Source organism: Salmo salar, chromosome 19, assembly GCF_965601325.2.
Source record: "Salmo salar chromosome 19, fSalSal1, whole genome shotgun sequence".
NCBI classification, from domain to species: Eukaryota; Metazoa; Chordata; class Actinopteri; order Salmoniformes; family Salmonidae; genus Salmo; species Salmo salar.
In genome coordinates this window covers 91,159,520-91,297,500 of record NC_138309.1, presented here as the reverse complement: position 1 = coordinate 91,297,500, position 137,981 = coordinate 91,159,520, and the positions used below count along the sequence as shown (strand labels likewise).

The window sequence follows — 137,981 nt, the reverse complement described above, 5'->3', positions numbered from 1 at the left end:
GGATTGGTGTTCCCAGGTTTCCCGGGCGATGTCTAAGATTCCCCGGGGGTGCCTCCCATATACCAGCTCGAAGGGAGAAAACCCCAGCGAGGCTTGAGGAACCTCTCTAATGGCAAACATCAGATATGGCAACATGCAATCCCAGTTTTTCCCATCCTTGTCGATTACCTTCCTGAGCATTGACTTCAGGGTCCGGTTGAATCTCTCAACCAGCCCGTCCGTCTGTGGATGGTAAACCGATGTCCTCAACTGTTTCACCTGCCACAATTTACAAAGGTCCGCCATAAGGCGGGACATAAAGGGGGTCCCCTGGTCAGTAAGGATCTCCTTTGGGACCCCAACCCTGGTGAACAATAGCACTAGTTCCTTGGCAATATTTTTGGGAATGGCTTCTGGGTAGCGAGTGGCATAATCTAGAATGACCAGAATGTATTGGTGCCCTCTGGCAGATTTGGGTAGTGGGCCCACTATGTCCATCGCTATCCTCTCAAATGGCGTTTCGAATATGGGGAGTGGCACTAACGGGCTTCTAAACGCTGGTCGGGGAGTTCTGATCGGGGTGGCCATTTTAGTGATCGGGCAGAGCCCGTTTATTAGTTCTGCCCTCACATATCTGCCATTTATCACTCGACCCCCTTCTTTGCCACAGTATGTATATATATATATATATAAATCGTTAACTAACTCACTTTTGTACATCGCGCTGGTCCGTACAATTTACCTTGTTTTAGCGCCCAAAAAAACGTAATACTTCAAGATCAACTGTAATATCCATGCCATTGTAAAGCACAATTTCTCCCCTTTCCAACAAAATCAATGACGAGACCTTCATGATTCCCATCTCTGCATGATTCAAGAAGGCAACGAGCTCCGTCAGGTCTTTTTAAAAATGGCGGATGGGGAAGCGAAACCTATTGTGTGATAGTGAAGAGAGACGTCGTGTGGGGAAAAGGCTTTTTTCACCCGATCTGTCCAACTTATCGCCTTATCGCCTCTAAAATGTAAATAAAACACTATAAAGAGTTTATATAATGTGTCATTACATACCTATTTGAAGGTTTGTGTCGAATTTGAATCGGGTTTTTAGGGCGGTACTAAAGTGATCTTCAGAAGTAAACAGCGGCTTTTGAGAGTCATGATAGCTTGTAGTGATGACGGGAAAAATGACTAGGTATCCCCCTTACCCCGTTCCTGTCCCCTTACCCCGTTCTTGTCCCTTTCTTGTTTTTAAACGGTGAGAGAAGTGCTACCCCTAGTGGAGAGAGGCTGTAAGACAGAATTAGTTGCTTTATGCTGTACGTTAGGCCATGACACGTCCCGATGTAACGTTCAGCGTCGGAGGGGTACGTTTTTTCATATTTTCTCCAATACTAAAGATCCTTTACCATGACAATCAACGCTTGAATAGAAACGTAGTTCACACCACAGATTTTGATGTCAACACAGTCACTACAGTCCCATTAGTTTTCATTGCAGCCTTGTTTGAATGTAGCGGTTGCGCAAATTTGTACAGAATGGGGTTAGTCACAGTTATATTATATATATATATAAATAATCACACAGTTGAAGTCAGAAGTTTACATGCACCTTAGCCAAATACAATTAAACTCAGTTTTTCACAATTCCTGACTGTAATGTGGTGTGTGTGTAGCTTGTGTAGAGGAGTCAGGCGCAGGGCAGCAGATATGAGTAAACAAACGTAATTTACTCAAAATAGACAAATATAATACAATAAAGCGAGCCCACATAACGGACCGTCTTACAATCAATCAGAACATGGGGGAACAAGAGGGTTAAATAATGAACAAGTAATTTGGGGATTGATACCAGGTGTGTAAGACAAAACAAATGGAAAATGAAAAGTGGATCGGCGATGGCTAGAAGGCCGGTGACGTTGACTGCCGAACGCCGCCCGAACAAGGAGAGGGACCGACTTCGGTGGAAGTCATGACAGTACCCCCCCCTTGACGCGTGGCTCCAGCAGCTCGCCGACACCGACCTCGGGGACGACCCGGAGGACGAGGCGCAGGGCGATCCGGGTAGAGACGGTGGAAATCCCACAGCAACGAAGGGTCCAAGACATCCTCCACTGGCACCCAGCATCTCTCCTCCGGACCGTACCCCTTCCACTCCATGAGGTACTGAAGGCCCCTCGCCCGACGCCTCGAGTCCAGGATGGCTCGAACAGCATACGCCGGGGCCCCCTCAATGTCCAGAGGGGGCGGAGGAACCTCCAGCACTTCAGACTCCTGGAGTGGACCAGCCACCACCGGCCTGAGGAGAGACACATGGAACGAGGGATTAATACGGTAATCTGGGAGAAGCTGTAACCTGTAACAAACCTCGTTCAGTCTCCTCAGGACTTTAAATGGCCCCACAAACCGGGGACTCAGCTTCCGGCAGGGCAGGCGGAGGGGCAGGTTTCGGGTCGAGAGCCAGACCTGGTCCCCCGGTGCGAACACCGGGGCCTCACTGCGGTGGTGGTCGGTGCTCGCCTTCTGCCGCCTCAAGGCCCGTTGCAGGTGCACATGGGCGGCGTTCCAGGTCTCCTCCGAGCGCTTAAACCATTTGTCCACCGCAGGAGCTTCGATCTGTCTCTGATGCCACGGTGCCAGAACCAGCTGATACCCAATACGCACTGGAAGGGAGAGAGGTTAGTGGAGGAGTGGCGGAGTGAGTTTTGGGCCATCTCTGCCCAGGGGATGAACGCCGCCCACTCCCCCGGCCGGTCCTGGCAAGATGACCACAGAAACCTACCCACATCCTGGTTTACTCTCTCCACCTGCCCGTTACTCTCGGTGTGAAAACCTGAGGTGAGGCTGACCGAGACACCCAGACATTCCATGATCGCTCTCCAAACCCTGGACGTGAACTGGGGACCCCGATCAGGCAGCCCAGGCGCCTAGTGCCGGAAGACGTGAGTGAACAGGGCCTCCGCAGTCTGTAGGGCCGTAGGGAGACCGGGAAAGGGGAGGAGACGGCAGGACTTAGAAAACCGATCCACAACGACCAGGATCGTGGTGTTGCCCTGTGAGGGAGGAAGATCCGTCAGGAAATCCACCAACAGGTGCGACCACGGCCGTTGTGGAAAGGAACAGGCAGTGCTGGAACAGTGGTAGCAGGTCAAGGAAGAGATACTGTTCAGCTACTGTCTGTGCGTAAGTGTGTGCATAGGTTACCTACTTTTGGGTGTGGATGTGTGTACGTAGCGGAGAGAGAGGATAAAATGAACATCTTTGTTATTTGTACCTCAGAATGTTCTCTGAATAAACTGAACAGACCTTTTGCAGAAAGCTGAGTCCTTGCCTAATTATGAACCCAGTGTCTTACAAACCCTGGGGATTAGTCAAGGCTTATTGATTGTTAATTTATAGCATTAGGATATAAAATTCCATTATCAGAGACATATGTTTCCATAGCCGCCGTCTCCTCCTGTGACAGAGGATACACGTGACTCCTGGGAAGTGCTGCGTCTACCAGGAGATTTATCGCACAATCCCCCCCGTCGATGGGGTGGTAATTAAGTCGCCTTCTTCTTACAGAAGGCGAGAGCCAAATCAGCATATTCTGAGGGGATGCGCACAGTGGAGACCTGGTCTGGACTTTCCACCGTAGTCGCACAGATGGAAACTCCCACACACCTCACTGAGCACTCTCGTGACCACCCCTTGAGCACCCTCTGTTGCCACGAAATAGTGGTGTCATGACAGGCCAACCAGAGTAGGCCCAGCACCACAGGAAACGCAGGAGAATCAATAAGGAAGAGACTGATTCTCTCCTTGTGACCCTCCTGCGTAACCATGCTTCGTGGAGCGGTGGCCTCACTAGTCAGCCCTGACCCTAATGATCGACTATCTAGGGCATGCACAGGGAAGGGCATATCTACAGGAACAAGGGGGATCCCTAAACTATGAGCAAATGAACGGTCAATAAAATTCCCAGCTGCGCCTGAATCTACGAGCGCCTTAAGCTGGGAATGCGGGGAAAACTCAGAAATGTAATTAACACATACATGTGAGCAACAGGGGGCTCTGGGTGAGCCTGGTGCCAACTCACCTGGGGTGACACGATAGTGCCCTGCCTGCTGCCTCGACTCCCTGAGGAACCCCCCAGCACCGACCAGCATTGTGCCCTCTGCAGCCACAGATGGTGCAGGGAATGGCCCCTCCGGTCGCCCTAATTGCAGCACCTCCCAGCTCCATGGGTGTCGGAGCGGTGGTGCTGGGGGATGGAAATGACGGGCCCCGATCCGGACGTCCGCCTGTAGCCAGCAGGTTGTCCAGCCGGATGGACAGGTCCACCAGCTGGTCCAACGTGAGGGTGGTGTCTCGGCAGGCCAACTCCCGACGGACGTCCTCGCGCAGACTGCATCGGTAGTGATCGATCAGGGCCCTGTCGTTCCATCCTGCGCTGGTGGCCAGGGCCCGGAAGTCCAAAGCGAAATCCTGCGCGCTCCTCGTCCCCTGCCTCAGGTGGAACTAATCTCATTGCAACTCCCCTCCAAGTCTCCGACCACTACCTTGTATCCTTTTCCCTCTCGCTCTCATCCAACACTTCTCACTCTGCCCCTACTCGCATGGTATTGCGCCGTCCCAACCTTCGCTCTCTCTCTTCCGCTACTCCCTCCTCTTCCATCCTATCATCTCTTCCCTCTGCTCAAACCTTCTCCAACCTATCTCCTGATTCTGCCTCCTCAACCCTCCTCTCCTCCCTCTCTGCATCCTTTGATTTCCTCTGTCCCCTATCCTCCAGGCCGGCTCGGTCCTCCCCTCCTGCTCCGTGGCTCGACGACTCACTGCGAGCTCACAGAACAGGGCTCCGGGCAGCCGAGCGGAAATGGAGGAAAACTCGCCTCCCTGCGGACCTGGCATCCTTTCACTCCCTCCTCTCTACATTTTCCTCTTCTGTCTCTGCTGCTAAAGCCACTTTCTACCACTCTAAACTCCAAGCATCTGCCTCTAACCCTAGGAAGCTCTTTGCTACCTTCTCCTCCCTCCTGAATCCTCCTCCCCCCACCCCCCCCCCTCCTCCCTCTCTGCGGATGACTTCGTCAACCATTTTGAAAAGAAGGTTGACGACATCCGATCCTCGTTTGCTAAGTCAAACGACACCGCTGGTCCTGCTCACACTGCCCTACCCTGTGCTTTGACCTCTTTCTCCCCTCTCTCTCCAGATGAAATCTCGCGTCTTGTGACGGCCGGCCGCCCAACAACCTGCCCACTTGACCCTATCCCCTCCTCTCTTCTCCAGACCATTTCCAGAGACCTTCTCCCCTACCTCACCTCGCTCATCAACTCATCCTTGACCGCTGGCTACGTCCCTTCCGTCTTCAAGAGAGCGAGAGTTGCACCCCTTCTGAAAAAACCTACACTCGATCCCTCCGATGTCAACAACTACAGACCAGTATCCCTTCTTTCCTTTCTCTCCAAAACTCTTGAACGCGCCGTCCTTGGCCAGCTCTCTTGCTATCTCTCTCAGAATGACCTTCTTGATCCTAATCAGTCAGGTTTCAAGACTGGGCATTCAACTGAGACTGCTCTTCTCTGTGTCACGGAGGCTCTCCGCACTGCTAAAGCTAACTCTCTCTCCTCTGCTCTCATCCTTCTAGACCTATCTGCTGCCTTTGATACCGTGAACCATCAGATCCTCCTCTCCACCCTCTCCGAGCTGGGCATCTCCGGCGCGGCCCACGCTTGGATTGCGTCCTACCTGACAGGTCGCTCCTACCAGGTGGCGTGGCGAGAATCTGTCTCCGCACCACGTGCTCTCACCACTGGTGTCCCCCAGGGCTCTGTTCTTGGCCCACTCCTATTCTCGCTATACACCAAGTCACTTGGCTCTGTCATATCCTCACATGGTCTCTCATATCATTGCTATGCAGATGACACACAATTAATCTTCTCCTTTCCCCCTTCTGACAACCAGGTGGCGTATCGCATCTCTGCATGTCTGGCAGACATATCAGTGTGGATGACGGATCACCACCTCAAGCTGAACCTCGGCAAGACGGAGCTGCTCTTCCTCCCGGGGAAGGACTGCCCGTTCCATGATCTCGCCATCACGGTTGACAACTCCCTTGTGTCCTCCTCCCAGAGTGCTAAGAGCCTCGGCGTGACCCTGGACAACACCCTGTCGTTCTCCACCAACATCAAGGCGGTGACCCGATCCTGTAGGTTCATGCTCTACAACATTCGCAGAGTACGACCCTGCCTCACACAGGAAGCGGCGCAGGTCCTAATCCAGGCACTAGTCATCTCCCGTCTGGATTATTGCAACTCGCTGCTGGCTGGGCTCCCTGCCTGTTCCATTAAACCCCTACAACTCATCCAGAACGCCGCAGCCCGTCTGGTGTTCAACCTTCCCAAGTTCTCTCACGTCACCCCGCTCCTCCGCTCTCTCCACTGGCTTCCAGTCGAAGCTCGCATCCGCTACAAGACCATGGTGCTTGCCTACGGAGCTGTGAGGGGAACGGCACCTCCGTACCTTCAGGCTCTGATCAGGCCCTACACCCAAACAAGGGCACTCCGTTCATCCACCTCTGGCCTGCTCGCCTCCCTACCTCTGAGGAAGCACAGTTCCCGCTCAGCCCAGTCAAAACTGTTCGCTGCTCTGGCACCCCAATGGTGGAACAAGCTCCCTCACGACGCCAGGACAGCGGAGTCAATCACCACCTTCCGGAGACACCTGAAACCCCACCTCTTCAAGGAATACCTGGGATAGGATAAAGTAATCCTTCTAACCCCCCCTTAAAAGATTTAGATGCACTATTGTAAAGTGGTTGTTCCACTGGATATTATAAGGTGAATGCACCAATTTGTAAGTCGCTCTGGATAAGAGCGTCTGCTAAATGACTTAAATGTAAAATGTAAATGTGGAACAGACGTTCACCTGCCGCTCGACCCTCAGGCGGGTGGTCGAAAACTGCCCGTAAGCGGCGGGTGAACTCTGCGTAATTGGCCCACTCCAGGGCTTTGCCTGAGAGGCAGGAGACGAGGGTGGACACGCTCTCATGTCCCGAAGGAGCCGGGTGGACGGTCGCCAGGTAGAGCTCAAGCTGGAGGAGGAACCCCTGGCATCCGGCAGCCGTCCCATCATACTCCCTCGGGAGCGCGAGCCGAATTCTGCTGGGACCGGGTGAAGGAGGGGTGGGCAGTGGGGCCTGCTGTAGTGGGGCTGGTGGAGGCGCTGGACGACCTTCTCCTCTCTCCCAACGATCCATTGTCTGCAGCACGCAATCCATGGCGGTGCCCAGATGTCGCAATATGGTCGCGTGCTGCTGGACGTGTTCCTGTATCGCCACAGGGAGGGCGTCTGCTTCTGCTGACTCCATTCTTGGTGAGTAATTTTGTAATGTGGTCTGTGTGTAGCTTGTGTAGAGGAGTCAGGCGCAGGACAGCAGATATGAGTAAATAAAAGTAATTTCCTCAAAATAGTCAAATATAATACAATAAAGTGAGCCCACATAACGGACCGTCTTACATACAAACAATTACTCACAAACAAACATGGGGGAACAGAGGGTTAAATAATGAACAAGTAATTGGGGGATTGAAACCAGGTGTGTAAGACGAAGACAAAACAAATGGAAAATGATCTTGGTGAGTAATTCTGTAATGTGGTCTGTGACGTTGACCACCGAACGCCGCCCGAACAAGGAGAGGGACTGACTTCGGCGGAAGTCATGACACTGACATTTAATTATAGTAAAACTTCCCTGTTTTAGGTCAGTTTATTTATTCATTTCACCTTTATTTAACCAGGTAGGCAAGTTGAGAACAAGTTCTCATTTACAACTGCGACCTGGCCAAGATAAAGCAAAGCAGTTCAACACATACAACAACTTAGAGTTACACATGGAATAAACAAACATACAGTCAATAATACAGTGGAAAAACAAGTCTATATACAATGTGAGCATAAGGGAGGTAAGGCAATAAATAGGCCATGGTGGCAAAGTAAATACAATATAGCAATTAAACACTGGAATGGTAGATGTGCAGTAGATGAATGTGCAAAGTAGAACTACTGGGGTGCAAAGAAGCAAGATAGATAAATAAATAAATACAGTAGGGGATGAGGCAGTTTGGGCTATTTACAGATGGGCTATGTTCAGGTGCAGTGATATGTGAGCTGCTCTGACAGCTGATGCTTAAAGCTAGTGAGGGAAATAAGTGTCCAGTTTCAGTGATTTTTGTAGTTCGTTCCAGTCATTGGCAGCAGAGAACTGGAAGGAGAGGCGGCCAAAGGAGGAATTGGCTTTGGGGCTGACCAGTTAGATATACCTGCTGGAGCGCGTGCTACGGGTGGGTGCTGCTATGGTGACCAGAGAACTGAGATAAGGTGGGGCTTTACTTAGCAAGGTCTTGTAGATGACCTGGAGCCAGTGGGTTTGGCGATGAGTATGAAGCGAGGGCCAGCCAACGAGAGTGTACAGGTCGCAGTGGTGGGTAGTATATGGGGCTTTGGTGACAAAACGGATGGCACTGTGATAGACTGCATCCAATTTGTTGAGTAGAGTGTTGGAGGCTATTTTGTAAATGACATCGCCGAAGTTGAGGATCGGTAGGATGGTCAGTTTTACGAGAGTATGTTTGGCAGCATGAGTGAAGGATGCTTTGTTGCAAAATAGGAAGCCAATTCTAGATTTAATTTTGGATTGGAGATGTTTGTGAGTCTGGAAGGAGAGTTTACAGTCTAGCCAGAAACCTAGGTATTTGTAGTTCTCCACATATTCTAAGTCAGAACCGTCCAGAGTAGTGATGCTGGACAGGCTGGCAGGTGCGGGCATTGATCAGTTGAAGAGCATGCATTTAGTTTTACTTGCGTTTAAGAGCAGTTGGAGGCCACGGAAGAAGAGTTGTATGGCATTGAAGCTCGTCTGGAGGGTAGATAACACAGTGTCCAAAGAAGGGCCAGAAGTATACAGAATGGTGTCGTTTGCGTAGAGGTGGATCAGAGACTCACTAGCAGCAAGAGCGACATCATTGATGTATACAGAGAAGAGAGTTGGCCCAAGAATTGAACCCTGTGGCACCCCCATAGAGACTACCAGAGGCCCGGACAACAGGCCCTCTGATTTGACACACTGAACTAAGTAGTTGGTGAACCAGGCGAGGCAATCATTTGAGAAACCAAGGCTGTTGAGTCTGCCGATAAGGATGTGGTGATTGACAGAGTCGAAAGCCTTAGCCAGGTCGATGAAAACGGCTGCACAGTATTGTTTCTTATCGATGGCGGTTATATCATTTACAGTGAGGGGAAAAAGTATTTGATCCCCTGCTGATTTTGTACGTTTGACCACTGACAAAGAAATGATCAGTCTAGAATGTTAATGGTAGGTTTATTTGATCAGTGAGAGACAGAATAACAACAACAAAAATCTAGAAAAACGCATGTCAAAAATGTTATAAATTGATTTGCATTTTAATGAGGGAAATAAGTATTTGACCCCCTCTCAATCAGAAAGATTTCTGGCTCCCAGGTGTCTTTTATACAGGTAACGAGCTGAGATTAGGAGCACACTCTTGGAGTGCTCCTAATCTCAGCTTGTTACCTGTATAAAAGACCCCTGTCCACAGGAGCAATCAATCAATCAGATTCCAAACTCTCCACCATGGCCAAGACCAAAGAGCTCTCCAAGGATGTCAGGGACAAGATTGTAGACCTACACAAGGCTGGAATGGGCTACAAGACCATCACCAAGCAGCTTGGTGAGAAGGTGACAACAGTTGGTGCGATTATTCGCAAATGGAAGAAACACAAAAGAACTGTCAATCTCCCTCGGCCTGGGGCTCCATGCAAGATCTCACCTCGTGGAGTTGCAATGATCATGAGAACGGTGAGGAATCAGCCCAGAACTACACGGGAGGATTTTGTCAATGATCTCAAGGCAGCTGGGACCATAGTCACCAAGAAAACAATTGGTAACACACTACGCCGTGAAGGACTGAAATCCTGCAGCGCCCGCAAGAAAGCACATATGCATGCCGTCTGAAGTTTGCCAATGAACATCTGAATGATTCAGAGGACAACTGGGTGAAAGTGTTGTGGTCAGATGAGACCAAAATGGAGCTCTTTGGCATCAACTCAACTCGCCATGTTTGGAGGAGGAGGAATGCTGCCTATGACCCCAAGAACACCATCTCCACCGTCAAACATGGAGTTGGAAACATTATGCTTTGGGGGTGTTTTTCTGCTAAGGGGACAGGACAACTTCACCGCATCAAAGGGACAATGGACGGGGCCATGTACTGTCAAATCTTGGGTGAGAACCTCCTTCCCTCAGCCAGGGCATTGAAAATGGGTCGTGGATGGGTATTCCAGCATGACAAGGACCCAAAACACACAGCCAAGGCAACAAAGGAGTGGCTCAAGAAGAAGCACATTAAGGTCCTGGAGTGGCCTAGCCAGTCTCCAGACCTTAATCCCATAGAAAATCTGTGGAGGGTGCTGAAGGTTCGAGTTGCCAAACGTCAGCCTCGAAACCTTAATGAGATCTGCAAAGAGGAGTGGGACAAAATCCCTCCTGAGATGTTTGCAAACCTGGTGGCCAACTACAAGAAACGTCTGACCTCTGTGATTGCCAACAAGGGTTTTGCCACCAAGTACTAAGTCATGTTTTGCAGAGGGGTCAAATACTTATTTCCCTCATTAAAATGCAAATCATTTTATAACATTTTGACATGTGTTTTTCTGGATTTTGTTGTTGTTATTCTGTCTCTCACTGTTCAAATAAACCTACCATTAAAATTATAGACTGATCATTTCTTTGTCAGTGGGCAAACGTACAAAATCAGCAGGGGATCAAATACTTTTTTCCCTCACTGTATGTACGGCAGGACCAAATCGGAAAGATAGGTATGAGCAAGCCCATGTAATGCTTTGTAAGTTAGCAGTAAAACCTTGAAATCAGTCCTAGCCTTAACAGGAAGCCAGTGTAGAAAGGCTAGCACAGGAGTAATATGATCAAATTTTTTTGGTTCTAGTCAAGATTCTAGCAGCCATGTTTAACACTAACTTTAGTTTATTTAGTGCTTTATCCGGGTAGCCGGAAAGTCGTGCATTGCAGTAGTCTAATCTATCAGTGACAAAAGCATGGATACATTTTTCTGCATCATTTTTGGACAGAAAGTTTCAGATTTTTGCAATTTTACAAAGATGTAAAAAAAAGCTGTCCTTTAAATATTCTTGATATGTTCGTCAAAAGAGAGGTCAGGGTGCAGAGTAACGCCGAGGTCCTTCAGTTTTATTTGTGACGACTGTACAACCATCAAGATTAATTGTCAGATCCAACAGAAGATCTCTTTGTTTCTTGGGACCTAGAACTAGCATCTCTGTTTTGTCCGAGTTTAAAAGTAGAACATTTGCCGCTATCCACTTCCTTATGTCTGAAACACAGGCTTCCAGGGAGGGCAATTTTGGGGCATCACCATGTTTCATCAAAATGTACAGCTATGTATCGTCCGCATAGCAGTGAAAGTTAACATTATGTTTCCGAATGACATCACCAACTGGTAAAATATATAATGAAAACAATAGTGGTCCTAAAACGGAACCTTGAGGAACACCGGAATTTACAGTTGATTTGTCAGAGGACAAACCATCCACAGAGACAAACTGATATCTTTCCGACAGATAATATCTATACCAGGCCAGAACTTGTCCGTGTCGACCAATTTAGGTTTCCAATCTCTTCAAAAGAGTGTAGTGATCGATGGTATCAAAAGCAGCACTAAGATCTAGGAGCACGAGGACAGATGCAGAGCCTTGGTCTGACACCATTAAAAGGTCATTTACCACCTTCACGAGTGCAGTCTCAGTGCTATGATGGGGTCTAAAACCAGAATGAAGTGTTTCGTATACATTGTTTGTTTTCAGGAAGGCAGTGAGTTGCTGCGCAACAGCTTTTTCAAAAAATGTTGAGAGGAATGGGAGATTTGATATAGGCCAATAGTTTTTCTATATTTGCTGGGTCAAGGTTTGGGTTTTTCAAGAGAGGCTTTATTACTGCCACTTTCAGTGAGTTTGGTACACATCCGGTGGATAGGGAGCCGTTTATTTTGTTCAACATAGGAGGGCCAAGCACAGGAAGCAGCTCTTTCAGTAGTTTAGTTGGAATAGGGTCTAGTATGCAGCTTGAAGGTTTAGAGGCCAAGATTATTTTCATCAATGTGTCAAGAGATATAGTATTACAAAACTTGAGTGTCTCCCTTGATCCTAGGTCCTGGCAGTGTTGTGTTAAGCTTTGGAGAAATATGCAGATTAAAGAGGAGTCCATCATTTCCTTTCTAATGATCATGATATTTTCGTCAAAGAAGTTCATGAATTTATCACTGCTGAAGTGAAAGCCATCCTCTCTTGGGGAATGCTGCTTTTTAGTTAGCGTTGCGACAGTATCAAAAATTAATTTTAGATTGTTCTTTATTCTCCTAAACTAAGTTGGAAAAATATGATGATCGAGCAGCAGTGAGGGCTCTTCGATACTGCACGGTACTGCCTTTCCAAGCTAGTCGGAAGACTTCCAGTTTGGTGTAGCGCCATTTCCGTTCCAATTTTCTTGAAGCTTGCTTTAGGGCTCTGTTTTTTCTGTATACCAGGGAGCTAGTCATAGATGCTCTTCCCCAACTTCTCTCCTGGACTTTCGTCAACTGTCGGTTGCTTTTACCTTACTACTCAAACGAGCCCAATGTCTTAATTAAGAAGTTAAACATGGTATTACTCCAACGTCGTGAAAGTGATAAACTGACACGTTTTAATTTGTCAAAAACATCTTGATATCGAATTAGTGATTTGATGGCCTGCACATGCTCAGTTTGGTGTGAGACGACCGTTAGACCGATGAAGTGTTTCTGCACATGAGCTCAGCTAGCCAGCTAGCTAGCCAGCTAGCCAACTTTGCCTATTGGTGCTTTCAAGACAACTGGGGAAAAAAACGAGTTGAGTTGGATGACTGTTCAAAACGATTTTTCCCAGTCTGAGCTAGTTTTTTCCCCCAAGTTCCCAATTGTCCAAAAGTTGGAAGTCGAAGATTTCAGAGTTCCCAGTTGTTTTGAATGTGGTAATGGCTAGCTAAGTTCATGCACAGAAACACGTCATCGGGTCTAAGAGTCATCTCGCACCGAATTGCGAATGTATCGACCGTCAAATCAAAGGTACTCTGATATACAGTATAAAGTTGTTTTTAACAAAAATAAAAATGTGTCAGTTTGTCACTTTCACAAGGTTGGAGTAATAACATGTTCAACTACTTAAGACATTTGGCGCGTTTGACATTGCACCTGACTTGAAAGGTGAGTTGAGACTGACTGATATTCAAATGACCTTGCATCCTAAATAACTACTCAATATTATTTGTAGATCAGTCAGTCACAATTTACCCATGATACATCACAGTTTTGATGCTCTCAAACACGCCAATTGGCTCAAATCTAGGTTATGCATTTACATTTTGAGAAAAATATTTTTTTACTTCTCTCAATGGGCTTGTTCGACATTACAGCCGACATTGCAGGCGACTGACGATCTACAAATCACTTTGGATCATAAATAAATATTCATTATTATTTGTAGATCGATCCTTCAGTCATTTACCCACAATGCATCATGTATTTGATGCTCTCAAACATGGCTATTGACTTCCCAAACCTCAGCCTGGTCTGTTTCGCAAGCGTTCCCGGAAGTTTCGTGACTTTGCTCGATCAAAACTGCTCGATCAAAACCATCTAACCAATAGAGTCCCACAGTGAAGGTGTCATGATACCCATAAAACCTAGCGGTCAAGCAGGGAAATTGTTCCAATCGTTTTTTCCCATTGGGAATTTTAGAAACACTTAAAACAAGGGCTTTGTTTTGTGTAGGCTCTACTCTGATTTGAAAATACTAATTAGCATCGAAGTAGGCATCATGCAAGACTACAAATCCCTGCCAGCTCCTGCATGTTCTCTTGCTGACACCTTTGCTCACAGGTATTGTGTCAATTTAAAGCATGCACAATACAGATCATAGAATTGTCAATTCAAAGACATTTAGTCAATTTATTCGTTACTAAATTTAGCTAACATTAGATAGTTAATCCAGAGATTACCTTTGCATTGATTCGGCATAGCCACATTAGTAGCTAATTAGCATTTCATTTTTGAGGGGTAAATACAGGTGAATATATTGAACGTCACACTAGGGTAAGAGTACACAAAACACAGCTTTTATTTAGTGTTTCTAAAATCCCCTATGGGAAAAATGAATGGTAGAAAAACGATTGGAACCATTTCCTTGTTTGACTGCTAGAGCACGTTCCACACACCCACAACTTTTCACACGCTCACTATTTTCTGTTCGACACACCCACTCACCCATACTCTGGCTGCTGCTACCACCCTTCTCTTCTTTATAAACTTAATGCTTCAATGTTTACACAAATTATACAGTATATAAACCCTGGATTGCTGATGCTATGTATTGGCCATTGAGAAGCTTTGAACCCACATGTCGGCCATATTGGCAATCCCCATAGGAATGAATGGAATTCTACAGTATTTCAATTAAACGTTTCAATGACAAAATTACATGTATTTAAGTTTATTGTTGTTGTTGTAGTGGGGCCAGTAACATTACTAATCTCAAAAAATGTAAGGGAAATGTTTTGATGTATTTTATTTTTATGTTTAGCTCACATAATATGTAAAAGTATGCATTAAGGTGTCTATAATATAATAAACATGGTAAACAAATGTAGACATTAATAAATGCATTTCTGTAGCTTCCAAAATATTATTTACAACGGTGAGGGAGTACCAAGATGGAAGCCCTATGGCTTCAACACAGCGCCCCCTATTAGTCCTCTAGTGTGTATATAAATGTGTTTAGGCCAAGGGGCCAGGGTTCCAGTCTAGAAGCACAGTTTCGACTGATCCTACAGTTTAGCCTTGGTACTGCCGTTTAACTGACGCCCGGCCCAGAAAGACAATTTCCATAGAGAAGTCAGATTTGGAAAATTCCTAATAAGACACTTTAGTCATCACCTTTGTGCTCAAAACATCAATTAACTGATTCAAATAACTGTTGCTGAGGATTTTTATTTATTTAATGACTCACAGTTAGGAGGATATTAACATTTTATATTCATATATTATTAACATTTTATATTCACCCAATGTCTGCCATGTTTTTGGATGACGTCGCCTCTGCTCCCTGAGTACATGTGATGTTGGCATGTATACACCGGCTATAACCTGGATGGAGACCGTCCATGAATGGTGTATGCGAACGTGAGTAGATTACCTTGAAAACAATGGTCTGACATCTTGGACGCATTATTCAGTTCTTTTTATACTGTACTTCAGTAGTTTACAGTGCTTCCTCAGACTTTTAGCCCGAATTTATCACTCCAGTGTTAATCTGCTGAAATGTAATTACTTTGTTACTATGGCCTATTTATTGCCTACCTCCTCACGCCATTTGCACACACTGTATATAGACTTTATTTTTTTCTATTGCGTTATACGCTTGTTTATTCCATGTGTAACTCTGTGTTGTTGTTTGTGTCGCACTACTTTGCTTTATCTTGGCCAGGTCGCAGTTGTAATTGAGGACTTGTTTTCAACTAGCCTACCTTGTTAAATAAAGGTGAAATAAAATAAATAAAAAAAGGCATGGAGCTGCTTTGATTGATTTGTTATTTTCTACTCTGAAGAGTTGTGTTCCTACGGGATCTAGTGATGGGTCGTTCACGAACGAACGGCTCTTTATTTAAATTATATTTTTGGTTAAAGTCGGGAACCGAATCGCATCGGTCAAAGAGCCGTTCATTTGGCTCCCTGGTTTGCATACTGCTAGTACTGCTTTTGAGTTAAGAACAACGTTTTTCTGCAGATAAGTTACAAAATAATTATCTAAAGAAAGAGTAAATGGTGGGGAGAGCACCTCATTCTGGTCCACGCTGATTTTTTGTTGTTGTTGTGCGTTTTTGTATTTTATATTAATTTGGTCAGGTAAAAATGTATTTGTATTTTTTTACGATCTGACATCATGGTAGCCAACCTTCTGTGTTTAACATTGGAGATTTGCATTTTTGTTCATGGTTCTAGGTCGATTTTGAATCATTTTGTACTAAGAGCCGATTGGGAGTAAAATGAGCCGAAAATACTCTAAAGTCTCGTCCCTAACCAACTCATCATATTTGATCTGCGTTCACCAGACAGTGTTAAAGGCATCGAAACGACTGCAGGGAGTCATATAAAAAGTTACACCAAACCGTCATAATCAGAACGCATCGGAACTAATGTCACGCTGGGAAGAGTTTAGCACGGACCTTTTAACATGACACAGGCGGCGGTCGATTGACTGATTTACAAATCACCTTGCATCAAATAACAACTCATTATTTGTAGATCGGTCAGCCAAATTACCCATGATCCATTGCAGTTTTGATCCTCGAACACGGCCATTGCGTTCACACACCGCTCAGCTACGGTGCGCAGATCACAGGTAGGTAAAGCCTGCGTAGGTTGCTTAATCAAAACTATATTGTTTATTATTATGGTTTTTTTTTTAAATTAACGGTGGCATCTTGTCAACCTCTGGGAATCAGTAAACAACCGATGTTGTGGTGTTTAGCTCACCAAACGGCCTGGACATCGCAAGGTTAGCTAGCTTGCTAACTAACGTGTTAAATTGAGATTGCTAACGGTAGCTAGCTAATGAACGTATGCTAGTAGCCTACTACGGAGTCTTTCTTTAGCTAGTTGGCGTATAAACCAGCTTGATAAAACACATTCGTATCATATGTATTGTGCCTTTCCAAGAGTGCTAGATGGTAACAAACTGAGGAACGCCGTGGAGTCAGCCAGATCAGCCAACAACAGCCAAGTAAACATTGCATATCAAGTCACGGCGGATATGTCGATTTAGCGGGCATACTATGTGCTGGTACTATAATTGTTCAAACTCCAACACAAATTAACCTTGCAAACATGGCTCAATACTTAGCAGTAGCTACAGACAATATCCTAACTGAAAGTGAAAGTAGGTCAACAATAGGCGCGACTGTAACTACCTTTAGTGTTTACTGAAGATAGTATTTTCCGGTCGTTGAGTGCCCCACCGCTTGCTCTAAATCTAAATGCATCGCTTGCGTTACGGTTTTGGAAACAAGGAACATTTCGTTGATATTAGCGAGAGCTAATAAAAACAAGGTTCAATTATCGCAGATTTTTATGGGGTTGGGGTTCCCACACGGCTGTTTTTCCATGTTACAGCGCTTGTTAACGGAAACCAGACGGAAGACGGTTGACTACCTGTGGTAATTAACATTAGTTCTCTGCATCTCCGAACACATGCGGAAGATGGATGCCACAAATGCGTTATCACTGAAATACCGTCTGCTGCTAATGTTAAAACCGTGTACAGTAAATGTATTTTGCATTTGTGAAATTATTTTTGATACAATTTGAAACTAGAGGGCTTAATGAACCTTACCGCAATTGGTGTTTAGATGGAGTTTTTGGCTGCCAAAGGAGCCTAACGTTACTCTTTAACTGGGCTTGGGTCGACAATGTGATCAAAAACATTTGCCCAGTTCAAAAAGGGCCTATGGTGTCATGTAACTTGGCAAAGTGTTTTCGCTACCAATCTAGCAGACATTCAATAGGCTATGGACTAGTTAAATACAATCAACTAGATACTGTGGGTCCTCCCTGGTATTCAAATCCATTTCCTTGTCCTCAAACCCTGCCTATTTTGGGTGGGGTGTCACTCTGTGTCCCAGTCAACCATGTCAAAAAATGTGAGATAAACAGCCAAGCTGGTGTTGTTTTGTGTCCCTTACAGTGGGGATCCCCCACATTTCATTTCCCTCAGCCAACAAGAAAATTAACAAATGCCAAAATCACCAGCCGCTGCATAGGCTGTGTGAGTTTCAGGTTTGGGGAAGCATATTTTCACCATACAAATGCACCTTTATAATAAAGCAGTCCATGCATCCTTGCGTTTGCAGACCGATGTAAGGTACCCTACTATTCATAATGTGATGAGTAGATAGCATTAATCTAAATTATGACTATCCAATCACTGTTTTGCAAAAAAAATACCATTCAATGCTTGCAATCATTGGAGAAAAAAAATTGATGCCCTACGATTAAGATTATCCTACCAACGGGACATGAAAAATTGTAACGTCCTAACATCTTATGTTTCACCGAGATGTGGCTGAACGAAGGAACGGACAATATAGAGCTGGTGGTATTTTCCGTGCACCGGCAGAACAGAGACGCTACCTCTGGTAAGACGAGGGGTGAGGGTGTGTGTCTATTTGTCAATAACAGCTGGTGCGCGATGTCTAATATTAAATACGTTTTGAGATATTGAGGTAGAGTACCTTATGATAAGCTGTAGACCACACTATCTACCAAGAGAGTTCTCATCTATATTATTTGTAGCCGTCTATTTACCACCACAGAACGAAGCTGGCACTAACACCTACTCTATAAGGCCTCCCTGTGGCTCAGTTGGTAGAGGGATGAGCATGTTGTTTACCACGCCAGGGTTGTGGATTCGATTCCCACGGGGGGCCAGTACGGAGAAAAAAAAATGTATGAAATGTATGCATTCACTACTGTAAGTCGCTCTGGATAAGAGCGTCTGCTAAATGACTAAAATGTAAGAAAATGCTCACCCAGAAGCTGCGCGCCTAGTAGCCAGGGACTTTAATGCAGGCAAACTTAAATCAGTTTTACCAAATTTTTACCAGCTTGTCACATGTGCAACCACAGAGGAAAAAAAATCCTAGACCACCTTTACACCACACACAGAGATGCATTGAAAACTCCCCTGCCCTCCATTTGGCAAATCTGACCATAATTCTATCGGGAGACTAATCCGGACACTTATAAGAAATCCCGCTATGCCCTCAGATGAACCATCAAATAAGCAAAGCGTCAATACAGATTGAGGTTGAATCCTACTACACCGGCTCTGACACTCGTCGGATGTGGCAGGGCTTGAAAACTCTTACGGACTACAGAGGGAAACCCGGATGCATGTTGCCCAATGACGCGAACCTACCAGACGGGCTAAAGGCCTTTTTTTATGCTCGCTTCAAGGCAAGCAACACTGAAGCATGCACGAGAGCACCAGCTGTTCTGGATGACTGTGTGATAACGCTCTCAGTAGCCGATGTGAACAAAACATTTAACCAGGTCAACATTCACAAAGCCGCTGGGCCAGATGGATTACCAGGGTGTGTACTCAGAGCATGCGCGGACCAACTGGCAAGTGTCTTCACTGACATTTTCAATCTCTCCCTGACCGAGTTTGTAATACCTACATTTTTCAAGCAGACCACCATAGTCCCTGTGCCCAAGGAAGCGAAGGTAACCTGTCTAAATGATTACCGCCCCGTGGCACTCACGTCAGTAGCCATGAAGTGCTTTGAAAGGCTGGTCATGGCTCACATCAACAGCATCCTCCCGGACACCCTAGACCCACTCCAATTCGCATACCGCTCCAACAGATCCACAGATGACGCAATCGCAATCACACTCCACACTGTCTTTTCTATCCTGGACAAAAGGAACACATATGTGAGAATGCTGTTCATTGACTACAGCTCAGCATTCAACACCATAGTGCCCACAAAGCTCATCACTAAGCTAAGGGCTCTGGGACTAAACACCTCCCTCTGCAACTGGATCCTGGACTTCCTGACGTGCCGCCCACAGGTGGTAAGAGTAGGCAACAACACGTTTGCCACGCTGATCCTCAACACTGGTGCCCCTCAGGGGTGTGTACTTAGTCCCCTCCTGTATTCCCTGTTCACCCACGACTGCGTGGCCAGGCACGACTCCAACACCATTAAGTTTGCTGACGATAAAACAGTGGTAGGCCTGATCACCGACAATGATGAGACAGCCTATTGGGAGGAGATCAGAGAACTGGCAGTTTGGTGCCAGGACAACAACCTCTCCCTCAATGTGAGCAAGACAAAGTAGCTGATCGTTGACTACAGGAAAAGGCCGAACAAGCCCCCATTAACATCGACTGGGACTGTAGTGGAGCGGGTCGAGAGTTTCAAGTTCCTTGGTGTCCACATCATCAACGAACTCTTGTGGTCCAAACATACCAAGACAGTCGTGAAGAGGGCACGACAAAGCCTTTTTCCCCCTCAGGAGACTGAAAATATGTGTCATGGATCCCCAGATCCTCAAAAGGTTCTCCAGCTGCACCATCGAGAGCATCCTGACCGGTTGCATCACCACCTGGTATGGCAACAGCTCGGCATCTGTCCGTAAGGCGCTACAGAGGGTAGTGCGAACGGCCCAGTACATCACTTGGGCCAAGCTTCCTGCCATACCGACCTATACAATAGGCGGTGTCAGGGGAAAGCCCATAAAATTGTCAGACTCCAGTCACCCAAGTTATAGACTGTTCTCTCTGCTACCGCACGGCATGCGGTACCAGAGCGCCAAGTCTAGGACCAAAAGGCTCCTCAACAGCTTCTACCCCCAAGCCATAAGACTACTGAACAATAAATAAAATCGTCAACGGACAATTTACATTGACCCCCCCCCCCCCCCCCCCGTACACTAATGCTACTCTCTGTTTGTTACTTATGCATAGTCACTTCGCCCCAGCTACATGTACAGATTAGTCTTCCTGGTAAAGTGTATTCGGAGCATGTGACAGTTTGATTTGAACTCGTATAGCGTAGAGGCCTGGGCTCTTTCCTTTTCCAACAGCCAGATCAATCGCCTTCAACTTGAAAGCTGCATCATATGCATTTCTCCGTGTCTTTGCCATGATGAGGGTGACAAAATGACTACCGTAATCAGAATGATGGGAAGTTTGAGAGCGCTCGATTTAATCTAAACAGTAAACCAAAAAGTTGTTTGACCTTAACCCGTTCGGCAATTTCATTGGTCTAATGAAAGCTTCATGCCGCCAAAAAACTGAGCATGTCACAGAATGTGTTTTTTGGGGGGGGAAAAAATTGAAAGCGGGAAAAATCCATATATTAGCCGCGTCATTGTTTAAGCCGCGAGGTTCAAAGCCTGGGAAAAAAGTTGCGGCTTATAGTCCGGAATTTACGGTAGTATTTTCATTATCTTCTCTTTACAGGAATAGCCATTTTATTTCCAAACTATGTTTTCCTGCAATTAACATTTTGAAATATTGAGATATGCCTGGCTGGGGCTCTACTTTTCAATGACAGTTGCAACTATAAAATCTAATCATCAGGCTGCCAAAATTGCGCGCGCTACCTTAAGTGTAGGGAAGTGTCCATTTTGGGGGTGTCTGACTTCTGATTGGCTTAACCCTGATTGGGCTCCCGAGTGGCGCATCTCAGTGCAAGAGGCGTCACTATAGTACCTGGTTTGAATCCAGGCTGTATCACATCTGGCTGTGATTGGGAGTCCCATAGGGCGGCGCACAATTGGCGCAGTGTCGTCCGGGTTTGGCCGGAGTAGGCCGTGATTTTAAATAAGAATTTGTTCTTAAAAGACTAGTCAAATAAAGGTAAAAACCCCACCTCACCATGGCTAATAAGCTGGGCTTCAGTCATTTTATTTTCATCTCGCACAATAAGTCAAGTCTTTCTATTTATAGTAGTTCCTCACAGTATTTGGAAAAACTTTCGACACTCGTCACCTCTAATCTGCTGTTAAATAGGCTGTGGATATGCGTTTTCTATTTTACTGACTGTCAATTTCATATTCATACTAGTACCGAGTCTGGACTCAATCAATTTAATAAGGATCAAATGCTCCTGTCATTATTTAACCCTCCCGCTGTGTTCCGGTCGAATTGGACCGATTTACAAGTTCTCTCTGAAAAATGTAGTTCATTTAATCTGATTGTCATAAGATTCCATGACTTTGTCCACACAGGGCATCTGAACACACAATACATTTTGATGATTTTCATAACATTTTGGGTGTTTTATTTAACTTTTGTACACCTGTGGTGTTAACGGTATAAAAAAAAATGGCCGGTTATTCGAAATAAATGGGTGAGACTACAATTAGTGTATAAAATTGAGTTCAGGCATATGCCCATTCTTCAGATGGACACACTTCCTCTCGCAGACCCCCGGATGTGTGTTTGAACACACACACCTCACTCCCCTTCTTGGCTTCCATGGCAACCCCCACAGGAACCTTTCCCCAATATAATCTTTCCCCCCACAGGGACCACATCTGTTTGCATTCTCACAAACAATCGCAACATTGTTTCAATAATATATAGAACTTTTCTCAAAGCTCTGGTATATAAAGCTTTTTTGAGGCCTTGCTCACAATTCATTCTGTGGCAGCACAATGACCGAACGATATACTGTATGTGAGGCTCTTGATCATATCTTTGATCATGAAACTGGTGAGGAGAGAGTCCTTGTTTAACTTTGTCAAAGTCGTCTGTGATAAATAGCACTATGTTTCATCTGAGTATTTGTTATATTGAAAATAATCCATACATTATGCTTTTTTTACTCAACAACGAGTTGTATGAGCTCAGCTCAATGAGGCCAACAGGCCATAAATTGCAAATAGGAGTTCAAAACTTGTAATGTTCACAAGAACTTTAGTTGATAAAAATCTAACATTAGGTGATAATATATGTATTATTATGGATTTATAATCAGCTATAATGGGGCGGTCATTTTGGACCAGGAACACATAATTAATTAACATGAAACGAACACAACAGGAGGGTTAATCTTGTAAAAGGCCTACAGTGCATTCAGGAAGTATTTAGACCCCTTCCCCATTAACACATGTTACCTTACAGCATTATTCTAAAATGGATTCAATAAAAAAATGTCCTCATCAATCTACACACAATACCCCATAATGACAGTGAAAACAGGTTTTTAGAAATGTTTGCAATATTATTAAAAATAAAGTATTCAGACCCTTTGCTGTGAGACTGTCTATATAAGTTCCCACAGTTGACAGTGCATGTCAGAGCAAAAACCAAGCCATGAGGTCAAAGGAATTGTCCTTAGAGCTCCGAGACAGGATTGTGTCGAGGCACAGATCTGGGGAAGGGTACCAAAACATTTCTGCACCATTGAAGGTCCCCAAGAACACAGTGGCCTCCATCATTCTTAAATGGAAGAAGTTTAGAACCACCAAGACTCTTCCTAGAGCTGGCCGCCCAGCTAAACTGAGTCATCAGAGGAGAAGGGCCTTGGTCAGGGAGGTGATCTTCGGCGGAATGCACTCGGAAGGGCACCCACTTCCACAAGAAATGTTCATTTGTTCTGCTAAGTCCATCATTTATGTCCAAATACGTCCGTTTTGTTGACCCATCCAGAACACTTTACAATGCCATGTGGCGTGGACGCAAATCCATAGACAATGTTCAAAAGTTCCATTACCGTTTGTAGAAACATGTCAAACGATGTTTACAATCTGTCCTTTAGGGTATTGTTTTACGTAAAATTGCGATAATTTTTACAACCGGGCAATAGGTATTCATCCCAGAAGAAAAATAACAAACAGCGAAGTCACGTGTACGCGCGTCGTGACACACCTGTCCTCAGACTGGCCACTGATTGACTGAGCCACAATTTTCTGCCCGGTAACAGGTGACAGATGAAACCAGTTCCTGAAGATTGTTGACAGCCAATGGAAGCTTTAGGAGGTGCAACGTAAATCCTATGTCACTGTAGTTTTTCAAGGGATTCAAAAGAAAAACTACATTTCTAATTTCTCCCACTTCCTGATTCAATTTTTCTCAGGTTTTTGCCTGCCATATGAGTTCTGTTATACTCACAGACACCATTCAAACAGTTCTAGAAACTTCAGAGTGTTTTCTATCCAAATCTACTAATAATATGCATATTCTATTTTCTGGCCCAGAGTAGTAACCTGTTTAAATTGGGTACGTTTTTCATCCAGCCGTGAAAATACTGCCCCCTAGCCCCAAGAGGTTTTAAGGAATTGGCACCTTGCTTCATTGATATTTGACATACTGCACAGTATAAGGACTATGCTCGGCATTAAAAACCATAACAACCAACCCTGACCCTCAGTAATTGTTTCCCATCATCACGTGAAAGATATGGCAGCTGTTTATCTCGTGGCTTAACAAATGTATTAGATCTGCCAGAGATATCATGTTGAATCCTTTCTATATGTAGCAAGCCTGTGACTTCAGCTAACCAGGTTTTAAAAACTGGTACAGTCTCCTTATTCCAAAGGCTTAAAATTGTTATTTTTGCCATATTGTAATGTTTTTGTTCTCAGTGGGTTAAAGTCGTTAGGTGCTGTGTCCTGCCTAAAACAGCAGTGTCCGGGACTAGTATGAGGTTACAGCTGTATACTAATGACAAACACTTACAAATATCCTGCCAGTATGTGTGCAGTTTGGGGCATGACCAGAAGAGGTGACCCAGGGTACCCTCTGCAGATTCGCACTAGAACGTGTGTAATTTGGTACAGGAACAGTGGAGTCTGTGAGTCACTTTGTATTGAATAAGTTGGTGTCAGGAGTTATATCTCGAAGGCAATCAGCCCAACATTCATCAGTAATCTCCATACCAAGGTCTTCCTCCCAGGTCTCCTTCAAATGTTGCGTGGATACTGAGTAATATGCTGTAAAGAGATCAAACTCTTGGAGCCAGGGGCGAGGTACATGAAAATATACAATTTGCGTGCAGGTGTAATTGCCTCAGTGTTACATCGCTTCGGAAGATGTCATAAGAAGTTAGATGCAGGGAGATCATACATTTCCCTCAACTATGAGAATGTGGCAAAAATATTTTTGACGTAAAGGTCTGCATATAGTAGTAATGCCCTCTCTCTTGCTCTCTCCCCCTTTTCTCTCTCTCTCTCTCACTCCCCCCCCCTTCTCTCGCTCTCTGCCCTGCAGGTGTCCCAGTCTGCTCTGTAGTCAGGATGGGGGTGAAGGAGCGTCCTCAGTGCTACTTTGATGTGGAGATCAACAGAGAACCAGGTAAGACAACCACCCAGTGATGGCTCACTGCCAGACAGGAAGAAAACACTGAGACAGGACTTTGCTGCTCTGCTCTGTCATTCTCATTCACGTTTTACGTGTAGCCTTGGATAGGCTTGTTGCACTATTGAAAGCTGAGACCAGATTTTTTACCTAGTCGGCTCTGGGATTCCAACCAACAATCTTTTGGTGACTGGCCCATCGCTCTTATTTGAAATGCAACAGGATATTAAATCATAAAGCCACAGCTAGACTGCTAATATCAACAGTAATTGTTTTATTGTGCTCCAGATTGGATGTGTGCCCTATTTACCTTTTTACTGTAGAATACTGTACAACCTACTGCGTACAGTAACAGTATATATACAGGGAGAGCTGGGTAGGTGTTTCCATACTCTGGGGAGCATGCTAGGCAGGTGTTGACGGGGGGGGTCCAGGGCGTAGACGGGGGGGGTCCAGGGCGTAGACGGGGGGGGTCCAGGGCGTAGACGGGGGGGGGTCCAGGGCGTAGACGGGGGGGGTCTAGGCCGTAGACGGGGGGGGGTCCAGGGCATAGACGGGGGGGGTCCAGGCCGTAGACGGGGGGGGGTCCAGGGTGTTGATGGCAGGGACAACTAGGGCCGGGACCATACCAGTATCGCCATACTCGTTAGTATCATAGCAAAGAAACAAAACGGGAAGCGGATTGAACTTCTTTAGGAAAGCAGCCCCAATAGGCTCTGGATGACAACTAACATGTCGTCCAGAGTCAAATGTATTTATTTTCCAAGCTATAGCATATACACTATTTTACATACAGCAGGTTTTTAAAGGACGAAGGAGCGGTTTTATGTATTCATTTTTGCCATTGAAAAAATCTTGCGATACTGGTATTGTCCCAGCCCTAGTGATAACTGCGGTGTTGAGATGATTGGTCAGGTGCTATACTGCCATTAGAAATATTTATTGGCCAGAGAGACCTGTCAGCCCAGGATATGTTTCAGATTGATTCCTCTGTTCTGTTCTGTTTCAGTTGGACGTATAGTCTATCAACTGTTCTCCGATGTCTGTCCCAAGACTAGCAAAAACTTCCTCAGTTTGTGCACTGGTGAGTATTGACCAGACACAGCAGGTCTGGATGTTTCATCCACAGAGCTGAGTTCCAACTCAACATTACATGAAGCCTATCTTAACCTCCATGTTTGAGATGTATGAAATGTACCTCGTCTATAATGAACATCCAGTTAGACATTACCTCCAATACCATGAAGACATCTCTTCCTGGAGGAAGAGCAGCTGCAGGATGTGGTGAAAGTGCCACACAGTCTGTCCCTATCTGAGATAGTGTTTCGGGATGAAGGCATACCAGTCTGAATTACATGTATGATGTATGTACTAGGCATGGCGTGTACAGTAGTGGTGTGAACATTTAAACAAAATGTAATTGTTATTGTTAAGAAAAAAAATAAGAACAGTGTCGTCGTCCCTCGGTGCAGTATTCACTAAACTACCACTAACAGATCATCATCCCAAAAATTATACAAATAGGCCTACCTAACGCGACGCCGCTGTGAGCCTACCTAACGCGACGCCGCCGTGAGCCTACCTAACGCGACGCCGCCGTGGGCCTGCCTAACGCGACGCCGCCGTGGGCCTGCCTAACGCGACGCCGCCGCGGGCCTGCCTAACGCGACGCCGCCGCGGGCCTGCCTAACGCGACGCCGCCGCGGGCCTGCCTAACGCGACGCCGCGCGCGGGCCTGCCTAACGCGACGCCGCCGCGGGCCTGCCTAACGCGACGCCGCCGCGGGCCTGCCTAACGCGACGCCCGCCGCGGGCCTGCCTAACGCGACGCCGCCGCGGGGCCTGCCTAACGCGACGCCGCCGCGGGCCTGCCTAACGCGACGCCGCCGCGGGCCTACCTAACGCTGAATACAACAGTGAAATGCTTACAAGTCCTAACCAACAATGCAGTTTAAAAAATGTAATAAATTAAAGTAACAATTAAAGAGCAGCAGTAAAATAACAATAGCGAGGCTATATACAGGAGCTACTGGTACAGAGTCAATGTGCAGGACACCGGTTAGTGGTGTTTCTTGAGGTAATATGTACATGTAGGTAGGGTTATTGAAGTGACTAGACATGGATAATAACAGAGTAGTAGTAGTACCAGCAGCAGCAGTGTAAAAGGGGGGGGGGGGGGTAATGCAAATAGTCCGGGTAGCCATTTGATTAGATTTTCAGGAGTCTTGTGGTTTGGGGGTAGAAGCTGTTTAGAAGCCTTTTGGACCTAGACTTGGCGCTCCGGTACCACTTGCCATGCGGTAGCAGAGAGAACAGTCTATGACTAGGGTGGCTGGAGTCTTTGACAATTTTTAGGGCCTTCCTCTGACACCGCCTGGTATAGAGGTCCAGGATGTCAGGAAGCTTGGCCCCAGTGATGGACTGGGCTGTACGCACTACCCTCTGTAGTGTCTTGCGGTCGGAGGCCGAGCAGTTGCCATACCAGGCAGTGAAGCAACCAGTCAAGATGCTCTCGATGGTGCAGCTGTAGAACCTTTTGAGGATCTGAGTACCCATGCCAAATCTTTTCAGTCTCCTGAGGGGGAATAGGTTTTGTTGTGCCCTCTTCACGACTGTCTTGGTGTGCTTGGACCATGTTTGTTTGTTGATGATGTGGACACCAAGGAACTTGAAGCTCTCAACCTGCTCCACTACAGCCCGTTGATGGGAATGGGGGCATGCTCGGTCCTCCTGTTCCTGTAGTCCACAATCATCTCCTTTGTCTTGATCACGTTGAGGGAGAGGTTGTTGTCCTGGCACCACACGCCAGTTCTCTGACCACCTCCCTATAGGCTGTCTTGTCATTGTCGGGCCTACCACTGTTGTGTCATCGGCAAACTTAATGATGGTGTTGGAGTCGTGCCTGGCTGTGCAGTCATGGGTGAACAGGGAGTACAGGAGGGGACTGAGCACGCATGTGAGCATGTGAGCATGTGTTGTTACCTACCCTTACCACCTGGGGGCGGACCGTCAGGAAGTCCAGGATCCAGGTTCAGAGGGAGGTGTTTAGTCCCAGGGTCCTTAGCTTAGTGATGAGCTGTGAGGGCATGCAGAGCTAAAGTGAATGAATAGCAATCTCACATAGGTGTTCCTTTTGTCCAGGTGTGAAAGGGCAGTGTGGAGTGCAATAGAGATTGCGTCGTCTGTGGCTCTGTTGGGGTGGTATGCAAATTTTAGTGAGTCTGGTTGTTTCTGGGATAATGTTTATTGTGAGCCATGACCAGCCTTCATGGCTACAGATGTGAGTGCTACGGGTCGGTAGTCATTTAGGCAGGTTACCATAGTGTTCTTGGGCACAGGGACTATGGTGGTCTGCTTGAAACATGTTGCTATTACAGACTAAGACAGGGAGAGGTTGAAAATGTCAGTGAAAACACTTGCAAGTTGGTCAGTGCAGGCTCGGAGTACACGTCCTGGTAATCCGTCTGGCCCTGCGGCCTTGTGAATGTTGACCTGTTTAAAAAGGTGTTACTCACATCGGCTGCGGAGAGCGTGTTTCTTGTTTGCTTATGGCGGTATACAGCTCATTGAGTACGGTCTTAGTGCCAGCATCGGTCTGTGATAGTTTGTAGACAGCCACAGTGGCAAGAAAACGTATTTGAACTGAACTTCATCTAAGTCTCAATAATAGACACACAGTGTGCTTAAACTAATAACACCTTAATTATTGTATTTTTCTTGTCTTTATTGAATACATCATTTAAACATTCACAGCGTAGGTTGGAAAAAGTATGTGAACCCCAAGGCTAATGACTTCTCCAAATGCTAATTGGAGTCAGGAGTCAGCTAACCTGGAGTCCAATCAATGAGATGAGATTGGAGATGTTGGTTAGCGCTGCCTTGCCCTATAAAAAACACTCACAAAATTGAGTTTGCTATTCACAAGAAGCATTGCCTGATGTGAACCATGCTTCAAACAAAAGAGATCTCAGAAGACCTAAGATTAATAATTGTTCACTTGCATAAAGTTGGAAAGGGTTACAAAAGTGTCTCTAAAAGCCTTGATGTTCATCAGTCCACTGTAAAACAAATTGTCAATAAATGGAGAGAGTTCAGCACTGTTGCTAGTCTCCCTAGGATTGGCCGTCCTGCAAAGATGACTGCAAGAGCACAGCGCAGAATGCTCAATAAGGTTAAGAAGAATCCTAGAGTGTCGCTAAAGACTTACAGAAATCTCTGGAACATGCTAACATATCTGTTGATGAGTCTACGATACGTAAAACACTAAACAAGAATGGTGTTCATGGGAGGACACCACGTAAGAAGCCTCTGCTGTCCAAAAAAACCCATTGCTGCACATCTGAAGTTTGCAAAAGAGCACCTGGATGTTCCACAGTGGCAAAATATTCTGTGGACAGATGAAACTACAGTTGAGTTGTTTGGAAGGAACACACAACACTATGTGTGGAGAAAAAGGCACAGCACACAACCATCAACCTTATCCCAACTGTAAAGTATGGTGGAGGGAGCATCATGGTTTGGGTGTGCTTTGCTGCCTCAGGGCCTGGACGGCTTACTATCATCGACGGAAAAATGAATTCCCAAGTTTATCAATACTTTTTGCAGGAGAATGTAAGGCTATCTGTCCGCCAATTGAAGGTCAACAGAAGTTTGGGTGATGCATCAGGACAACGACCCAAAAGACAGAAGTAACTCAACAGAATGGCTTCAACAGAAGAAAATACGCCTTCTGGAGTGGCCCAGTCCTGACCTCAACCTGATTGCGATACAGTGACATGACCTCGAGAGCGGTTCACACCAGACATCACAAGAATATTGCTGAACTGAAACAGTTTTGTGAAGAGGAATGGTCAAATTCCTCCTGACCGTTGTGCAGGTCTGATCCGCAACTACAGAAAAAGTTTGGTTGGGGTTATTGTTGCCAAACAAGGGTCAACCAGTTATTAAAACCAAGGGCTCACATACTTTTCCCACCCTGCACTGTGAATGTTTACACAGTGTGTTCAGTAAAGACATGAAAACGTATTGTTTGTGTGCTATTAGTTTAAGAACAATGTGTCTATTGTTGTGACTTAGATGAAGGTCAGATCATATTTTATGACTAATTTATGCAGAAATCCAGGGAATTCCAAAGGGTTCACACACTTTTTCTTGCTACTGTACAAAAATACAGAACCTCTCTAGGTGTAGATAGTGCGGTCTACAGCTTATCATGAGATACTCTACCCCAGGCATGCAAAACCTCAAGACTTACTTAAATATCGTGCACCAGCTGTTGTTTACAAAATACATAGTCCGCCACCCCTTCTCTTACCAGAGGCTGCTGTTCTATCCTGCCGATACTGTGTAAAACCCTGCAGCTGTATGTTGTTCATGTTGTCGTTCAGCCAGGACTCTGTGAATCATTAGACTTTACAGTTTTTACTGTCCCGTTGGTAGGTTAATCTTGCTCGTAGGTCATCGATTTTGTTTTCCAATGATTGCATGTTTGCCAATAGAACGGATGGCAGTGGGGGTTTACTCGCTCGCCTACGAATTCTCAGAATGCAGCCCGACCTCCTCCCCCTTTTTCTCCGTCTTCTCTTCACGCAAATGATGGGGATTTGGGCCTGTTCCCGGGAAAGCAGTATATCCCTTCATGTCGGATTCGTTAAAGGAAAAAGTTTCTACCAGTTCGTGGTGAGGAATCGCTGTTCTGATGTCCAGAAGTTATTTTCGGTCATAAGAGACGTTAGCAGCAACATTATGTAATTTAAAAAACAGTTACAACGCAAAAAAACGAACAAAATAACACTGTTGGTTAGGAGCACGTAAAATGTCTGCCATCCTCTCTGGCGCCATTCTATGGGATTATCTGATGGAAATTGAATGCTATACCACGTGAATGCTATAGTCACCGTTCTACATCTGTAGTGGACAAGAGATTGAATTCAGATTGTAAATTCAAGCGTTGCTTATATAGCTCGGGGTGGCGTCAGGGCATATTGATGGTCTGAGTCAAGGATGGCTTTAGAGTTCTAAGAGTTTAGAGTTCCAAGTTTAGCTTTCCGAGTTTTGTTTAAATGAGAAGAATAAGAAATAATTTCTCCTCTAAAATAGGCCTTAAGTGATTGTCTGATTTGGAAAAAAGAAAATGATCAATAGAAGTGGAGATAACGAAAGTCTGCATCAGACAGGAGAAGGGAATTGGATCTCCAGAGAGGAGCGTGGGTTTGTCCTGATAGGGATATGTCGTGGGCTAAAGGTCCATGGTCAGAAATTACAATGGGTAAATATTCAAAAGAGTTGACATTTGTAAGTAACTTATGATCAATAAAAAATGGTCAATATGAGAAAAAGAATACTCTCTTGCCTGGGGAATCTGAAATCTACAGGGATCTGTACACCCATTCTGAGCCATAACATCTGAGAAGGACTTTGACATAGCAGAAGGAGACATTGTTCTGGGGTTGGAGCGGTCTGAAGCCGGGCTAATAAACACAATTCAGATCCCTGCCAAATAGCAAAAGATGGGTGTTCAGAGAAGGGATTTTCCCCCAGAAACCCATTGGCAAATTCAACATCAAAATTGGGAGCATATACATTGAACCAATAGTACAGGTGTGTTCCAAATGGTGCCAGTTGTGATTTAAGAGTCTCCCATTACTCTCTGAAATAACATCAGTAGTAGAGAAATGTATTATTTTACTAACCAAAAGTCCAACCCCTCTGGCTTTGGAGTTAAGGTCTGAATGTAAAACCTGACTAAACCTGGAGTTTTGTAGCCTTGAGTGATCTGTAATGCGTAAAAATGACCTTATCTGCTTTCAGCTTTTTCAGGTGAGAGAAGACCCTAGACCTCTTGACAGGATTGTTCATTGTGAATTCCAAGATAAAAGCTTAATAGGATTAGGCCTACCTATTCCCATATTACTGTTATTAGTGTTGCTAGCCATCTAAAATATTGAAAGGAAAAAGATGTGAAAACAGACCAAGCGTTTGCAAAGATAACAGAGAACTGATGAAGAAAACAAATGGGACCAAACCCAAAGTCTCCAGTGAATGGAGACAGCAGGTTGAAGTTTGCGCAGCTTCGATGCATATAAACAGAACCTTCCTATTCTAAGTACATTTGAAAAGGCTTTCACAAAATGGGAAAGTAAGTCAACAGATAACCCCGTAACAGTAAAACGGAGCCGTCCTGACTCAGGGAGTCTCCAATCAGTGTCTGTACATGTACGAGTGATCAATAGGGCGTAATAAAGTGGTGAAAAGTCCTTCAGTCAGTATCAAGATGTAAAATCAAACAAAGGAAAGCTCTGCAAAAGCCTGGAATTGTAGCCATGCATTACTATGCTAGCCATCCAGCCAAATAAAAAGCACCTCCCAAAAGTGTAGCTTAAATAACAACCACACAAGACAGTATTAGTCATATCAGAGTTCAATAACGTCAGTGTTTCTGCCTGGTAGAAAAGGAATGGCAACATGGGGGGGGGGAAGGCTCTGTCGTTTAAGTCAAAACATGCCTTCGACTTAGAGGCTAGGCTAGGCTAGGCTAGGCTATGCATGCTACCTGGCAAAAGAGTAGGTCATAGATCCAAGATAAGGCTCAGAAGGGACTGTTAAACCACTGCTGGGCGTCCTCGTGGGAGTCAAACCGTAGCTTCCCCCCAGCATGTTCAATGTGGAGACGAGCAGGGTGAGAAGTTCACTTTTTTTCTCATGAAGGTTGTGTTTCACATCGAGAAATGTAGGTCTTTTCTTGGTGACATTTGAGCTAAGGTCAGGAAAGATGAACACCTTGCGTCTGCAGAAGTGTAGCTGGTCTCTGCCCTGCCTCTGGAGGATGAGCTCCTTGTCACGGTACTAGTGAAAACGGACGATAAACGCTCTAGGCTTGGAGTTGTCGTCTCCGCCCGCTGGGGAGGGGCCAATGCGGTATCCAGCTTCGCGGGTGATGGAACGATGGCCGGACCTCCACAAAGAATTCTGACATGAACTTAACCGAGTCCACCCCTTCACGTTTCTCTGGTATACCAACAAAACGGCGAGAATGGGATTCCAGGTCATTGACCAATCAGCTTTTGGTTTTTGGAGCTCAGATGGGTAATTGTTTTCTCAAGGGCTACTATGTGGTCACACAGTTCATGTTCAAAGCCATCAATTCGGCGGCCTTGTTCATCTGCAGTAGCTCGCACACCATCCAGGACGGCGGAGAAGGGGGCCATCGATGGCAGTTTTGAGCTGAGGGGCAATGGTAGCTTTAATTTCCAAGACCAGAACCGTTCGGAGGTTCTGAAGGTCAGTGGGGAGTGTGACCGCGTGAGACACTAACGGTTGGACTGGAGTCGGCACCATTACCGTTCACGTTTGCCATCGCGGTTGAAATGTTACAGGTCTTCTGCTTCTCAGCTTCTTCTCCATTCACATGCTGAACCAGAAACATATTTCCCTATTTTAATCAACCAGTCCATTTTGAATTTGTGATTTAAGCTGTCGGGATTTGGCAAAGAATGTACACTAAGTATGTGGACACCTGCTTGTCTCATTTCAAAATCATAGACATTAATATGGAGTTGGTCCCCTCTTTGCTGCTATAACAGCCTCCACTCTTCTGGAAAGGCTTTCCACTAGATGTTGGAACATTACTATGGGGACTTGCTTCCATTCAACCACGAGCATTAGTGAGGTCGGCATTGATGTTGTGCGATTAGGTCTGGCTTAGAGCTGGGCGATATGGCCTAAAAATCATGTCTATTTTTTTCAAACTTATGTGTGTTTCTACAACTTGATTGGAGTCCACCTGTGGTAAATTCAATTGATTGGACATGATTTGGAAAGGCACCCCTGTCTATATACGGTCCCACAGTTGACAGTGCATGTCAGAGTAAAAATCAAGCCATGAGGTCGAAGGAATGGTCCTTAGAGCTCCGAGACAGGATTGTGTCGAGGTACAGATCTGGTGAAGGGTACCAAAAAATCTCTGCAGCATTGAAGGTCCCCAAGAACACAGTGGCCTCCATCATTCTGAAATGGAAGAAGTTTGGAACCACCGAGACTTTTCTCAGCCAGAGTCCGGACTTCAACCTGATCGAACATCTCTGGAGAGACCTGAAAATAGCTGTGCAGCAACACATTTATAGACAGGTGTGTCTTTCCAAACCATGTCCAATCAATTGAATTTATCACAGGCGGACTCCAATCAAGTTGTAGAAACATCTCAAGGATGATCAATGGAAACAGGATGCACCTGAGCTCAATTTCGAGTCTCATAGCGAAGGGTCTGAATACTTTTTGAAATTATATATTTGCAAACATTTCTAAACCTGTTTTCACTTTTATCATTAAGCTATTGTGTGTATATTGATGAGGATTTTTTTTTTTTATGCATTCTAGAATAAGGCTGTAATGTAACAAAATGTGTAAAAAGTGAAGGGTTCTGAATCCTTAACGAATGCACTACGTGTTAAATGTAAAATAATATATATTTAAAAAAACATTTTTTTTCCACATACACCGGAAATGTGTTGTTTACAGGGTCAGCCATAAAAGTACGGCTCTAACCACTAGGCTTCCTCCCGCCCTCAGTATGCGATACATACTGGACCGTTGGAGTGGTTGTACTAGAGGCTGATTTCTGACTGCCTTCAGATGGTGTTAATGAGCAAGTTAAACCACATGAGAGACTTTCAGAAACCTGATGACTGTTCAGATAATAACATGTTGTCTGGAGGCTGGAGACAGGATTTTGAACCACAGTGGGTCTCTGTCCCTCTGGCAAGCTGGGGAGGTGTTAGGATGGGAAATTAGAGTATTTATGAGGAGAGGAGAAGGGGTATAGGGAGGGCTGTGCTTTTGGACAGTTTTCCGACGCTCACACATTTCTCTCCAGTAGTTCAAGTGGTGTTACAGGGGTTTCGGTTTCCTTTAAATCCCAATAAGAGACACCGGGACAGGCTTCCAGAGAGACCAAGCATGCTGACGGGGACAGGTGTGGGCGGAGGTGATAGGGGAGGAAGGGGGCGAGGAAGAGGGCAAGGGTGGTGTAGCCGGTCTTGGTAGTCTCCATGTCGGTCTCTCCTTGCCTGTGTATTTATATTGTATTTATTATGGATCCCCATGTCTAGTTCCTGCCAAGGCAGCAGCTACTCTTCCTGGGGTTTATTATGGATCCCCATTAGTTCCTGTCAAGGCAGCAGCTACTCTTCCTGGGGTTTATTATGGATCCCCATTAGTTCCTGCCGAGGCAGCAGCTACTCTTCCCGGGGGTTTATTATGGATCCCCATTAGTTCCTGTCAAGGCAGCAGCTACTCTTCCTGGGGTTTATTATGGATCCCCATTAGTTCCTGCCAAGGCAGCAGCTACTCTTCCTGGGGTTTATTATGGATCCCCATTAGTTCCTGTCAAGACAGCAGCTACTCTTCCTGGGGTTTATTATGGATCCCCATTAGTTCCTGCCAAGGCAGCAGCTACTCTTCCTGGGGTTTATTATGGATCCCCATTAGTTCCTGTCAAGGCAGCAGCTACTCTTCCTGGGGTTTATTATGGATCCCCATTAGTTCCTGCCAAAGCAGCAACGACTCTTCCTGGGGTCCAGCAAAATTAAGGCAGTTTATACAATTTTAAAACATTACAATACATTCACAGATTTCACAACACACTGTGTGCCCTCAGGGCCCTACTCCACCACTACCACATATCTACAGTACTAAATCCATGTGTATGTATAGTGCGTATGTTATCATATGTGTATGTTTGTGTGTATGCGTGTCTGCCAATGTTTCTGTTGCTTCCCAGTCCCTGCTGTTCCATAAGGTGTATTTTTATCTGTTTTTTAAATCTGATTCTACTGCTGCATCAGTTACCTGATGTGGAATAGAGTTCCATGTAGTCATGGCTCTATGTAGTACTGTGCTCCTCCCATAGTCTGTTCTGGACTTGGGGACTGTGAAGAGACCTCTGGTGGCATGTCTTGTGGGGTATGTATGGGTGTCTGAGCTGTGTGCCAGTAGTTTAGACAGACAGCTCGGTGCATTCAATATGTCAATACCTCTCACAAATACAAGTAGTGATGAAGTCAATCTATCCTCCACTTTCATCCAGGAGAGATTGACATGCATATTATTAATGTTAGCTCTCTGTGTACATCCAAGGGCCAGCCCTGTTCTGAGACAATTACAATTTTCCTAAGTCCTTTTTTGTGGCACCTGACCACACGACTGAACACTAGTCAAGGTGCGACAAAACTAGGGCCTGTAGGACCTGCCTTGTTGATAGTGTTGTTAAGAAGGTAGAAACTAGGGCCTGTAGGACCTGCCTTGTTGATAGTGTTGTTAAGAAGGTAGATACTAGGGCCTGTAGGACCTGCCTTGTTGATAGTGTTGTTAAGAAGGTAGAAACTAGGGCCTGTAGGACCTGCCTTGTTGATAGTGTTGTTAAGAAGGTAGAAACTAGGGCCTGTAGGACCTGCCTTGTTGATAGTGTTGTTAAGAAGGTAGAAACTAGGGCCTGTAGGACCTGCCTTGTTGATAGTGTTGTTAAGAAGGTAGAAACTAGGGCCTGCCTTGTTGATAGTGTTGTTAAGAAGGTAGAAACTAGGGCCTGTAGGACCTGCCTTGTTGATAGTGTTGTTAAGAAGGTAGAAACTAGGGCCTGCCTTGTTGATAGTGTTGTTAAGAAGGTAGAAACTAGGGCCTGTAGGACCTGCCTTGTTGATAGTGTTGTTAAGAAGGTAGAAACTAGGGCCTGTAGGACCTGCCTTGTTGATAGTGTTGTTAAGAAGGTAGGGCATCACTTTATGATAGACAGACTTCTCCCCATCTTAGCTACTACTGCATCAATAATATGTTTTGACCATGAGTTTGCAATCCAGGGTTACTCCAAGCAGTTTAGTCATCTCAACTTGCTCAATTTTCACATTATTTATTACGAGATTTAGTTGAGGTTTAGGGTTTAGTGAGTGTTTTGTTCCAAATACAATGGTTTTAGTTGTTGAAATATTTAGGACTAACTTATTTCTTGCCACCCACTCTGAAACTAAGTGCAGCTCTTTGTTGAGTGTTGTAGTCAGTTCAGTCGCTGTAGTAGCTGACGTGGATATTGTCATCCGCATACATAGACACAGTCAGTGGCATGTCATTAGTAAAAATTGAGAAAAGCAAAGGGCCTAAACAGCTACCCTGGGGAATTCCTGATACTAAGTGGATTATATTTGAGAGGCTTCCATTAAAGAGCACTCTGTTCTGTTAGACAAGTAACTCTTTATCCACATTATAGCAGGGGGTGTAAAGCCATAACACACAAGTTTATCCAGCAGCAGACTATGATCGATAATGTCGAAAGCTGCACTGAAGTCTAACAAGACAGCCCCCACAATCTTTTTATCATTAATTTCTCTCAGCCAATCACCAGTCATTTGTGTAAGTGCTGTGCCTGTTGAGTGTCCTTCCCTATAAGCGTGCTGAAATTCTGTTGTCAATTTGTTTACTGTGAAAAATCATTGTATCTGGTCAAACAACATTTTTTTCTAGAAGTTTACTAAGTGTTGGTAACAGGCTGAATGGTCAGCTATTTGAGCCAGTAAAGGGGGCTTTCATATTCTTAGGTAGGGGAATGACTTTAGCTTCCCTCCAGGCCTGAGGGCACACACTTTCTAGTAGGCTTAAATTGAAGATGTGTTAAATAGGAGATGCAATATCATCTGCTATTATCCTCAGTTATTTTCCATCCAAGTTGTCAGACCCTGGTGGCTTGTCATTGTTGATAGACAATAAATGTTTCTCCTCTTCCACACTGACTTTACGGAATTCAAAAGTACAATTCTTGTCTTTCATAATTTGGTCAGTTATACTTGGATGTCTAGTGTCAGCATTTGTTGCTGGCATGTCATCCCTAAGTTTAATTATCTTGCCAATGAAAAAGTCATTAAAGTAGTTGGTAATATCAGTGGGCTTTGATGAATGATCATCTGATTAAATTAATGAAGGAGCCGAGTTGGCTATTTTCCCAACGTGTCATTTACGGTGCCCCAAAGCTTTTAACTATCATTCTTTATATAATTTATCTTTGTTTCATAGTGTCATTTCCTTTTATTTAGTTTAGTCACATGATTTCTTAATTTGCAGTACGTTTGCCAATCAGTTGAGCTGCCAGACTTAATTGCCATACCTTTTGCCTCATACATTTTACATTTTAGTCATATAGCAGACGCTCTTATCCAGAGAGACTTACAGTAGCGAATGCATACATTTCATACATTTTTTTTCTCCGTACTGGTCCCCCGTGGGAATCGAACCCACAACCCTGGCGTTGCAAACACCATGCTCATCCCTCTCAACCATACAATTCTTCAATTCCTAATCAATCCAAGGGGATTTCAGTTTTTACAGTAATTTTCCTAATGGGTGTGTGCTTATTAGTAACTGGAATAAGTAGTTTCATAAATGTGTCCAGTGCAGCGTCTGTTTGCTCCTCATTACACACCACAGACCAGCAAATATTCTTTACATCATCAACATATGAATCCCTACAAAACGTATTATATGACCTCTTATACACTATATTAGGCCCAGCCTTTGGAATTTTGGTTTTACTAGATATGGCTACTATATTGTGATCACTACATCCTATGGATTTGGATACTGCTTAGCAGCAAATATCTGCAGCATTAGTAAAGATGTGACCAATACATGTTGATGATTTAATTCCTGTGCTGTTTGTAACTACCCTGGTAGGTTGACTGACAACCTGAACCAGGCTTGCAGGCACTGGTTACAGTTTGACGTTTTTCCCTGAGTGGGCAGCTTGATGAAAACCAGTCAATATTTAAATCACCCAGAAAATATACTTCTCTGTTGATATCACATACATGATCAAGCATTTCATACATTATCCAGATACTGACTGTTAGCACTTGGTGGTCTATAGCAGCTTCCCACCAGAATGGGCTTTAGGTGAGGCAGATGAACCTGCAGCCATATTACTTCAACAGTATTTAACATTATCCAGATACTGACTGTTAGCACTTGGTGGTCTATAGCAGCTTCCCACCAGAATGGGCTTTAGGTGAGGCAGATGAACCTGCAGCCATATTACTTCAACAGTATTTAACATTATCCAGATACTGACTGTTAGCACTTGGTGGTCTATAGCAGCTTCCCACCAGAATGGGCTTTAGGTGAGGCAGATGAACCTGTAGCCATATTACTTCAACAGTATTTAACATGAGATCCTCTCTAATCTTTACAGGAATGTGGTTCTGAATATAAACAGCAACACCGCCACCACTGGCATTTCTGTCTTTTCTGTAAATGTTATAACCATGTATTGCTACCACTGTATCATCGAAGGTATTATCTAAGTGAGTTTCAGAGATAGTCAGAATATGAATGTCATCTGTTACAAGCAAGTTATTGACTTCATGGACCTTGTTTCTCAGGCTACATATGTTAATATGGGCTATTTTTTAGCACTTTTCTGGGTTGTTGATTGTTTTTAATGCTTTACTGGGAAGCTTATCAGAGGTAGACTTACTCATGGTATTCAAATCAATTTTATTTGTCACATACACATGGTTAGCAGATGTTAATGCGAGTGTAAAGAAATGCTTGTGCTTCTAGTTCCGACCATGCAGTAATATCTAACAAGTAATCTAACCTAACAACTACCTTATATACACAAGTGGAGCTGATGGTGCAGGGTGAGCTGCATAAAGTGGTCTTCCTACTATTGAATACCGCCTCTGTGCTAACCGTGTAACTCTGGGTTACAGGCTCATGATTACTGTTTACAATAGCTGGAGGATAAACAGATGTATTCGGTGCAATTAGGGGTACATAAATTAAATTACTTTGTTTGCCAATCCCCCTTCCTAAATATGAGTGATATTTAGGAAGGGGGATCGACACCCCCTCACATCCCAATCCATCTCTCTTCTCTTGAAGACAACTGTTAATTCACGTAGACTTGAGTGTTCCTTCCATGTGTTATGTGCATTAGAGACTTACAACAAAAAAGTGACCTAGCCAGTGGTCACAGTTCTAATCCCTACATTCTCTTTTTCCTCCGTCACGTCTCGATCTGACCTGAGCTGCGCACCCAATCTCCCATTAGGCCTGCGGAAATGACTGCCTATAGAAACATCTGACTCGATACACAAACAAAACTGTAGACAAGCTACGCTAGTATGTGGACACCCCTTCAAAATGAGTGGATTCAGCTATTTCAGCCACACCTGTTGCTGACAGGTGTATACAATTGAGCATACAGCAATTCAATCTCCATAGACAAACATTGGCAGTAGAATGGCCTTACTGAAGAGCTGTGACTTTGAACGTTGCACCGTCATAGGATGACACCTTACCAACAAGTCTGATTGTCAAATGTATGCCCTGCTAGTGCTGCCCCGTTCAACTGTTAGTGCTGTTATTGTGAAGCAAAAGCGTCTAGGAGTAACAACGGCTCAGCTGCGAAGTGGTAGGCCACACAAGCTCGGACCGCTGAGTGCGTAGTGTGTAAAAACTGTCTGCCCTTGATTGCAACACTCACAACCGAGTTACAAATTGCCTCTTGAAGCAACGTCAGCACAAGAACTGTTCTTTGAGGGCTTCATGAAATGGTTTTCCATGGCCGAGCTGCCACACACAAGCCTAAGATCACCATGAGCGATGCCAAACTTCGGCTGGAGTGGTGTAAAGCTCGCTGCCATTGGGCTCTGAAACAGTGGGAACCCGTTCTCTGGAGTGATGAATCACGCTTCGCCATCTGGCAGTCCGACGGACGAATCTGGGTTTGATGGATGCCAGTGGAACGCTACCTGCCCCAATGCATAGTGCCAACTGTAAAGTTTGGTGGAGGAATAATGGTCTGGGGGCTGTTTTTCATGGTTCGGGCCCCTTAGTTCCAGTGAAGGGAAATCTTAACGCTACAGCGTTCAATGACGTGCTAGATTCTGTGTTTCCAACTTCGTGGAAACAGTGCCCCCGTGCATAAAGCGAGAGGTATAACTTCACAAGCCCTGAATAAATTACTGTGTTTGAAATGCGGTGTATTTGACCTTTTAATTGTACAACATCGCTTATTTAGAGAACAGTGTACACTACCGTTAAAAAGTTTGGAGTCACTTAGAAATGTTCTTGTTTGTTAAAGAAAAGCATATTTTATTTGTCCATTACAATGACATCAATGACATCAAATCAAAGTTTATTTGTCACGTGCGCCGAATACAACAGGTGTATATCACCTTACAGTGAAATGCTTACTTACAGGCTCTAACCCAAAACAGGTATTAGGTGAACAATAGGTAGGTAAAGAAATAAAAAGACAGTGAAAAATAACAGTAGCGAGGCTATATACAGACACCAGTTAGTTGGGCTGATTTGAGGTAGTATGTAGATATGGTTAAAGTGACTATGCATATATGATAAACAGAGAGTAGCAGCAGCGTAAAAGAGGGGTTGGGGGGGCACACAATGCAAATAATCCGGGTAGCCATTTGATTACCTGTTCAGGAGTCTTATGGCTTGGGGGTAAAAACTGTTGAGAAGCCTTTTTGTCCTAGACTTGGCACTCCGGTACCGCTTGCCATGTGGTAGTAGAGAGAACAGTCTATGGCTGGGGTCCTTGACAATTTTTATGGCCTTCCTCTGACACCGCCTGGTGTAGAGGTCTTGGATGGCAGGCAGCTTAGCCCCTCTGTAGTGCCTTGCGGTCGGAGGCCGAGCAGTTGCCATACCAGGCAGCGGATACAACTGGTCAGGATGCATTCGATAGTGCAGCTGATCAGAAATGCAGTGTAGACATTGTTAATGTTGTAAATGACTATTGTAGCTGGAAACGGCAGATTTTTTTTAATGGAATATCTACGTAGGCGTACAGACGCCCGTTATCAGCAACCATCACTCCTGTGTTCCAATGGCATGTTGTTAGCTAATCCAAGTTTATAATTTTAAAGGCAGTTTGCACTGTTCTGTGAAGGGAGTGGTACACAGCGCTGTTCGAGCTCTAGGGTTTCTTGGTAATTTCTCGCATGGAATAGCCTTCATTTCTCAGAAGAAGAATAGACTGACTTTTTTTAACCCAAAGCATCGCCGGCGGAGGAGAGGCATTCGAGGCGGTCTGCTGGTTTAACTTAGGAGGCGTGCCCACCACCCACTGCTTCAGAGTATATTACTCGCTAATGTTCAGTCTTTGGATTACAAAGTTGATGAGCTTAGAGCAATTATTTCTTTCCGGAGAGAGATCGGGGCCTGTAACATACTTTGTTTCACGGAAACATGGCTCTCTCGGGATACTTTGTCAGAGTCAGTAAAGCCAGCAGGATTCTCAGTACATCGCGCAGACAGGAATAAATATCTCCGGGAAGCAGAAGGACGGAGGGGTGTGTGTCATGATTAACGACTCATGGTGTAATTTCTAGGAACATACAGGAACTCAAGTCATTTTGTTCACCCGACCTAGAATACCTCACAATTTAATGCCGACCATATTATCTCCCAAGAGAATTCTCCTCCGCCATCGCCACGGCCGTTTACATCCCACCTCAAGCCGATACCTCGACGTCCATCAAAGAACATCACTGGACTCTATGCAAACTGGAAACCACATATCCCAAGGCTGCATTTATTGTAGCTGGGGATTTTAACAAGGCAAATCTGAGTACTAAGCTGCCGAAGTTCTATCAGCATATCGACTACTACTCACGCTGCTAAGACTCTCGACCACTGCTATTCAAACTTCCGGAATGCTTACAAGGCCCTCCCCCGCCCTCTTTTCGGCAAATCTGACCATGAATCCATCTTGCTCCTCCCTTCCTATAGGCAGAAACTTAAACAGGAAGTACTCGTGCTTCAAACTATTCAACGCTGGTCTGACCAATCGCAATCCATGCTTCAGGATTTTAGCAGGGACCCCAGACAATCACGGACTACAAAAGGAAAACCAACCATGTCGCCGAGACTGACGTCTTGCTTCCGGACATATGTATATACTGTATTCTATACTATTCTCCAGTATCCTAGTCACTTTGTTTACATATCTGCATTACTCATCTCATATGTATATACTGTATTCTATACTATTCTATGGTATCTTAGTCCCGTCTGCTCTGACATCGCTTGTCCATATGTATATTGTCTTAACTCATTCCTACTTAGATTTGTGTAAGTTGGGTATATATTGTGTAATTTGTTAGATATTACTGCACTGTTGGAGCTAGAAACACATGCATTTCACTACACCTGCAATAACATCTGCTCATCACATGTATGTGACCAATGAAATTTGATTTGATAGTGTGAGAAACAATTTTGGTTTATTTCGTTAGTGTGCAATCTGCAAAACAACGTTTACGAAAAATTATCTGCATTAACCGAAATTAATGTCACCAAATGACCGGGATTAAAGGTAAATTTCCTGTTTTACAAACGATGGCTACCACATGGGCATTCATGAAATGCATTGTGGGCCGACACTGTATAGCCTAGGCTACTATTCTACTTTGCAGGGATTTGTTTTTTTTTCTCAGCTAGGGCTGCATATCGGCCAGGAACAGGCCTGATCAGCGTCGATTAGTCTATAAATTAAGAAATGATTTCATATCAAATTATACCATGCCAGGTTGGAGAGGATCGGCACATTGTCCGTTTGACACAACGTTAGCTCATTATAGAACTCAGAGCCAGAACAACCATGTCGACTGTAGCATTTCGCTACACCCGCAATAACATTTGCTAATTACGTGTATTGGTTAGAATTGTGGAGAAATTACAATGTTGTTGACCAGGCTTCAGTTTTCTCCTATCACAGCCATTAAACTCCTGTAACTGTTTTAAAGTCACCATTGGCCTCACAGTGAAAATCCGGGAGCGCTTTCCTTCCTCTCCGGCAACTGAGTTAGGAAGGATGCCTGTATCTTTGTAGTGACTGGGTGTATTGATACACCATCTGAAGTGTAATTAATAACTCTACCAATAGGTGCCCTTCTTTGCGAGGAATTGGAAAACCTCCTTGGTCTTTTGTTGTTGAATCTGTGTTTGAAATTCACTGCTTGACTGAGGGACCTTACAGATAATTGTGTGTGTGGGGTACAGAGATGAGGTAGTCATTCACAAATCATGTTAAATACTATTATTGCACACAGTTAGTCCATGCAACTTTATTATGTGACTTGTTAAGCAAATGTTTACTCCTGAACTTATTTAGGCTTGCCATAGGAAAGGGGTTGAATACTTATTGACTGAAGACATTTCAGCTTTTCATTTTTTATTAATTTGTGAAACAAAAAATGGACATGGGGTGGTATTGTGTTGTAGGCCAGTGAAACAAAATCACATTTTAAATTCAGGCTGTAACACAACAACATGTGGAAAAAGTCCAGGGTGGGAATCTTTATGAAGGCACTTTGTGTTGTATAGTTTGTGTTTTGGGGGATGTCACGTGAATGTAATAAGGTGCTGGGTCAGGTCATAGGTTAGATTAGTTTAAAGGTAGACTCAGAGAGAAGTTAACAGTAGTATAGTGTCAATTTCTGCAACAACCAGGAGTGTTAAAGGGTGAGTCTTAACTTCTCTGCTGTTTTGGTCCAGTAGCTACCATGTAACTGCATGAAGCGCACCCATTCACATGTGAAGATATTGTGTGAGAGCAAAGTCTTGCGTTCCCCTGCTCAGAAGTTGCTGACGCCTGCCAGATCTTACAAAACCTGGATCGGTATTTTAATGTATCAGCTAACCACATCATGGTTGCGGTCCCCTGCTCAGACATTGCATGCATCGACCAATGGTTGTGTTCCCCTGCTCAGACATTGCATGCATCGACCAATGGTTGCGTTCCCCTGCTCAGACATTGCATGCATCGACCAATAGTTGCGTTCATCGTCATTGACTGTGCAGTCGAGCACCAGACTGCTATAGCATATGCTGTGGTTAGCTGATACCTATCCAGACGTTGAAAGATCCAGTTGGCAATGCCTGAGCAGAGGAACATGACCAACATGTTACAGCTGCCTGGTGCCCTACTGCGCAGTCTCACATGGCACTCTACCGTTGCTTGATGTTTGCAACGTCTAAGCAGGGAAACGCGACCAATATCTGCAGTGCTGCTCGCGGAAACGCCATCTCGCTGAGTCTACCTTTTTAAATTTAAGTCAATCTCAATGTGACCCCCCCCCCCCCCAGATTGAGGCTTGAAAACCCTATTAGGAAAAAAAACCTTAAACATCATTTAAATACTTTTTTGTTGTTGATTTTGCCCAAAATGGAGAGAGAAAAAACTAACACCTAATGTAATTCATGATGGTTTTTATTTTAGTTTGTTTTGGAGTCTAAGATAATAGTTCGAGTTTTTAAGATAATAAGGGGAGGGTTTTAAAATGATACTTTTAGTAACAGGTTTGTTTATATTTCAGTTTACAAAAAAAGGTAATTGTTTAGTTTAAATTAATAATCTTGATACACACACACACACACACACATACACACATCTCAACTGCTGCTACCAGACTCTTATTATGATTGCTAAATTCTGCACAATTGAAACTTGCCCCCCAATCCCCCTTTCCCCAAAAGGACATGAAGTGTTGGAAGTATAAAATATTGGAGTATAAATTGACTTCCTGTATTATGCTAAAACATTTATTCTATTCTACTGAGTCATTTACTTTATGTTCCTATTCTTATATTTTATTATGTCTTATTGTGGAGAAGGAACCAGCAGTAAACATTTAGTTGGACGGTGTATACCATGTGTATCCTGTACATGCGACTAGTACAACTTGAAACATTCATTTAGTTAATTCTGTAACTGTGTTTTTACAGGTGAGAGAGGAACTGGGAAAAGCACAGGGAAAAAGCTGTGTTTTAAAGGCTCCACGTTTCACAGAGTTGTAAAGAACTTCATGATACAGGGAGGAGACTTCACCGAGGGTAAACCTACACAATATATTACATCTTCATAGGGTAAACCTACACAATATATTACATCTTCATAGGGTAAACCTACACAATATATTACATCTTCCTAGGGTAAACCTTGTAATATATTGTGTAATATACATACAGTACCAGTCAAAAGTTTGGACACATACTCATTCAAGGGTTTTTCTTTATTTGCACTGTTTTCTACATTGTTGAATAATAGTGAAGACATCAAAACTATGAAATAACACATATGGAATCATGTAGTAACCAAAAAAGTGTTCAACAAATCAAAATATATTTGAGATTCTTCGAAGTAGCTACCCTTTGCCTTGATGACAGCTTTGCACACTCTTGGCATTCTCTCAACCAGCATCATGAGGAATGCTTTTCCAACAGTCTTGAAGGAGTTCCCACATATGCTGAGCACTTGTTGACTGATTTTCCTTCACTCTGCGGTCCAACTCATCCTAAACCATCTCAATTGGGTTGAGGTCGGGTGATTGTGGAGGCCAGGTCATCTGATGCAGCACTCCATCACTCTTCTTGGTCAAATAGCCCTTACACAGCCTGGAGGTGTGATGGGTCATTGTCCTGTTAAAAAACGAGTGATAGTCTCACTAAGCCCAAACCAGATGGGATGGTGTATCGCTGCATAATGCTGTGGTAGCCATGCTGGTTGTGTGCCTTGAATTCAAAATAAATCACCGACAGTGTCACCAGCAAAGCACCCCCACACCATCACACCTCCTCCTCCATGCTTCACGGTGGGAACCACACATGCGGAGATCATCCGTTTACCTACTCTGCGTCTCACAAAGACACGGCAGTTGGAACCAAAAATCTCACATTTGGACTCATCAGACCAAAGGACAGATTTCCACCGGTCTAATGTCCATTGCTCGTGTTTCTCGGCCCAAGGAAGTCTCTTCTTATTGGTGTCCTTTAGTAGTGGTTTCTTTGCAGCAATTTGACCATGAAGGCCTGATCAACGCAGTCTCCTCTGAACAGTTGATGTTGAGATGTCTGTTACTTGAACTCTGAAGCATTTATTTGGGCTGGAATCTGAGGTGCAGTTAACTGTAATGAACTTATCCTCTGCAGCAAGGGTCCTTTCCTGTGGCAATCCTCATGAGAGCCAGTTTCATCATTGGGCTTGATGGTTTTTGTGACTGCACTTGAAGAAACTTTAAAAGTTCTTGAAATTTTCCGTATTGACTGACATTCATGTCTTAAATTAATGATGGACTGTCGTTTCTCTTTGCTTATTTGAGCTGTTCTTGCCATAATATGGACTTGGTTTTTTACCAAATAGGGCTATCTTCTGTATACCCCCCTACCTTGTCACAACACAGATGATTGGCTGAAACGCATTAAATTCCACAAATGAACTTTTAAGAAGGCACACCTGTTAATTGAAATGCATTCTAGGTGACTACCTCTTGAAGCTGGTTAACATAACACCAAGAGAGTGCAAAGCTGTCATCAATGCCAAAGGTGGCTACTTTGAAGAATCTAAAATATATTTTGATTTGTTTAACACTTTTCTGGTTACCACATGATTCCATATGTGTTATTTCATAATTTTGATGTCTTCACTATTATTCTACAATGTAGAAAATAAAGAAACCCTTGAATGAGTAGGTGTTGTAAAATTGTTGACCAGTAGTGTGTGTGTGAAAGAAAAACATGTTTTTTTTGTCCATTTAAAATAACATCAAATTGATCAGAAATACAGTGTAGACATTGTTAATGTTGTAAATGACTATTGTGGCTGGAAACGGCAGATTTTTTATGGAATATCTACGTAGGCGTACATAGGCCCATTATCAGCAACCATCACTCCTGTGTTCCAATGGCACGTTGTGTTAGCTAATCCAAGTTTATAATTTTAAAAGGATATGTGATCATTAGAAAACCATTTTGCAGTTATGTTAGCACAGCTGAAAACTGTTGTTCTGATTAAAGAAGCAATAAAACTGTCCTTCTTTAGACGAGTTGAGTATCTGGAGCATCAGCATTTGTGGGTTCGATTACAGGCTCAAAATGGCCAGAACAAAGACCTTTCTTCTGAAACTCGTCAGTCTGTTCTTGTTCTGAGAAATGAAGGCTATTCCATATGAGAAATTGACAAGAAACTGAAGATCTCATACAACACGGTGTACTACTCCCTTCACAGAACAGCACAAACTGGCTTTAACCAGAACAGAAAGATGAGTGGGAGGCCCCGGTGCACAACTGAGCAGGAGGACAAGTACATTAGAGTGTCTAGTTTGAGAAACAGATGACTCACAAGTCCTCAACAGGCAGCTTCATTAAATAGTACCCGCAGAACACCAGTCTCAACGTCAACAGTGAAGAGGCGACTCCGGGATGCTGGCCTTCTAGGCAGAGTTCCTCTGTCCAGTGTCTGTGTTCTTTTGCCCATCTTAATCTTTTCTTTTTATTGGCCAGTCTGAGATGTGGCTTTTTCTTTGCAACTCTGCCTAGAAGGCCAGCATCCCGGAGTCGCCTCTTCACTGGGAGGAGTGATGGTTGCTGATAATGGGCCTCTGTACACCTACGTAGATATTCCATAAAAAATCTGCCGTTTCCAGCACAATAGTCATTTACAACATTAACAATGTCTACACTGTATTTCTGATGAATTTGATGTTATTTTATATTGACTTTTTTTTGTTGCCTTTCTTTTTAAAAAACAAGGACATTTCTAAGTGACCCCAAACTTTTGAATGGTAGTTTATAAATGTGTATCTGATGCCCTAGTGATTTCCATACATTCTTACTGTTCTGTGTCATGTTGGAAGCATTACTGACTGTTTAACGTCCTGGCAGGCAATGGAAGAGGAGGGGAATCCATATATGGAGGCTACTTTGAAGGTAAGGAGTAGGATCTATTAATCTGATATAATACCGTAATGTCCCTTTATTAATTCATATCTAAAAAATAATATGCTGCTGTGCACCTCTATCTTAGAGTCTACGACTGCATGCCTGTAGTTGCATGGACAGACAGATAGGTAACTGGTGGTGAGCTGCCAGGTTTAAGTTGTGCTGTTAACTCTTTGTTGTACTGCCTTCCATCTAGTCAACGTAGCTAGTAGTGAGCTTTGTGATTCAGCATGGAGACGCTAATCTATTTTCTTTATTTCAAGCTCCAATCTTCCTGCCTAAAATGTTCAACATATTCTTTTATTTATAGAGTGTGGTCTTTTGCAAAATGAGAAGGTAAGAGACTGTCCTCAGCTCAGTAACACAATGTCAACCTGTACCACTCCACCTCCCCCAGCTCAATACAAGATGTCTGCCTCAGTCAGTCAGTCAGCCAGCCAGCCTGTCTTGTCAGTCAGCCAGCTAGCCCAGTGGTTCCCAAACCCACAACGAGGGTCCAGGTGTGTTGCGGGATTTGATGTATACTGTATATATAGATAGTACCAGTCAAAAGTTTGGACACACCTACTCATTCCAGGGTTTTTCTTAATTGTACTATTTTCTACAATGTAGAATGATAGTGAAGACATTAAAACTATTAAGTAACACACAGAATAATTTAGTAACCAGAAAGTGTTAAACAAATCAAAATCTATTTTATATTTGAGATTCTTGAAAGTAGCCACCCTTTGCCTTGATGACGGCTTTGCACACTCTTGGCATTCTCTCAACCAGCTTCTTGAGGTAGTCACCTGGAATGCATTTAACTTAACAGATATGCCTTGTTAAAAGTTCATTTGTGGAATTTCTTTCCTCCTTAATGCATTTCAGCCAATCAGTGGTGTTGTGACAAGGTAGGGGTGGTATACAGAAGGTAGCCCTATTTGGTAAAAGACCAAGTCCATGTTATGGCAAGAACAGCTCAAAATAAGCAAAGAGAAAACGACAGTCCATCATTACTTTAAGACATGAAGGTCAGTCAATCTGGAAAATTTCAAGAACTTTGAACATTTCTTCAAGTTCAGTCGCAAAAATCATCAAGTGCTATGATGAAACTGGCTCATGAGGACCGCCACAGGAAGGAAGACCCAGAGTTACCTTTGCTGCAGAGATGAAAGATGGCGCCGAAGACCATGGCTGACGTTTTACATTCTCCCAACCAATTGTGCAATTCAAATTTTGGGGCATTTTGTGGAACTTATTTTTTAGCTTATTGTGTACATAATGTTGCTGCTACCCTCTCTTATAACCGAATAGAACTTCTGGACATCAGAAAAGCGATTACTCACCACGGACTGGAATAAACTTTTTCCTTCAACGAGTCCGACGAGAAGGATATCCTGCTTTAACTGGAACAGGCCCAGATCCACGCCTTTTGGATTCAGAAAAAATGGCGGGAAAGGGGACGCAGATTGCAGATCCTTCTGAGAATCCGGAGGCGAGCAAGAACTCCCACTGCCTTCCATTCTTCTTGCTAACGTGCAATCGTTAGAAAATAAAATTGATGACCTAATATTGCGATTATCCTACCAATGGGACATTAAAAACTGCAACATCTTATGTTTCACCGAGACGTGGCTGAACGAAGAAACGGACAATATAGAGCTGGCGGGATTTTCCGTGCACCGGCAGAACAGAGACGCTACCTCTGGATAAGACGTGGGGTGGGGGTGTGTATCTTTATGATAAGCTGTAGACCACACTATCTACCAAGAGTTCTCATCTGTATTATTCGTAGCCATCTATTTACCACCACAAAGTGAAGCTGGCACTAAGACCGCTCTCAACCAACTCTATAAGGCCATAAGCAAAGAAGAAAATTCTCATCCAGAAGCGGCGCTCCTAGTGGCCGGGGACTTTAATGCAGGCAAACTTACATCAGTTTTAACAAGTTTTTGGTAAAAAATATCCTAGACCACCTTTACTTCACACACAGCGATGCATACAAAGCTCTCCCCTGCCCTCCATTTGGCAAATCTGACCATAATTCTATCCTCCTGATTCCTGCTTACAAGCAAAAACTAAAGCAGGAAGTACCAGTGACTCGCTCAATACGGAAGTGGTCAGATGACGCGGATGCTACACTACAGGACTGTTTTGCTGCACAGACTGGAATATTTTCCCGGGATTCATCCAATGATATTGAGGAATACACCACCTCAGTCATCGGCTTCATCAATAAGTGCATCGATGATGTCGTCCCCACAGTGACTGTACGTACATATCCCAACCAGAAGCCATGGATTACAGGCAACATCCGCATTGAGGTAAAGGCTAGAGCTGCCACTTTCAAGGAGAGGGAGGCTAATCCGGACGCTTATAAGAAATCCCGCAAAGCCCTCAGATGAACCATCAAACAAGCAAAGCGTCAATACAGGATTAAGATTGAATACTACTCTGATGCTCGTCGGATGTGGCAGGGCTTGAAAACTATTATGGACTACAAAGGGAAACCAAGACGCGAGCTGCCCAGTGACGCGAGCCTACCAGACGAGGTAAATGCCTTTTTTTATGCTCGCTTCGAGGCAAGCAACACTGAAGCATGCACGAGATCATCAGCTGCTCGTGATGACTGTGTGATAACGCTCTCGGTAGCCGATGTGAACTAAACCTTTAAACAGGTCAACATTCACAAAGCCGCTGGGCCAGACGGATTACGAGGACGTGTACTCAAAGCATCCACGGACCAACTGGCAAGTGTCTTCACTGACATTTTCAATCTCTCCCTGACCGAGTTTGTAATACCTACATTTTTCAAACAGACCACCATAGTCCCTGTGCCCAAGGAAGCGAAGGTAACCTGCCTAAATGATTACTGACCCGTAGCACTCACGTCAGTAGCCATGAAGTGCTTTGAAAGGCTGGTCATGGCTCACATCAACAGCATCCTCCCGGACACCCTAGACCCACTCCAATTCGCATACCGCCCCAACAGATCCACAGATGACGCAATCGCAATCACACTCCACACTCTTTTCTATCCTGGACAAAAGGAACACATATGTGAGAATGCTGTTCATTGACTACAGCTCAGCGTTCAACACCATAGTGCCCACGAAGCTCATCACTAAGCTAAGGACTCTGGGACTAAACACCTCCCTCTGCAACTGGATCCTGGACTTCCTGACGTGCAGCCCCCAGGTGGTAAGAGTAGGCAACAACACGTTTGCCACGCTGATCCTCAACACTGGGGCCCCTCAGGGGTGTGTATTTAGTCCCCTCCTGTTTGCCCTGTTCACCCACGACTGCGTGGCCAAACACGACTCCAACACCATCATTAAGTTTGCTGACGACACAACAGTGGTAGGCCTGATCACCAACAATGACAAGACAGCCTGTAGGGAGGAGGTCAGAGAACTGGCAGTGTGGTGCCAGGACAACAACCTCTCCCTCAATGTGAGCAAGACAAAGGAGATGATCGTGGACTACAGGAAAAGGCGGGCAAACAAGCCCCCATTAACATCGACGGGGCTGTAGTGGAGCGGGTCAAGAGTTTCAAGTTCCTTGGTGACCACATCACTAACGAAGTATCATGGTTCAAGCATACCCAGACAGTCGTGAAGAGGGCACGACAAATCCTATTCCCCCTCAGGAGACTGAAAAGATTTAGCATGGGTCCTGAGATCCTCAAAAGGTTCTACAGCTGCACCATCGAGAGCATCCTGACCGGTTGCATCACTGCCTGGTATGGCAACAGCTCAACATCTGACCGTAAGACGCTACAGAGGGTAGTGCGAACGGCCCAGTACATCACTTGGGCCAAGCTTTCTGCCATACCGACCTATATAATAGGCGGTATCAGAGGAAAGCCCATAAAATTGTCAGACTCCAGTCACCCAAGTTATAGACTGTTTTCTCTGTTACCGCACGGCAAGCGGTACCGGACCGCCAAGTCTAGGACCAAAAGGCTCCTCAACAGCTTCTACCCCCAAGCTATTAAACTGCTGAACAATTCATGAGAATCGTCACCGGAAAATGTACATTGACCCCCCCCCCCCCCCCGTACATTGCTGCTACTCGCTGTTTGTTTGTTACCTATGCATAGTCACTTCGCCCCCACCTACATGTACAGCTTACCTCAACTAGCATGTACCCCTGCACACTGACTCGGTACCGGTGCCCCCTGTATATAGCCTCGTTATTCTTATTGTGTTACTTTTTATTTTAGCCTGCTTGGTAAGTATTTTCTTCGTCTTGAACTGCACTGTTGGTTAAGGGCTTGTAAGTAAGCGTTTCACGGTGAAGTCTACACTTGTTGTATTCGGCGCATGTGGCAAATAGTTTTATTTGATAAGTTCATTAGAGTTAACTGCACCTCAGATTGCAGCCCAAATAAATGCTTCACAGAGTTAAAGTAACACACATCTCAACATCAACTGTTCAGAGACTGTGTGAATCAGACCTTCATGGTCGAATTACTGCAAAGAAACCACTTCTTAAGGACACCAATAAGAAGAAGAGACTTGCTTTTGCCAAGAAACACGAGCAATTGACGTTAGACCGGTGGAAATCTGTCCTTTGGTCTGATGAGTCCAAATTTTAGAATTTTGCTTCGAACCGCCATGTCTTTGTGAGACACAGAGTAGGTGAACGGATGATCCCTGCATGTGTGGTTCCCACCGTGAAGCATGGAGGAGGTGGTGTGATGGTGATTTGCTGGTGACACTGTCTGATTTATTTAGAATTCAAGGCACACTTAACCAGCATGGCTACCACAGCATTCTGCAGCGATACGCCATCCCATCTGGTTTTGGCTTAGTCCCACAATCATTTGTTTTTCAATAGGACAAGGACCCAAAACACACCTCCAGGCTGTGTAAGGGCTATTTGACCAAGAAGAGTGATGGAGTGCTGCATCAGATGACCTGGCCTCCACAATCACCTGACCTCAACCCAATTGAGATGGTTTGGGATGAGTTGGACCGCAGAGTGAAGGAAAAGAAGCCAACAAGTGCTCAGCATATGTGGGAACTCCTTCAAGACTGTTTGGAAAAGCATTCCTCATGATGCTGGTTGAGAGAATGCCAAGTGTGTGCAAAGCTGTCATCAAGTCAAAGGTTGGCTACTTTGAAGAATCTCAAATATAAAATGTAACACTTTTTTGTTTACTACATGATTCCATGTGTGTTATCATAGCTTTGATGTCTTCTATTATTCTACAATGTAAACATAAAGAAAAACCCTTGAATGAGTAGGTGTGTGAACTTTTGACTGGTAGTGTGTGTGTGTGTGTGTGTGTGTGTGTGTGTGTGTGTGTGTGTGTGTGTGTGTGTGTGTGTGTGTGTGTGTGTGTGTGTGTGTGTGTAAAATCTCCACGTTTGATAAAATTGAGCATTTCACTGTACCTTTTACACCTGCTGTGCACATGACGAATAAACTTTGATTTTATTTGGAAGAAATGTTTATCAATAAACCCCTGTGTTAGGGGTGACATTTATTGGGAATCAGTGGCGTGCACTGTTGGCAGCTCTCCAAACAGGGGAGCTATAAACATAGCGTTAGTTAACGCTTAGCTAGCGTACAGGCAGCTAACTCTGACGGCAAGAAACATTTATCAAAATCCAAACCAAAAATGTGGAGAGACAAATGATTTGGTGGGAAATGTTGGCTCAACCCTGGACCCGGCCCCCAAATGGTATTCCTCAAGTCGGAAATATGACGAGTTATACCTTCATTTTGGCTTGGTGCCCTGTGGACCTGAGAACCGCAGGCCCCAAAATGCCTGCTATGTCTGGAAATGCTAGCTAAGGAGTGTGTGAAGCCATCCAAACTGAAAAGGTATCTGTTGTCCAAGCACCAGGAATATGCAGGGAGAGGGAGTCCAAGCACCAGGAATATGCAGGGAGAGGGAGTCCAAGCACCAGGAATATGCAGGGAGAGGGAGTCCAAGCACCAGGAATATGCAGGGAGAGGGAGTCCAAGCACCAGGAATATGCAGGGAGAGGGAGTCCAAGCACCAGGAATATGCAGGGAGAGGGAGTCCAAGCACCAGGAATATGCAGGGAGAGGGAGTCCAAGCACCAGGAATATGCAGGGAGAGGGAGTCCAAGCACCAGGAATATGCAGGGAGAGGGAGTCCAAGCACCAGGAATATGCAGGGAGAGGGAGTCCAAGCACCAGGAATATGCAGGGAGAGGAAGAGATTTTTGATGAGGAAGACTACTAACGAGAGATGAGGACGACGACTACTGGCCTCCCGAGTGGCGCAGCGGTCTTAGACACTGCATCGATCCCAGGCTGTGTCACAACCGGCCGCGACCGGAAGTCCCATAGGGCGCTGCACAATTGGCCCAGCATCGTCCAGGTTAGGGGAGTGTTTGGCTCATCGCTCTCTAGCGACTCATTGTGGCGGGTCGGGCGCATGCAGGCTGACTTTGGTCGTCAGTTGGACGGTGTTTACTCCGATACATTGGTGTAGCTGGCTTCCAGGTTAAGCGGGTGGGTGTTATGAAGCGCTGTTTGGCGGGTCATGTTTCGGAGGACGCATGACTCAACCTTCGATTCTCTTGAGCCCTTTGGGGAGTTGCAGCGACGAGACAAGATCATAATTGAAATTGGGAGAGAAGGGGTAAAAAAATAAATAAATAGGAAGGCTACCGCTTCGAACGAGAGGGCTGTTAACGTTTTCACACTGTTTTCACTTCAACTAGATGAGAGCAACGATGTCGGGAAGAGTGCTCAGTTCACAGGCCTTTTGTTGAAGTTAATAACATTTTAGAGGAATTGTTATTTTGTGAGTAACCAAGAAGTGAACCACAGGCACAGCTATTTTTGAGTGGCTGGATAATTCCGTCCGTAAAGAGGGTTTTGTATGGGAGAATTGTGTGGGCCTATGTACTGACGGCGCAGCTACGACGACGGAAAAATAGTGGTCACACCAAATGCCATCTTTACGCACCGCTTCCTACACCGAGAGGCCCTGGCCTGCAAGAGGCCTCATTCAGTGCTGAAAGATATGCTGGGCTTTGCTGTCAAGATGGCTAATGCCATCAAGGTTGGGGTAGTGAGCAGCAGTCTGTTCACTGTGCTCTGTGGGGAGATGAGATCAAACACCAGCACCTCCTTCTCCACTCCGAGGTCAGGTGACTATCACGGGTCAAGTGGTTTAACTTGCTGCGCGAGGACGTATGCAAATTCTTGGTTGACTCCAGGTCCTCGCTCCACCTCTCAGACAGCAAGTGGTACGCAAAGCTACCTGGCTGTTACCTTCAGACACCTCAACGTCCTTAATGATGGCACCTTATCCAGCCTCACATTCAAGGATGAAATATTTGCCTTTCAAGGCCAGTTCAAGCTGTGGCGGACCTGAGTTGAGAGAGATGTGAGACATGTTTTTGTCATTGACCAACCTGGTGATCAAAGATGGTGTGCATCCACCTAAATTCGCTCATCGGGAAGTTTGAGGACTACTTTCCTGATGTACCAGATGAGGAGTGTGACTGGGAGAGGAGGAGCTGCTGATTGCACCCTCTGCCGACAGAGATCTGCAGCTAAAACTCTAGCAGGACACACAGGCCTTCAAAGATAATGTGCATCCACCTAAATCGGTAGGGGCTGTTGTTCATGGTTCTGGCTAGACCCCTTAGTTCCAGTGAAGGGAAACCTTAACGCTACAGCATACAATGACATTCTAGATGACTCCGTGCTTCCAACTTTGGAAACAGTTTGGGGAAAGCACTTTTTAATATCGAACCTGTTTTAAAAAATATATAAATCGATACTATAGCAATAATTACAATAAGTCTATATCAATGATAATGTATATTGATACTAGATCAACAATTACTATAGCCCTATCAATGATTAATGTTATATTAATACTAGATCAATAATTACTATAGCCCTATCAATGATAATGTATATTGATACTAGATCAATAATTACTATAGCCCTATCAATGATAATGTATATTAATACTAGATCAATAATTACTATAGCCCTATCAATGATAATGTATATTGATACTAGATCAATAATTACTATAGCCCTATCAATGATAATGTATATTAATACTAGATCAATAATTACTATAGCCCTATCAATGATAATGTATATTAATACTAGATCAATAATTACTATAGCCCTATCAATGATAATGTATATTAATACTAGATCAATAATTACTATAGGCCTATCAATGATAATGTATATTAATACTAGATCAATAATTACTATAGCCCTATCAATGATAATGTATATTAATACTAGATCAATAATTACTATAGGCCTATCAATGATAATGTATATTAATACTAGATCAATAATTACTATAGCCCTATCAATGATAATGTATATTAATACTAGATCAATAATTACTATAGGCCTATCAATGATAATGTATATTAATACTAGATCAATAATTATTATAGCCCTATCAATGATAATGTATATTAATACTAGATCAATAATTACTATAGCCCTATCAATGATAATGTACACTACCAGTCAAAAGTTTTAGTACACCGACTCATTCAAGGGTTTTTCTTTATTTTTACTATTTTCTTAATTGTAGAATAATAGTGAAGACATCAACACTATGAAATAACACACATGGAATCATGTAGTCACCAAAAAAGTGTTAAACTAATCAAAATATATTTGAAATTCTTCAATGTAGCCACCCTTTGCTTTGACAACTTTGCACACTCTTGGTATTCTCTCAACCAGCTTCACCTGGAATGCTTTTCCTTCACTCTGCTTTCCAACTCATCCCAAACCATCTCAATTGGGTTGAGGTCGGGTGATTGTGGAGGCCAGGTCATCTAATGCAGCCCTCCATCACTCTCCTTCTTGGTCAAATATCCCTTACACAGCCTGGAGGTGTGTTGGGTCATTGTCCTGTTGAAAAACAAATGATAGTCCCACTGAACCCAAACCAGATGGGATGGCGTATCGCTGCAGAATGCTGTGGTAGCCATGCTGGTTAAGTGTGCCTTGAATTCTAAATAAATCACAGACAGTGTCACTAGCAAAGCACCCCCACACAATCACACCACCTCCTCCATGCTTCACGGTGGGAACCACACATGCAGTGATCATCCGTTTACCCACACCGCGTCTCACAAAGATACGGTGGTTGGAACAAAAAATCTCACATTTGGACTCATCAGACCAAAGGACAAATTTCCACCGGTCTAATGTCCATTGCTCATGTTTCTTGGCCCAAGGAAGTGTCTTCTTCTTATTGGTGTTCTTTAGTAGTGGTTTCTTTGCAGCAATTCGACCATGAAGGCCTGATTCATGCAGTCTCCTCTGAACAGTTGATGTTGAGATGTGTCTGTTACTTGAACTCTAGTATTTATTTGGACTGCAATCTGAGGTGCAGGTAATTGCTGATTTCTGAGGCTGGTAACTCTAATGAACTTATCCTCTGCAGCAGAGGGAACTCTGGGTCTTCCATTCCCATTCCTGTGGCTGTCCTCATGAGATCCAGTTTCATCATAATGCTTGATGGTTTTTGTGACTGCACTTAAAGAAACTTTCAAAGTTCTTTAAATTTTCCAGATTGACTGACCTTCATGTCTTAAATTAATGATGGACCGTCGTTACGCTTTGCTTATTTGAGCTGTTCTTGCCATAATATGAACTTGTTTTTTTACCAAATAGGGCTATCTTCTGTATACCCCCCTACCTTGTCACAACACAGATGATTGGCTGAAACGCATTAAATTCCACAAATGAACTTTTAAGAAGGCACACCTGTTAATTGAAATGCATTCTAGGTGACTACCCCTTGCTGTCTCTGCCTGGCCGGTTCCCCTCTCTCCACTGGGATTCTCTGCCTCTAACCCTATTACAGGGGCTGAGTCACTGGCTTACTGGTGCTCTTCCATGCCGTCCCTGGGAGGGGTGCGTCACTTGAGTGGGTTGAGTTACTGACGTGGTCTTCCTGTCTGGGTTGACGCCCCCCCTTGGGTTGTGCCGTGGCGGAGATCTTTGTGGGCTATACTCGGCCTTGTCTCAGGATGGTAAGTTGGTGGTTGAAGATATCCCTCTGGTGGTGTGGGGGCTGTGCTTTGGCAAAGTGGGTGGGGTTATATCCTGCATGTTTGGCCCTGTCCGGGGGTATCATCGGATGGGGCCACAGTGTCTCCTGACCCCTCCTGTCTCAGCCTCCAGTATTTATGCTGCAGTAGTTTGTGTCGGGGGGCTAGGGTCAGTCTGTTACATCTGGGGTATTTCTCTTGTCTTGTCCTGTGTGAATTTAAATATGCTCTCTCTAATTCTCTCTTTCTTTCTCTCTTTACTCCTGAGGTGCTGACCTGTTGCACCCTCGACAACTACTGTGATTATTATTATTTGACCCTGCTGGTCATTTATGAACATTTGAACATCTTGGCCATGTGCTGTTATAATCTCTACCTGGCACAGCCAGAAGAGGACTGGCCACCCCTCATAGCCTGGTTCCTCTCTAGGTTTCTTCCTAGGTTCTGGCCTTTCTAGGGAGTTTTTCCTAGCCACCGTGCTTCTACACCTGCATTGCTTGCTGTTTGGGGTTTTAGGCTGGGTTTCTGTACAGCACTTTGAGATATCAGCTGATGTAAGAAGGGCTTTATAAATGTGATTGATTTGATTTGATGAAGCTGGATGAGAGAATGCCAAGAGTGTGCAAAGCTGTCATCAAGGCAAGGGGTGGCTATTTGAAAAATATCAAATATATAATATATTTAGACTTGTTTAACACTTTCTTTGGTTACTACATGATTCCATATGTGTTATTTCACAGTTTTGATGTCTTCACTATTATTCTACAATGTAAAACATAGAGAAAAACCCTGGAATTGAGTAGGTGTTCTAAAACTTTTGATCGGTAGTGTATATTAATACTAGATCAATAATTACTATAGCCCTATCAATGATAATGTATATTAATACTAGATCAATAATTACTATAGCCCTATCAATGATAATGTATATTAATACTAGATCAATAATTCCTATAGCCCTATCAATGATAATGTATATTAATACTAGATCAATAATTACTATAGCCCTATCAATGATAATGTATATTAATACTAGATCAATAATTACTATAGCCCTATCAATGATAATGTATATTAATACTAGATCAATAATTACTATAGCCCTATCAATGATAATGTATATTAATACTAGATCAATAATTACTATAGCCCTATCAATGATAATGTATATTAATACTAGATCAATAATTACTATAGGCCTATCAATGATAATGTATATTAATACTAGATCAATAATTACTATAGGCCTATCAATGTTAATGTATATTAATACTAGATCAATAATTACTATAGGCCTATCAATGTTAATGTATATTAATACTAGATCAATAATTACTATAGGCCTATCAATGATAATGTATATTAATACTAGATCAATAATTACTATAGGCCTATCAATGATAATGTATATTAATACTAGATCAATAATTACTATAGGCCTATCAATGTTAATGTATATTAATACTAGATCAATAATTACTATAGGCCTATCAATGATAATGTATATTAATACTAGATCAATAATTACTATAGCCCTATCAATGATAATGTATATTGATACTAGATCAATAATTACTATAGCCCTATCAATTATAATGTATATTGATACTATACTGAACAAAAATATAAACGCAACATGCAAGATTTACAGGTCATATGAGGAAATCAGTCGATTTAAATAAATTCATTAAGCCCTAATCTATGGATTTCACATGACTGGGAATACAGATATGCATCTGTTGGTCACAGATACCTTAAATGAAATGGGCCTCACAATGGACCTTTCTGAACATTCATATTGCCGTCGATTTTAAAAGGCAATTGTGTTCATTGTCAGTAGCTTATGCCTGCCCATACCATAACCCCACTGCCACCATGGGGCCCATACCATAACCCCACTGCCACCATGGGGCCCCTACCATAACCCCACCATGGGGCCCCTACCATAACCCCACCATGGGGCCCATACCATAACCCCACCATGGGGCCCATACCATAACCCCACTGCCACCATGGGGCCCATACCATAACCCCACCTCCACCATGGGGCCCATACCATAACCCCACCATGGGGCCCATACCATAACCCCACTGCCACCATGGGGCCCATACCATAACCCCACCATGGGGCCCATACCATAACCCCACCATGGGGCCCATACCATAACCCCACTTCCACCATGGGGCCCATACCATAACCCCACTGCCACCATGGGGCCCATACCATAACCCCACCTCCACCATGGGGCCCATACCATAACCCCACTGCCACCATGGGGCCCATACCATAACCCCACTGCCACCATGGGGCCCATACCATAACCCCACCTCCACCATGGGGCCCATACCATAACCCCACCTCCACCATGGGGCCCATACCATAACCCCACCATGGGGCCCATACCATAACCCCACCATGGGGCCCATACCATAACCCCACCATGGGGCCCATACCATAACCCCACCATGGGGCCCATACCATAACCCCACTGCCACCATGGGGCCCATACCATAACCCCACTGCCACCATGGGGCCCATACCATAACCCCGCCTCCACCATGGGGCCCATACCATAACCCCACCTGCCACCATGGGGCCCATACCATAACCCCACCTGCCACCATGGGGCCCAATACCATAACCCCACCTCCACCATGAGGCCCAATACCATAACCCCACTGCCACCATGGGGCCATACCATAACCCCACCTCCACCATGGGGCCCATACCATAACCCCACCTCCACCATGGGGCCCATACCATAACCCCACTGCCACCATGGGGCCCATACCATAACCTCACCTCCACCATGGGGCCCATACCATAACCCCACCTCCACCATGGGGCCCATACCATAACCCCACTGCCACCATGTGGCCCATACCATAACCCCACCTCCACCATGGGGCCCATACCATAACTCCACCTCCACCATGGGGCCCATACCATAACCCCACCACCACCATGGGGCCCATACCATAACCCCACCACCACCATGGGGCCCATACCATAACCCCACCGCCACCATGGGGCCCATACCATAACCCCACTGCCACCATGGGGCCCATACCATAACCCCACCTCCACCATGGGGCCCCTACCATAACCCCACCGCCACCACGTGGTCTGCGGTTGTGAGGCCGGTTGGACGTACTGACAACAGCTCTGGTGGTCATTCCTGCAGGTTGCACATCCCTCAGCTTGAAACATCTGTGGCCTTATGTCCCCAGCACAAGGTGCATCTGTGTAATGATCATGCTGTTTTAATCAGTTTATTGATATGCCACCTTTCAGGTGGATATATTATCTTGGCAAAGGAGAAATGCTCACTAACGGGGATGTATACAAATTTGTGCACAGAATTTCAGAGAAATCCGCTTTTTGTGCATATGGAATATTTCTGGGATCTTATTTCAGCTCATGAAACATGGGACCAACACTTTACATGTTGTGTTTTATATTTTTGTTCAGTGTACATCAGTAATTACTACAGGCCTGTCAATGATGGCTATAGGCTAATACAATGAATTTGAACTATTTGGAGCAAAATCTGTTGTCCATTAATAAATTGCTATTTTCTAGTAATTTACTTAAAATTTGCCATTAAAGCTTATCACATATTGATGAGAATATAAATGTTTGGGATCAAGATTTTTTTTACTACTTAAAGAAAAACTTGCCGTGGTCTGAGTTATGTTTTTCTGGTGGGTCCTGGGGAAACGGACCCCTCCCCAGGTGTGTCCCAGAGTTAATAAACAGTTTGGGAACCCCTGAGCTAGCCAGTCAGCCAGCCAGTCAGTCAGTCAGCCAGTCAGCCAGCCAGCCAGCGCCAGCCAGTCAGCCAGTCAGTCAGCCAGTCAGCCAGTCAGCCAGTCAGTCAGTTAGTCAGTCAACCAGCCAGCCAGTTAGTCAGTCAACCAGCCAGCCAGTTAGTCAGCCAGCCAGTCAGCAAGCCAGTTAGTCAGTCAACCAGCCAGTTAGTCAGCCAGCCAGCCAGTCAGCCAGTTAGTCAGCCAGCCAGCCAGTCAGCCAGTTAGTCAGCCAGTTAGTCAGTCAACCAGCCAGTTAGTCAACCAGCAAGCCAGTTAGCCAGCCAGTTAGTCAGTCAACCAACCAGCCAGCCAGCCAGTCAGTCAGCCAGCCAGCCAGTCAGTCAGTCAACCAGTCAGCCAGTTAGTCAGTCAGTTAGTCAGCCAGCCAGCCAGTTAGTCAGCCAGCCAGTTAGTCAGCCAGCCAGTTAGTTAGTCAGTCAGCCAGCCAGCCAGTTAGTCAGTCAGTCAACCAGTCAGCCAGCCAGTCAGCCAGCCAGTCAGCCAGCCAGCCAGTCAGTCAACCAGTTAGTCAGTCAACCAGCCAGCCAGTTAGTCAACCAGCCAGCCAGCCAGTTAGTCAGTCAACCAGCCAGCCAGCCAGTTAGTCAGTCAACCAGCCAGCCAGTTAGTCAGTCAACCAGCCAGCCAGTTAGTCAACCAGCCAGCCAGCCAGTTAGTCAGTCAACCAGCCAGCCAGCCAGTTGGTCAGTCAACCAGCCAGCCAGTTAGTCAGTCAACCAGCCAGCCAGTTAGTCAACCAGCCAGCCAGCCAGTTAGTCAGTCAACCAGCCAGCCAGCCAGTTAGTCAGTCAACCAGCCAGCCAGTTAGTCAGTCAACCAGCCAGCCAGTTAGTCAGTCAACCAGCCAGCCAGTTAGTCAACCAGTCAGCCAGCCAGCCAGTTGATGGTGTCCGTCTCCAGGGGTTCCTACCTTTCAATCCCTGTTACTGTAGGGGGGCTAGGAGCTGTAGGGGGGCTAGGAGCTGTAGGGGGGGCTAGGAGCTGTAGGGGGGGCTAGGAGCTGTAGGGGGGGCTAGGAGCTGTAGGGGGGGCTAGGAGCTGTAGGGGGGGCTAGGAGCTGTAGCTGTAGCCACTCAAGCCATGTCCCTGTTAATAGCTTTTCCAGGTAGGGGGGCGGGGAGCAGAGCGGCGGTAGGGGGGGCTGGGAGCAGAGCGGCGGTAGGGGGGCGGGGAGCAGAGCGGCGGTAGGGGGGCTAGCGGCGGTAGGGGGGCTGGGAGCAGAGCGGCGGTAGGGGGGCGGGGAGCAGAGCGGCGGTAGGGGGGCTAGCGGCGGTAGGGGGGCGGGGAGCAGAGCGGCGGTAGGGGGGCTAGCGGCGGTAGGGGGGCTGGGAGCAGAGCGGCGGTAGGGGGGCTGGGAGGCGAGGGGTGTAGCAGTCTGGATTCTATCTCAGGTTATTGATCTGTCAGTCCTATACTGGGAGGACACATGATCTCGCACTCTCTCTTTCTCTCTCTCTCTCTCTCTTCCCTCTTTCTCTCTCTCTTTCTCTCTCTCTCTTTCTCTCCCTCTGTCCCTTGCTATCTAGCTCTCTCGCTCTCTCTCTATCCCTCGCTCTCTCTCTATCCCTCGCTCTCTCTCTATCCCTCGCTCTCTCTATATCCCTCGCTCTCTCTCTATCCCTCTCTTTCCCTCTCTCGCTCTCGCTCTTCCTCGCTCATCCCTCTCGCGCGCTCTCTGTCCCCTCTCGCGCGCTCTCTGTCCCCTCTCGCGCGCGCGCTCTCTGTCCCCTCTCGCGCGCGCGCTCTCTGTCCCCTCTCGCGCGCGCGCTCTCTGTCCCCTCTCGCGCGCGCGCTCTCTGTCCCCCCCCTCTCGCGCGCGAGGGCGCTCTCTGTGCGCCCGCGCTCTGGCGACAGCGAGAGGGAGACAGCGAGAGGGAGACAGCGAGAGGGAGACAGCGAGAGGGAGAGCGCGCGCGAGAGGGGACAGAGCGCGCGCTCTCTCTCGCTGTCTCCCTCGCGCTGTCCCCCTCGCGCTGTCCCCCTCTCCCACGCACTCCCTCTCGCTGTCCCCCTCGCGCTCTCTCGCTCTCCCCCTCGCGCTCTCTCGCTGTCCCCCTCTCCCACGCACTCCCTCTCGCTGTCCCCCTCGCGCTCTCTCGCTGTCCCCCTCGCGCTCTCTCGCTGTCCCCCTCGCGCTCTCTCGCTCTCCCCCTCGCGCTCTCTGTCTCTTGCTCTCACCCTCTGTCTATCCCTCTCTTTATCCATCCCTCTAACCCTCTCTATACATCCCTGACTCTCACATTATTAGGTATAGACTCTCTCTATACCTTTATCTATCCCTGTCTCTCTATCCCGCTATTCCCCTCTCTATCCCTTTATCCATTCTTCTATCCTCCCTCTCTCCTCTGCCTCTCTTTCGCCCTCTATCATCCTTCTCTCTCTGTCCCTCTCACTCCCTCTATCCATCTCTATCCCTCTCTCACCACCTCCACCATAGACAGTGAGAGTTGTAAATCTCACAGATTGTCCCTGTCTCTCTCTCTCAAATAGACGAGAACTTTATTCTCAAACACGACCGAGCTTTCCTGTTGTCCATGGCCAACCGCGGCAAACACACCAACGGGTCCCAATTCTTCATGTGAGTAGAAATTCATGAAAGTGTCATAACATTTACTAAGCTTTCTGGTTGCTAGGTTTCCACACAGGTTTGTACATGAGATGGCAAGTCCCTCTGTAGCTGAGGTTAATTTCAGGTTCAGCTCATTTGTTTTGCTGTTTATCTGAGGCCTGTCTGTGTATTATGCCAGGGCTAAGCATTGCAGATAGAGGCCTGTCTATATACAGGTGAAGCTGGAAGTTTACATACACCTTAGCCAAATACATTTAAACTCAGTTTTTCACAATTCCTGACATTTAATCCTAGTAAAAATTCCCTGTTTTAGGTCAGTTAGGATCACCACTTTATTTTAAGAATGTGAAATGTCAGAAGAGTGATTTATTTCAGCTTTTATTTCTTTCATCACATTCCCAGTGGGTCAGAAGTTTACATACACTCAATTAGTATTTGGTAGCATTGCCTTTAAATTGTTTAACTTGGGTCAAACGTTTCGGGTAGCCTCCCACAAGCTTCCCACAATAAGTTGGGTGAATTTTGGCCCATTCCTCCTGACAGAGCTGGTGTAACTGAGTCAGGTTTGTAGGCCTCCTTGCTCGCACACGCTTTTTCAGTTCTGTCCACAACTTTTCTATAGGATTGAGGTCAGGGCTTTGTGACGGCCACTCCAATACCTTGACTTTGTTGTCCTTAAGTCATTTTGCCACATTTTTACTTTGGAAGTATGCTTGGGGTCATTGTCCATTTGGAAGACCCATTTGTGACCAAGCTTTAACTTCCTGACTGATGTCTTGAGATGTTGCTTCAATATATCCACATAATTTTCCATCCTCCTGATGCCATCTATTTTGTGAAGTGCACCAGTCCCTCCTGCAGCAAAGCACCCCCACAACATGATGCTGCCACCCCCGTGCTTCACAGTTGGGATGGTGTTCTTCGGCTTGCAAGCATCCCCCTTTTCCTCCAAACATAACGATGGTCATTATGGCCAAACAGTTCTATTTATGTTTCATCAGGCCAGAGGACATTTCTCCAAAAAGTACGATCTTTGTCCCCAAGTGCAGTTGCAAACCGTAGTCTGGCTTTTTTATGGCGGTTTTGGAGCAGTGGCTTCTTCCTTGCTGAGCGGCCTTTCAGGTTATGTCGATATAGGACTCGTTTTACTGTGGATATAGATACTTTTGTACCTGTTTCCTCCAGCATCTTCACAAGGTCCTTTGCTGATGTTCTGGGATTGATTTGCACATTTCACACCAAAGTACGTTCATCTCTAGGAGACAGAATACATCTCCTTCCTGAGCGGTATGACGGCTGCATGGTCCCATGGTGTTTATACTTGCGTACTATTGTTAGCGCAGATGAACTTGGTACCTTCAGGCATTTGGAAATTGCTCCCAAGGATGAATCAGACTTGTGGAGGTCTGCATATTTTTTTTCTGAGGTCTTGGCTGATATCTTTTAATTTTCCCATGATGTCAAGCAAAGAGGCACTGAGTATGAAAGTAGGCCTTTAAATACATCCACAGGTACACCTCCAATTGACTCAAATTATGTCAATTAGCCTATTAGAAGCTTCTAAAGCCATGACATCATTTTCTGGAATTTTCCAAGCTGTTTAAAGGCACAGTCAACTTAGTGTATGTAAACTTCTGACCCACTGGAATTGTGATACAGTGAATTATAAGTGAAATAATCTGTCTGTAAACAATTGTTGGAAAAATGACTTGTGTCATGCACAAAGTAGATGTCCTAACCGACTTGCCAAAACTATAGTTTGTTAACAAGAAATTTGTGGAGTGGTTGAAAAACAAGTTTTAATGACTCCAACCTGAGTGTATGTAAACTTCCGACTTCAACTGTATGTATTATGTCAGGGCTAAGCACTGCAAAATATAGGCCTGTCTATTTGTGTATTCATAGCTAAGCACTGCAGAATAGAGGTCTGTCTATTTGTGTATTCATAGCTAAGCACTGCAGAATAGAGGCCTGTCTATTTGTGTATTCATAGCTAAGCACTGCAGAATAGAGGCCTGTCTATTTGTGTATTCATAGCTAAGCACTGCAGAATAGAGGTCTGTCTATTTGTGTATTCATAGCTAAGCACTGCAAAATGGCATCATGTTGTGTGAATTTTACAACCCTTCTCCCCTTCAGTCAGTCGATGTGCTTTAATGCACAGAAATAAACAAACATGGATTCCTTATTTTTTTCCCACAAATAAGTTAATGTTTCTCTTGCCATTTTTGTGTAAAATTTGCAGAAAGTCATCGTGCTCTTCCAAGGTAATATGTCTCCGGGGCTGTTTCTCTCTCCTCTCCTCTCTTCTCCTGACTGTCTGTCTGTCTTTATCTCTCATTCACTAGTCTGTTTTAAACTTAGTAGGGCCCTATAAAATCCATGTTGCAGAGAATGCGGATGCAATCACAGAATCCAGACAATTAAAATGGAATTCAACAATATTTTTAAAAAATCCATCGAATTTATTAGAAAAGTAATTCATTTTCCCCAGATTATCGTAAAACATGAAGAGTCAACAGCACGGGAATGTCTGTGTGCGCGTTTGTCTACCACTTTTTGTAGTAGCTGTTAGCGATGATGCTAATGTAATGACTTTCCCAAAAACCTTCTCAGTTGAATGTTAACTACAATGTAACCTATGCCTACTTTGCAGAATATCATGATTATTTGCCTCAATCCAGTGGCCATTTTGTTTTGCAAACTCGGTCTCTGGCTGGTGCGCAGTTGAGTTAAAGAATTTTTCCCAGATCTCAAAAGAGGTCTCCTGATGTGGTTTAAGCATGGTTGTGGACTTAAAACATCACATTTGGTTGTTTTTCTATTATAAAAGTGTGATTTTCAGAGCGAAAACCTGAACCATTTTTGAAAAATGGAAACAGAATTTGGGGAAAAACTAGATGGAATCAGGCAAAGAAGTTAAAGGGATTTTCTAGGGCCGTAACTTAATGTACACTATGAACACAGCCTCTTTTCTACTGCACCAGGGCAGCAACACAGCCAGCAGTCATTTGAACATCCATCTAGATGATATATTACTGTAGTGTGGACATTTATTGTCTACTTCTGATATTGAGCACAGTGAGTCATTTGACATGTCGTCATGATGGTATAGCATGACAATCACTGTGCTGTCACCGACGGTTCTGTTGTTCATGGCTCCAGAATACCTCAACACACACCTGTCCTCACCTGACAGCAGAATACCTCAACACACACCTGTCCTCACCTGACAGCAGTATACCTCAACACACACCTGTCCTCACCTGATAACAGAATACCTCAACACACACACCTGTCCTCACCTGATAACAGAATACCTCAACACACACCTGTCCTCACCTGATAACAGAATACCTCAACACACACACCTGTCCTCACCTGATAGCAGAATACCTCAATACCCACCTGTCCTCACCTGATAGCAGAATACCTCAATACATACTCCTGTCCTCACCTCACCTCGTAACAGAATACCTCAACACACACACCTGTCCTCACCTGATAGCAGAATACCTCAATACATACCTGTCTATACCTGATAGCAGAATACCTCAACACACACCTGTCCTCATCTGATAACAGAATACCTCAACACACACCTGTCCTCATCTGATAACAGAATACCTCAACACACACCTGTCCTCACCTGATAACAGAATACCTCAACACACACCTGTCCTCACCTGATAGCAGAATACCTCAACATACACCTGTCCTCACCTCATAACAGAATACCTCAACACACACCTGTCCTCACCTGATAGCAGAATACCTCAACACACACCTGTCCTCACCTGATAACAGAATACCTCAACACACACCTGTCCTCACCTGATAGCAGAATACCTCAGCACACACCTGTCCTCACCTGATAGCAGAATACCTCAACACACACCTGTCCTCACCTGATAACAGAATACCTCAACACACACCTGTCCTCACCTGATAGCAGAATACCTCAACACACACCTGTCCTCACCTCATACAGAATACCTCAACACACACCTGTCCTCATCTGATAGCAGAATACCTCAACACACACCTGTCCTCACCTGATAGCAGAATACCTCAACACACACCTGTCCTCACCTGATAACAGAATACCTCAACACACACCTGTCCTCACCTGATAGCAGAATACCTCAACACACACCTGTCCTCACCTGATAACAGAATACCTCAACAACACCTGTCCTCACCTGATAACAGAATACCTCAACACACACCTGTCCTCACCTGATAGCAGAATACCTCAACACACACCTGTCCTCACCTCATAACAGAATACCTCAACACACACCTGTCCTCACCTCATAACAGAATACCTCAACACACACCTGTCCTCACCTCATAACAGAATACCTCCACACACCTGTCCTCACCTCATAACAGAATACCTCAACACCCACCTGTCCTCACCTCATAACAGAATACTTCAACTATAGTTTTTCCTTTAGGCCCAGTATAATTGGTCATTACATTTTTTAAAGACGTGTTGCAGATGAATGCTGTGTATTAATGGTCATGTTGTTCCTGTGTTTTGTTTCCGTGATCTGTCCTCTCATTCTCTCCCTCCTTTCTCGCTGTGTTCCATAACTCTGCCCGGGCCGTACTGGACTGTAACCCAACCCTGGTTGGATTCCTCTAACAGAACCACCAAGACAGCACCTCATCTCGATGGGTATGTCTTATCTCACTACCTTGCAGCTCCAGAGAAGGTTTACTTGGCAGTAATAAAATGAATGAGTCTAACTACCTTGGTTGGCCCTAACCTCTCCCTGTTGTATTATTGTCAGTGTCTAACCCCTCCACCCCTCTCTGACCCCTTCTCCTCCCTGCAGGGTCCATGTGGTGTTTGGCCTGGTCATCTCAGGCTTTGAGGTGATCAAGAGGATAGAGGGTCTGAAGACGGACGGAGCCAGCAGGCCGTACGCTGATGTTAGGGTTATGGACTGTGGTCAGCTCATCACTAAGTCAGCCAACGATGGTAGGGATCACAATGCCTAGTCCCTCCCTCACTCCCTCACTCCACGGATTGACTTATGTCATTCACTCCTGTGTTATCCCTTAGCTATTTAACTAGACTGGTAGTTTGTATTGTGTTTATTATGGATCCCCATCAGTTCCTGTCAAGGCAGCAACGACTCTTCCTGGGGTTTATTATGGATCCCCATTAGTTCCTGTTGCCAAAGCAGCAGCTACTCTTCCTGGGGTTTATTATGGATCCCCGTTAGTTCCTGCCAAGGCAGCAACGACTCTTCCTGGGGTTTATTATGGATCCCCATTAGTTCCTGCCAAGGCAGCAGCTACTCTTCCTGGGGTTTATTATGGATCCCCATTAGTTCCTGTCAAGGCAGCAGCTACTCTTCCCGGGGTTTATTATGGATCCCCATTAGTTCCTGCCAAGGCAGCAGCTACTCTTCCTGGGGTTTATTATGGATCCCCATTAGTTCCTGCCAAGGCAGCAGCTACTCTTCCTGGGGTTTATTATGGATCCCCATTAGTTCCTGCCAAAGCAGCAGCTACTCTTCCTGGGGTTTATTATGGATCCCCATTAGTTCCTGTCAAGGCAGCAGCTACTCTTCCTGGGGTTTATTATGGATCCCCATTAGTTCCTGCCAAGGCAGCAGCTACTCTTCCTGGGGGTTTATTATGGATCCCCATTAGTTCCTGCCAAGGCAGCAGCTACTCTTCCTGGGGTTTATTATGGATCCCCATTAGTTCCTGCCAAGGCAGCAACGACTCTTCCTGGGGTTTATTATGGATCCCCATTAGTTCCTGCCAAGGCAGCAGCTACTCTTCCTGGGGTTTATTATGGATCCCCATTAGTTCCTGTCAAGGCAGCAGCTACTCTTCCTGGGGTTTATTATGGATCCCCATTAGTTCCTGCCAAGGCAGCAGCTACTCTTCCTGGGGTTTATTATGGATCCCCATTAGTTCCTGTCAAGGCAGCAGCTACTCTTCCTGGGGTTTATTATGGATCCCCATTAGTTCCTGCCAAGGCAGCAGCTACTCTTCCTGGGGTTTATTATGGATCCCCATTAGTTCCTGCCAAGGCAGCAGCTACTCTTCCTGGGGGTTTATTATGGATCCCCATTAGTTCCTGTTGCCAAGGCAGCAGCTACTCTTCCTGGGGTTTATTATGGATCCCCATTAGTTCCTGTCAAGGCAGCAGCTACTCTTCCTGGGGTCCAGCAACATTAAGGCAGTTATACAGTTTAAAAACAATACATTCAATACAACACCCGGTGTGCCCTCTGGTCCCTACTCTACTACCACATATTTATAACACAAAATCCATGCATTCGTGTGTGTATTTAAATGTAACTTTTTATTTAACTATGCAAGTCAGTTAAGAACAAATTCTTATTTACAATGACGGCCTACCGGGGAACAGTGGGGTTAACTGCCTTGTTCAGGGGCAGAACGAGATTTTTACCTTGTCAGCTCTGGGATTTGATCCAGCAACCTTTCGGTTGTTATGTTATCGTGTGTGTGTGTGTGTGTGTGTGTGTGTATGTGTGTGTGTGTGTGTGTGTGTGTGTGTGTGTGTGTGTGTGTGTGTGTGTGTGTGTGCGTGTGTATGCATGTGTCTGTGCCAATGTTTGTGTTGCTTCACAGTCCCTGCTGTTCCATAAGGAGTATTTTTATCTGCTTTTTAAATCTGATTCTACTGCTACATCAGTTACTTGATGTGGAATAGAGTTCCATGTAGTCATGGCTCTATGTAGTACTGTGCTCCTCCCATAGTCTGTTCTGGACTTGGGGACTGTGAAGAGACCTCTGGTGGCATGTCTTGTGGGGTATGTATGGGTATCTGAGCTGTGTGCCAGTAGTTTAGACAGACCTCTGGTGGCATGTCTTGTGGGGTATGTATGGGTGTCCGAGCTGTGTGCCAGTAGTTTAGACAGACCTCTGGTGGCATGTCTTGTGGGGTATGTATGGGTGTCTGAGCTGTGTACCAGTAGTTTAGACAGACCTCTGGTGGCATGTCTTGTGGGGTATGTATGGGTGTCTGAGCTGTGTACCAGTAGTTTAGACAGACCTCTGGTGCCATGTCTTGTGGGGTATGTATGGGTGTCTGAGCTGTGTGCCAGTAGTTTAGACAGACAGCTCTGTGCAACATGTCAATACCTCTCACAAATACAAGTAGTGATGAAGTCAATCTCTCCTCCACTTTCAGCCAGGAGAGATTGACCTGACTTACTAATGTTAGCTCTCTGTGTGCATTTACGGGACAGCCGTGCTGCCCTGTTCTGAGCCAATTGCAATTTTCCTAAGTCCCTTTTTGTTGCACCTGACCACACGACTGAACAGTAGTCCAGGTGTAACAAAACTAGGGCCTGTAGGACCTGCCTTGTTGATAGTGTTGTTAAGAAGGTAGAAACTAGGGCCTGTAGGACCTGCCTTGTTGATAGTGCTGTTAAGAAGGTAGAAACTAGGGCCTGTAGGACCTGCCTTGTTGATAGTGTTGTTAAGAAGGTAGAAACTAGGGCCTGTAGGACCTGCCTTGTTGATAGTGTTGTTAAGAAGGTAGAAACTAGGGCCTGTAGGACCTGCCTTGTTGATAGTGTTGTTGAGAAGGTAGAAACTAGGGCCTGTAGGACCTGCCTTGTTGATAGTGTTGTTAAGAAGGTAGAAACTAGGGCCTGTAGGACCTGCCTTGTTGATAGTGCTGTTAAGAAGGTAGAAACTAGGGCCTGTAGGACCTGCCTTGTTGATAGTGTTGTTAAGAAGGTAGAAACTAGGGCCTGTAGGACCTGCCTTGTTGATAGTGTTGTTAAGAAGGTAGAAACTAGGGCCTGTAGGACCTGCCTTGTTGATAGTGTTGTTAAGAAGGTAGAAACTAGGGCCTGTAGGACCTGCCTTGTTGATAGTGTTGTTAAGAAGGTAGAAACTAGGGCCTGTAGGACCTGCCTTGTTGATAGTGCTGTTAAGAAGGTAGAAACTAGGGCCTGTAGGACCTGCCTTGTTGATAGTGTTGTTAAGAAGGTAGAAACTAGGGCCTGTAGGACCTGCCTTGTTGATAGTGCTGTTAAGAAGGTAGAAACTAGGGCCTGTAGGACCTGCCTTGTTGATAGTGTTGTTAAGAAGGTAGAAACTAGGGCCTGTAGGACCTGCCTTGTTGATAGTGTTGTTAAGAAGGTAGAAACTAGGGCCTGTAGGACCTGCCTTGTTGATAGTGTTGTTAAGAAGGTAGAAACTAGGGCCTGTAGGACCTGCCTTGTTGATAGTGCTGTTATGAAGGTAGAAACTAGGGCCTGTAGGACCTGCCTTGTTGATAGTGTTGTTAAGAAGGTAGAAACTAGGGCCTGTAGGACCTGCCTTGTTGATAGTGCTGTTATGAAGGTAAAGCAGCGCTTTATTGTGGACAGACTTCTCCCCCATTTTAGCCTCTGTTGTATCAATATGTTTTGACCATGATAGTTTACAATCCAGGGTTACGCCAAGCAATTTAGTCACGTTATTTCCACATTATTTTTTACAAGATTTGGTTGAGGTTTAGTGCATGATTGGTCCCAAATACAATGCTTTTAGTTTTAGAAATATTTAGTTTTAACTTATTTCTTGCCACCCACTCTGAAACTAACTGCAGCTCTTTGTTGAGTGTTGTAGTCATTTCAGTCGCTGTAGTAGCTGACGTGTGTAGTGTTGCCATCCGTGTTCATAGAGTGGCATGTCGTTAGTCAAGATTGAAAAAAGCAAGGGGCCTAGACATCATTCCTGATTCTCCCTGGATTATGTTGAAAACCTTTTGTTCATAAATGAAATTGTAATTGTCAGATGAGCCGAATACAACAAGTGTAGACCTTACCATGAAATGCTTACTTATGAGCCCTTAACCAACAGTGCAGTTCAAAAATAGAGTTAAGAAAATAGTTACTTTTTAGTTTATTTAGTAACACAATAAAATAACAATACCGAGGCTTTATACAGGGGGTACTGCGTCAGTGTGTGGGGTCCAGGTTAGTCGAGGTAATATGTACGTGTAGGTGGGGGGGGGGGGGGGTAAAGTGACTGCATAGATAATAAACTGTGAGTAGCAGCAGTGTAAAACAAAATGGGGGGGTCAATGTAAATAGTCTGGGTGGCCATTTGATTAATTGTTCAGCAGTTTTATGGCTTGGGGGTAGAAGCTGTTGAGGAGCCTTTTGGACCTAGACTTGGCGCTCCGGTACCGCTTGCCGTGCGGTAGCAGAGAGAACAGTCTATGACTGGGGTGACTGAAGTCGTTGACAATTTTTTGGGCCTTCCAGACTGGTAGTTGAAACCCTGCTGTTATTCTAAGTACCTATTTAACCAGGATGTTATTATACATACCAAGTGTTCAAGAGACATAAAGTGACATAAAACCACATCCCTATGAAGGAGAATCATTTCAGGAAGTTATGAAGTAAGGTCTAATGCTACTCAGGATATATAGATGACCATGGTCAGGCAAATAGCTGCAAGGACTTCCGGATGTTAATCCCAGATTCCAAATATAGCATTATTGTTGTTGTTCAAACCACTGAGTAGAGAGCAGCCTTTTTTCTCTGTTCCCTTTATAGTGCACTACTTTTGACAAGGGGCCGTAGGGTAGTGCTGTGCTGCTGTGTCTCAGTGAATCTGGGTCATATTTTACAGCTCATACAGAGGCTGTGCTGCTCGTTGTCTCTCAGTGAATCTGGGTCATATTTTACAGCTCATACAGAGGCTGTGCTGCTCGTGTCTCCAGTGAATCTGGGTCATATTTTACAGCTCATACAGAGGCTGTGCTGCTTGTCTCAGTGAATCTGGGTCATATTTTACAGCTCATACAGAGGCTGTGCTGCTTGTCTCAGTGAATCTGGGTCATATTTTACAGCTCATAAGAGGATCACATTTGATGCTGGTGGTGTTTCTAACAGGCTGTTGGTGCAGGGTGGGCGGTAACCTGCTCTCCATTCAGTCAGGCTCAGTGATGTGACCGCTGTGGACTTGACAGCTGTCCTCCAGTTATCAGAAGGACAGGACGGCCAGACGGACCGGACACTTGTGTGCCAATCTGATATGTATTGCGACTTGATACTGTGGTTTTATTGCGATTTGATGTTCCGAACATTAATCATAACTTTTGTGAAGCATCACAGCACAGTTGAAAAAATATATGGCAAATAGAAATCAAACCTAGATGGTGTTAAGAGATAGATGGGAGGGGTTGAGTGGAGCTGAAGGATGGGACTAAAAACAAACAAAGATATCTATTGTAAAATAGTGTCCATAAAATGGAAGTAGAAGCCTAAGTGGTAGTGTTCACTAGTTTACTCCAATTAGGGGAGGGATGGTAGAGTTGGGGGGGGAAATAATAAAGAAAAGATGAATATATATATACGGTGCCTTTGGAAAGTATTCAGACCCCTTGACTTTTTCCAAATTTTGTTAGTTACAGCCTTATTCTATAATTTATTAAATACATTTTTTCCTCATCAATCTACACAATACCTCATGATGACAAAGCGAAAACAGGTTTTTAGAAATAAAAAACAAATACATATACATAAGTTTTCAGACCCTTTGCTATGAGACTGGAAATTGAGCTCAGGTGCATCTTGTTTCCATTGATCATCCTTGGGATGTTTCTACAACTTGATTGGAGTCCACCTGTGGTAAATTCAATTGATTGGACATGATTTGGAAAGGCACACACCTGTCTATATAAGATCTCACAGCTGACAGTTGTCATGTCTTTGGGGTACCATTAAACTGAAGACATGTTTATCAAAATAACTCCCTGTAATTATTATCACGCGATTAAACTGATTAATTGTTTAACTGTAATTAACTAGGAGATAGGGGCACCAAGGAAAATATTCAGATTACAAAGTTATAATTTTCCTAATATAACTTTCCTATATTATAACATTATATATTATATTCTATCATAGTATAGGCCGATTATCTTCTGGTTTAAATGGTGTATTTTACCTCGCGTCGGTCTCATTCCAAACGTCGTAAATTGTTGTATCTGCACGAACCCAGTCTTCACGAAGTCATCCATACATCAACTGTCTTAAAATCATTTATTTGCTAAACAAAGTAATTCACAGAAAGCATACAAACAGTAGTTATCATCACAAAGAATTGGTAGAGTAATGTGCCCTAGTGGTCTAAACAGGCATGGCTGGTGTCTTGTCGAACAATCGGTCATAAAGGGCAGCTGAGAAGACCCTACAGAGTTGATAAATATTAACAATTGATATGCTAATCCTTTGCACATGAACGCTCACTCATTCGGGAACAATTGCAATCAATATATATTTACACTCAGTGTGTCGTCGGGATCCTTCTTGGAGAGTTTTTGTCCTGTTCTCTCTCTCTCGGTTAGAATGGATCTTTCAAAGCGACATTCATTAATGTCGTTATAGAATGGATGTTTCGTCGGTCTTCACGTTCAATGATATCAAATTTCTAGCTGCAGGCTATTAATTAATATCAAAGACATGTTATTATTCTGTCGGTATTGATAGTCTAAAAGTTTAACCATGGGTATGGTTAACTTCAGTAGAGGAATGCATGGTCAAACCTTGGCTCTCATCTGAGGTAAGCTGGTCTGAAGAAAGTAACCCTGGGTGGGCTTATATACTGAACGTAGAAAAACTGTCACATGACGCCTTGTCCTGTCTGTGTCCCTGGGGGCGTGCCGATGACTGAGTTAAGCATTGAACAGAAATACAATTCTATCACATTAACATCAGCACATAGCATCTCAACGTATTCCAAATAGCTTTAATCTTATTAACCTGTTGGGGGTAGGGGGCAGTATTTACACGGCCGGATAAAAAACGTACCCAATTTAATCTGGTTATTACTACTGCCCAGAAACTAGAATATGCATATAATTATTGGCTTTGGATAGAAAACACCCTAAAGTTTCTAAAACTGTTTGAATGGTGTCTGTGAGTATAACAGAACTCATATGGCAGGCAAAAACCTGAGAAGATTCTGTACAGGAAGTGCCCTCTCTGACCATTCCTTGAGCTTCTTGACTCTGTTTATTGAAGACTGAGGATCTTTGCTGTGACGTGACACTTCCTACGGCTCCCATAGGCTCTCAGAAGGAAAGGGGAAAAAGCTGAATGATGTAATTCCAGCCCCAGGCTGAAAAACATTAGCGCCTTTGGTAAGTGCTCTATCAGAGGACAATGAGCTGAGGCGCGTGCACGAGTCGACCCCATGTTTTATTTTCTTTCGTCTTTGAACCTAAACACGCTTTCCCGGTCGGAATATTATCGCTTTTTTTACGAGAAAAATGGCATAAAAATGGATTTTAAACAGCGGTTGACATGCTTCGAAGTATGGTAATGGAATATTTAGAATTTTTTTGTCACGAAATGCGTCGTGCGCGTCACCCTTCTTTACCATTCGGATAGTGTCTTGAACGCACGAACAAAACAGAGGATATTTGAACATAACTATGGATTATTTTGAACCAAACCAACATTTGTTATTGAAGTAGAAGTCCTGGGAGTGCATTCTGACGAAGACAGCAAAGGTAATAACATTTTTCTTATAGTAAATCTGATTTTGGTGAGTGCTAAACTTGGTGGGTGTCTAAATAGCTAGCCCTGTGATGCCGGGCTATCTACTGAGAATATTGCAAAATGTGCTTTCACCGAAAAGCTATTTTAAAATCGGACATAGCGAGTGCATAGAGGAGTTCTGTATCTATAATTCTTAAATTAATTATGTTTTTTGTGAACGTTTATCGTGAGTAATTTAGTAAATTCACCGGAAGTTTGCGGGGGGTATGCTAGTTCTGAACGTCACATGCTAATGTAAAAAGCTGGTTTTTGATATAAATATGAACTTGATTGAACAAAACATGCATGTATTGTATAACATAATGTTCTAGGGTTATCATCTGATGAAGATCATCAAAGGTGAGTGCTGCATTTAGCTGTGGTTTGGGTTTATGTGACATTATATGCTAGCTTGAAAAATGGGTGTCTGATTATTTCTGGCTGGGTACTCTGCTGACATAATCTAATGTTTTGCTTTCGTTGTAAAGCCTTTTTGAAATCGGACAGTGTGGTTAGATTAACGAGAGTCTTGTCTTTAAAATGGTGTAAAATAGTAATATGTTTGAGAAATTGAAGTAATAGCATTTCTAAGGTATTTGAGTAACGCGCCACGGGATTCAACTGGCTGTTGAGTAGGTGGGACGATTTCGTCCCGCCGACCCTAGAGAGGTTGAGTCATTGTATACAACCATTTAGATGCAAGTCCCATAGCTGAGGCTATTATATAAACCTTAGTATGGTAATATGGCAATATTGTCTCTAATGAGTATCACAAAATTGTACCAACCGGACCAGTTCGTAGCTGGATTCTTCACCAATCTTTTATACCTTCTCCAGAACATAAATGTCGTTCGGTTCCCCAATTCTGTGAGTTGAAAGAATTCCTTTGTCTCTCTATGAAACCCCTCTGTCTCAAAACTGGGCCATGAGGCCGGACATTCTCCTTTGGAATTTTACGACCCCTCTCACCACAGCAGCCTGGGTGGGGGGAGGTAGGTAGGGGAATGGTGCATAGAAAAGGCCCTAACCCTAACCCTAAAGGCCTGGTGCAGAGGGACGGGGTTCAACTGTGTTCTCTGTACCCAGAGAGAGGGCAACGTCATGACACTGTGCATGTCAGAGCAAAACTGCCCCAGATACATTTCCATCTTTGGCACGAAGGTTAGTGTGGATGATGATGTTTTCAGGTGTGTCAATCCTTGTCTGACTGAGTAGCTGCATTACACTCTCAGTTGTAGGACACCAGAATTTATACACCTGGTGTCTAGGGAATAATCTCTCCTGGACCAAGAACTTCCCATTTGAATCGATAAGGATTGCAGTTGTGTGTGATTGTCTGGCTGGAGCAGACTGGGAGGCTGGAGCAGACTGGGAGGCTGGTATTCTGACCTGGGCTGGAGCAGACTGGGAGGCTGGTTGGTTGACCTGGGCTGTAGCAGACTGGGAGGCTGGTTGGTTGACCTGGGCTGGAGCAGACTGGGAGGCTGGTTGGTTGACCTGGGCTGGAGCAGACTGGGAGGCTGGTAGGCTGACCTGGGCTGGAGCAGACTGGGAGGCTGGTTGGTTGACCTGGGCTGGAGCAGACTGGGAGGCTGGTAGGCTGACCTGGGCTGGAGCAGACTGGGAGGCTGGTTGGTTGACCTGGGCTGGAGTAGACTGGGAGGCTGGTATTCTGACCTGGGCTGGAGCAGACTGGGAGGCTGGTATTCTGACCTGGGCTGGAGCAGACTGGGAGGCTGTTATTCTGACCTGGGCTGGAGCAGACTGGGAGGCTGGTAGGCTGACCTGGGCTGGAGCAGACTGGGAGGTTGACCTGGGCTGGAGCAGACTGGGAGGCTGGTTGGTTGGGCTGGAGCAGACTGGGAGGCTGGTATTCTGACCTGGGCTGGAGCAGACTGGGAGGCTGGTTGGTTGACCTGGGCTGGAGCAGACTGGGAGGCTGGTAGGCTGACCTGGGCTGGAGCAGACTGGGAGGCTGGTTGGTTGACCTGGGCTGGAGCAGACTGGGAGGCTGGTAGGCTGGGCTGACCTGGGCTGGAGCAGACTGGGAGGCTGGTAGGCTGACCTGGGCTTTAGCAGACTGGGAGGCTGGTGCGGGGTCATCAGGCTGTGTGGTGGCTGTGCTGGTTGTGCTAGTCTCAGGTTCTGCCTGTGTTGTACCAAGCTGGTGGATATGTTCTCTAGATGCAGAGGACATAATGACTAGCTGCTGGTTGAGGGGGCCGTGCCCCCCGCTCGGCTCCCCGGGCGGCGAGGCGCCTGGGCCTCTCTCTCGCTCAGGCTCCTCTCTCATTGTGCTGGTCTCAGGTTCTGCCTGTGTTGTCCCCCCGCTCAGGCCCTCTCTCTGGCTGGCTCAGGCTGCCGGCACCCCCCGCCGGCTCCTCTCTCTGTGCTGGTGCGGTCTGCCGGCACCTCCCCGCCAGGCTCCTCTCCGTGCTGGCCAGGTTCTGCCTGTGTCTCCCCCCGCCAGGCTCCCCGGGCCGATGTCCTGTGCTCCGTTGCTGCCGGCTGTTCTGCGAATTTAGCAATAGATGCTCTGCTCTCCTCCCTGAACTGTTTCATCTCTTCTATTAGTTTCTGGACAGTGTCCTCCTCTTGAAGCTTGTTGTCTCTGAGTTCTATGACCTCTGCTTCAACTAGAGAGAGGGTGTTGTGGAAACGTTGCATAGCAGGTGTTCTTGGTGTTTTAGGCATGTTCTTGGCTCTGTCTGCGGCAGGACGTGCCCTCGTTTGTTATTAAATATTACATTTGTTCTTGTTCTGTAACTGGTAAGATCTGCAAACAGGCGTTCATGGTTCTGTCCCGTCTTCAAACCTTTTGAAAGGGTTTTCTTATCTTTCTCCGTCTGGATGTCTGGTGGGTAAACCATTTCCATAGCAACGCTGGTGATGTTAGCTACAATGCTACAGTAGAAGCCTACCTTTTCCAAAACAGCGTTGTTTCATGTATTATTGTCTCTGTCTTTACTTTAATGTCCTTTGTCTTCTGTCCTTTTGTCTTTCTATTAGTTAGCTAGCTAGCTTATTTTAGGAGAGTCCCAGCAACTGCTTAGCAACTGGTAAACAATTCAGCTGGCTAAGATAACTGTACAATTTTATAAAAATGGTAACTTTTTCAAAAGCTTATCTTTGTTGCTTGTTTTGTCTCCCATTCAGTCTTGCAGTCCCCCCCTCCCCCCAATGTACTTCACTCTAAAAACCATAGGACCTCATTTTATTCAGCAGCTGCTGCTCAATTTGGAACTCTGGAACCTGTCTCTCTCTCTGTCTCTCTCTCTCTCTGTCTCTCTCACTCACTCTGTTTCTCTCTCTCTGTCTCTCTCTGTCTCTCTCTCTCTCTCTCTCTCTCTCTCTCTCTCTCTCTCTCTCTCTGTCTCTCACTCACTCTGTTTCTCTGTTTCTCTCTCTCTCTCTCTCTCTCTCTCTCTCTCTCTGTATCTCTCTCTCTCTCTCTCTCTCTGTCTCTCTGTCTCTCTGTCTCTCTGTCTCTCTGTCTCTCTGTCTCTCTGTCTCTCTGTTCTGTAGTTCTGGAAGGAAAGAGGAAGCGGCAGTCGCATTCTGCAGACTCCTCCCTCAGTTCTCCTGGCTCCTCTCAGTTGTCCTCTCTGGAGTCTGGGAGTGAATCTGAGGAGAAGCACCACCATCACAGGCGAACGAGACACTCCAAGAGCAAACGCTCCAAGAAGAGGAGGAGAGAAAGGGAGGTGAAGAGAGAGGGTCACACTGACAGGGTGGAGCCTGGTCTGAAGAGGTGAGGTTCACTGTGGACTACCTCACACCAATACGGCTAAATTATTCACAAGACATTTCAGGTTTATTATGATGTGCAACTCTCTTGCACATTTGAGCTGAGGTATCAAATCTGTTTACATTCCACGGTTGTGATGTTTTTTTAATTGGTGTGTTTTTTTGTTGCTTCTCACTCAATCATTTTCTCACAGCCTTGTGGATGGCGGGATGGTGGTGGTAGCTGTGGAGGAGGAGGGTGGAGGGAAGGAGCAGAGTGGTGTGAAGAGAGAGAAACCAGTAGTTCGTCCAGAGGAGATCCCTCCTGTTCCTGAGAACCGCTTCCTGTTGAGGAGAGACCAGCCGGGTCAGGAGGACCATCCAGACAAGTCAGTCTATCTCTGTTACTAACCCTCTCTCTGATACTAACCCTCTCTCTGATACTAACCCTGTTAACCAGCCGGGTCAGGAGGACCATCCTATCTCTGTTACTAACCCTCTCTCTGTTACTAACCCTCTCTCTGTTACTAACCCTCTCTCTGTTACTAACCCTCTCTCTGTTACTAACCCTCTCTCTGATACTAACCCTCTCTCTGATACTAACCCTCTCTCTGATACTAACCCTCTCTCTGTTACTAACCCTCTCTCTGTTACTAACCCTCTCTCTGTTACTAACCCTCTCTCTGTTACTAACCCTCTCTCTGTTACTAACCCTCTCTCTGTTACTAACCCTCTCTCTGTTACTAACCCTCTCTCTGTTACTAACCCTCTCTCTGTTACTAACCCTCTCTCTGTTACTAACCCTCTCTCTGTTACTAACCCTCTCTCTGATACTAACCCTCTCTCTGTTACTAACCCTCTCTCTGTTACTAACCCTCTCTCTGTTACTAACCCTCTCTCTGTTACTAACCCTCTCTCTGTTACTAACCCTCTCTCTGTTACTAACCCTCTCTCTGATACTAACCCTCTCTCTGTTACTAACCCTCTCTCTGTTACTAACCCTGTCTCTGCTACTAACCCTCTCTCTGATACTAACCCTCTCTCTGTTACTAACCCTCTCTCTGTTACTAACCCTCTCTCTGTTACTAACCCTCTCTCTGTTACTAACCCTCTCTCTGTTACTAACCCTCTCTCTGATACTAACCCTCTCTCTGATACTAACCCTGTTAACCAGCCGGGTCAGGAGGACCATCCTATCTCTGTTACTAACCCTCTCTCTGTTACTAACCCTGTTAACCAGCCGGGTCAGGAGGACCATCCTATCTCTGTTACTAACCCTCTCTCTGTTACTAACCCTCTCTCTGTTACTAACCCTCTCTCTGTTACTAACCCTCTCTCTGTTACTAACCCTCTCTCTGTTACTAACCCTCTCTCTGTTACTAACCCTCTCTCTGTTACTAACCCTCTCTCTGTTACTAACCCTCTCTCTGTTACTAACCCTCTCTCTGTTACTAACCCTCTCTCTGTTACTAACCCTACTAACCCTCTCTCTGATACTAACCCTCTCTCTGTTACTAACCCTCTCTCTGTTACTAACCCTCTCTCTGTTACTAACCCTCTCTCTGATACTAACCCTCTCTCTGTTACTAACCCTCTCTCTGTTACTAACCCTCTCTCTGTTACTAACCCTACTAACCCTCTCTCTGTTACTAACCCTCTCTCTGTTACTAACCCTCTCTCTGTTACTAACCCTCTCTCTGTTACTAACCCTCTCTCTGTTACTAACCCTCTCTCTGTTACTAACCCTCTCTCTGTTACTAACCCTCTCTCTGTTACTAACCCTCTCTCTGATACTAACCCTCTCTCTGTTACTAACCCTCTCTCTGTTACTAACCCTCTCTCTGTTACTAACCCTCTCTCTGTTACTAACCCTCTCTCTGTTACTAACCCTCTCTCTGTTACTAACCCTCTCTCTGATACTAACCCTCTCTCTGTTACTAACCCTCTCTCTGTTACTAACCCTCTCTCTGTTACTAACCCTCTCTCTGATACTAACCCTCTCTCTGTTACTAACCCTCTCTCTGATACTAACCCTCTCTCTGATACTAACCCTCTCTCTGTTACTAACCCTCTCTCTGTTACTAACCCTCTCTCTGTTACTAACCCTCTCTCTGTTACTAACCCTCTCTCTGATACTAACCCTCTCTCTGTTACTAACCCTCTCTCTGTTACTAACCCTCTCTCTGTTACTAACCCTCTCTCTGTTACTAACCCTCTCTCTGATACTAACCCTGTTAACCAGCCGGGTCAGGAGGACCATCCTATCTCTGATACTAACCCTCTCTCTGTTACTAACCCTCTCTCTGTTACTAACCCTCTCTCTGTTACTAACCCTCTCTCTGTTACTAACCCTCTCTCTGTTACTAACCCTCTCTCTGATACTAACCCTCTCTCTGTTACTAACCCTCTCTCTGATACTAACCCTCTCTCTGTTACTAACCCTCTCTCTGTTACTAACCCTCTCTCTGTTACTAACCCTACTAACCCTCTCTCTGTTACTAACCCTCTCTCTGTTACTAACCCTCTCTCTGTTACTAACCCTCTCTCTGTTACTAACCCTCTCTCTGTTACTAACCCTCTCTCTGTTACTAACCCTCTCTCTGATACTAACCCTCTCTCTGATACTAACCCTGTTAACCAGCCGGGTCAGGAGGACCATCCTATCTCTGATACTAACCCTCTCTCTGTTACTAACCCTCTCTCTGTTACTAACCCTCTCTCTGTTACTAACCCTCTCTCTGTTACTAACCCTCTCTCTGTTACTAACCCTCTCTCTGTTACTAACCCTCTCTCTGTTACTAACCCTCTCTCTGATACTAACCCTCTCTCTGTTACTAACCCTCTCTCTGATACTAACCCTCTCTCTGATACTAACCCTGTTAACCAGCCGGGTCAGGAGGACCATCCAGACATGGCAGACTCTTGATTCTGATTCTACCATGTGTTGCATCCCTAGAGGGTCAATCTAGTCCCGGACCTATCTAATCTACGGTCAATCTAGTCCCGGGCCTATCTAATCTACGGTCAATCTAGTCCCGGACCTATCTAATCTACGGTCAATCTAGTCCCGGACCTATCTAATCTACGGTCAATCTAGTCCCGGACCTATCTAATCTACGGTCAATCTAGTCCTGGGCCTATCTAATCTACGGTCAATCTAGTCCCGGACCTATCTAATCTACGGTCAATCTAGTCCTGGGCCTATCTAATCTACGGTCAATCTAGTCCCGGGCCTATCTAATCTACGGTCAATCTAGTCCCGGACCTATCTAATCTACGGTCAATCTAGTCCCGGACCTATCTAATCTACGGTCAATCTAGTCCCGGGCCTATCTAATCTACGGTCAATCTAGTCCCGGGCCTATCTAATCTACGGTCAATCTAGTCCTGGGCCTATCTAATCTACGGTCAATCTAGTCCCGGACCTATCTAATCTACGGTCAATCTAGTCCTGGACCTATCTAATCTACGGTCAATCTAGTCCTGGGCCTATCTAATCTACGGTCAATCTAGTCCTGGACCTATCTAATCTATGGTCAATCTAGTCCCGGGCCTATCTAATCTACGGTCAATCTAGTCCTGGGCCTATCTAATCTACGGTCAATCTAGTCCTGGACCTATCTAATCTACGGTCAATCTAGTCCTGGGCCTATCTAATCTACGGTCAATCTAGTCCCGGACCTATCTAATCTACGGTCAATCTAGTCCCGGGCCTATCTAATCTACGGTCAATCTAGTCCCGGGCCTATCTAATCTACGGTCAATCTAGTCCCGGGCCTATCTAATCTACGGTCAATCTAGTCCCGGGCCTATCTAATCTACGGTCAATCTAGTCCCGGACCTATCTAATCTACGGTCAATCTAGTCCCGGACCTATCTAATCTACGGTCAATCTAGTCCTGGACCTATCTAATCTACGGTCAATCTAGTCCTGGACCTATCTAATCTACGGTCAATCTAGTCCCGGGCCTATCTAATCTACGGTCAATCTAGTCCTGGACCTATCTAATCTACGGTCAATCTAGTCCCGGACCTATCTAATCTACGGTCAATCTAGTCCTGGGCCTATCTAATCTACGGTCAATCTAGTCCCGGGCCTATCTAATCTACGGTCAATCTAGTCCCGGACCTATCTAATCTACGGTCAATCTAGTCCCGGACCAGTCCAGGCTCAGTCTAATCTTGTTTAATGCAGTAGTTACCTAATTGAACTCAAGAATTGACCACTTGACCTGGAATGTTAATTGAAAAATGCCTGTCATGGAAAATGGGGCATTGATTAACTTTTTTAAGCCTCAAAATGACCTGAACTGAAAACCAAATGGCTTGCAGTTTGTTTGTGTATAATTGTGTTCATGTTATTTCCAGAACTGAGCCAGAGGCGTCCTCCCTTCCCAATGACCTGAAGCAGACAGTCACCAAGTCTGGACGCAAGATCAAAGGCAGAGGGACAATGGTACATTATCCTATTATAACTACTACCATATTATACCAATGGTACATAATATAACTACTACCATACTATACCAATGGTACATAATATAACTACTACCATACTATACCAATGGTACATAATATAACTACTACCATATTATACCAATGGTACATAATATAACTACTACCATACTATACCAATGGTACATAATATAACTACTACCATACTATACCAATGGTACATATTATAACTACTACCATACTATATCAATGGTACACAATATTATAACTACTACTGTCGTGTTTTTGGCTATGCCGGATTAAGTGATATGACATGCTAACCTATAAAATCCTTTCTCTGTAATTAATATTACCTGATTAAGCTAATCATGTAAATGTAATTAACTAGAAAGTCGGGGCACCACGGAAGAACGTTTATAGAGCCGTTATCTTCCGAATAAACTCTTAAAATACTTATTAATTTTTTACATCGATAGCAGTCAATATTAACCCTTATCTTATTTTCAGTCTCATAATGAAAGTTGTAAATTCTTGGCTATCTTCACGAACCCTGGCTAACAAGTTGAATCAGCAATACAAAATTGGGTTTAATTATTTATTTACTAAATACCTAAACTAATCACACAGAATTACAAATACACAGAATACAAATGATGTCATACATGATGGCTGGTTACACAAAGGAAAGGGGGTTGGGCTTGAATGAAAGAGCGGGAAGACTTAGGAACAGAGAAACAGCAGCTATGCTATCGTAAATACATTATCTTATGCATTCTAAATTACCGCCCATTTGGAAAAGGAAAATCCAATAAATATTTACTCTGAGCTGCGCTTCGGTAGATTGGTCGTAGATGCTGGCCGGGTTGGCCAACAGATCTTCCTGTCCTCGGAAGAATGTCTCTGGTGGTACATTGGATACGTGGTGGTATCTTCGTCCGTCTGTTAGACTGGATCCGTCGTCCGTCCTTTCCTAGCCCCCGTCTACAGCGGCCGCTGCTAACTCAACGGCTAGGAAGTATCACTTCTGTAGTGAATAAGCTCAAAGTTCATACCATTCGCCACCAAAGCTCATGCCGAGGTTGGCTTAGTTCTGTACTTGACGTGTGTCCTAACGTAGAGGCTGCAGACCTCACGTGCTGGAACAACCTGGTTATCTTTTCGTCAAAGGCTTATATAGTGGAGAGGGGGAAGGATGTGTTTCATCGTTTATAACCCCTGTCTCTTCACAAGGGTGGGCCACTGATCAAGCAGGGCACTTTCCTTATGAAAACCCAATTCTCTCATTTGGAAGCTAAAATTACATTTAATCTCCTAACAAACAATTTCAATATCAAACATTTCAATTGCATAACAATTCCATGTTACTCTGATAACTAGAGGGTGTAGACTTTCCCAGGTACAGTTTATGTCGTCCTGTCATCAGTCATAATGTCTCAGATGACAACCGAACTGACATCCATACTCATTACGTTCCCAAGCATATTTCCAACTGGTTTTATTAACAAAATATGTGGTACCTTTCCACATTTGTTTGATGTTCCCAGACTCTCTATATTTAACACAGGCTATTCAAGTCCTTCAGTAGGGTCAGAAAGAGAGGGGAAGGGAGAAAGGTATTTATGGGGGGGTCATAAACCTCACCCACAGGCCAAAGTCATGACACTACCATACTATACCAATGGTACATTATCCCATTATAACTACTACCATACTATACCAATGGTACATTATCCTATTATAACTACTACCATACTATACCAATTGTACATATTGTAACTACTACCATACTATACCTATGGTACACAATATAACTACTACCATACTATACCAATGGTACATAATATAACTACTACCATACTATACCAATGGTACATAATATAACTACTACCATACTATACCAATGGTACATTATCCTATTATAACTACTACCATACTATACCAATGGTACATTATCCTATTATAACTACTACCATACTATACCAATGGTACATTATCCTATTATAACTACTACCATACTATACCAATGGTACATTATCCTATTATAACTACTACCATACTATACCAATTGTACATATTGTAACTACTACCATACTATACCTATGGTACACAATATAACTACTACCATACTATACCAATGGTACATAATATAACTACTACCATACTATACCAATGGTACATATTGTAACTACTACCATACTATACCTATGGTACACAATATAACTACTACCATACTATATACCTATGGTACACAATATAACTACTACCATACTATACCAATGGTACACAATATTATAACTACTACCATACTATACCAATGGTACATATTATAACTACTACCATACTATACCAATGGTACATATTATAACTACTACCATACTATACCAATGGTACATAATATAACTACTACCATACTATACCAATGGTACATAATATAACTACTACCATACTATACCAATGGTACATAATATAACTACTACCATATTATACCAATGGTACATAATATAACTACTACCATACTATACCAATGGTACATAATATAACTACTACCATATTATACCAATGGTACATTCTCCAGTCTGAAGTCTCTCTAAAGCCCCAATGTGACTGAATCAGGACTCTGCACAAAGACACAACCTGTTAAAGGACATAAGATGAACGGTACAGAGACAGCAAGATGTTGCTAAATGTCCTGAGGAATCTGTTTTAATGGAAGAGAAGCAAACGTCTCTCTGTCCGTGGTCTTTGCCTATATTTCTGGTATAACTGCCTAGCTCTCATTTTGCAGTGTTAGATTATTTTAATTCCCCACTAAAGCAACCATTCAATGTTGGCTTAATGGACATCAGGTAACCAGCCCTTTGGGAGCTCTGTGAAGAAACTGGACTAGACTATCAGGGGAGGAAGTGACATGTGCAGAATACCAGTGTGCTGTAGGTCAGTCTGGTTAGTTTCCTGTTCTGTTCTCTCTGCAGAGGTACCACACCCCGACGTGCTCTAAGTCGCGCTCGGCTTCAGAGGAGGAGGGACAAGGAAGCAGCGAGACTCCGCCCCACTGGAAGGAGGAAATGCAGAGAACCAAGACCTACCAGCCACCCAGCGTAGAGAGATGGAGCCGAGGAGACAAGTACACCACTGTTTCACTGTATACAATACATAGTGGAACTGCACCATATGGCCCTGACCATTAAAGTGTCACAATACAATAGGAGACTCCCAGCTCCACTAAAACCATGTGTTTAAAACGGTTTGTTTTGTTGGTTTCTACATGATTCGTAAGTCGCTCTGGATAAATGACGTAAATGTAAATTCCATATGTGTTATTTCATAGTTTTCATGTCTTCACTATTATTCTACAATGTAGAAAATAGTAAAAAGGCAAACTCTTGAATGAGTAGGCATGTCCAAACTTTGGACTGGTACTGTATGTATAAATATACCGTAAATTCCGGATTATAAGCCACAACTTTTTCCCCAGGCTTTGAACCTCGCGGCTTAAACAATGACGCGGCTAATATATGGATTTTTCCCGCTTTCAATTTTTTTTTCTCCAAAAAAACACATTCTGTGACGTGCTCAGTTTTTGGGCGGCATGAAGCTTTCATTAGACCAATGAAATTGCCGAACGGGTTTTAAGGTCAAAACCTTTTTTGTTTACTGTTTAGATTAAATCGAGCGCTCTCAAACTTCCCATCATTCTGATTACCGTAGTCATTTTGTCACCCTCATCATGGCAAAGACACGAAGAAATGCATATAATGCAGCTTTCAAGTTGAAGGCGATTGATCTGGCTGTTGGAAAAGGAAATAGAGCTGCTGCACGGGAGCTTGGTCTTAATGAGTCGATGATAAGACGTTGGAAACAGCAGCGTGAGGAATTGACTCAGTGCAAAAAGACAACTAAAGATTACTGCAAATTTTTTATTTTTTGTTACAAGCCGTGTTTTGTTAAAGCATATTTATTTTTGTTACAAGCCGTGTTTCATTAAAGCCTGTGTAAAGTTAATTTGTTTCAATGTACCGGTAGACACCTGCAGCTTATTTATGTTCAAAATAATATATTTTTTTAAATTCAGTGGGTGCGGCTTATATTCAGGTGTGCTCAATAGTCCGGAAATTCCGGTTTAATAGGGAAAGTGGAATACCTAGTCAGTTGTACAACTGAATGAATACATAGCTACTATATGTAATACATAGCTACTATAACTACTATATATATATATATATATATATATATATATATATATATATATATATATATATATATATATATATATATATATATATATATATATAGTAGTTATAGTAACTATGTATTATATATATATATATATAAAATACCTAGCTACTATAACTACTATGTGTATATATATATATATATATATATATATATACCTAGCTACTATAACTACTATGTGTATATAATACCTAGCTACTATAACTACTATGTATAATACCTAGCTACTATAACTACTATATATAATACCTAGCTACTATAACTACTATGTATATATAATACCTAGCTACTATAACTACTATGTATAATACCTAGCTACTATAACTACAATATATAATACCTAGCTACTATAACTACTATGTATATATAATACCTAGCTACTATAACTACTATGTATATATAATACCTAGCTACTATAACTACTATGTATATATAATACCTAGCTACTATAACTACTATGTATATATAATACCTAGCTACTATAACTACTATGTATATATAATACCTAGCTACTATAACTACTATGTATATATAATACCTAGCTACTATAACTACTATGTGTATATAATACCTAGCTACTATAACTACTATGTATATATAATACCTAGCTACTATAACTACTATGTATATATAATACCTAGCTACTATAACCACTATGTATATATAATACCTAGCTACTATAACTACTATATATAATACCTAGCTACTATGACTACTATGTATATATAATACCTAGCTACTATAACTACTATGTATAATACCTAGCTACTATAACTACTATGTGTGTATATATATATATACCTAGCTACTATAACTACACTGTAGGCCTATACCTAGCTACTATAACTACACTGTAGGCCTATACCTAGCTACTATAACTACACTGTAGGCCTATACCTAGCTACTATAACTACACTGTAGGCCTATACCTAGCTACTATAACTACACTGTAGGCCTATACATAGCTACTATAACTACACTGTAGGCCTATACCTAGCTACTATAACTACACTGTAGGCCTATACCTAGCTACTATAACTACACTGTAGGCCTATACCTAGCTACTATAACTACTATGTGTATATATATATACCTAGCTACTATAACTACTATGTGTATATATATATATATATATACCTAGCTACTATAACTACACTGTAGGCCTATACATAGCTACTCTAACTACACTGTAGGCCTATACATAGCTACTCTGTGTGACAACTTAAGCATTATCAATGCTATCCACTGATCCAGCTACATGTCGTATTGTTTGAAACCTTGAGGTCTGTTCGACTGTTCTCTCTGAGGGTGGGATCTTGACTTAACAGATTGAATGACCGTTGTTCCAGCAGATGGGAGGGAGACCGCAGCAGGAGTGACTCCCCATGGTCCCAGTCCCCGGAGTGCTCCTCAGGCCACAGCTCTGACCGCTCCAGCCAGCCCCGCCCACACAGGAAGGAGAAGAAGAAAGCCAAGCGCAAGAAGGCCAAGAAACGCAAACATGCCAAGAGACAAAAGAAGGAGTCCACCAAGAGCAAAGAGCCCAAACAGTCGCCCGTCCGAGAGGGTCAGGAGTCAAATCCTGGTGATATTGAGAGAAGGTCCCTCTCCGTGTCCCGGACCCCCTCCGCCCACCGACGCTCCCCCAGGAAGCAGTGCTCCGGGTCGGGCAAGCGGCGTCACTCCTCCCCTTCATCCAGAGACTCCAGTTCCTACACACCTAGCCGCTCCAGATCCAGGGGCAGGTCTATGTCTTACTCCCAGTCCAGGAGTTTGTCTCACTCCAGAAGCAGGTCTCTATCCATGTCAAGGTCCACATCCAGGTCTCGATCCAGATCCCGGTACAGATCCAGGTCCAGGTCTTTGTCCCGGCTCAGGAGGAGAAAATCAACCAGATCCTCCAAGAAGCGCAAGATGGCTGACGTCAGCAGGCTAAAGCCAGACGCCTCAACCAAAGGGGCAGTGAAGGGTGTAGAGACCAAAGCCACAGCCCTCCCTGCCACCCCAGCCCCTGAGAACGCCCCTGTCATACCCATGAGTGACAGCCCCCCTCCCTCACGCTGGAAGCCCGGCCAGAAACCATGGAAACCCTCCTACGTCCGAGTCCAGGAGGTCAAGACCAAGACGACCCCAGCCTGCCTGTCCCCCATAGGCCCCACAGCCCCCAGTACATCTGAGAACCACCCAGAGAACTCCCACCTGGAAAAGAGCCGTGGCTCTAAGAGCCACAGACACCAGAGACGATCACCCAGCGGCTCCTACAGGAGCAGGTCCTACAGCCGGTCTCACAGTCACTCCAGGAGTCACTCCCGGTCCAGGATACGGTCACCAGATCACTACTACAGCAGATCCTCCTCCTACAGCAGGTCAGACTCCTATGACTCTCACAGGAGAGGCTTAGACAAGACCTTAGACAAGACCTTAGACAAGACCTTAGACAAGACCTTAGACAAGACTATAGACAAGGGTTGGAAGCAGTACTACAGCTCTCTGAAGCGGATCAAGAACCTGGATAAGTACCTCAAAGCGCCTGACTCCCAGATCAACATGTTTTCATCTGACTCTGAGGACGGAACAGCCAGCGAACACAGTCCTGGGCCCAGGCAGAATGGCTCCAAGGGACCGAAGCTCTTTGGCACCTTATCAGAAGACTTACGTCGTCAGGAAACGGAAGCAAAAAGTCTGAAACCAAACCAAAAGTCCTTGGAGGAACCCAGCAGTAGGTCAGAGTGGGACAGTGACGGGGATAAACTAGGCAGAAAGACCAGCCTGGTGAACAACCAGAAGCCTGATGTTAGCTCAGCAGAGATTCCTGACCAGAGACTAGCAGCTCTCGCTGGGTGGGACTCTGAGAGCGACTCTGAGAAGGTGCTGCCCAAGATGGCCACCACCGAGCCCAAGGTCTTCCTGTCAGAGAAGGAGGAGGGCGAGGCCAGCTCAGAGTCAGAACACGAACACCATGTACGATCACACAGCAAGATGAACAAAGCCCCTGGAACCTCTGTGTTGCTGCTTCCTGCACCTGTACATAATGCCACCCCATTGGAGGGGAGCCCTGAGAAGGGCCCCGAGGCAGAGAGACACAAGAGCAGGAAGAAGAACAAACGTAAACACAAACGCAAGAGGAGGAGCTCTGCCAAGTCTGGCTCCCACAGGTCAAAGGTCAAGTCGAAGCGGTCCAAGAGGAAACACCAGAAGCTGAAGGAGACTTTCCACTGGCAGCCGCCAATGGAGTTTGGAGAGGAAGAGGAGGAGGATGAGTCCCAGAAAGAGAAACGACTGGAGCAAAAACATGCTGCTGTAAAAGATAGTCCTCAGAGAGCTGTCAGGGGAAGACCTGGCAAATCCCCACGTCTGGAAAAGGAGGACAAGGAGAGAAGTCCTGCTTCATCCAACAGAAACAGTTCAGTACAGCCAACGCCTCACAGCGTGGAAGATGCAGCAGAGATGACCAAAGAACTGAAAGCTAAACCAACTGCCAACTCAAACCCAAAACACACAAAACCTCAGGACCTCACTGCTAACCTGCCAAAGATGGATCAGCCAGAGATGGTAGACGATATGGAGATCTGCACCCCAGAACATGACCTCCCTGACCCCACTACCGAGCCACCAGGCCTTCCTGGCCAACAGCCACCAGATATCAGTCTGAAAACACTGTCTCCTCTGAGTCGCTCCTTAAAGACGGGAGACGTGTTTCTCTCACCTGTTAAAGATCCACAGTGTACAGCCTCTCTGCCAGCTGTGATGCTAGCTAGTGGGGAGCAGCAGGAAACTGCAGCAGGCAGAGCCGCTGGTCCTCCTGTCGACCCCAAATGGAAGCCTCTAAAGGGGATGGCTGCTCTGCAAGCCCTGAACCCAAACCCCTCCTCCATGGCTCGTCTGCTCCCCACCAGACTCCCGGAGCACAGTGGGTCCCGGACCCAGCCCCAGGAAGGCATCAGGCCCCAGGGCAGCAGGACCCAGAGCCAAGGTGGGAGGACCCAGGGGGGAGTCAGCATCCAGATCAAGAGCCAGAGCCGGGTGCGTCCGGGGTCGCTGTTCGACGAGGTACGGAAGACGGCCAGACTGAACCAGAGGCCCAGGAACCAGGACAGCAGTTCCAGTGAGGAGAGGTCTCAGTCTGCAGCTGGAGCCGGGGGAGGGGCCACGGAGGAGGAGCGGGGCAGCAGGAGGTCCCGGTCGGGGTCTAGCCACTCCCACAGGTCCCGGTCCAGAGGAAGATCCCCCTCCTCCAGCCGCTCCAGGAATAGATCGCGCTCCTCCAGCTTCTCCTCCAGGTTTGCTTACTGGCTTGCTTATTTACTGGCTTGTTTACTTACTGGCTTGCTTACTTACTGGCTTGCTTACTTACTGGCTGACTAACTGGGGGGTTTACTGACTGAGTGGTTTAATGGCTGGTTGGCTGACCGACTGACTGGTTGGGTGGCCGGCTGGCTGGCAGACAGACTGACTGGCTGGTTGACTGACTGACTGAAATGATTGATGTTATTTTGATATGTAGCCAGGTAATGTCTGGTTTGTGTAATATAAAGGTAATTTATGCAACATATCCAGGTTTTATGATCTACAGGTCTGATATGGACGGGACAGAAATAATCTGATTTAATCTGGAACTCTTCTCCTAGGAGTCGGAGCAGGAGCAGGAGGAGGTATCCCAGACGGCGCTCCCGGTCCCGCAGCATCACCTACCGCAGCTACAACAGTCATAGTCGGACCTATAGTAGAAGTAATTCCAGAAGCCGTTCCTATGATCGACGCAGGAGATCCAGGTAGACTAGACATGTAGACCTGTCCATCTGTCCTCCTCAATGTAGACCATCTAGACCTGTCCATCTGTCCTCCTCAATGTAGACCTTCTAGACCTGTCCATCTGTCCTCCTCAATGTAGACCATCTAGACCTGTCCATCTGTCCTCCTCAATGTAGACCATCTAGACCTGTCCATCTGTCCTCCTCAATGTAGACCATCTAGACCTGTCCATCTGTCCTCCTCAATGTAGACCATCTAGACCTGTCCATCTGTCCTCCTCAATGTAGACCATCTAGACCTGTCCATCTGTCCTCCTCAATGTAGACCATCTAGACCTGTCCATCTGTCCTCCTCAATGTAGACCGTCTAGACCTGTCCATCTGTCCTCCTCAATGTAGACCGTCTAGACCTGTCCATCTGTCCTCCTCAATGTAGACCATCTAGACCTGTTCATCTGTCCTCCTCAATGTAGACCATCTAGACCTGTCCATCTGTCTTCCTCAATGTAGACCATCTAGACCTGTCCATCTGTCCTCCTCAATGTAGACCGTCTAGACCTGTCCATCTGTCCTCCTCAATGTAGACCGTCTAGACCTGTCCATCTGTCCTCCTCAGTCATGTCTCCATGTTTTCTCTACATGTGCATCATGTCAATCAACAATCCAAATATACATGTTTGGGGTTTGTGGGTAAACACCAGCTACAGTACATTCGGAAAGTATTCAGACCCTTTGACTTTTCCCCCATTTTGTTATATTAAGTCTTATTTTAAAATTGATTTAAATTGGGGGTTTTTCGTCATCAATCTACACCCAATACCCCACAATGACAAAGCAACATTTATAAAAAAATTCAAAAACTGAAATATCACATTTACATAAGTATTCAGACCCTTTACTCAGTACTTTGGTGAAGCACTTTTGGCAGTGATTACAGCCTCGAGTCTTCTTGGGTTTGACGCTACAAGCTTGGCACACCTGTATTTGGGGAGTTTCTTCCATTCTTCTCTGCAGATCCTCTCAAGCTCTGTCAGGTTGGACGAGGAACGTCGCTGCACAGCTATTTTCAGGTCTCTCCAGAGATGTTCGATCTGGTTCAAGTCCGGGCTCTGGCTGGGCCACTCAAGGACATTCAGAGACTTGTCCCGAAGCCACTCCTGCGTTGTCTTGGCTGTGTGCTTATGGTTGTTGTCCTGTTGGAAGGTGAACCTTCGCCCCAGTCTGAGGCCCTGAGCGCTCTGGAGGAGGTTTTCATCAAGGATCTCTCTGTACCTTGCTCTGTTCATCTTTCCTTCGATCCTGACTAGTCTCCCAGTCCCTGCCGCTGAAAAACATCCCCACAGCATGATTCTGCCACCACCATGCTTCACCGTAGGGATGGTGCCAGGTTTCCTCCAGACGTGATGCTTGGCATTCAGGCCAAAGTGTTCAATCTTGGTTTCATCAGACCAGAGAATCTTGTTTCTCATTGTCTGAGAGTCCTTTAGGTGCCTTTTGGACAACTCCAAGCGGACTGTCGTGCCTTTTACTGAGGAGTGGCTTCCGTCTGGCCAATCTACCATAAAGGCCTGATTGGTGGAGTGCTGCAGAGATGGTTGCCCTTCTAGAAGGTTCTCCCATCTCCACAGAGGAACTCTAGAGCTCTGCCAGTAACCATTGCGTTCTTGGTCACCTCCCTGACCAAGGCCCTTCTCCTCTGATGACTCAGTTTAGCTGGGCGGCCAGCTCTAGGAAGAGTCTTGGTGGTTCCAAATTTCTTCCATTTAAGAATTATGGAGGCCACTGTGTTCTTGGGGACCTTCCTGTGCTGCAGAAACTTTTTGGTGCCCTTCCCCAGATCTGTGCCTCAACACAATCCTGTCTCTGAGCTCCATGGACAATTCCTTCGACCTCAGGGCTTGGTTTTTGCTCTGACATGCACAGTCAACTGTGGGACCTTATATAGACAGGTGTGTCTTTCCAAACCATGTCCAATCAATTGAATTTACCACAGGTGGACTCCAATCAAGTTGTAGAAACATCTCAAGGGTGATCAATGGAAACAGGATGCACCTGAGCTCAATTTCGAGTCTCATAGCGAAGGGTCTGAAAACTGATGTGAAAATCTATCTGTTTTTTTATTTTTAATACATTTGCAAAAATGCCTAACTCTTTTTGCTTTGTCATTGTTTGGGTATTGTGGGTAGATTGAGGGGAAAACAAATATTTAATCAATTTTAGAACAAGGCATTAATGTAACAGTGTGGAAACAGTCAAGGGTTCTTAATACTTTCCAAATGCAGTGTGTATTTGGATGAAGTCTGAATACTTTGTAATACTTCAGTGAACAGTCCTTTGTCTATCTTAACACAGGTCCGACTCCTATGACACTTATTCCAGTCGGAGTCGCAGCTCCAGCAGGAGACGTGGGAGAAGGCGTGATAGCTACAGGAGCTCCAGGTATATTCCCCCCCCCTCACACACACAGACAGGTATATTCCCCCCCCCTCACACACACAGACAGGTATATTCCCCCCCCCTCACACACACACAGACAGGTATATTCCCTCACACACAGACACAGACAGGTATATTCCCCCCCCTCACACACACAGACAGGTATATTCCCCCCTCACACACACAGACAGGTATATTCCCCCCCCTCACACACACAGACAGGTATATTCCCCCCTCACACACACAGACAGGTATATTCCCCCCCCTCACACACACAGACAGGTATATTCCCCCCCCCTCACACACACAGACAGGTATATTCCCTCACACACAGACACAGACAGGTATATTCCCCCCCCTCACACACACAGACAGGTATATTCCCCCCTCACACACACAGACAGGTATATTCCCCCCCCTCACACACACAGACAGGTATATTCCCCCCCCCTCACACACACAGACAGGTATATTCCCCCCCCCTCACACACACAGACAGGTATATTCCCCCCCCTCACACACACAGACAGGTATATTCCCCCCCCCTCACACACACAGACAGGTATATTCCCCCCCCCTCACACACACAGACAGGTATATTCCCCCCCCCTCACACACACAGACAGGTATATTCCCCCCCCTCACACACACACAGACAGGTATATTCCCCCCCTCACACACACAGACAGGTATATTCCCCCCCCCTCACACACACAGACAGGTATATTCCCCCCCTCACACACACAGACAGGTATATTCCCCCCCCCTCACACACACAGACAGGTATATTCCCCCCTCACACACACACACAGACAGGTATATTCCCCCCCTCACACACAGACAGGTATATTCCCCCCCCTCACACACACACAGACAGGTATATTCCCCCCCCTCACACACACACAGACAGGTATATTCCCCCCCCTCACACACAGACAGGTATATTCCCCCCCCCTCACACACACAGACAGGTATATTCCCCCCCCCTCACACACACAGACAGGTATATTCCCCCCCCCTCACACACACACAGACAGGTATATTCCCCCCCCCTCACACACACACAGACAGGTATATTCCCCCCCTCACACACAGACAGGTATATTCCCCCCCCCCTCACACACAGACAGGTATATTCCCCCCCCTCACACACACAGACAGGTATATTCCCCCCCCCTCACACACACAGACAGGTATATTCCCCCCCCCCTCACACACACACAGACAGGTATATTCCCCCCCCTCACACACACAGACAGGTATATTCCCCCCCCCTCACACACACAGACAGGTATATTCCCCCCCCTCACACACACAGACAGGTATATTCCCCCCCCCCTCACACACACAGACAGGTATATTCCCCCCCCTCACACACACAGACAGGTATATTCCCCCCCCCCTCACACACACAGACAGGTATATTCCCCCCCCCTCACACACACAGACAGGTATATTCCCCCCCCCTCACACACACAGACAGGTATATTCCCCCCCCTCACACACACAGACAGGTATATTCCCCCCCCCTCACACACACAGACAGGTATATTCCCCCACACACACACAGACAGGTATATTCCCCCCCCCTCACACACACAGACAGGTATATTCCCCCCCCCCTCACACACACAGACAGGTATATTCCCCCCCCTCACACACACAGACAGGTATATTCCCCCCCCCTCACACACACAGACAGGTATATTCCCCCCCCCCACACACACAGACAGGTATATTCCCCCCCCTCACACACACAGACAGGTATATTCCCCCCCCCTCACACACACAGACAGGTATATTCCCCCCCCCCTCACACACACACAGACAGGTATATTCCCCCCCCCTCACACACACAGACAGGTATATTCCCCCCCCCTCACACACACAGACAGGTATATTCCCCCCCCTCACACACACAGACAGGTATATTCCCCCCCCCTCACACACACAGACAGGTATATTCCCCCCCCTCACACACACAGACAGGTATATTCCCCCCCCCCTCACACACACAGACAGGTATATTCCCCCCCCCTCACACACACAGACAGGTATATTCCCCCCCCCTCACACACACAGACAGGTATATTCCCCCCCCTCACACACACAGACAGGTATATTCCCCCCCCCCTCACACACACAGACAGGTATATTCCCTCACACACACACAGACAGGTATATTCCCCCCCCCTCACACACACAGACAGGTATATTCCCCCCCACACACACAGACAGGTATATTCCCCCCCCTCACACACAGACAGGTATATTCCCCCCCCCTCACACACAGACAGGTATATTCCCCCCCCTCACACACAGACAGGTATATTCCCCCCCCCCCACACACAGACAGGTATATTCCCCCCCACACACACAGACAGGTATATTTCCCCCCCCCCCCACACACACAGACAGGTATATTCCCCCCCCCACACACACAGACAGGTATATTCCCCCCCCCCACACACACAGACAGGTATATTCCCTCACACACACACAGACAGGTATATTCCCCCCCCCACACACACAGACAGGTATATCCCCCCCCCACACACACAGACAGGTATATTCCCCCCCCCTCACACACACAGACAGGTATATTCCCCCCTCACACACACAGACAGGTATATTCCCCCCCCCTCACACACAGACAGGTATATTCCCCCCTCACACACACACAGACAGGTATATTCCCCCCCCTCACACACACAGACAGGTATATTTCCCCCCCCCCCCCCCCTCACACACACACAGACAGGTATATTCCCCCCCACACACACAGACAGGTATATTCCCCCCCACACACACAGACAGGTATATTCCCCCCCCCTCACACACACAGACAGGTATATTCCCCCCCACACACACAGACAGGTATATTCCCCCCCCCTCACACACACAGACAGGTATATTCCCCCCCCCCACACACACAGACAGGTATATTCCCCCCCCCACACACACAGACAGGTATATTCCCCCCCCCTCACACACACAGACAGGTATATTCCCCCCCCCACACACACAGACAGGTATATTCCCCCCCTCACACACACAGACAGGTATATTCCCCCCCTCACACACACAGACAGGTATATTCCCCCCCCCCCCACACACACAGACAGGTATATTACCCCCCCCCCCCTCACACACAGACAGGTATATTCCCCCACACACACAGACAGGTATATTCCCCCCCTCACACACACAGACAGGTATATTCCCCCCCTCACACACAGACAGGTATATTCCCCCCCTCACACACAGACAGGTATATTCCCCCCCCCTCACACACACAGACAGGTATATTCCCCCCCCCTCACACACACAGACAGGTATATTTCCCCCCCCCCCCACACACACAGACAGGTATATTCCCCCCCCCTCACACACAGACAGGTATATTCCCCCCCTCACACACACAGAGAGGTATATTACCCCCCCCCCTCACACACAGACAGGTATATTCCCCCCCCCCCCACACACACAGACAGGTATATTCCCCCCCCTCACACACACAGACAGGTATATTCCCCCCCCCCCTCACACACAGACAGGTATATTCCCCCCCCCCCCCACACACACAGACAGGTATATTACCCCCCCCCTCACACACAGACAGGTATATTCCCCCTTCCTCACACACAGACAGGTATATTTCCCCCCCTCACACACAGACAGGTATATTCCCCCCCTCACACACAGACAGGTATATTCCCCCCCTCACACACAGACAGGTATATTCCCCCCCCCCACACACAGACAGGTATATTCCCCCCCCCCCCCCCATACACAGACAGGTATATTCCCCCCCCACACACACACAGACAGGTATATTCCCCCCTCACACACACACAGACAGGTATATTCCCCCCCCTCACACACACAGACAGGTATATTTCCCCCCCCCCCCCCCTCACACACACACAGACAGGTATATTCCCCCCCTCACACACACAGACAGGTATATTCCCCCCCCTCACACACACAGACAGGTATATTCCCCCCCACACACACAGACAGGTATATTCCCCCCCCTCACACACACAGACAGGTATATTCCCCCCCACACACACAGACAGGTATATTCCCCCCCCCTCACACACACAGACAGGTATATTCCCCCCCCACACACACACAGACAGGTATATTCCCCCCCCCACACACACAGACAGGTATATTCCCCCCCCTCACACACACAGACAGGTATATTCCCCCCCCCCACACACACAGACAGGTATATTCCCCCCCTCACACACACAGACAGGTATATTCCCCCCCTCACACACACAGACAGGTATATTCCCCCCCCCCCCCACACACACAGACAGGTATATTCCCCCCCACCCCACACACACAGACAGGTATATTCCCCCCCCCACACACACAGACAGGTATATCCCCCCCCCCACACACACAGACAGGTATATTCCCCCCCCCTCACACACACAGACAGGTATATTCCCCCCTCACACACACAGACAGGTATATTCCCCCCCCCCTCACACACACAGACAGGTATATTCCCCCCTCACACACACACAGACAGGTATATTCCCCCCCCTCACACACACAGACAGGTATATTCCCCCCCCCCCCCCTCACACACACACAGACAGGTATATTCCCCCCTCACACACACACAGACAGGTATATTCCCCCCTCACACACACACAGACAGGTATATTACCCCCCCCCCACACACACAGACAGGTATATTGCCCCCCCCCCACACACACACAGACAGGTATATTCCCCCCTCACACACACACAGACAGGTATATTCCCCCCCCTCACACACACAGACAGGTATATTTCCCCCCCCCCCCCCTCACACACACAGACAGGTATATTCCCCCCCTCACACACACAGACAGGTATATTCCCCCCCTCACACACACAGACAGGTATATTCCCCCCCACACACACAGACAGGTATATTCCCCCCCCCCTCACACACACAGACAGGTATATTCCCCCCCCCTCACACACACAGACAGGTATATTCCCCCCCACACACACAGACAGGTATATTCCCCCCCCCCACACACACAGACAGGTATATTCCCCCCCCCACACACACAGACAGGTATATTCCCCCCCCCTCACACACACAGACAGGTATATTCCCCCCCTCACACACACAGACAGGTATATTCCCCCCCTCACACACACAGACAGGTATATTCCCCCCCCCCCACACACACAGACAGGTATATTACCCCCCCCCTCACACACAGACAGGTATATTCCCCCCCTCACACACAGACAGGTATTTTCCCCCCCTCACACACAGACAGGTATTTTCCCCCCCTCACACACAGACAGGTATATTCCCCCCCCTCACACACACAGACAGGTATATTTCCCCCCCCCCCCCTCACACACACACAGACAGGTATATTCCCCCCCTCACACACACAGACAGGTATATTCCCCCCCACACACACAGACAGGTATATTCCCCCCCCCTCACACACACAGACAGGTATATTCCCCCCCCCCCACACACACAGACAGGTATATTCCCCCCCACACACACAGACAGGTATATTCCCCCCCCCACACACACAGACAGGTATATTCCCCCCCCCACACACACAGACAGGTATATTCCCCCCCCTCACACACACAGACAGGTATATTCCCCCCCTCACACACACAGACAGGTATATTCCCCCCCTCACACACACAGACAGGTATATTCCCCCCCCCCCACACACACAGACAGGTATATTACCCCCCCCCCTCACACACAGACAGGTATATTCCCCCCCTCACACACAGACAGGTATTTTCCCCCCCTCACACACAGACAGGTATATTCCCCCCCTCACACACAGACAGGTATATTCCCCCCCTCACACACACAGACAGGTATATTCCCCCCCCCCTCACACACACAGACAGGTATATTTCCCCCCCCCCACACACACAGACAGGTATATTCCCCCCCCCCCCTCACACACAGACAGGTATATTCCCCCCCTCACACACACAGAGAGGTATATTACCCCCCCCCCCTCACACACAGACAGGTATATTTCCCCCCCCCCACACACACAGACAGGTATATTCCCCCCCCCCTCACACACACAGACAGGTATATTCCCCCCCCCTCTCACACACAGACAGGTATATTCCCCCCCCCCCACACACACAGACAGGTATATTCCCCCCCCCCTCACACACAGACAGGTATATTCCCCCCCCCTCACACACAGACAGGTATATTCCCCCCCCTCACACACAGACAGGTATATTCCCCCCCTCACACACAGACAGGTATATTCCCCCCCTCACACACAGACAGGTATATTCCCCCCCCCCCCACACACAGACAGGTATATTCCCCCCCCCCCCCATACACAGACAGGTATATTCCCCCCCCCCCCCCCCCCCTCACACACAGACAGGTATATTCCCTCCCCCCCCTCACACACAGACAGGTATATTCTCCCCCCTCACACACAGACAGGTATATTCCCCCCCTCACACACACAGACAGGTATATTCCCCCCCTCACACACACAGACAGGTATATTCCCCCCTCACACACACAGACAGGTATATTCCCCCCCCTCACACACACAGACAGGTATATTCCCCCACACACACAGACAGGTATATTCCCCCCCCCACACACACAGACAGGTATATTCCCCCCCTCACACACACAGACAGGTATATTCCCCCCCCTCACACACACGACAGGTATATTCCCCCCCTCACACACACAGACAGGTATATTCCCCCCCTCACACACACAGACAGGTATATTCCCCCCCCTCACACACACAGACAGGTATATTCCCCCCCTCACACACACAGACAGGTATATTCCCCCCCTCACACACACAGACAGGTATATTTCCCCCCCTCACACACACAGACAGGTATATTCCCCCCCCCCTCACACACAGACAGGTATATTCCCCCCCCTCACACAGACAGACAGGCATATTCCCCCCCTCACACACACAGACAGGTATATTCCCCCCCTCACACACACAGACAGGTATATTCCCCCCCTCACACACACAGACAGGTATATTCCCCCCCTCACACACACAGACAGGTATATTCCCCCCTCCCACACACACAGACAGGTATATCCCCCCCCACACACACACACAGACAGGTATATTCCCCCCCCACACACACACACAGACAGGTATATTCCCCCCCCCACACACACACACAGACAGGTATATTCCCCCCCTCACACACACAGACAGGTATATTCCCCCCCCTCACACACACAGACAGGTATATTCCCCCCCTCACACACACAGACAGGTATATTCCCCCCCTCACACACACAGACAGGTATATTCCCCCCCTCACACACACAGACAGGTATATTCCCCCTCACACACACAGACAGGTATATTCCCCCCCCTCACACACACAGACAGGTATATTCCCCCCCTCACACACACAGACAGGTATATTCCCCGCCTCACACACACAGACAGGTATATTCCCCGCCTCACACACACAGACAGGTATATTCCCCCCCTCACACACACAGACAGGTATATTCCCCCCCTCACACACACAGACAGGTATATTCCCCCCCCCTCACACACACACAGGTATATTCCCCCCCTCCCCCCTCACACACACAGACAGGTATATTCCCCCCCCCCTCACACACACAGACAGGTATATTCCCCCCCCCCCTCACACACACAGACAGGTATATTCCCCCCACCTCACACACAGACAGGTATATTCCCCCCCTCACACACACAGACAGGTATATTCCCCCCCTCACACACAGACAGGTATATACCCCCTCACACACACAGACAGGTATATTCCCCCCTCACACACACAGACAGGTATATTCCCCCCCTCACACACACAGACAGGTATATTCCCCCGCCTCACACACACAGACAGGTATATTCCCCCCCTCACACACACAGACAGGTATATTCCCCCCCCTCACACACACAGACAGGTATATTCCCCCCCCCCCTCACACACACAGACAGGTATATTCCCCCCCCCCTCACACACACAGACAGGTATATTCCCCCCTCACACACACAGACAGGTATTTTCCCCCCTCACACACACAGACAGGTATATTCCCCCCTCACACACACAGACAGGTATATTCCCCCCCTCACACACAGACAGGTATATTCCCCCCCTCACACACAGACAGGTATATTCTCCCCCCCCCCCCCCCCCCTCACACACACACAGACAGGTATATTCTCCCCTCACACACAGACAAGTATATTCCCCCCCACACACACACAGCCAGGTATATTCCCCCCCACACACACACAGACAGGTATATTCCCCCCTCACACACACAGACAGGTATATTCCCCCCCACACACACACAGACAGGTATATTCCCCCCCACACACACACAGACAGGTATATTCCCCCCCACACACACACAGACAGGTATATTCCCCCCCTCACACACACAGACAGGTATATTCCCCCCCTCACACACACAGACAGGTATATTCCCCCCCTCACACACACAGACAGGTATATTCCCCCCCCTCACACACACAGACAGGTATATTCCCCCCCCCTCACACACACACACAGGTATATTCCCCCCCCTCACACACACACACAGGTATATTCCCCCCCCTCACACACACAGACAGGTATATTCCCCCCCCCTCACACACACAGACAGGTATATTCCCCCCCTCCTCACACACACACAGGTATATTTCCCCCCCCTCACACACACAGACAGGTATATTTCCCCCCCTCACACACACAGACAGGTATATTTCCCCCCCTCACACACACAGACAGGTATATTTCCCCCCCTCACACACACAGACAGGTATATTCCCCCCCCTCACACACACAGACAGGTATATTCCCCCCCCCTCACACACACAGACAGGTATATTCCCCCCCCCTCACACACACAGACAGGCATATTCCCCCCCTCACACACACAGACAGGTATATTCCCCCCCTCACACACACAGACAGGTATATTCCCCCCCTCACACACACAGACAGGTATATTCCCCCCCTCACACACACAGACAGGTATATTCCCCCCCCCACACACACAGACAGGTATATCCCCCCCCACACACACACACAGACAGGTATATCCCCCCCCCCACACACACACACAGACAGGTATATTCCCCCCCTCACACACACACACAGACAGGTATATTCCCCCCCTCACACACACAGACAGGTATATTCCCCCCCTCACACACACAGACAGGTATATTCCCCCCCTCACACACACAGACAGGTATATTCCCCCCCTCACACACACAGACAGGTATATTCCCCCCCCCACACACACAGACAGGTATATTCCCCCCCTCACACACACAGACAGGTATATTCCCCCCCTCACACACACAGACAGGTATATTCCCCCCCCTCACACACACAGACAGGTATATTCCCCCCCCCCTCACACACACAGACAGGTATATTCCCCCCCCTCACACACACAGACAGGTATATTCCCCCCCCCCTCACACACACAGACAGGTATATTCCCCCCCTCACACACACAGACAGGTATATTCCCCCCCTCACACACACAGACAGGTATATTCCCCCCTCACACACAGACAGGTATATTCCCCCCCCTCACACACAGACAGGTATATTCCCCCCCCCTCACACACACAGACAGGTATATTCCCCCCCCCCTCACACACACAGACAGGTATATTCCCCCCCCCCTCACACACACAGACAGGTATATTCCCCCCCTCACACACACAGACAGGTATATTCCCCCCCCTCACACACACAGACAGGTATATTCCCCCCCTCACACACACAGACAGGTATATCCCCCCCCCCTCACACACAGACAGGTATATTTCCCCCCCTCACACACAGACAGGTATATTCCCCCCCTCACACACACAGACAGGTATATTCCCCCCCCCTCACACACACAGACAGGTATATTCCCCCCCCTCACACACACAGACAGGTATATTCCCCCCCCCTCACACACACAGACAGGTATATTCTCCCCCCCCCCTCACACACACAGACAGGTATATTCCCCCCCTCACACACACAGACAGGTATATTCCCCCCCCTCACACACACAGACAGGTATATTCCCCCCCTCACACACACTGACAGGTATATTCTCCCCCCCTCACACACTGACAGGTATATTCTCCCCCCCCACACACTGACAGGTATATTCCCCCCCTCACACACACTGACAGGTATATTCTCACCCCCTGACAGGTATATTCTCACCCCCCACCTGACAGGTATATTCTCACCCCCCCACCTGACAGGTATATTCTCACCCCCCCACCTGACAGGTATATTCTCACCCCCCCACCTGACAGGTATATTCTCACCCCCCCACCTGACAGGTATATTCTCACCCCCCCACCTGACAGGTATATTCTCACCCCCCCACCTGACAGGTATATTCTCACCCCCCCACCTGACAGGTATATTCTCACCCCCCACCTGACAGGTATATTCTCAACCCCCCCACCCCCTGACAGGTATATTCTCACCCCCCACCTGACAGGTATATTCTCACCCCCCCACCTGACAGGTATATTCTCACCCCCTGACAGGTATATTCTCACCCCCTGACAGGTATATTCTCACCCCCACCTGACAGGTATATTCTCACCCCCCCACCTGACAGGTATATTCTCACCCCCTGACAGGTATATTCTCACCCCCTGACAGGTATATTCTCACCCCCTGACAGGTATATTCTCACCCCCTGACAGGTATATTCTCACCCCCTGACAGGTATATTCTCACCCCCCACCTGACAGGTATATTCTCACCCCCTGACAGGTATATTCTCACCCCCCCACCTGACAGGTATATTCTCACCCCCTGACAGGTATATTCTCACCCCCTGACAGGTATATTCTCACCCCCTGACAGGTATATTCTCACCCCCTGACAGGTATATTCTCACCCCCTGACAGGTATATTCTCACCCCCTGACAGGTATATTCTCACCCCCCCACCTGACAGGTATATTCTCACCCCCTGACAGGTATATTCTCACCCCCTGACAGGTATATTCTCACCCCCTGACAGGTATATTCTCACCCTGACAGGTATATTCTCACCCCCTGACAGGTATATTCTCAGACTCTCCCCTGCAGGACTCCCTGACAGGTATATTCTTCACTCTCTCCCCCATTTCGTGGTGTCCAATTGGTAGTTACAGTCTGGTCTCATCGCTACAACATCCCGTACGGCCTCGGGAGAGGCGAAGGTCGAGAGCCATGCGTCCGCCATGCGTCCTCCGAAACACAACCCAACAAAGCCACACTGCTTTTTAACACAGTGCCCATCCAACCCGGAGGCCAGCCGCACCAATGTGTCGGAGGAAACCCCGTACACCTGGCGACCTGGTCAGCGTGCACTGAGCCCGGCCCACCACAGGAGTCGCTAGTGCGCGATAAGACAAGAACATCCCTGCCGACCAAACCCTCCCTAACCCGGACGACGCTGGGCCAATTGTGCGCAGTCCCATGGGCCTCCCGGTCGCGGCCGGCTGCGACAGAGCCTGGACTCGAACCCAGAGTCTCTGGTGGTCTAAGGCGATGCAGTGCCTTAGACCACTGCGCCACCCGGGAGTCCTTAAAAACATTTTTAAGAGTCTTAACCATCCACTTAGCAAGACTAAAGTGAAATATTTATTTATATTTTCACTGTTTTCCCTCATTCATATGTCTGTCCCTCTGCAGGTCCTACCACTCCTCTAGTCGCAGCTCCTCACGACACTGGAGTCACAGTGGAAGATACAGTTGATATGGATCATGTCTGTTACCGTCTCTGTCCTGATGATTCATGAGTCTGTTTCTGTCCTGATGATTCATGAGTCTGTTTCTGTCCTGATGACTCATGAGTCTGTTTCTCTCCTGATGATTCATGCGTGTCTTGGTCCTGATGATTGATGAGTCTGTTTCTGTCCTGATGTCCTGATGATTCATGTGGGCTGATCTGGTTCATGAATCTGTCTCTGTCCTAGTGATTCCTGTGGGTCTATACAGCTATCATGCCTACTCCCTGTCACTCAGTGTCGTACCGAACTGGACTAAAATACGAACAGATCTGCGACCAGGCTACTCATTGTCATACCGAACTGGACTAAAATACGAACAGATCTGCGACCAGCTACTCATTGTCATACCGAACTGGACTAAAATACGAACAGATCTGTGACCAGGCTACTATACACGCCTTCTTTTGTTCTCTCATCTTCTATTGGGAACTTATTTGGTTACTTGTTATATAGAGGGAAAAGTAATGACCTGTATGTCATTTGTGTGGATATCAGAAAGCATTCATACCCCTTGACTTATTCCACATTTTGTTAGAACCTGAATTCAAAATTGATTAATTATATATTTTCTCTCACACATCTGCACACAAAACCCTCTAATGACAAAGTGAAAACATGTTTTTAGACTTTCTTGCTAATTTATTGAAAGTTAAATACAGAAATATCTCCTTTATGTAAGTATTCACATCCCTGGTAGCGATTAAAGCTGTGAGTGTTTCTGGGTAAGTCTCTAAGAGATTTGCACACTAGGATTGTACAACATTTGCACATTATTCTTTCAAAAATTCTTCAAGCTCTGTCCAGTTGGTTGTTGACAATTTTCAAGTCTTGCCATATATAACTAAGCCACTCAGGAACATTCAATGTCTTCTTGGTAAGTGACTGTAGTGTATATTTGGCCTTATGTTTTAGGTTATTGTCCTGCTGAGAGGTGAATTAATCTCTGGTGGAAAGTAGACTGATCCAGGTTTTATTCCAGGATGTTGTCTGTGCTTCATGTCCCAGTGTCTGGTGGAAAGCAGACTGATCCAGGTTTTATTCCAGGATGTTGTCTGTGCTTCATGTCCCAGTGTCTGGTGGAAAGCAGAACCAGGTTCTCCTCCAGGATGTTGTCTGTGCTTCATGTCTCAGTGTCTGGTGGAAAGCAGACTGATCCAGGTTTTATTCCAGGATGTTGTCTGTGCTTCATGTCCCAGTGTCTGGTGGAAAGCAGACTGATCCAGGTTTTATTCCAGGATGTTGTCTGTGCTTCATGTCCCAGTGTCTGGTGGAAAGCAGACTGAACCAGGTTTTATTCCAGGATGTTGTCTGTGCTTAGCTCTATTGCGTTTCTTTTTATCCTGAAAAACTCCTAGTTCTTACAGATGCCACATTTTTGACAGTTTTACTTTAGTGCCTTATTGCAAACAGGATGCATGTTTTGGAATATTTTTATTCTGTACAGGCTTCCTTCTTTTCACTCTGTCATTTAGGTTTCTATTGTGGAGTAACTACAAGGTTGTTGATCCATCCTCAGTTTTCTATCACAGCCATTAAACTCTGTAACTGTTTTAAAGTCACCATGGGCCTCATTGTAAAATCCCTGAGCAGTTTCCTTCCTCTCTGGCAACTGAGTTAGGAAGGATGCCTGTATCTTTGTAGTGACTGGGTGTATTGATACACCATCCGAAGTGTAATTAATAACTGCAACATGCTCAAAGGGATATTCAATGTCTGCTTTAAAAAAGAATCTATCTACCAATAGGTGCCCTTCTTTGCGAGGAATTGGAAAACCTCCTTGGTCTTTTGTTGTTGAATCTGTGTTTGAAATTCACTGCTCGACTGAGGGACCTTACAGATAATTGTGTGTGTGGGGGTACAGAGATGCGGTAGTCATTCAAAAATCATGTTAAACACTATTATTGCACACAGTGAGTCCATGCAACTTTATTATGTGACTTGTTAAGCAAATGTTTACTCCTGAACTTATTTAGGCTTGCCATAGGGAAGGGGTTGAATACTTATTGACTGAAGACATTTCAGTTATTCATTTTTTAATTAATTTGTAATTATTCTTTTTTTAAATACATAATTCCACTTTGACATTATGGGATATTGTTTGTAGGACAGTGACAAAATCTAAATTGAATCAATTTTAAATTCTGGATGTAACACAACAAAATGTGTAATAAGTCAAGGTTGTGAATACTTTCTGAAGGCACTGTATATTTGTTTATTCCTAACAAACAGTTTTAATTTTTTTTTTTTTTATTCATTTTTATTTAGTTTTGATTTTATACACTGAAATAACTGAATGTACATCAAGCAAGAAACTGATCCAATGTTGAGTTTATGATAGACAAGTTCTAATGTTTTTGTTTGAGAATTATCAATGTATTTGATAGTTTGCATTTAAACGGTGGTCACCGTACATCATGTGGGTAAACGAAGAAAAGCAATGCCTTAAGCTGCTTGGACCGGGTGAGACAGAAGGCAGGACAGGGGCCCTACGGTTATTTAATACTGGTTAGAAGGAGGTGTTTGTTCTTTATTTTGCATGTCATAAAAGTACAATTGTTTGCTCTAGATTGCAGGAAATGACAGTGTGACGTTCAAAAACGCAAAAAATCTCTGAATCCAAAGGGGGGCACTGCCCCCTTGGCCGTATTCAGCGGCGTTGTTAAAGAAATCCTGGGGAGAACCCTGGGTTAGTAGTGGTACCGGTTGGTTCTGGATCATTCTCAATAGTATATACCGCAGCAAACTATACCAACGTTTTGCAAAGGAAATTAGTTTCTTATTGGTCAAGTTCAGGTCAGGTTTTCTTCCATTTTTGACCCAGGTAAGTGATTACAGAAGAGAAATGCCTGTTTAGTTTTTCACTGAATATTTTTATTGTTCTAACAGTTATTTTGCCTCAATAGTTTCATGAATGTACAACATGCATTGACGAGATGTCTGTATCCTGCGGTCATTGAAAAGGCTGCATTCAAACATTAAAACTCAAGTAAGGCTTTGCATTTTCAAATTTGTTCGGTGTTGATTTTCTGGTATGGACAATGTTCTATGGTCAGAGGCGATAGGACCGACACCCACTGCTATTTACCGTTGGTCGGCGCAGTGCTAATTACAGGTTCACTATGGTCTACTGTAGAGCAGGCAGCTGGGATCGCTCTCTGAGGGGCCATTTCAACTTTCTGATCTCTGGCCCCCTCCTGGGTTAGGTTAACCCTAACCCATCTCCAGCCCCCTCCTGGGTTAGGTTAACCCTAACCCATATCCAGCCCCCTCCTGTATTTACATGTAATCTCCGAGATACACACAATGTACCTCCTTTTGTAAATATTCCAACAGAGATCCGTCAGTGAGAATCTTTTTTCTGTGACAATGAATAGTTCCCCTCTGATGGCCCAGAGACCACAGGCTAATGATATATTTAGTCAGACTACCGTGATGAACACAAGTGCTTCAGGCTGATTTAAAAGAGCCAATATTCATTTTGTTAGTCGATGCAATTTGAAGCAACAGAATAATGTATGAGTCTAATTCCACTCCCTGTAGCCCATCCACTACGGCAAGGTAATCATGTTCCTGTAGCCCATCCACTACGACAAGGTAATCATGTTCCCGTAGCCCATCCACTACGGCAAGGTAATCATGTTCCCGTAGCCCATCCACTACGGCAAGGTAATCATGTTCCCGTAGCCCATCCACTACGACAAGGTAATCATGTTCCCGTAGCCCATCCACTACGACAAGGTAATCATGTTCCCGTAGCCCATCCACTACGACAAGGTAATCATGTTCCCGTAGCCCATCCACTACGACAAGGTAATCATGTTCCCGTAGCCCATCCACTACGACAAGGTAATCATGTTCCCGTAGCCCATCCACTACGGCGGTCAGCCGAGCCCACCACCGGCGGTAATCATGTTCCCGTAGCCCATCCACTACGACAAGGTAATCATGTTCCCGTAGCCCATCCACTACGACAAGGTAATCATGTTCCCGTAGCCCATCCACTACAACAAGGTAATCATGTTCCCGTAGCCCATCCACTACGACAAGGTAATCATGTTCCCGTAGCCCATCCACTACGACAAGGTAATCATGTTCCCGTAGCCCATCCACTACGACAAGGTAATCATGTTCCCGTAGCCCATCCACTACGACAAGGTAATCATGTTCCCGTAGCCCATCCACTACGACAAGGTAATCATGTTCCCGTAGCCCATCCACTACGACAAGGTAATCATGTTCCCGTAGCCCATCCACTACGACAAGGTAATCATGTTCCCGTAGCCCATCCACTACGACAAGGTAATCATGTTCCCGTAGCCCATCCACTACGACAAGGTAATCATGTTCCCGTAGCCCATCCACTACAACAAGGTAATCATGTTCCCGTAGCCCATCCACTACGACAAGGTAATCATGTTCCCGTAGCCCATCCACTACGACAAGGTAATCATGTTCCCGTAGCCCATCCACTACGACAAGGTAATCATGTTCCCGTAGCCCATCCACTACGACAAGGTAATCATGTTCCCGTAGCCCATCCACTACGACAAGGTAATCATGTTCCTGTAGCCCATCCACTACGACAAGGTAATCATGTTCCCGTAGCCCATCCACTACGACAAGGTAATCATGTTCCCGTAGCCCATCCACTACGACAAGGTAATCATGTTCCCGTAGCCCATCCACTACAACAAGGTAATCATGTTCCCGTAGCCCATCCACTACGACAAGGTAATCATGTTCCCGTAGCCCATCCACTACAACAAGGTAATCATGTTCCCGTAGCCCATCCACTACGACAAGGTAATCATGTTCCCGTAGCCCATCCACTACGACAAGGTAATCATGTTCCCGTAGCCCATCCACTACGACAAGGTAATCATGTTCCCGTAGCCCATCCACTACGACAAGGTAATCATGTTCCCGTAGCCCATCCACTACGACAAGGTAATCATGTTCCCGTAGCCCATCCACTACGACAAGGTAATCATGTTCCCGTAGCCCATCCACTACGACAAGGTAATCATGTTCCCGTAGCCCATCCACTACAACAAGGTAATCATGTTCCCGTAGCCCATCCACTACGACAAGGTAATCATGTTCCCGTAGCCCATCCACTACGACAAGGTAATCATGTTCCCGTAGCCCATCCACTACGGCAAGGTAATCATGTTCCCGTAGCCCATCCACTACGACAAGGTAATCATGTTCCCGTAGCCCATCCACTACGACAAGGTAATCATGTTCCCGTAGCCCATCCACTACGACAAGGTAATCATGTTCCCGTAGCCCATCCACTACGACAAGGTAATCATGTTCCCGTAGCCCATCCACTACAACAAGGTAATCATGTTCCCGTAGCCCATCCACTACAACAAGGTAATCATGTTCCCGTAGCCCATCCACTACGACAAGGTAATCATGTTCCCGTAGCCCATCCACTACGACAAGGTAATCATGTTCCCGTAGCCCATCCACTACGACAAGGTAATCATGTTCCCGTAGCCCATCCACTACAACAAGGTAATCATGTTCCCGTAGCCCATCCACTACGACAAGGTAATCATGTTCCCGTAGCCCATCCACTACGACAAGGTAATCATGTTCCCGTAGCCCATCCACTACGACAAGGTAATCATGTTCCCGTAGCCCATCCACTACAACAAGGTAATCATGTTCCCGTAGCCCATCCACTACAACAGCTACTTACACAGAGAAACATCTAGTTACACAGCAGCATAGACAGAAACATCTAGTTACACAGCAGCACAGACAGAAACATCTAGTTACACAGCAGCATAGAAACATCTAGTTACACAGCAGCACAGAGAGAAACATCTAGTTACACAGCAGCATAGAGAGAAACATCTAGTTACACAGCAGCACAGAGAGAAACATCTAGTTACACAGCAGCACAGAGAGAAACATCTAGTTACACAGCAGCACAGTGAGAAACATCTAGTTACACAGCAGCACAGAGAGAAACATATAGCTACACAGCAGCATAGAGAGAAACATATAGTTACACAGCAGCATAGAGAGAAACATATAGCTACACAGCAGCACAGAGAGAAGCATATAGCTACACCGCAAAATACTGCAAAATATATAGTTTTATTTTATTTTTTATTTAACCTTTATTTAACCAGGTAGGCAAGTTGAGAACAAGTTCTCATTTACAATTGCGACCTGGCCAAGATAAAGCAAAGCAGTTCGACACATACAACAACACAGAGTTACACATGGAGTAAAACAAATATACAGTCAATAATACAGTAGAAAAATACGTCTGTATACATATGTGAGCAAATGAGGTGAGATAAGGGAGGTAGAGGCAAAAAAGGCCATGGTGGCAAAGTAAATACAATATAGCAAGTAAAACACTGGAATGGTAGATTTGCAGTGGAAGAAAGTACAAAGTAGGGAATAATGGGGTGCAAAGGAGCTAAATAAATACAGTAGGGGAAGAGGTAGTTGTTTGGGCTAAATTATAGATGGGCTATGTACAGGTGCAGTGGTCTGTGAGCTGCTCTGACAGCTGGTGCTTAAAGCTAGTGAGGGAGATAAGTGTTTCCAGTTTCAGAGATTTTTGTAGTTCGTTCCAGTCATTGGCAGCAGAGAACTGGAAGGGGAGGCGACCAAAGGAGGAATTGGCTTTAGGGGTGACCAGTGAGATATACCTGCTGGAGCGCGTGCTACAGGTGGGTGCTGCTATGGTGATCAGTGAGCTGAGATAAGGGGGGACTTTACCTAGCAGGGTCTTGTAGATGACCTGGAGCCAGTGGGTTTGGCGACGAGTATGAAGCGAGGGCCAGCCAACGAGAGCGTACAGGTCGCAGTGGTGGGTAGTATATGGGGCTTTGGTGACAAAACGGATGGCACTGTGATAGACTGCATACAGTTTATTGAGTTGGGTATTGGAGGTTATTTTGTAAATGACATCGTTGAGGATCGGTAGGATGGTCAGTTTTACGAGGGTATGTTTGGCAGCATGAGTGAAGGATGCTTTGTTGTGAAATAGGAAGCCAATTCTAGATTTAACTTTGGATTGGAGATGTTTGTGAGTCTGGAAGGAGAGCTTACAGTCTAACCAGACACCTAGCTATTTGTAGTTGTCCACATATTCTAAGTCAGAACCGTCCAGAGTAGTGATGCTGGACGTGCGGGCAGCGATCGGTTGAAGAACATGCGTTTAGTTTTACTTGTATTTAAGAGCAGTTGGAGGCCACGGAAGGAGAGTTGTATGGCATTGAGGCTCGTCTGGAGGGTTGTTAACACAGTGTCCAAAGAAGGGTCAGAAGTATACAGAATGGTGTCGTCTGCGTAGAGGTGGATCAGAGAATCACCAGCAGCAGGAGCAACATCATTGATGTATACAGAGAAAAGAGTTGGCCCAAGAATTGAACCCTGTGGCACCCCCATAGACTACCAGAGGTCCGGACAACAGGCCCTCCGATTTGACACATTAAACTCTATCAGAGAAGTAGTTGGTTAACCAGGTGAGGCAATCATTTGAGAATCCAAGGCTATTGAGTCTGCCGATGAGGATGTGGTGATTGGCAGAGTCGAAAGCCTTGGCCAGGTCAATGAATACGGCAGCACAGTATTGTTTCTTATCGATGGCGGTTACGATATCGTTTAGGACCTTGAGGGTGGCTTAGGTGCACCCATGACCAGCTCTGAAACCAGATTGCATAGCGGAGAAGGTGCGGTGGGATTTGAAATGGTCGATAATCTGTTTGTTGACTTGGCTTTCGAAGACCTTAGAAAGGCAGGGTAGGATAGATATAGGTCTGTAGCAGTTTGGGTCAAGAGTGTCCCCTCCTTTGAAGAGGGGGATTACAGCATCTGCTACCAATCTTTTGGAATCTCAGATGACACGAAAGAGAGGTTGAACAGGCTAGTAATAGGGGAAGCAACAATTTCGGCAGATACTTTTAGAAAGAAAGGGTCCAGATTGTCTAGCCCGGCTGATTTGTAGGGGTCCAGATTTTGCAGCTCTTTCAGAACATCAGCTGACTGGATTTGGGAGAAGGAGAAATGGGGAAGGCTTGGGCGAGTTGCTGTGGGGGGTGCAGTGCTGTTGACCGGGGTAGGGGTAGCCAGGTGGAAAGCATGGCCAGCCGTAGAAAAATGCTTATTGAAATTCTCAATTATAGTGGATTTATCAGAGGTGAGAGTTTCCTATCCTCAGTGCAGTGGGCAGCTGGGAGGAGGTGTTCTTATTCTCCATGGACTTTACAGTGTCCCAGAACTTTTTTGAGTTTGTGTTGCAGGAAGCAAATTTCTGCTTGAAAAAGCTAGCCTTGGCTTTTCTAACTTCCCTGAAAAGTTGCATATCGCGGGGGCTGTTCGATGCTAATGCAGAACGCCACAGGATGTTTTTGTGTTGGTTAAGGGCAGTCAGGTCTGGAGAGAACCAAGGGCTATATCTGTTCCTGGTTCTACATTTCTTGAATGGGGCATGCTTATTTAAGATGGTGAGGAAGGCATTTTTTTTTTTAATAACCAGGCATCCTCTACTGACGGGATGAGGTCAATATCCTTCCAGGATACCCGGGCCAGGTCGATTAGAAAGGCTTGCTCACTGAAATGTTTCACGGAGCGTTTGACAGTGATGAGTGGAGGTCGTTTGACCGCTGACCCATTACGGATGCAGGCAATGAGGCAGTGATTGCTAAGATCTTGGTTGAAAACAGCAGAGGTGAATTTAATGGGCAGGTTGGTCAGGATGATATCTATGAGGGTGCCCGTGTTTACGGCTTTGGGGTGGTACCTGGTAGGTTCATTGATAATTTGTGTGAGATTGAGGGCATCAAGCTTAGATTGTAGGATGGCTGGGGTGTTAAGCATGTCCCAATTTAGGTCACCTAGCAGCATGAGCTCTGAAGATAGATGGGGGGGCAATCAGTTCACATATGGTGTCCAGAGCACAGCTGGGGGCAGAAGGTGGTCTATCGCAGGCGGCAATGGTGAGAGACTTGTTTTTTAGAGAGATGGATTTTTAAAAGTAGAAGTTCAAATTGTTTGGGTACAGACCTGGATAGTAGGACAGAACTCTGCAGGCTATCTCTGCAGTAGATTGCAACACCGCCCCCTTTGGCCGTTCTATCTTGTCTGAAAATGTTGTAGTTAGGGATGAAGATTTCAGAGTTTTTGGTGGACTTCCTAAGCCAGGATTCAGACACGGCTAGGACATCCGGGTTGGCAGAGTGTGCTAAAGCAGTGAATAAAACAAACTTAGGGAGGAGGCTTCTAATGTTAACATGCATGAAACCAAGGCTATTACGGTTACAGAAGTCATCAAAAGAGAGCGCCTGGGGAATAGGAGTGGAGCTAGGCACTGCAGGGCCTGGATTCACCTCTACATCACCAGAGGAACAGAGGAGGAGTAGGATAAGGGTACGGCTAAAAGCTATGAGAATTGGTCGTCTATGACATCCGGAATAGAGAGTAAAAGGAGCAGGTTTCTGGGGGCATTAAAATAGCTTCAAGGTATAATGTACAGACAAAGGTATGGTAGGATGTGAATACAGTCGAGGTAAACCTAGGCATTGAGTGATGATGAGAGAGATATTGTCTCGAGAAACATCATTGAATCCAGAAGATGTCATAGCATGTGTGGGTGGTGGAACTGAAAGGTTGGATAAGGTATAATGAGCAGGGCTAGAGGCTCTACAGTGAAATAAGCCAATAAACACTAACCAGAACAGCAATGGCAAGGCATATTAACATTAAGGAGAGGCATGCTTAGCCGAGTGATCTTAAGTGTCCAGTGAGATTCAGACTGCTAGCCGGGCCATAGGTAGTAAGTTGGCAGAAGATGGTCTGTTTTTAGCCACCTCGTGCGTTTCCGTCGGTAGATTAGTGGGGTTCCGTGTGGTAGGGGGGACCAGTCCAATTGGCAAAATAGTTATAGTGGCCCAAGAAAATTCTCCGATAGACATATTAAGATAGCAGCCGATAAGACGGCTAACGATTAGCGGGCCGCAGATGGGCATTCAGGTTACGTCGCGACAGAGGGGCCAATTGGATAACTCCCTCGGCAGATAGCGTTGATAGTTCAGTCGTGAAGACCCGATGGGGCTCCGCATCGGCAGTAAAACGGGTCCGGTAGGTGATTGTAGCCCAGGAGTGGCTGATGGAATTCTTCAGCTGGCTAGCTCTGGAGTAATTGATGTTAGCTCCAGGACCGACGTTAGCCAATAGTCACTTGGGTAGCAGCTAGCTAGCTGCAAGATCCAGGTGTAAATGTCCAGAGCCTGCGGTAGAAATCCGGGGATGTGGAGAGAAAAATAGGTCCGGTATGCTCTGGTCTGAGTTGCGCTGTACAAAACTGGCGATAGCTTTTCGAGCTAAGGGATAACTGATGACCGCCAACCGTGGCTAGCTGAACTCCAACGTTAGCCAGTGAACTGGCCAACCTCCGGCTAACCTCTGGCTAGCTTCTGTTGTGGATTTCAGATTTGAGGTAAATAATACTTTTTTTTTTAATTGGTGAGGCAGGTTGCAGGAGAGTGTTTTGAGGTTGAGTTTTTTGAAAAAAATATCTAAAAAGATATGCGAAGAAAAAATGTAAGTGTATATATACACGGGACACGACAAGAGGAGGACAAAGGACGTCTGAGTTACACAGCAGCACAGAGAAATATCTAGTTACACAGCAGCATAGAGAGAAACATCTAGTTACACAGCAGCACAGAGAGAAACATCTAGTTACACAGCAGCACAGAGAGAAACATCTAGTTACACAGCAGCACAGAGAGAAACATATAGCTACACAGCAGCATAGAGAGAAACATCTAGTTACACAGCAGCATAGAGAGAAATATCTAGTTACACAGCAGCACAGAGACATCTAGTTACACAGCAGCATAGAGAGAAACATCTAGTTACACAGCAGCACAGAGAGAAACATCTAGTTACACAGCAGCACAGAGAGAAACATCTAGTTACACAGCAGCATAGAGAGAAATATCTAGTTACACAGCAGCACAGAGACATCTAGTTACACAGCAGCATAGAGAGAAACATCTAGTTACACAGCAGCATAGAAACATCTAGTTACACAGCAGCACAGAGAGAAACATCTAGTTACACAGCAGCATCATTGCAGAAAAAGAAGCCAGTGCAGAGCGGCAGGAAGCAGCAGCAGCAGGAAGCAGCAGGAAGCAGCAGCAAGCAGGAAGCAGCAGGAAGCAGGAAGCAGCAGGAAGCAGGAAGCAGCAGGAAGCAGGAAGCAGCAGGAAGCAGGAAGCAGCAGCAGCAGGAAGCAGCAGCAGCAGGAAGCAGCAGCAGCAGGAAGCAGCAGCAGCAGGAAGCAGCAGACCCGGTGGGCTTAAATAGATAGCCAATATAGTAGGCGTGATTGTTACAAGCTTCTAATTGATGCCGTCTCAGCTGATGCATCAGCCTTAGGCAGGGCACTCAGGTTTTTCCTCCGGCATAATGTCTTGCCATAGATTTTCAGGTAGATTTTAGTCAAAACTTTGACTCGACCACTCAGAGACATTTACTGTCTACTTGGTAAGCAACTCCAGAGGAGATTTGGCCTTGTTTTTTTAGGTTATTGTCCCACTGAAAGGTAAATTCATCTCCAAGTTTCTGGTGGAAAGCAAACTGAACCAGGTTTTCCACTCGGATTTTACCTGTGCTTAGCTCCATTCTGTTTCTTTTTTATCCTGATAAACTCCCCAGTCCTTTAACGATTACAAGCATACCCATAGCATTATGTGGCCACCACTATGCTTGACAATTTGGAGAGTGGTACTCAGTAATGTGCTGTATTGAATTTGCACCAAACATAAACACTGTCTTCAGCAAACAAAGTCAAAGTCAAGGTATTGGAGTGTCCATCACAAAGCCCTGACCTCAATCCTATAGAAAATGTGTAGGCAGAACTGAAAAAGCGTGTGCGAGCTAGGAGGCCTACAAACCTGACTCAGTTACACCAGCTCTGTCAGGAGGTATGGGCCAAAATTCACCCAACTTATTATGGGAAGCTTGTGGAAGGCTACCCGAAACGTTTGACCCAAGTTAAACAATTTAAAGGCAATGCTATCAAATAATAATTGAGTGTATGTAAACTTCTGATTCACTGGGAATGTGATGAAAGAAATAAAATCTGAAATAAATCATTCTCTCTACTATTATTCTGACATTCCACATTCTTAAAATAAACTGAGTTAAATGTATTTGGCTAAGGTGTATGTAAATTCCGACTTCAACTGTATATACAAACTAATATACTTTTTTTAGAATATACCTTTATTATTCCCCAAACCCTACCACCCTTCCCCCAATTGGAGTAAACTAATAACACTTAGGCTTCTAACTTCAGTTTATACATATTATACACATTTTACAGACACAATCTATTTGTAATTGTGCTATTTCACAAAACGTCTGAACCTACAGTGGCAAGAAAAAGTATGTGAACCCTTTGGAATTACTTGGATTTCTGCATAAATTGTCATCAAATTTGATCTGATCTTCATCGAAGTCACAACAATAGACAAACATAGTGTGCTTAAAAACCTCTTAAGGATTGGCCCCTTTTTTTCAATTTTCGCCTAAAATGACATATTCAAATCTAACTGCCTGTAGCTCAGGCCCTGAAGCAAGGATATGCATTTTCTTGGTACCATTTGAAAGAAAACACTTTGAAGTTTGTGCAAATGTGAAAGGAATGTAGGAGAATAACACATTCGATCTGGTAAAAGATCATACAAAGAAAAAAAAAAAGTTTTTTGTACCATCATGTTTGAAATGCAGTGCATGTGCAAAGTTTTAGGCTGATCCAATGAACCATTGCATTTCTCTTCAAAATGTGTCAAGACTGCCCAAATGTGCATAATTTGTTGATTAATAACTTTTTATGTTCAAAACTGTGCACTCTCCTCAAACAATAGCATGGCATTATTTCACTGTAATAGCTACTGTAAATTGGACTGTGCAGTTAGATTAACAAGAATTTAAGCTTTCTGCCCATATCAGATATGTCTATGTCCTGGGAAATGTTCTTGTTACTTACAACCTCATGCTAATCGTATTAGCCTAAGTTTGCTCTACCGTCCCGCAGGAGACCCACCAATCCTGAAGAAGTTTTAAACTAATAACACAAATTATTGTATTTTTCTTGTCTATATTGCATAGACATCATTCAACCTGTTGGGGGTAGGGGGCAGTATTTTCACGGCCGGATAAAAAACGTACCCGATTTAATCTGGTTGCTACTCCTGCCCAGAAACTAGAATATGCATATAATTGTTTGATTTGGATAGAAAACACTCTAAAGTTTCTAAAACTGTTTGAGGGCACTTCCTGTAAGGAATCTTCTCAGGTTTTTGCCTGCCATATGAGTTCTGTTATACTCACAGACACCATTCAAACAGTTTTAGAAACTTTAGGGTGTTTTCTATCCAAATCAAACAATTATATGCATATTCTAGTTTCTGGGCAGTAGTAATAACCAGATTAAATCGGGTACGTTTTTTATCCGGCCGTGCAAATACTGCCCCCTACCCTAGAGAGGTTAAAGGATTAAGGACATGGTCCATAGACACTCGTAACCGGAAACCCCATGTCACATCTATATGGTGGCAAAACAATATTCAGAAGGTCTAATCTTCATTTAAATGTTATCAAAGGTTATATTGAATACATTATTATATTCCTTTAACATTGATTACATGGTTATATCCCTTTATTCTATGCATATTTTTAAACACATTCCTCATCCTTACATATGGGACAATCCCCCCTCTGACACATGGCACAGAAAAATGGTTCAATAATGATGATAATGTTCAGCTCTTTCTTTCCATCCCTTTGAGCACTACATATAATATCCTCTTTTAGGGCACTTTTGGTGCCAATGTGCTCCTACATTCGGTTGAAACCCGTGATCAGTATTAGGAAACTCACTATCCTTTACATCCGGAACTGGGTCAGGAAGTTCACCTTCTATTTCAGTCTCTACCAATTGTTGTTGTTCTTGATAGGTCCCGAAAGCCCATCCTCCCCCTGGAGCTACTCCACATAAGCATTCAGGATTTCCAAATGGTTTTCCTCTTCTGTCAGTGTATTGTCCTGGGGCTATAGGAACAGGGTACACCTCCACTGGTGGGTTGGTAATGACTGCCTGTACTGTCATTTGTTTTACTGTGGTTCGGATCAGGAGGGATTTCAGTAAAGGTAGAACACAGCAGAATACCATTCCCATTACCACTAGTGTTACACCTATCATGATTTCTATTTTGGAAACATTGCTCCCCATTCTCCCAGGATGGAGTCCAACCAGTCCCAGGCATAGAATCATGTCCAGCATTGTCCTTTACTTCCTGTCATAGTCCTTTCAACTTGGCCGTGTTGTTGAGGATAAAGGTGCAACATTCTTCTCCGAACATTATACAAACTCTACCTTTCTCTGCTAAGAGCCAGTTCAAAGCCTGCCTGTTCTGCCATGTCATTTTGCTAGTGGCCTGTACCTGTTCTCCCAAAGCTGTCAATGCTGAGTCTGTATAATTTATGAATCTTTGTTGGTTGTATTAAATATAATTTATCCACTCTAAGTTTTTATTAGGTGATATCCACAGAAATATTGATTCAAATCCTAATTTAATCTCATCTCTTGCTTTGTATTCATTGGGGATTCCTCTTGCATCTAAATAGACCTTGGGGTCAGACTTATATTCTCTCCTTACTTTATGTTTTGTAGTTTGTTGCTTAGTATCACTAGGATTCCATTCAGTGACAGTTATCTGTTGAATCAACCTAACCCCTTGCACAAAGGCCTGTCCATCCTTTTGGTAGTGTTGCCCTTAGTCTTTGCCTTCCACATACCCAGAAGAAATCTGCCACTACCACAGCCTGTTCTTCATATGGTGTGATTAATGGTAGTGCTGGAGTTTGATTATCGTGAGTAATTACTTTTCCCACCCAACTTCCGGCTGCTTAATACGTAGCCCTTTTTGGAGTGTCTGCATTCCAATTGGTGTCTGTAGTTAAGTGCCATGTGGTCTCGCATGTGCCTTTAAACTTCCCCATCTCATTCTGTCCTTCTGTGCTGTTAACATTCCTATGGTTGTTTATAATCTATTCAATATTTATATGGGGCCTCTAACTTCTGTGCTTCCACCCATACATCCAATTCTTGACACCATTTTGCTACTTCCTTCAAAGATTTGTCCTTGTACAGTTCTGGGGTTGAATCATCAATTGGGGTTACAGTCTCCTTTTCTTGATTTAGACTGCTGGGATTGGTTAGAAGGTTTGAAATGTTTTGGAGGAACCCACCTGATTCTGATGTTTCTGCCTTTTTCGTAACGGCAGTGGACGGTAGCTGGGTTGTTTCTGCTTCAGTCATATCTCTTCTCTGTCTTGTCAGAGGCTCTTGAGTGGGGGGTCAATCTGGATGATAGTCACACTATTCACTTCAGACCATTTAGTGCTAACTATTTCTATTACATATTCTTCACCTTCCTATTGGTCACGCTTTTCCATGGTAATCAGCCAATTAGCTTCTCCTTTGTTTATTCTTAGGTTACATCGTTTTGAGTCCCAGATGGCTTCTCCCTTCGTCTGATGGATCCATCCACAGAGTGCTATTTCTGGTTGAGGTCTGGTTCTCCTAATTGAGAGGGACTCTAAACTTCTACTTCTGTTATTGTTTGGGGTGGAATGGGAATGCTGATCCTATTCTTTTCTGAAGGAGATTAGGAAGAAACCTATTTTCTTATTCTTTGTTTGGTATACTGTATGGTTGTAGTTGGGTCTGTTACCATTTCTCCTAGGTTTGCCGACGTCACTGTCCAGGACATTCCATCATTCCTCAGCTGTTCTGGATTCCATTGTCTATTGGGGAGACTATGTAAGGGCTGAGAAGTCTCCTTCCCCTTCTCCTGGTGGTATTTCTTCATTCCATTGGAATAGGCTTCCGCCAGGGGTATCTGCCAGAGTAGGTATGTCATCAGGAGCAACAAGCATGCCACTCCTCCCCATCCCTGGACTCTCTGGTCCTTCAGAAGAGAGCATATTTTGGCTGTTGGAAGTTGCTCCTTGATCTGCCTCTCCTTCGGCTTCTTCCTGGTTCCTGCCTGGTGCGTCGACCTCCTCTGCTCCTGTTCCCTCCGGACACCCACCTTGTGTATCAGCATCCTTTACATCCCCATGACTCGGTGGTTGCCCCCTTCTCTGCGCCGCGACTCTGGTGCTGTGGTTTAGATGGCACCACGTGTTGCTTCCTTTCACCTGGACAGCTGTTGGTGTTGCTAGGACCACCTCGTAGGGACCCTCTCTCCTTGACTAGTTCCACTTCCTCCGGAACACTCGGATGTAGACCAGATCTCCTGGTATCACCGGACAGGTCCTGGTTAAGGCACCTGCTTCTTTTCCTGGAGATGAATAGCTTCATGTCTCTGTTAGTTGTTTCACATACTCCTTCAAAAAGGAAATGCAAATAGCACCAGCCCTAGTAGCCCCAGATTACACACAACCATTTTTGCTGTATGTAGCAAACAGGTGTGACAGATATGCAGCAGCGGTACTTATGCAGGAAACATGTAGTGGAAGAAGGAAACAGCCAATTGCATACTACAGCACTAAATTAGATCCGGTAGCTCAAGGTTATCCACCGTGTTATCAGGGATTGGCTGCATTACATTATGCGTATGATAAAGCATCAACCATAACCATGGGATAACCTGTAACAATACATACACATCATAAAATAGTGGAATGGATAGAACAGGAAAAAAATGTATTAACTAATGCAAGAACCATGGAATACATGACTCTACTAACTTATCCAGATGTCTCCATTAAAGGTTGTACTACAGTAAATCCAGCTGAAAGAGTTCCATTGGAATTTGAAGGGAAAGCACATGATTGCATAGCAGAAACTCTGTTTACTAAACTGTGTCCAGATCTCGAATCTATACCATTGCTAGACGGAGAAGGAGTTGATTTTGAAAATTACTTTGTGGATGGCTCCTGTTATAAAGAATATGCAGGAAACCATGCAAGATATGCAGTGATAAGAAAACAAGGAAAGTAATTCATAGAGGAAAAATTGGAGTATTGTCCTCAACCATGTTCAGCCCAATTGGCAGAACTCAAGGCATTAACTGCAGCATGTGTGCTAGAGAAAGGAAAGACCGTTAATATCTAAAGTGATTCGGCATACCTACATGGAGTATGTCATTTGTTTGGAGCAGTTTGGAAACAGAGAGGATTCAAGAAGAGTGATGGTACACCCATACAACATCACGCACAAATTGTAAAGTTGATGACAGCATTGATGTATCCTAAAATAAATAGCAATAATAAAATGTCAGGCACATAAAAAAGGAAATTACTTTGTGGTTCAAGGGAATAAATAGCACAGCAGATGAAGCCGCAAAAAAAGGCATCTAAATGTATTGTTCCAATACTAACAGCCCTTTTGATCAGTCTTGTATCCTTACCTTCTCCTACTGACATAATCCAAGCTTGAGCTGGTATTTATGAACAATCTATGTGGAAACAAAGGGGGGCTTCCATAGATAGGAAAGGGCTATGGAGATCCCACGATGGAGCCTTAGTAGCATCTACTACCTTGTTGAGTTTGCTTACTGATGATGCACATGGTCAGTGGTCTAGATCAGTGCGCAAGGGGGGAGGTAATAAGGACAATTAAAACACAAGGATACTGGTCACCATACCTACAGGCAACAATAGATGAAGTATTGACGAGATGTGAAGTATGTGCGCACAATAACATACGGAAAGGAATAACTACACCCATAGGCCACATACTGGTCCCAGAAGGACCATTTGGACACACTGTAATGGACTATGTGGATATAATAAAGCCAGTACGTGGCAAGAGATACATGTTAGTTATCATAGACAGATTTAGCAGATGGATAGAAGCAATACCATCAGCAGATCAGGGAGCAGGAACAGTGATAAGGTTTTTGACCAGAGAAGTAATACCTAGGTTTGGGATATCTACAGAAATCAGCTCAGATAATCAGCATTTGTGCAAAAAATTGTAAAACTGGTGATACAACAGCTAAGAATGAAGCAAAGGCTGGGATGTGTTTATTATTCCCAGTCACAAGGGATGGTTGAAAGTTCAAATGGAACCCTCAAGGCTAAGATAAATCAAATTTGTGCAACTACAGGCCTTAATTGGGTAGATGCACTACCGCTTGCTTTAATGAGCTGTCGCATGGAAACTAACAGAAGCACATGCCTAACCCCGCATGAAATGCTTACGGGTCGATCCATGCCTGTGCCAACTCTACGAGGGCCCTACAAAGGTCCCTCATTATAACAACTGAAAACAGAGTTAATAAAGGCCTTATCTTTGGAATGGAAAATCTATGGATTATCTGTTTTATCCCATTTACTTTTCTTGGCTTTCTTCATCATTGGTCCCAATTCTTTTGCTGTAAATCCTTGATTTACCAACAATGTAATGTGAGGGACAGAATCAGAGACATTGTAAAATTTTTGAACAAACATTAATATATCTCTGTCAGTCACATGCATTGCAGCTCCCTGTTTCCCTATAATTATGCACTGTGACATTGTTACTGACTTTGCATTCATTATCCAAAGTTGCTCTAACAAATGCTCTTGGTAGGGGTCATATTGCATTGTGCAGTGGTATTCTGATTTTGCTCTGCCAGCTTGAGGTATAGGAGCCTGAGTAAACCTACCCCACTTCCCTATGGTTCTACTCACTTCTGTCTCATTTGCTGTCTCTCCTGTCATTACCTCTACCTACTGAAGGACATCAGAGTACAAAAATCAGTTAACCACCTAACTGAGGAACTCAATTTCACCTTGAACAATACCCTAGATGCAGTCGCACCCCTAAAAACTAAAAACATTTCTTATAAGAAACTAGCAACCTGGTATACAGAAAATACCCGAGCTCTGAAGCAAGCTTCCAGAAAATTGGAACGGAGATGGAGCCACACCAAACTGGAAGTCTTCTGACTAGATTGGAAAGACAGTACCGTGCAGTATCGAAGAGCCCTCACTGCTGCTCGATCATCCTATTTTTCCAACTTAGTTGAGGAGAATAAAGAACAATCCAAAATTGATTTTCGATACTGTCGCAACGCTAACTAAAAAGCAGCATTCCCCAAAAGAGGATGGCTTTCACTTCAGCAGTGATGAATTCATGAACTTCTTTGACGAGAAGATCATGATCATTAGAAAGCAAATTACGGACTCCTCTTTAAATCTGCGTATTACTCAAAAGCTCAGTTGTCCTGAGTCTGCACAACACTGCCAGGACCTATGATCAAGGGAGACACTCAATTGTTTTAATACTATATCTCTTGACACATTGATGAAAATAATCATGGCCTCTAAACCTTCAAGCTGCATACTGGACCCTATTCCAACTAAACTACTGCAAGAGCTGCTTCCTGTGCTTGGCCCTCCTATGTTGAACATAATAAACGGCTCTCTATCCACCGGATGTGTACCAAACTCACTAAAAGTGGCAGTAATAAAGCCTCTCTTGAAAAACCCAAACCTTGACCCAGCAAATATAGAAAAACTATTGGCCTATATCGAATCTCCCATTCCTCTCAACATTTTTTGAAAAAGCTGTTGCGCAGCAACTCACTGCCTCCCTGAAGACAAACAATGTATACGAAACACTTCATTCTGGTTTTAGACCCCATCATAGCACTGAGACTGCACCTGTGAAGGTGGTAAATGACCTTTTAAGATATGCATCTGTCCTCGTGCTCCTAGACCTTAGTGCTGCTTTTGATACCATCGATCACCAAATTCTTTTGGAGAGATTGGGAACCCAAAATGGTCTAAATGGACAAGTTCTGGCCTGGTTTAGATCTTATCTGTCGGAAAGCTATCAGTTTGTCTCTGTGGATGGTTTATCCTCTGACAAATCAACTGTAAATTTCGGTGTTCCTCAAGGTTCCGTTTTAGGACCGCTATTGTTTTCACTATATATTTTACCTCTTGGGGATGTCATTCGAAAACATAATGTTAAATTTCACTGCTATGCGGACGACACACAGCTGTACATTTCAATGAAACATGGTGAAGCCCCAAAATTGCCCTCCCTGGAAGCCTGTGTTTCAGACATAAGGAAGTGGATGGCTGCAAATGTTCTACTTTTAAACTCGGACAAAATAGAGATGCTAGTTCTAGGTCCCAAGAAACAAAGAGATCTTCTGTTGAATCTGACAATTAATCTGGATGGTTGTACAGTCGTCTCAAATAAAACTGTGAAGGACATCGGCTTTACTCTGGACCCTGATCTCTCTTTTGAAGAACATATCAAGACTGTTTCAAGGGCAACTTTTTTCCATCTACGTAACATTGCAAAAATCTGAAACTTTCTGTCCACAAATGATGCAGAAAAATGTATCCATGCTTTTGTTACTTCTAGGTTGGACTACTGCAATACTTTACTTTCCGGCTACCCGGATAAAGCACTAAATAAACTTCAGTTAGTGCTAAATAGGGCTGCTAGAATCCTGACTAGAACCAAAAAATTATCATATTACTGCAGTGCTAGCCTCCCTACACTGGCTTCCTGTTAAGGCAAGGACTGATTTCAAGGTTTTACTGCTAACCTACAAAGCATTACATGGGCTTGCTCCTACCCATCTTTCCGATTTTGTCCTGCCGTACATACCTACACGTACGCTACGGTCACAAGACGCAGGCCTCCTAATTGTCCCTAGAATTTCTAAGCAAACAGCTGGAGGCAGGGCTTTCTCCTATAGAGCTCAATTTTTATGGAATGGTCTGCCTACCCATGTGAGAGATGCAGACTCGGTCTCAACCTTTAAGTCTTTACTTAAGACTCATCTCTTCAGTGGGTCCTATGATTGAGTGTAGTCTGGCCCAGGAGTGTGAAGGTGAACGGAAAGGCTCTGGAGCAACGAACCGCCCTTGCTGTCTCTGCCTGGTCGGTTCCCCTCTCTCCACTGGGATTCTCTGCCTCTAACCCTATTACAGGGGCTGAGTCACTGGCTTATTGGTGTTCTTCCATGCCGTCCCTAGGAGGGGTGCGTCACTTGAGTGGGTTGAGTCACTGACGTGGTCTTCCTGTCTGGGTTGGCGCCCCCCCTTGGGTTGTGCCGTGGCGGAGATCTTTGTGGGCTATACTCTGCCTTGTCTCAGGATGGTAAGTTGGTGGTTGAAGCTTTCCCTCTGGTGGTGTGGGGGCTGTGCTTTGGCAAAGTGGGTGGGGTTATATCCTTCTTGTTTGGCCCTGTCCGGGGGTATCATCGGATGGGGCCACAGTGTCTCCTGACCCCTCCTGTCTCAGCCTCCAGTATTTATGCTGCAGTAGTTTATGTGTCGGGGGGCTAGGGTCAGTCTGTTGTATCTGGAGTATTTCTCCTGTCTTATCCAGTGTCCTGTGTGAATTTAAGTATGCTCTCTCTAATTCTCTCTCGGAGGACCTGAGCCCTAGGACCATGCCTCAGGACTACCTGACATGATGACTCCTTGCTGTCCCCAGTCCACCTGGCCGTGCTGCTGCTCCAGTTTCAACTATTCTGCCTGCGGCTATGGAACCCTGACCTGTTCACCGGACGTGCTACCTGTCCCAGACCTGCTGTTTTCAACTCTCCAGAGACAGCAGGAGCGGTAGAGATACTCTCAGAGATCGGCTATGAAAAAGCCAACTGACATTTACTCTTGAGGCGCTGGCTTGTTGCACCCTCGACAACTTCTGTGATTATTATTATTTGACTATGCTGGTCATTTATGAACATTTGAATATCTTGGCCATGTTCTGTCATAATCTCCACCCGGCACAGCCAGAAGAGGACTGGCCACCCCTCATAGCCTGGTTCCTCTCTAGGTTTCTTCCTAGGTTTTGGCCTTTCTAGGGAGTTTTTCCTAGCCACCGTGCTTCTACATCTGCATTGCTTGCTGTTTGGGGTTTTAGGCTGGGTTTCTGTACAGCACTTTGAGATATCAGCTGATGTAAGAAGGGCTATATAAATACATTTGATTTGATTTGATTTGACCAGATGGCTGACCACGACCAGATGGGAGACCACGACCAGATGGCTGACCACGACCAGATGGGAGACCACGACCAGATGGCTGACCACGACCAGATGGGAGACCACGACCAGATGGGAGACCACGACCAGATGGGAGACCACGACCAGATGGGAGACCACGACCAGATGGCTGACCACGACCAGATGGCTGACCACGACCAGATGGGAGACCACGACCAGATGGCTGACCACGACCAGATGGGAGACCACGACCAGATGGCTGACCACGACCAGATGGGAGACCACGACCAGATGGCTGACCACGACCAGATGGCTGACCACGACCAGATGGCTGACCACGACCAGATGGGTGACCACGACCAGATGGGAGACCACGACCAGATGGCTGACCACGACCAGATGGGAGACCACGACCAGATGGCTGACCACGACCAGATGGGAGACCACGACCAGATGGCTGACCACGACCAGATGGCTGACCACGACCAGATGGCTGACCACGACCAGATGGCTGACCACGACCAGATGGGAGACCACGACCAGATGGGTGACCACGACCAGTCCGTCACATCATTCCATTTGATCTTTCCCATGAGCAGTGGCAGTCTTTCTGAATTCATAAAGTAGAATCTGGGTCGGCCATCACTCAACGACCAAAACTGAAATTATAGATGTGCAAATGAGCCGTCGTGGGGCAGTGTGCCTACAAAAGCCTGGGACTTGGTTGGAGGCAGTACAGGGTCATATTAAATAGGAACCAAACAGAATGAAAATGGACTAAAACGGCAAGGGACTACCTGAACTTGTCCTATAAGAAAGGCTTGTTTTTAGTTTTCCATTGAAAAGGGAATTCTGCTACGGTCCGCACCAATAAATACAACCTAGTACTCGCATATGTTACAACAGATCTACCTAACGCTCTTCCTGGAGATCTACCATCCTGTGGGTATTCAGTCCAACCCTAACATAGCTGATTCAGCTAGTTGAGGGTCATGTTCCAGGCCCTGACCAAATTGCAGATAATGCATAGCATCAACCAATAGTTGTATAGCATCAACCAATAGTTGTATAGCATCAACCAATAGTTGTATAGCATGTCATCGACTGCGCAGTCGAGCATTAGATTGCTATACCGCTATATCATATGGGTTACATTCCTGCCTGACAACATTGCAGACACCTGCCAGATCTCTCAAAGCTTGGATAGGTGTTTAACATATCAGCTAACCACATCATATGATATAGCCATGTAATGCCATTGGTTGATGCAATGCAACGTCTTCAAGGTAATCAGGCAGGAACACCACCACTATGTGGTTCAACACTAGCCTCGCGTGGCTATCCTTCCATATCTTGGAAGTCTGGAGAAATCCAATATAAGAGTCTGGGTTTGAATGAGAGTGTAGGTTTTTGTTCAAACCCTTATCTAGTGCACCTAACTAACGGGTTGATAAATTGAATCACATTAGTTACTACTGGGTTTGAAGCGAAAACCTACAGGATGGTAGCTCTCCAGGAACAGAGTTGGTTAGCCCTGCAATAGTGATTTGGGAGAGGCAAATAAATCATCAGATAATCTGAACCAATTATGCTAATCTGTTATGTTAACTATCCGTTGTAATACACCCATAAATTAAGAAGCAATGAAGTCCACCTGGAACGCACCCGTGTCGACCTGTGACACGCCCGCAAAGCAACCGCAGCCCAGCAACGAACTCAACCGTGTCAATCTGCAACCTGGAACACGCCCGCAGGTTGTCGGTAAAGCTACTGGGTTACGAGTTGCCGGGGTTCGTTCAGAGGAGATGTTTAAAACTACGTTTTAAATGTTTTATTAATTTATGAGCTGCAAATGCAATGCTCACATGCTGGAAATGTGATCTTGCGTTATTGTCAATACAGTATATCTACAACACGATATGAAATGTTGATTTAAACCTCCTGGCCAACTAGTGGGTCAGGCGGCGCCCCACTGTCTGATTCATATCGGTTTATTTTCTGATGATAGTTCTCGATTAAATCGACTGGATGAGTAAATAGAGATAATTTACGAACGCACCCTTAGTCATTTAATCTGACCGTCTCCATGGTAAACAGATACTCATCCTGCCATACATGCCTTTAAACTACCTTAAAGCCCCTACCTAAGGAAATATTTGAGGGGCTCTATGCAACGCCCTTAAACAATTCCTTTAGGTAAGGGACAATAAGGGAAACCTTTAAGGGAAACACTTAAGGTGTTTTATGCAACCGGGCCATGAATGAGCTTATGAAAGATTCAGTTAACCATTACGCTCTTCCTCAGTAACAGCGCCATCTGCTGGTGAACCCTGGAATACTTTGTCGAATCTGCACCAAGTGTATTTATAAAATGTTCTAGGGAACAACATGTTGAAAGTGCCACTTGATAACTGAAGCATTAATTTACTTGTTTTGTGAGATTTCATCATTCTGTTCCATCCACATTGTCGCTCCGCCCGCGGTCCATGCTTCGTAGAGCAACATCAGCACTGCTGAGGACCAGCACTGAGATTCACACTCTTCTCTCGGTGCCGAGGGTCTGCCGGTTTCTACAGTCGCTGCTGCGCTGTCCGACCCAAAACAGGTCGTTATCTCTGTCGGTCTGCTTGTGTAAGAAGAAGAAAAGTCTTTGGCTGGAGCTTTCCGAAGGACACAAAATGAGTGGCAATATTGAAGAAATCCTCGCCCCACTGAGGCTGGCAGTGAAAGAACAGGTAAATTGCCATTTAAAGCCACGGGAATTAAGCTAAAACATTATTTTTTTTTCTTATCCACTTCAAACATCCCCACATCATCCATGCATTCATTAGTTATCTCCCAGAAATGACAGCTCTAACAAAGCTGCTGTAGCTGTTTATTTTGCTAGCTAACATTTACATACAACGTTAGCAGAGATCTTTTGAATGTAGCATAGCCATGTAGCTAGCTAACTAACCAGTAGCCCCATAGCTACCGGTAGCTAGCATGCTAACTGATTTAAAGAAAATGTGCCTGTTAGTTGGAGATCTGTAGAGCAGTAAATAACTGATTTAATACAGTTATACCAGCTAGCTTGGATATGATTTGATAAATAATTGTATTAAATCCATGCCTGCGCCCTGCGACTTATTTCCCCCCATGCCACGTTTCAGCCCAGAGCTGATTCACTGATATTTGGGTGGCAGTGTTTCCCCTAGTATTTTTTTGTTGTTGCGGTTGTGTCAAAGTTAGCGTTAGAGGGGCGAGGTAGTGGCTAGCCAATTGTGAGGTCTCCCCGACCAAAGCTTTTAAAGGCCCTCATCTTGGCCATAAAGATAACGTTGTGCTGTTTTAAAGCAAATTACCTGCAATTCTGCGCATTTTGTCATGGGACTGAGAGAAAATGTGCAGTTTCAAAGCTATTTCCTGTAATTAGACATTTTGCCTTGGCTGATGCCGAGTTCTTACTGAGTGACTTAAACATTATAACAAAATCAATGTGGTCCCCATGACATTTTCAGAATAAAAAAATGGATTGTCTTGTTTTTATTGGTGATTGTGAGTTTGTATTAATGCCAAGTCAGCAGCTACTCTTCCTGGGGTCCATCAAAATGAAGGCTGTTAGACATTTTTAAAAACATTACAATACATTCATACATGTGCACTCTGGCCCCTACTCTACTAACACATTTCTACAACACAAAATCCATGTGTACGTATGTGTTTGTATGCATGTGTCTGTGCTTATGTTATGTTGCTTACATAGTCCCTGCTGTTTCACAATGTATTTTTATGTTTAAAAAATAATAAATCTGATTCTACTGCTGCATCAGTTACCTGATGTGGAATAGAGTTCCATGTAGTCATGGCTCTATGTAGTACTGTGCTCCTCCCATAGTCTGTTCTGGACTTGGGGACTGTGAAGAGACCTCTGGTGGCATGTCTTGTGGGGTATGTATGGGTATCTGAGCTGTGTACCAGTCAGTTTAAACAGACCTCTGGTGGCATGTCTTGTGGGGTATGTATGGGTGTCTGAGCTGTGTGCCAGTCAGTTTAAACAGACCTCTGGTGGCATGTCTTGTGGGGTATGTATGGGTGTCTGAGCTGTGTGCCAGTAGTTTAAACAGACCTCTGGTGGCATGTCTTGTGGGGTATGTATGGGTGTCCGAGCTGTGTGCCAGTAGTTTAGACAGACAGCTCGGTGCATTCAACATGTCAATACCTCTCACCAATACAAGTAGTGATGAAGTCAATCTCTCCTCCACTTTCAGCCAGGAGAGATTGACTGACTTACTAATGTTAGCTCTCTGTGTACATTTACGGGCCAGCCGTGCTGCCCTGTTCTGAGCCAATTGCAATTTTCCTAAGTCCTTCTTTGTGGCACCTGACCACGCGACTGAACAGTAGTCCAGGTGTGACAAAACTAGGGCCTGTAGGACCTGCCTTGTTGATAGTGTTGTTAAGAAGGTAGAAACTAGGGCCTGTAGGACCTGCCTTGTTTATAGGGATGTTAAGAAGGTAGAAACTAGGGCCTGTAGGACCTGCCTTGTTGATAGTGCTGTTAAGAAGGTAGAAACTAGGGCCTGTAGGACCTGCCTTGTTGATAGTGTTGTTAAGAAGGTAGAAACTAGGGCCTGTAGGACCTGCCTTGTTGATAGTGTTGTTAAGAAGGTAGAAACTAGGGCCTGTAGGACCTGCCTTGTTGATAGTGCTGTTAAGAAGGTAGAAACTAGGGCCTGTAGGACCTGCCTTGTTGATAGTGTTGTTAAGAAGGTAGAAACTAGGGCCTGTAGGACCTGCCTTGTTGATAGTGCTGTTAAGAAGGTAGAAACTAGGGCCTGTAGGACCTGCCTTGTTGATAGTGTTGTTAAGAAGGTAGAAACTAGGGCCTGTAGGACCTGCCTTGTTGATAGTGTTGTTAAGAAGGTAGAAACTAGGGCCTGTAGGACCTGCCTTGTTGATAGTGCTGTTAAGAAGGTAGAAACTAGGGCCTGTAGGACCTGCCTTGTTGATAGTGCTGTTAAGAAGGCAGAGTAGCTCCGTTGACAGTTTACAATCCAGGGTCACTCCAAGGAGTTCTTGCTCAATTACCACATTATTCATTACAAGGTTTAGTGAATGATTTGCCCCAAATACAATGGTTCTAGAAATATTTAGGACTAACTTATTCCTTGCCACCCACTATGAAACTAACTGCAGCTCTTTGTTGACTTCATAGGGATTGATTTGACAACAGCCAGTGAAAGTGCAGGGCGCCAAATTCAAACAACAGAAATCGCATAATTACAATTCCTCAAACATACAAGTATTATACACCATTTTAAAGATAAACTTCTTGTTAATCCAACCACAGTGTCTGATTTCAAAAAGGCTTTACGGTGAAAGCACACCATGCGATTATGTTAGGTCATTGCCTAGTCACAAAAAAACAGCCATTTTCCAGCCAGAGAGGAGTCACAAAAAGCAGAAATAGAGAGAAAATGAATCACAAACCTTTGATCTTCATCAGATGGCACTCATAGGACTTCATATGTTTTGTTCGATAAAGTTCATATTTATATCCAAAAATCAGTTTACATTGGCGCGTTATGTTCAGTAATGTTTTGCTTCTGCTTCAAGAGCAGCGTCTGGTTGCTCCTCATTAGACACCACAAACCAACAGATATTATTTACATCAACAACATAGGAATCACTGCAAAACTTATTGTATGACCTCTTATACACTGCTCAAAAAAATAAAGGGAACACTAAAATAAAATATCCTAGATCTGAATGAATGAAATAATCTTATTAAATACTTTTTTCTTTACATAGTTGAATGTGCTGACAACAAAATCACACAAAAATAATCAATGGAAATCCAATTTATCAACCCATGGAGGTCTGGATTTGGAGTCGCACTCAAAATTAAAGTGGAAAACCACACAACAGGCTGATCCAACTTTGATGTAATGTCCTTAAAACAAGTCAAAATGAGGCTCAGTAGTGTGTGTGGCCTCCACGTGCCTGTATGACCTCCCTACAACGCCTGGGCATGCTCCTGATGAGGTGGCGGATGGTCTCCTGAGGGATCTCCTCCCAGACCTGGACTAAAGCATCCGCCAACTCCTGGAGAGTCTGTGGTGCAACGTGGCGTTGGTGGATGGAGCAAGACATGATGTCCCAGATGTGCTCAATTGGATTCAGGTCTGGGGAATGGGTGGGCCAGTCCATAGCATCAATGCCTTCCTCTTGCAGGAACTGCTGACACACTCCAGCCACATGAGGTCTAGCATTGTCTTGCATTAGGAGGAACCCAGGGCCAACCGCACCAGCATATGGTCTCACAAGGGGTCTGAGGATCTCATCTCGGTACCTAATGGCAGTCAGGCTACCTCTGGCGAGTACATGGAGGGCTGTGCGGCCCCCCAAAGAAATGCCACCCCACACCATGACTGACCCACCGCCAAACCGGTCATGCTGGAGGATGTTGCAGGCAGCAGAACGTTCTCCACAGCGTCTCCAGACTCTGTCACGTCTGTCACGTGCTCAGTGTGAACCTGCTTTCATTTGTGAAGAGCACAGGGCGCCAGTGGCGAATTTGACTATCTTGGTGTTCTCTGGCAAATGCCAAACGTCCTGCACGGTGTTGGGCTGTAAGCACAACCCCCACCTGTGGACGTCGGGCCCTCATACCACCCTCATGGACTCTGTTTCTGACCGTTTGAGCAGACACATGCACATTTGTGGCCTGCTGGAGGTCATTTTGCAGGGCTCTGGCAGTGCTCCTCCTGCTCCTCCTTGCACAAAGGCGGAGGTAGCGGTCCTGCTGCTAGGTTGTTGCCCTCCTACGGCCTCCTCCACGTCTC

At 45.5% G+C, this 137,981-nt stretch overlaps 2 protein-coding genes across 6 annotated transcripts in view; both read left to right on the top strand.

Moving 5' to 3' along the window:
- Nucleotides 1-16,394: 16,394 nt before the first annotated feature.
- Nucleotides 16,395-112,142, top strand: nktr (natural killer cell triggering receptor). Of its 5 annotated transcripts, none has more exons than XM_045702871.2 (16): nucleotides 16,395-16,482; nucleotides 24,865-24,948; nucleotides 25,961-26,035; nucleotides 45,744-45,851; nucleotides 48,678-48,722; nucleotides 65,084-65,171; nucleotides 69,817-69,846; nucleotides 70,007-70,152; nucleotides 81,233-81,458; nucleotides 81,649-81,822; nucleotides 85,802-85,889; nucleotides 88,861-89,012; nucleotides 91,474-94,401; nucleotides 94,750-94,893; nucleotides 97,225-97,311; nucleotides 109,038-112,142. In XM_045702871.2, exons 2-16 carry the CDS (start codon nucleotides 24,891-24,893, stop codon nucleotides 109,099-109,101), a joined length of 4,413 nt encoding a protein of 1,470 aa, XP_045558827.1. In that variant the 5' UTR covers nucleotides 16,395-16,482; nucleotides 24,865-24,890; the 3' UTR covers nucleotides 109,102-112,142. The 5 variants fall into 5 exon arrangements, with proteins under 5 accessions (XP_045558827.1, XP_045558826.1, XP_045558825.1 ...); XM_045702870.2 differs by having other exon boundaries at nucleotides 91,471-94,401; XM_045702869.2 differs by having other exon boundaries at nucleotides 91,450-94,401.
- Nucleotides 112,143-133,581: 21,439 nt separating this feature from the next.
- gars1 (glycyl-tRNA synthetase 1) overlaps nucleotides 133,582-137,981 on the top strand; it is a 26,914-nt gene continuing 22,514 nt past the window's right edge. Inside the window, exon 1 of the mRNA XM_045702868.2 lies at nucleotides 133,582-133,889. Coding sequence (XP_045558824.1) covers nucleotides 133,641-133,889 — 249 coding nt within the window. The 5' untranslated portion in view covers nucleotides 133,582-133,640. The remainder of the gene's footprint in view (nucleotides 133,890-137,981) is intronic.

Coding starts and splice junctions, on each gene's coding strand:
- nktr (XM_045702869.2), top strand. CDS start 24,891: ATGGGGGTGAAGGAGCGTCCTCAGTGCTACTTTGATGTGGAGATCAAC. Junction 70,153..81,232: donor CACTAAGTCAGCCAACGATG/GTAGGGATCACA, acceptor TCTGTTCTGTAG/TTCTGGAAGGAAAGAGGAAG. Junction 89,013..91,449: donor AGATGGAGCCGAGGAGACAA/GTACACCACTGT, acceptor TTGACTTAACAG/ATTGAATGACCGTTGTTCCA.